General features: G+C 42.6%; 1 protein-coding gene across 1 annotated transcript; it reads left to right on the top strand.

The window, feature by feature from the left end:
- The first annotated feature begins 38,570 nt into the window (after positions 1-38,570).
- LOC120993836 (zona pellucida-like domain-containing protein 1) lies at positions 38,571-108,158 on the top strand. Its single transcript, XM_040422303.1, has 11 exons — positions 38,571-38,600; positions 45,356-45,380; positions 45,431-45,651; positions 62,410-62,594; positions 64,281-64,353; positions 64,833-64,930; positions 94,633-94,713; positions 96,245-96,416; positions 101,945-102,053; positions 102,353-102,376; positions 107,995-108,158. Exons 1-11 carry the CDS (start codon positions 38,571-38,573, stop codon positions 108,156-108,158), a joined length of 1,182 nt encoding a protein of 393 aa, XP_040278237.1.
- Positions 108,159-144,179: the final 36,021 nt, after the last annotated feature.

The raw sequence follows: 144,179 nt of genomic DNA, 5'->3' as shown, positions 1-144,179 counted from the left end.
TGGAGGAGGAGGACATTCATGCACAAGCAATGTATAAAGAAATGGGTGTTTTTTCTCCACAAGTGACAGGAGAGGAGGAGCAGGAAGAGGTAGAACCCGGCATACCCGTACAAGTGTCGGGGCCCACTGTAAGTTAGGGGGCCCACTCGTTTCCGCCGTGCGGCCTCTTTAAAATTTTTACATACTGTTCATGCTGCGCAGCACTGCTGCTTGCTGCCCTCTCTCACAGGATCTCCAGGCAGACTGTCAGCCTCAGCAGGACTCGTCTCGGAGGACACAGGGGCAGAGCCGCGGAGCTGCTGATCAGCAGGCGCAGCTGCAGAAGATTCAGGACAGCATAGCCGAGCCCAGAGTAAACCTGGCTGAGCCGAGCCCAGAGGAAACCTGGCTGAAGCTGGAGTATTATTAGAATTCAGGTGAACTACAGACCAGTAACATGTATGTTACATGGGGGCCTGGAGCTATCTTATGTACACCAAAACACCAAAATAAAGGCTCAAGCCAATATTTGAATACAGGACAATTACCATGTGTTGCTCTTGCTCAGCTCAATAAGCACACATTCCTGTAAAACTCAATATAAACTCCTATCAGAAAATACCAGAACGCATGAAATCAATTATACAGTCTATTCTAAAAAATTCATAAGAGGAAATTTTCCTCTTATGAATTTTTGCATATAAACTGTATTATTGATTATTATTTTCTTATAGGAGTTTATGTTTTAGGCCTCATGCACACGGCCGTTGTGTGCCCATGGCTGTATTGCGGCCCGCATACGGCAGGTCTGAAATGCAATACACGGGCACCGGCCCATGTGCACTTTGCATCACAGATGTGGACCCATTCACTTGAATGGGTCTGCAATCACAGAGATGCGGAACGAACGCATGGATTGGAACCCCATGGAAGCACTATGGAGTGCTTCCGTGGTGTTTCTGACCGTGCCTCCGCACTCCAATAAAATAGAACTTATTCTAATTTTTTTGCGGGGGGGGGGCGACGGTTAACGGACCCATTCAAGTTGAATGGGTCTGGATCCGTCCTGGCCGCTGCACGGACGTTGCCCTTGCATTGGGGACCGCAACGGATGCACAACGGCCGTGTGCATGAGGCCTAAGGGCTATTTCACACGAGCAGATGCCGTGTGGGTAATCCGCTGTGTGAAAGACAGCCAAGCCCCGCTCCGGACAGCAGAGACACGGAGCAGTAACTGTCACTACCAGAGCTTTGGGACGTTCTCACAGCTCTGTTTCTCCACCCCTGTGATGATGTCACTACTAGAGCTGGGAGGAGTTCTCACTGCTCTGTTTACTTTTGGTTTCCTTCCTCCCAGCTGTTCCTCATGCGTTTGATTTCCCTCTCTTTATATCACCCCTCCTCCTATTGTAGGGCGTGGATTATAGTTCTCATTTCAGTTGTAGCTCTTGCTTTAGTATCTTCACTTGTAGCTATCAGTTCACTGGACCTGTGTTCTGCTGCAGCAAGCACTCCGGATATTGCCAGCTGTCCTTGGATCCGTCTTCTCTGCGGCTGCAACACCTTCAGCTAAGTGTACAGACATTGTTGTGTACCTGATTATTTTCTGACTGGATCTGAGGTGGCCACGGTTCCCTCCATATACTGAGTAGGGCACCGGTGGCCGTGCCCCTTCCACTATTGTAGGGGTTACAGTGGTCATCAGTCTTAGGCACGTGGGCATGCCTCGTTCCGCCATTTGGATCCGGGCATGTGCTTTAGCAGAATAGGGAGAGCTTTGAGGGTCTGACAGGGCTCACCCTTTATCCTCCCTAGTTTGGGTCCGGTCAGTAGCTCTTTTACTGTGTATACTATTGTTGCTCACATACAGCCGTGACAGTAACATGATTGATAATGCTCCATCCTCTCTGTGACCTTTTTACTACAAAATCACAGTGAAATACAGTTGTCACCGTGATTTTGTAGTAAAAAGATCACATAGAGGCACAGAGCATTATCAATCATGTTAATGCTCCGTGTCTCTGCTGTCCGGGACGGGGCATGGCACTCTTTCACACAGCGGATTACCCGCACGGCATCCGCTCGTATGAAAGAGCCCTTAGGCCCCTTGAAGACTAGCGTTCCTCCCGCAGAGAGTCCACATCACAGCACCCGGCTTGACCTCCCTGGAATGTATTGGATAACACTGGCATAATGCTGTTAGTGTCATCTAATACATTCCACGACTGTAAGGGTTACATAACATCATAAATCAATATAATGCTATGTGAATCCCGTCAGTGCTGGGAGGTCAGGCCGGGTGCTGCGATGCGGACTCGCTGCAGGAGGAACGCTCATCTGCAAGGGGCCTTAGAGTGGTGTAGCAGTGCAGTGTAATTATATTATTAGGACCCGGTATCTGCCTGCCAAAATACAACAGCAAGATGGACTAGAGAGAAGGCTGGAGTCAGGGAGAGGTGGGATGTAGTAACCAGCAGGAGTCTACAGGCTAAAGTAAGAAACTGTTAAAACACAGGTATGCTCAGCAGAGTTAGGAGGCGTTTGGCTGAACAAGTATTTATGGTGTTTGAGCACCTTCTTTAATCCATTTGTGCTGATTTCAAAGAAGTACATTACATTATTAATTGTAAAATACTGCCAAATTAAAAAGAACACATATTGGAGGGTTAATTAAGCTATGTGTTGCCAAATGGCATTATGAATTGTCTTACACATTAAGCAGGGACTTTACTAGAAGTTATATCTGCTACCAAAACAAATTGACAAAAGCATGAATACATAATTAAGAAGATTGAAGAACCAAGCCGAAGACACAAGTTTGGGAGAAACAGAATGACTGCAATAAATATTGCATGGACACAGCTACAGAAGAGAATGGCCTTCATTTTATTCATTTTTTTTAGGCCAAAATGAATAGGGATCAAGACCAAGAATTGGCAGGTCAACAAGCACTTCCCACCATGAAGCACAAGTCTGGAAGCCAAAAAAGAAAAGAGAAGCAGATACTGGAAGACAAAATAAAGAAGCTAGCTTCCATTGACCGCTTCTTCAGGAAAAGTACACCTAAGGAGAATGAAGAGTCCTCCATTTGCACTACATCAGATATTCAACCAAGTGTCACTACCTCTCAAGAAGCATGTTTGAGCATTAAAGAAGTCAGTGAACTGGTTGTAGACCCTTCAGACAAGCAAACCGTGTCCTGTAATTCTGGACCTCTTGATGATTAATGATGATCCAGCAGAATGGACGGATGTAATCATCGATCTACTGAGATGCCATATGGATTTAGAGACTGGAAGCTTGTTAGTGGTAAGGGATCCTTGCATTCCCACAAAATATCTAGCAGCCCTGTCTAATTATGCAAAATTGAAAGATCTGGAATCTAGCATAAAAAAATAAACTACCATTGACAAAGATTTGCGTCGACAACTCCATTCGGAAGAACAAAGATGGCGCAAAGTATTGTTGCGTTTACTGAAAGTAATTTGCTGGATGGCAAAAAACTATCTGCCATTCAGAGGATCATCATATACTGTGTTCACAGAACATAATGGTATTTTTCTCCAATTACTGGAGCTGATCTTTGAATTTGATCTGGTTCTGAAGGAACACTTGCAATGCACATTATCTGAGCAAGGATATTGAAAACAAATTTCTGCGTTTAATTGCCGATGCAGTAATTGAAATAATCATAAAAAAGGTGAGACAAGCTAAATATTTTAGCATCATTGTAGACTGCACACCAGACATTTCCAAACAAGAGCAGTTATCACTTGTGCTGCGATATGTGGACATTGATGATGTTAGCAAAACAGTGGAAGTCAAGAAAAGCTTTCTGGAATTTCTGGCTGTCACAGATACAACTGGAAAAGGTCTTGCAAGTGTTGTTTTGGAAAGACTGACAGAACAACATGGACTGTGCGTGTCAAACATTCAAGGTCAGTGCTATGACAATGGTGCTAATATGAGGGGACAATCAATACAAAGGAGTTCAGGCAATTGTTTTAGAAAAAAATCCTCATGCCTTCTTTGTACCATGTTCTCCACATAACTGGAATCTCGTAATAGTACACGCTGCAGAGAGCTCAAGCCGAGAAAAACATTTTTATGATCTGTTGAATCGCATTTATGTGTTCTTCTCCGGAGCAACTAAGAGGTGGGAAGTGACTTCAGAGCATTTGTCACATCTGACACTTAAAGCTCTGTCTCAGACACGATGGTGTGCTCACCTTGAATCAGTGAAAGCTATTTTGTTACAGTTTCCCCAACTTGTTGATGCTTTAGAATTTTTTTTTTACATGGTACCCAATATTCCAGTGACACATACAGTGAAGCAAAGATTTTATTGGATTCCATATGCACATACCCCTTTGTTGTCTCTTTATGTGTATGGTATGACATTCTCCTCCAGGTCAACCAAATTAGCCTGGCTGTACAAACAAAAACCATTAATGTTTCAAGCGTTATTCCACTTGTAAAATCTATTACCACAGCTTTTAAAGAATACAAGGTGTCAGGTTTCAAACAAGCTGAATGCAAGGCATCAGGTATTTGCGAAAAGCTGGATATACCTACTGAATACCTGACACTCAGGGTTAGAAAGAAACTCGGCAATGTAGTGAGCAGGCAAGTGGAACATCGTTTTTAGATGCAAGGCAAGAATTTGAAGAAATATTCTTCAAGCCTCTGCTTGAAACTGTCATTGGTGAAATTGAAATAAGGTAAAAAATTTTGCAAACATTTACAGACAAGTTTGGATTTCTCTATGACATTAAGAAAGAAGCCGCTGACTTGTCTAACTTACAGCTCCAGTGTTTTAAATTCTCTGACCCAGCAGTTGATGGAGAAGTTATGCTCGAGGAGATCAAGACACTGGCTAGGATGTTACCTGAACATCTGTGCCCACAGGAGACTTTAAAGTATATATTCTCCCACTCACTTAATCTGGCATTCCCAAACCTTGTTTTGGCATTGCAGTTGTTGTTAACTGTGCCTGTTTCAGTTGCATCTGCTGAAAGGAGCTTCAGTAAATTGAAGCTAATTAAAAACTACCTAAGGTCCCAAATGTCGCAAGACACATTAAATGCACTGGCAGTTCTTTCAATTGAATCTCAAGAAGCAGAATGTGTAGATTTTAATCAGGTAATCCATGTTTTTGCAGCTGAAAAAACACGCAGAAAAGTGTCTTAATTGATTTACACAAGATACCACTTTTGTGTTCTGCCAAAAAAGTTCTGGACCATCAATGCTGGACTCCAGCAAGACATTTCAGTGTTCTGCATTAACTTCCTTTCGTACTTTTCCAAATGTTTTATGTCTACAGTATGTTCAAATAAAATATTTTCATATTCAATGCCTGTCTGTTTCTCTTTAGGGGGTGTACAGGAAAAACGGAATACTGTGAGTAGACCTGAGGGATTAAAACACTGGGTAGATAAAAATTAAGTAGGGACATAAGGATTAATTCACATATATCCACGCTGTTCTGTCTATTGTATTTGGCACCATATATAATACATGCAGTTTTATTGCCACATGTGTTATGCAAAATGCCACAAGGGGGCCCACTGAGGCTTTATCGCCCAAGGGCCCACATGAACCTGGAGCCGACCCTAAATACCAGGCAGATTACCCCGAGACACAGTGGCAGTTTGCAACTGGCCCAATGCATGATTGGTTGCTTGTGTAGTGACAGCCAAATTGTCACAATTTGAATGAAGGATGACTACTGGCTCTCCACCATGTCAGTCCCTCGCTACCGGTCCAAAATGGGGGCCTTTTTTTACACACGCTGAGGGGGCCCTCTGCGCTCCTGTTACACTAGCATGGCTGCTGAAGGGAGGTGGGGGGGGCAGGAGCAGTACCAGCTCCATCAGCAACAACTTAAGTCTAGAGTCTCTGATGAGCAGTTTTATTCACCCACCTAGTGAAGAAACCACCCACCAGCAGCAGCAGAAAGACATGGAGCAGAACCTGAACAAGCAGGTGGTTTAGTTGGACTGAATCCTGCCACCCCACATGGACGATCCCCTGGACTACTACGGCCAAACTGGATTTGTGGCCGCAACTGAGTTTGCCCTGGACAAGCTTTCCTGCTGGCCAGTAGTGTGACATCAGAGCGGGTGTTTAGTGTGGCTGGGGGTATAGTTACCCCAAAAATAAATCGTCTTTCCACCCAAAATGTGGAGATACTGACCTTTGTAGAATATGAACCAGGTGTGGATCAGCCAAGATTTCCACACGTCAGTGCCTGATGCATGAGACTAGATCATTCTGGGTTCTACACCCAAACTTTGTCAAAAGAGACCCGTTTCTTCTGGCCACCTGCTTCAGCCTCTATTTGGATGTTCAATAAAAAAAGAGACTGTGCTGCCAAAAGAATATTACTTTTCTTTTCCTCTCTTTTTCAAACTTCTCTACTCGGATTAAAAGGGGAAAGAAACTGGGTATTTACCAGGTTCACAGGATGTAACAAAATCCTCAGATCTACAAGTGCCTGCAGGGTGCAAATAGAAACTCCATATGGTGAAGTACTGCCACTGTGTTTTACAACCGCAAGGAGATAATATACTCACAAGATTCCATTCACAGTGTGTGTATTCATCACCACTTGTGTCTCCACATCGCCATAGGCTTCAGAAAACACCTTCTTTGGTATTACTTGATCTTCTCATAGATCCCTGTTTCCTCATAAACCAGAGAAACGCAGAGGATAGTGAAGCACTTATAAAAATACATTTATTATACTCACAAAATTAAAAATATAACAAGCATTCAGATCAGCCTGCACAGACGCCCGACCCGAGGTTCGCTACAGTGCTTTTTCAGGAGCTCTATTTGGATGTTGCCACCTGCCTGATGCCACATTCCTGCTGCCATGTGCTCCTACTGCCACCCACCATCTTGTGCTGTTACTGCCACTGCTTTTGCCTCTCACCTCACCACTCTGTGACTGGGCCACTGTGTTGACTCCTCATGCTGTTATCACCTATATCACACAGTCCCTATTTTGCATCAGGATTGGATCAGGATTTGGAAGCCAAAAGCAGCAGTGGGTACAAAACACAAAAGACATGCAAATATTCCATTCATGTGTCATCTCTGTGTTGGATCCACTCCTGTTGTTTTGGGCCTTAGCAATACTTATGGATTACTGAGCAAATGCTGACTGTGTGAAAGGGGATGCTCAAAAGACAGGATCCTTTTTGTGGGGTTGTTCTTTTGATGGATGAGAAGAAGGGCATAGTAAACAGTGACATCAACACAAAGTTACTCCTGACAACCTCTCCGTCAGGGGGACACTACTTGCCTCAGCGTGTAATAGAACAGGTTCTGTAGAAATCTGTGTGGAATCAGCTGACGACGGTGTAAAAGGAATGCGCTCTTTCACTCTATAGTAGAATTTTGGGCCACTGCACTTTTTTTTTTATACCTGCGACTAACATTGACCTGTAAGGCTGAGTTCATACTTGAGTTATTTTGTCAGTTTTGGCACCGTAACTGACCAAATGAGTGAAGTGTGAAGTGATTCTAAGAGTGACTGTCATCTGAGTCATACTGACTCGCAGTACTGTTTCACTAGCTCAGCAGACTCCTTATGCATGTGTCTGCAATGCACAGTGTTCTACACTACTATACAGGCTCTTAGCAGCCAGGAAATAGCCATTTTTTATGTGATTCGTCACAAATAAATTCGGATCAAAACAAATCTTTTTGGGAAATTCGGCGAACCATCCGAATCAAATTTTTAAGAAATTCGGTCATCTCTATTTAGAATCTTTTCATCATGTGAAAGGTCAGTTCCCTGTAGGTGCCTCAAATGTTGATACCTGAGCAAAAAACTTGTTGCCTGCAATTTAGCCAAGAGAATTTAGACATGCTTAGAGAAAATCCAGGAGACTTCTATTATTATGACGGGTGATGAAATATTGGTCCACCACCATGATCCTGAGACCAAACAAGGGTCCATGAAATGGATGCACAAGGGGCCACCAAATCCAAAGAAATTTCATGTGCAGCAGTCAGATGGAAAGATCGTGGCAACAGTATTTTGGGATATAGAAGGCTTTTTTTTTTTTACTAGAATTCATGCAACACAAGACAACAATTACTGGAGACAGCTATGCTTCAGCAATGAAGGCATTACGTGAGGCAAAGAGAAATGATATGGGAAGTTGACAGCAGGCGTGTTGCGGCTTCACGACAATGCGCCAGCTAACAAGTCTCGCAAATTACAAGCTGCTATCAGGGAATGCGGCTTCATGATGCTTAACCATCCACCATACAGCTCAGATCTAGCTCCCAGTGATTACCATATTTTTCGCCCTATAAGACACACTCCCCCCCCCCCAAAAGTGGGAGGAAAATGGCAGTCCGTCTTATGGGGCGAATGCTGCCGTTTACACTGATACACCGCCGATATGCTGCACAGTGCGGCCAGCGTGTGTATCAGCAAGGAGGGAGGAGGGGCTGGGGGCCGGCATCTAGTTTTGTAATGGCAGCGGGGCCCGGTGCAGTCACTGTATTCTATTGCACCGGGCCCCGCTCACTGTACTAATCGTATCTACGGTAACTGCAGGCAATGTTTAACTATAGATATGTTCGATCCAGCAGCCTGTACTTACGAGCATAGCAGGCAGGAGGCAGAAGGCTGGGCGGGCGGGCGGGCGGGCACTGGCAGCGTAACTTCCTACATCACGTGCCTGCTCCGCCCACTTTATGAATGAAGCAGGCGGCGCCGGCACGTGACGTAAGCCCAGCCTCCTGCCTGCTATGCTCGTAAGTACAGGCTGCTGGATCTAACATATCTATAGTTAAACATTGCCTGCAGTTACCGTAGATACGATTAGTACAGTGAGCGGAGCCCGGTGCAATAGAATACAATGACTGCACTGGGCCCCCGCTGCCATTTAAAAACTAGTGTAGATGCCAGCCCACACCCCCTGTATTGGGGGTCATTCACAGTGACTGACACTGTTATAGGGGGGATCTGTGGATGTCAAATAGCATAAGATGCTATTTATCTGTTATCCACAGATCCCCCCATAGCAGTGTCATGCTATCCACAGATGCCCCCATAACAGTGCCATCCACAGACGCCCCCATAACAGTGTCAGCCACAGACCCCCATAACAGTGCCAGCCACAGACCCCCATAACAGTGCCATCCACAGTCCCCCATAACAGTGCCATCCACAGACCCCCATAACAGTGCCATCCACAGACGCTCATAACAGTGTCATCCACAGACCCCCATAACAGTGCCATCCACAGACCCCATAACAGTGCCATCCACAGACCCCATAACAGTGCGTCATCCACAGATCCCCCATAATAGTGTCATTCACAGGCTACAATTAGTTCAAAGCCCACCAAAAGCACACCTTTTGGTTCCAAATATATTTTTTCAAATTTTCCTCCTCAAAAACCTAGGTGTGTCTTATGGGCCGGTGCGTCTTATAGGGCGAAAAATACGGTACTTCCTCTTTTGACACTGGAAGAAATTTCTTCATGATCAATGATTTCCTGATGATATTGCTGTCAAAGAGGCAGTAACAGGGTTACTGCAGTAGCAAGAAGTCTCCTACTCTGAGGTGCATCCGATCACTGGAGGCGAAGTGGTATAAATGTGTTGAAATCAAGGGAGATTACACTGAAAAGTAGTAAGTTCAATTTTCTCAGAAAATGTTTTTTTTTTCATATTCAGGTGGATAACCTATTAAACCCCCCTTGTATAATAGCTGGAAAACAAAAAACTTGATATCTGAAAAAAAAAAAAAAAAATTATCTTCCTAATTCTAGTTAAATGAATGTAATAATGGAGTTACGAAAAAAAAAAAATAAGCCATAATTTAGCTAGTAATGCGTAGACTGTGGGTTTTTCTTTGGTACAGTTTTGACAATGACTCGATCCACATCTCTTTCTCCTATTCAATACCTTTTGGATATTGGAAGCTATTTGTTTTCTCTGATGATATTCTTTGTGAGGTTAGCTTATTAGGTTATTCTATTGAGGCAAAATGGCACAGCTTTATCATAGGAATATGAAGTGTAAGAAAAATAAGCGCCCAAATTCAATTTGTATCGAGGGAACAACTAAACACGTGTTAATGATATATTAAGTTTTACTGCAGAAAATTTACCCTTGGGATAGTTAATCCATTCACTACAATGCTTGTTTCACTCAGTGGTATTATTTTGCAGGGTGAATATGATTAGCTCACTCTCTGAATGCCTCTACACTATATTCACTAAGCTCAAGGTACCTATGTGACAAATGTTAAGAGCAGTTACATCTTTCAAACTCATTTCTGACAGTATAAGGGGAGAGTGGGGAGGCAAAAGAATTGCTATAGAGTCACCTATCTGCAAAACCGTGCAAAGCAGATTAATCATATGTATTATGCTGAATCAGATTGGTTAGAGCCACCAGTACACCTCAAGATTTTAGACTTATTCAGACCCTTGCCAAAACCTTCAGACTCATTCGTTTCAAAGTTAGTTACCAAAAAAAAATTACTCACTAAAATGGGAATATATCATAAATGCTAATTACACTTTTTCATGTATCATCAGTCTAGACATAGCTATAGATATCCTTTTTATGTGGAAAATAATAGCATAAAAGCAATGATTAAAACTACCGTACTTAAAATCACTTAAAGGTCTTTTGTGATCTTGGAAAATAGGTCGGCTGTGGATTATTTAGGTGTGCAACTACTGATGACGGGAACATATGTGGGAGCACATGTTGAAATAGGTCAGGGACATGCGCCAGATACTCTCTGACATAAGTAGATGATGATGTAGCTGATTGTATGTGGGAGCCAGGTGAAGAGGGGGCATAGTAATCATCAGGGGGCGAGGGTGTAAGCATGCCCTTGAGACAGGAAGGTGGAAGCATGCCCAAGTGACAGCATGATGGAAGCGTGCCCAAGAAACAGCAGGGCGGACACATGCCCAAGAGACAGCAGCGTGGAAGCGTGCCTGAGAGACAGCAGGGTGGAAGCATGCCCGTGAGACAGCAGGGTGGAAGCAGTGGGAGATCTGCAGCTAAACGCAGGAGGGGTATACCCTCTGCTACTCAGGAGATTACCTGTGAGGAACACACTAGCAATGTACTGGTTCATAATTGCAGCGGCAAACAGGTATCATGCAGCGGTGGAGGGAAAATGCTATACTGCGCAGTATGGGAATATTTCACTTGGGAACCTTAGCATGGTGCAATGCAGGATGTGTGGGCAGAATGTAAAGCGTAGCCAGAGTGCTAATGTCAACACATGGATCATCACAATAAAGTGGCGTGGGAAAACCATGCCACTCATGTAGTGTTACAGCCTGACGCAGCAACCACTGCATCTCCCACCGGCTCATACCCAGTCTCCACTCTCCAGCAGTCAGGGTTCCTCAATGTCAGCAGAAGGAAGCTGTTCCTTCCTACCATCTTCAATGTCATCTATTGCTCCTAATGCCCCTCCTCCTCCTTCTCCTCATCACTTGTTTTGACTTTAATTGATCACTGAGGTGACTGCAAAAAGACAAGCTGAACATGTACCTGGTCAAGTTGCTCGTACTAAAGTCCCTCTATTTCTATGTAGTTGACTATGGCAGTAACATGTAGTAGAATATGGAAATCATTTTTATGCACTCCTTAGGGGGGCCAGGCCTCAGTGATGACCATCATCATCTTTTGTTGGCTTTACTTCTTCCAAATCATCCTTTGTGGTCTCCATATCTGAGAAAAGTCAGCAAGATATAGAGAAAGGAGGAGCTGGATTTTGCTCATGACACATCACCGGTATTAGATGATTTGGAAAAGTTGGGAAAAACGAAGATGGCATAAGAAGGGTATTTTACCTGTAGAGCAGGAGAGTGGTTGGGGTTGGAGAAATGAGCAGGATTGGATTGGCCATAGACCCTACAAGCAAACTTTCTGATGGGTCGATGTCCAGGGGGCCACTTAAGCTCTCTTTATGGTCACAGGCTAGGTACATACTAATCTGATGCTCAACGGCCACAGGTGCCCTCCTGAACTCAACTGTATTACTGTCCTCATGATGGCGATGCAGTTGAATACTGTGGTTCTGCTGGGGAAGTATTCTGTGATGTACTATAGTATTGCAGGCCCATCTACTTTGGTTGTCCCCACCTACCTGTTTTGGCCAGTCTTCTTTCAATTTGGAACCGCCTACAACATGGGGCCACTTTTAGTTTTTTTTCCAGTGGCACTTTAAGTTCCCAATCCGCCCCTGGAAGTGGGTTCGCAAGTAGGTAGGGGTGGGGAGTTGGTCATTCTTCTTCTGTCACTCTGGGAATGCCAGTTCGTTGGATCCAACTGCTGGTCATCTGCTGTGCCACGAGGTACTCTTCACATGTAGTTTCAGGATGCAACGGTAAGTATAACTTAAATTATTAGGTAAAATGTATATAGTGGTCAACTATTGGCTCCAAGAGGCCTCTTTATGTAATTCTCATATAAAAGGGGCATTTTCAAGAGATTACAGGCCACAACAGCAATAATTTGCTTGTTGTGCCACGCACCTAACCAGCCAAACCCAATAACAAACCAGCTAGCATATTATATGGCAGCTAGTAGTTTTCAGACTCCCGTCCCTTATGGCAATAATCCTGCGGCCATGTTTGATCTATCCACCATGTTCGGCCCATCTGGTTTTAATCCTAATATATTTTTAAAGCAAAATACAATCTGGTTCATAGTACTGTATATATTTGTATAGTTTTCAATTTTACATTTGGAATATGGAAATCATTCTTCAAGGGATTCATGTCGACAGTGTTAAAAATAATTTCTGTTCTTTCAGTAGTTTTCCATTTGACAGAACAGAGCCATTTACAATTTTATGTGTACATTATATTTATTTTCAGTCCGTTTTGTTTTCAGAGCATATATTACAGGGCCCATTTTTTGTTTTTGCATTTTAGTTTTTTCCTCCCAACATTCCAATAGCCATAACTTTTTTTAATTTTCCATTCATATAGCCAAATGAGGGCTTATTTTGGGGAAGATAAGTTGTACTATTTAAGGTAACTATTCAATTTACCATGTCTGTTATTGGAAAATGGGGAAAAATAAATCTTTGTAAGGTTAAATTGAAAAAACAAAAACAAAAAACAAACTGCAAACTAACTGTGCACTAACAATGACATGACATCCTTATTTTGTGGCCCAATACGAATACGGCTATACCAAACTTGTATATTTTTTTTACAACTAAAAAAAAAAACTTTAAAAAAATCTAAATTTTCTTAGCATCACCATTATCTAACAACCATAACTTATATTCTTATATAACCATCTTAGGGGGGCTAGAACCTGGGATCGGTTGATCCCTTATCCTATTTACCATAATATAGATCTATTAGGGTGAATAGCATTTTGACACGCTTCTTAATTCCCATTGTAGAGATTAGTGGCAAATTAATTTGCAACAAATCAAATTTCTTTGCAAACTCAGATTTTTCAAAACATCGCTCATGTCTACCCACAATAATAGCAAGTAAGCATAATAACAAAAATATAATTAAAAAGTGCAAATAAATGTTAAAGGGTTAATGATGGGGTGTGATTATAAAATACTAAACAATGCTAAACAGGAATACATTATTCACCATAAGAAAAAAACACATACAGTACTAGAAACAACTAAACTGTCTAGTTCTGAATACTTTAAATATCTAGGACTTTAACTGGCTAATCCTTCACATTTAGTGATGTTTAAACATTTTATGAAACATAATCTGTAGAAGAAAAGAGAACTTTGTTCTGATTTACGTAGTTTATTTTTGTATAATTATTTTCTAAACTGCCTCAGTGTGAGCTATGGAAATGATATTTGTTGCATCGAGTTTATAGAAAATGCTGTGTATCTCTCTGTTAATCCCTTCTCTCAGGTTACCTGGTCAGGATGTGCATATACACTTCATCAATTCATATGGTTAAATGTTTTGTCACATTTATTGTTACATTAATACAATTGCTCCATTCTCACCTTTCCTATGTGGCCTATGACTGCAGTACGTATTGGTTGTCAAGTATGATGTATGCAAACCCCCAGTGTATACATATATAAAGTCCACACTGTAGAATACACAGAACATATATTATAAGCTGACGCCTGAGGTTAAGACAAGGGAGTGCTTCAGAAGATATGGTAAGTAGTCACCAATTTCATATTTCAGTATATATTTATATACTGTAAACTTTGTAGAAATGGTAATTTATGTATTTTCTGTGCTGGTTCTGTCACATATTCTTTTTTTTTTTTTCATTTCGTGCATATAATAGAAAAGAGTAGGTGTTGATATGACCATCCTCATTTTGTCTGACTAGTGTTGGAGAGAAGTTTTATTCTATTATTTGTTACAAAAAACAGGAATAGCTACAGACTCCAGAAAAGAGAACTCCAGAAAACATTCTCAAATGTTATTAATTTTTGTAAATTTAGTTTAATTCAAATATTTTGTGAAAATGAAGTGTGAATAGATTGCATTAACACTAGAGACAACTGGTAGAAATAGAGAAAATGATAATGCAGACCTAAGCTACACAAATGAGCTCTAGCAGTGCAAGCATGCTTCCAAGCCTCCCTATTATCAGACATTAACATTTTGAGGGACATTTAACAAATGTGCTATGCCAGTTTTGAGGCATAAAAAGGTTGCAAGAGTTCGCACATTTTGCAACTTTTGGTGACCTGCACCTTCCCACGCCACTTTCAAAAGTGGAGTGAGAAGTAGGTTAGGATTTGTCAGTAGATCTCTCTAAGTCGCATTTGCAAGTTTTTAAAATGATACTTGTGCCAAATATATAAAAACCATGAGGTATGTTCATAAATTTGGTGCAAATTTGCATAGCAACTCCAAACTTAAAACCAACTTCAAACACACCAATGATTATAAATTCCTCCACCCCTCCCCATTGCATCTAAGGCTTTGATGCAGAGTAATACATTTACATACTACAGACACACCCTGTGTAGTCTGTTCCCGCAGTCATACTCCAATCTGCCCCATACTTTAGCAAGGTTAATTATAAGCAGTATACATATGTAATGGACAGTATGATTGCAAGGCCACACTACACTCAAATTATTCGCTGACCATGGAGCCACATATATTTTGGAGCTGCGAAAAAATGGTAGACTTTTAATCAAGACTGTAATGTTGCTTCATTTCTATTTTGCATAAGAGCAATAAAAATGGTTGGAGAGGTGGATGTATTCTTTAATATTAGTGTATGGAAGAAAAAGAATTGCAAAAAAAAGAAAGGAATCTTTAAAAATCCAATTCTAAATTGATTCTTTAAAATGCAAATCAATAAAATAATATTAAAGTAAGTTTAACAAAGTAAATGCCTGTTGTACAGATTTAAAATACTGCAATGAAATAAGACAATCCAAGAAAAAAAACTTGCAAAACTGGCTTCAAACATGATAATGACCTATCTGGGGATCATTTCCTCTAAAACGTGATTGCTAGATCAGTGGCATATAATGCCAGATGTCTATGCATAGTATCTATCCATGATGAATCATGCAATAACATTAGTAGCGCAATATGAACTTGGATTGTGCTTCTGAGACTCATATTACAAGACTGCATGTTTTAGACAAAATATCTCCTTTTGCATTTGTATTGTGTAACAGGTATTTTTAATTTAGCATAACAGAAAAATGTACATACAGTACAGAAAAAGAACAGAAAAAAGAAAGACATAATTCATGTCTATAATCCAGTATATACCCCTAACCCATTTCAATCCAGCTCCATTAAGATGCGTCTCACTAACCAGCCGAGAGATAATTCGGCCTTCTGGGGGGAGGGGAGGCTTGAGAGAGGGAGGAAAGGAAGAAAAAAAAGGGGGAAGGGAGAAGCTCTCCAGGCAATATCACTAGATATACCCCAATATGATAATTGTTTCTTTCGTTGTAGAGTATATATTCTTATCACTTCACTTTATTAATTAACCATTTTAAGCCATGAATTAAAATTTGGAGTATCTTTTGAAAGCCAAACACAAGCAAAATTACCTTTATCTTACTGCATCTAATTACAAAAGGATTGTTGAGAATCATACATTGTACACTAAATGGGATCTGTAATTTAAGTCTATCTTTTATAGCAGCAAATATCAAACCCTAAAATTGCCTTACTTCTTGACAAAACCAGAGTAAGTGTAGAAACTCAGCCAGTTGATAATGACCTTATGGGCAAAGGGAAGAATCCTTAATTCCCATCTTGTTCATAAGAGTGAAAGTGACATACAACCTGTGAATTATATTAAATTGAACCATCCTGTGATTAAAATTATGTTACATTTGACCAGGAGAGGGCCTTCAAAGACTCGTTAATCAAAAACCTATATATTTGAGAATGGGAGGCCTTGTGACTTTGGTTTTTAGTAAGATATTCCACAAGTGCGCTCATTTCAATACTGAACAGAGATTTATCCCTTATCCCAATAAATGCAAGTTGTAGTATCTAAAAAAACCTTGATGCCCAAAATTCCCTGTTGATGTTAAATTTAGACTAAGGGGGGTCATTTATCATGCTTAAATACGCCTATATTTTCGGGTGGGTTCACACTAGCGTTATGGAGTCCATTATGGCTTTCCGTTAAAAGAGGGTTATAACGGAACATAACGGAATCCATAAGACGGAAGGACAGATCCGTTTTGCTGCCCATAGACTTGCATTATGACGGAATGCAAAAGTGACGCTTTTGAAAGGCATTCTATTTGCTCTCCGTCCTAATAGAAGTCTATGGGAATCAAAACGGATCCGTCTGTATCCGGTTATGCAAGACGGAAAACAAAGTCTTGTGGACAGGACTTTGTTTTCCGTCTTGCATAACGGGACCCAGACGTATCCGTTCTGTTTTCCCATAGACTTCTATTAGGACGGAGCAAAACGGAATGCCTCTTAAAGGCTTCCGTTTTGCATTCCATCCTATGGATTTCGTTATGTTCCGTTATAACCCTGTTATAACAGAAAGCCATAATGGATTCCATAACGCTAGTGTGAACCCACCCTTAGGCATATTTCAAGTAAATAGGCCACAGCACTCTTTTCATAAAATGGCAAAGGTGGGTGCACGTCCGGGTTATGTTCTATAGCTCCACCTCAAGAAGTGTCATAAATATTTAGACAGCACTCCTTAAGTGGTGATAATTAGTAACATAGTAACATAGTAACATAGTACATAAGGCCGAAAAAAGACATTTGTCCATCCAGTTCGGCCTGTTATCCTGCAAGTTGATCCAGAGGAAGGCAAAAAAACCCTGTGAGGTAAAAGCCAATTTTCCTCACTTTAAGGGAATAAAATATTCCTTCCCGACTCCAATCAAGCAATCAGAATAACTCCCTGGATCAACGACCCCTCTCTAGTAGCTATAGCCTGTAATATTATTACGCTCTAGAAACACATCCAGGCCCCTCTTGAATTCCTTTATTGTACTCACCATCACCACCTCCTCAGGCAGAGAGTTCCATAGTCTCACTGCTCTTACCGTAAAGAATCCTTTTCTATGTTTGTGTACAAACCTTCTTTCCTCCAAACGCAGAGAATGTCCCCTCGTCACAGTCACAGTCCTGGGGATAAATAGATGATGGGATCGATCTCTGTACGGACCCCTAATATATTTATACATAGTAATTAGATCTCCCTTCAGTCGTCTTTTTTCTAACGTGAATAACCCTAATTTTGATAATCTTTCAGGGTACTGTAGTTGCCCCATTCCAGTTATTACTTTAGTTGCCCTCCTCTGGACCCTCTCTAGCTCTGCTATGTCTGCCTTGTTCACTGGAGCCCAGAACTGTACACAGTACTCCATGTGTGGTCTGACTAATGATTTGTAAAGTAGTAGGAATATGTTCTCATCACGGGCATCTATGCCCCTTCTGATGCAACCCATTATCTTATTGGCCTTGGCAGCAGCTGTCTGACACTGTTTTTTGCAGCTTAGTTTGCTGTTTATTAAAATTCCTAGATCCTTTTCCATGTCAGTGTTACCAAGTGTTTTATCATTTAGTATGTACGGGTGACTTGCATTATTTCTTCCCATGTGCATAACCTTACATTTGTCAGTGTTAAACCTCATCTGCCACTTATCTGCCCAAGCCTCCAATCTATCCAGATCCCTCTGTAGTAGTATACAGTCCTCTTTAGTGTTAATTACTTTACACAATTTAGTGTCATCTGCGAAAATTGATATTTTACTATGCAAGCCTTCTACAAGATCATTAATAAATATATTGAAGAGAATAGGGCCCAATACTGACCCCTGAGGTACTCCACTAGTGACAGTGACCCAATCTGAGTATGTACCGTTAATAACCACCCTCTGTTTTCTATCATTGAGCCAGTTACTTACCCACTTACAGACGTTTTCTCCCAGTCCAAGCATTAATGCTTTTATTTCATATATTTCAGCCGGAATAGGTGGTATGTCAGTTGCAACGTTTCAGGCTTGATAATCGCCCTTCATCAGGCACTCTGAAGACCACACTGTGTGTACAGCCGGCGCATATTTCAGGCGCAGATAGCAGTGCAATGGTTAGTTGCGCCACTATCTGCGACTTCACCCTGGTCAACCCACATCTAAAATTGTGGGTGTGGCGTGGTCAGGGAAGGGGACGGGTCAGCAGGCCCTTACCATTTACCATTAGGCGTAGGAAAAGGTCTAAATGTAAGAGAGTTTGGAAGCTGCCTTACATTTAGAACTGGCATTGGATGCGTCGAAGCTATGGAGAGGCTGCTGGCACTTCTTCATAACTTCGGCGGATCCACCACCAGCTTAGGGCTTTATTAAGACCGGCATCTAAAACGCTAGTCTTAATAAATGTACCCCAAAGTCTTTATTTTAGATATTTTGCATCACATATTTAAGCAATGACGTTTAAGAATTCTGCTCAGATTTATAAAAGTATATGGGTAATTATTTATTTTGCCTTTGTTAGACTCAGTATATTATTTTGTAGATAAAAGTTAGAATAGTTGAAAAAGGAGAATAACTGAAATACTGTATATAATTGTTTTAGAAGAGATTTAACATTGTACACATGCAGAGACCATTATATCTAATTGTTTGTGCATTTGAAGGCACATGGCTGGATACATTTCTATTATGCTCATATCTCTGGGAAGCATTAGCTGTAATGGGAAGATATTACCAACTTTAAAATGCACACAATTTGTCTTTCTCAAAAAATAAGTTTCTACATATGTGAACTTGCATGCCACATTCTTTTGCAAGAATATCAAACACTGCTTGATATTAAATATTCAACAATTGCACAAGAATCAACATAACAGCAGAAAAACTATTTATATTATTAAAATACTGTACATTGTTGAAAACTAAAAAAAATAAGTTATTCTGTTTTATGTTAATAAATAGAGATGAGTGAAACGACTTCGGAAAAAACTTTTGTACCGAACTCGGGTTCGGTTCATAGGTACCACCTGGAATCAAACCCGAGTTCAGTAAAAAGGTTTTTTAAAGTAGAAATTAATTAACAAATTTATTACCCAAAGTCCGATGATCCAAAGTTATTGGCTTATCGGAACCAATACATTCTATTACTGTACGGAGTGCTCGCTCCGTACTGTATTCTAACAAAGTTTTATGCGAATCGACTTCGGATGAAGCTAGAGTTGAGCGAATTTTCAAAAATGTGATTCTCTGGTTCGACGAATTTTTCAGGAAAAATTCGATTTGATCCGAATATATTTGCGGCTAATTACGTTAAAAAACAGCTATTCCCTGGATGCTGAGAGCCTTTATAGTGGTGTAGAACACTTTGACTTGCAGTAACAAGCATAGGGAGTCTGCTTTGTAGTGGAATAATACTGTGAGTCCGTATGACATGCAGATGACAGGCGTTGCTCTTAGAATCACTGCACGCTTCACTTATTTGGACAGTCACGGGGACAAAACTGACCAAATAACTCAAGTATGAACTCATCCTTACAGGTCGATGTTAGCGCCAAGAAGAAGCACGCTCCTTTTACACCGTTGGAAGCTGTCAACAGAATTTGTTCTATTAAACGCGTATATAAATAGAGCCCCCCGGACAGAGTGGAGACTGTGTTAGTAGTAATTTTTTGTTGACTGAACTGATTAATTAGCTCTTTCTATGATCCATCAGAACAATAACCCACAAAAACGGATCCTGTCTGTGGAGCATACCCCTCCACTCGGTCAGCATTTGCTCAATAATCCATCAGTATTGCTAATGCAAAAAAAAAAAAAACAGGAGTGGATCTAAAACAGAGATGACTTGTGAATGGAATGTTGCATGTCATGAAGTGGGGAGGGTGGGAACACAATGAGAAGTCCACAGAGTGGCCCTATGACATAGTGGTGAGGTGAAAGCAGCATGAAGAGACCACAGAGCGGCACAATGACAGAGTCTGGAGGTGGCAGCAGTATGAGGAGGTCACCGAGTGGCACAATGACAGAGTCTGGAGGTGGCAGCAGTATGAGGAGGTCACCGAGTGGCATAATGACACAGTCTATAGTTGGCAGCATCAGGAGAAGGCCACCAAGTGGCACAATGACAGAGTCTGGAGTTTGCAGCAGTATGAGGAGGCCACCAAGTGGCACAATGACAGAGTCTGGAGTTGGCAGCAGTATGAGGAGGCCACCGAGTGGCACAATGACAGAGTCTGGAGGTGGCGGCAGTATTAGTAGGCCACCGAGTGGCACAATGACCGAGTCTGAAGGTGGCGCAGCATCAAAAGGTTGTAATTGTTTTCATGTACTTTTTGTATATTTGTTGTTTCATAATATATATTTTCCAAGGTGACATAGTTTGGAGGTGGCGGAATCATCCGGAGACCACAGAGTGGCAAGGTGACATAGTGTGGAGTTGGCAGCAGCATGAGGAGACCACAGAGTGGCAAGGTGACATAGTGTGGATATGGCAGCAGCAGGATACCACAGAGTGGCAAGGTGACATAGTGTGGATATGGCAGCAGCAGGAGACCACAGAGTGGCAAGGTGACATAGTGTGGAGATGGCAGCAGCATGAGGAGACCACAGAGTGGCAAGGTGACATAGTGTGGAGATGGCAGCAGCATTAGTAGACCACATAGCTGCATAATGACAGAGTCTGGGGGTGGCGGCAGCAGCAGCAGCATCTGGAGTAGGCCACAGAGTGACACAATGACAGAGTATGGAGGTGGCAGCAGCATAAGGAGACCACAGAGCGGCACATTGACAGAGTCTGGAGGTGGCGGCAGCATCAGGAGGCCACAGAGGGGCAAGGTGACATACTGTGGAGGTTGGTGGCAATACCTGTACCCGCTGAAGATGGTGGGTGAAAGGGGGAGCACTTGGCATCAGATGTGTGAAATCAGGCGGGTAACAGCATCAGAATAGTAGCTGATGCAGGTAGCCAGAAGAAACCAGTCTCTTTTGTCAAGTTGTTAGTGTGGCACTATAAATGATCTAGTCTGATGCATTAGGCATTGGTGTGTGGAAATCCTGGCTGATCAACACCTGATTCATCTTGATGCAGTGTCCCACTATGTGCTATATGTGGGCACTTTAAACTGTTGCTAAATGTCATTTCAAATGTATTGTGGTATCATGCTGTAATTCCCTTTAACAGACTGGCAGTGTCATTTACCTTTATTCGCCCCCTGGCACCACTTATATATATAGCTGGGGGGGGGGGGGGGGAGAAGTCAAGTCAGTGTGTGTGTTGAGGATGGGAATGAAGAGAGGGGGAAGTGAATGGAGGAGGTGGAAATTTGTTTTTCCACCGAAATAAGTCACCAAAGATTTTACCACATATAACTGCAGCGTGAACGATGCATGAAATATGTTTTCCCACCAAAATAAATCACAAAAGTTTTTAGCACATATAAGTGCAGCGCTTAATGCTGAATACAATATATTTTTTCACCGAAATAAGTCACAAAAGATTTTACGGCTTATAAGTGCAGCGCTTAACGCCGAATTATTTTTTTTTCTACCGAAATAAGTCGCTAAAGATTTTGCCACATATAACTGCAGCATTGAACGCTGAATGAAATTATTTTTTCCACCGAAATAATTCGCAAAAGATTTTAACACATATAAGTGCAGCACTGAATGCTAAATAACATTTATTTTTCCACTAAAATACTTCAATAAAGATTTTACCACATATAACGGTGCACGGAGATGGAAAGGGTCTTCGGATTCAGCCCGCACTATACGGACATTTCAGAAATGAACCGCTACTCCCAACAGCAGCTCCTGGGAAGGTCAAGGAGCGTCCCGGTCATCCGGCATCTATTCACTCTGCTGAAGGATTATTTTGAAAGTGTATAAAAGCCTAACAGGGCCCCCACGCTGCAGATTTATCATGGACACATCATGGAGATTTAACTGCATATAACCGCAAATACTTTTTGACCAAAATACTTCAATAAAGATTTTACCACATACACTGCGTGCAGAATTATTAGGCAAATGAGTATTTTGACCACATCATCCTCTTTATGCATGTTGTCTTACTCCAAGCTGTATAGGCTCGAAAGCCTACTACCAATTAAGCATATTAGGTGATGTGCATCTCTGTAATGAGAAGGGGTGTGGTCTAATGACATCAACACCCTATAGTAGGTGTGCATAATTATTAGGCAACTTCCTTTCCTTTGGCAAAATGGGTCAAAAGAAGGACTTGACAGGCTCAGAAAAGTCAAAAATAGTGAGATATCTTGCAAAGGGATGCAGCACTCTTAAAATTGCAAAGCTTCTGAAGCGTGATCATCGAACAATCAAGCGTTTCATTCAAAATAGTCAACAGGGTCGCAAGAAGCGTGTGGAAAAACCAAGGCGCAAAATAACTGCCCATGAACTGAGAAAAGTCAAGCGTGCAGCTGCCAAGATGCCACTTGCCACCAGTTTGGCCATATTTCAGAGCTACAACATCACTGGAGTGCCCAAAAGCACAAGGTGTGCAATACTCAGAGACATGGCCAAGGTAAGAAAGGCTGAAAGACGACCACCACTGAACAAGACACACAAGCTGAAACGTCAAGACTGGGCCAAGAAATATCTCAAGACTGATTTTTCTAAGGTTTTATGGACTGATGAAATGAGACTGAGTCTTGATGGGCCAGATGGATGGGCCCGTGGCTGGATTGGTAAAGGGCAGAGAGCTCCAGTCCGACTCAGACGCCAGCAAGGTGGAGGTGGAGTACTGGTTTGGGCTGGTATCATCAAAGAAGAGCTTGTGGGGCCTTTTCGGGTTGAGGATGGAGTCAAGCTCAACTCCCAGTCCTACTGCTAGTTTCTGGAAGACACCTTCTTCAAGCAGTGGTACAGGAAGAAGTCTGCATCCTTCAAGAAAAACATGATTTTCATGCAGGACAATGCTCCATCACACGCGTCCAAGTACTCCACAGCGTGGCTGGCAAGAAAGGGTATAAAAGAAGAAAATCTAATGACATGGCCTCCTTGTTCACCTGATCTGAACCCCATTGAGAACCTGTGGTCCATCATCAAATGTGAGATTTACAAGGAGGGAAAACAGTACACCTCTCTGAACAGTGTCTGGGAGGCTGTGGTTGCTGTTGCACGCAATGTTGATGGTGAACAGATCAAAACACTGACAGAATCCATGGATGGCAGGCTTTTGAGTGTCCTTGCAAAGAAAGGTGGCTATATTGGTCACTGATTTGTTTTTGTTTTGTTTTTGAATGTCAGAAATGTATATTTGTGAATGTTGACATGTTATATTGGTTTCACTGGTAAAAATAAATAATTGAAATGGGTATATATTTGTTTTTTGTTAAGTTGCCTAATAATTATGCACAGTAATAGTCACCTGCACACACAGATATACCCCTAAAATAGCTAAAACTAAAAAAAAACTAAAAACTACTTTCAAAAATATTCAGCTTTGATATTAATGAGTTTTTTGGGTTCATTGAGAACATGGTTGTTGTTCAATAATAAAATTAATCCTCAAAAATACAACTTGCCTAATAATTCTGCACTCCCTGTATAACCGCCACACTGACTGACTGCTACCGCCGCTACTTCCGTGAGCCCCTGAAACCCTACCCTGCAAAGCAGGTGCTCTACCCCGGGCATGTTTGGCTCCCGACCTCCCACTGCTGCCACCCTGCTGAATCCCAGCCATGCTTTCAACACATATAACTGCCAACGTGAACTGAGAATGTATTTTTCTGTTTGTACTGAAATAGGCCAATAAACGCTTTCAACACATATAACTGCCGCCGACGTGAACTCTCTAGATATCTAACAAGTGTTTGCTCGTTCATAGGCTGATCAATAGAATGGGGCAATTATTGGGAACGAGCTTTCCTATGAATGCTTTTTCCCAATAATTGGCCCAAAATTGCGCTGTCTAATAGGGCCTTAATCCCAGAGACCAATAAGAACCTGCTAATGTCATCACTTGCTTGTGCATGGCATTACTTTAATTTAGCAAAACTAAAGTGATTTTACTATTATGCAGAAATACAATGTTAGCTTAAAGTCAAGGTAACCACGCCCCTTAACTGTTCCCTCTTGCCTGAGAGTGACAGCCTGCAGTGCTGCCGCAATTCCCCAAGTCTCGCGCATGCACGGTGCGCTCAGCAGTAATGCGCTATCCCATCTCCTGCTGCCGCAGTTAGTCGGGTTTCAGCGGCACAATGCACATGTGCAAGACTTGGGGAATCGCGGCCGCACTGCAGGCTGTCACTCTCAGGCAAGAGGGCCGGTTAGGGGGCGTGGTTACCTTGACTTGAAGCAAGGAGGCCTCTGCCCCCTTGACTTCAAGCTGGCCGGCACTATAGTGCTGATGGAGAATAAAACTGCATTTTTTTAATTTACTCAGCATCGGACAACAGGATGAAATATATGATTATTAACAGGCTGTGGGCTACTACGAGGTACTGCTGGCGGGTGTAGATGCATTTTTGAGGTGACGGATTCCCTTTAATGTTTTTTGTGTATATAATAATGCTAAACTAAAATGATTATTATTATCTCATTCAAGGCCTTCTCACCAGCAAAAGGATCACAGCAAAGCAGTTTTTACATTGTGCTGTTTTTTCTTATTTATGGATATCAATGCATTACCGTTAATGACTGTGGCAACACTCTCAGATTACCAGGTACTGTAAAATGAATTCAAGTTTCAGCTGAAGTATATAAATGAATGTGAAAAAAAATGTTTACATAGATTTTTTATAGCATCTGAACCAAAGAGGTAAAGAGATGAGTTTCCAAATATAATTATACACTAAGTAATACAAGTGTATGGACCAGGGGCGTAGCTAGAAATGCATGGGCCCCATAGCAAAAATAATTTTATGCCCCCCCCCAGTGCCATCCACAGATCCCCCTCCCCTAAACAGAGCCATCCACAGATCCCCCTCCCCTAAACAGTGCAATCCACAGATCCCCCTGCCCTAAACAGTGCCATCCACAGATCCCTCTCCCCTAAACAGTGCCATCCACAGATCCCCCTCCCCTAAACAGTGCCATCCACAGATCCCTCTCCCCTAAACAGTGCCATCCACAGATCCCCCTCCCCTAAATAGTGCCATCCACAGATCTCCCTCCCCTAAATAGTGCCATCCACAGATCCCTCTCCCCTAAACAGTGCCATCCACAGATCCCCCTCCCCTAAACAGTGCCATCCCCAGATCCCCCTCCCCTAAACAGTGCCATCCCCAGATCCCCCTCCCCTAAACAGTGCCATCCACAGATCCCCCTCCCCTAAACAGTGCCATCCACAGATCCCCCTCCCCTAAACAGTGCCATCCACAGATCCCCCTCCCCTAAACAGTGCCATCCACAGATCCACCGGCCCCCTCCCCTAAATAGTGCCATCCACAGATCCCTCTCCCCTAAATAGTGCCATCCACAGATCCCCTCCCCTAAATAGTGCCATCCACAGATCCCCCTCCCCTAAATAGTGCCATCCACAGATCCCTCTCCCCTAAACAGTGCCATCCACAGATCCCCCTCCCCTAAATAGTGCCATCCACAGATCCCCCTCCCCTAAACAGTGCCATCCACAGATCCCTCTCCCCTAAACAGTGCCATCCACAGATCCCCCTCCCCTAAACAGTGTGATCCACAGATCCCCCTCCCCTAAACAGTGCCATCCACAGATCCCCTGGCCCCCTCCCCTAAATAGTGCCATCCACAGATCGCTCTCCCCTAAACAGTGCCATCCACAGATCGCTCTCCCCTAAACAGTGCCATCCACAGATCTCCCTCCCCTAAATAGTGCCATCCACCGATCCCCCTCCCCTAAATAGTGCCATCCACAGATCCCTCTCCCCTAAACAGTGCCATCCACAGATCCCCCTCCCCTAAACAGTGCCATCCACAGATCCCCCTCCCCGACGCTCACAGGAGCACATTTATAAACTAATTAGTAACTTGAACTTTAATCATTGACATTGCTGAATGCTGATCTCTTTACTTGCATTGGATACCTTACTCTGTCTTAGCTCTGGTGACGGTACAGCAGGCAGTGCGGACGGGCGGCGCTCACTGACTGACGTCACACGCCTGCGCCGCCTAGTGGGAGGAGCAGTGACGTCAGTGAGTGAGCGCCGCCCGCATTGCCTGCTGTACCGTTACCAGAGCTAAGATAGAGTAAGGTATCCAATGCAAGTAAAGAGATCAGCATTCAGCAATGTCAATGATTAAAGTTCAAGTTACTAATTAGTTTATAAATGTGCTCCTGTGAGCGGCGTGGCCCTGTATATTCTAAACCCCAGGCAAGCGTCCCTGTCACCATGGGAACGCTTGGGGGTTAGAATATGATCGGATCTTCCTTACTCAGTGGCCTGGCTGGAGCCTTCCCAGCCTCTGTGTCGGCCCGGCCCTGCGTGCGTCCTGCTCCAGTTCAGTCCTGACTCCTCCCCAGCCAAGCCTGAGCCGCGGACCGCCCGCGCCCCGCCCACTACACTAGTGTAGTGGGCGGTCGGTCCGCGGCTCGGGCCTGGCTGCCTGTTTGTAGTGTGTGTGTGTAAAAATAAAATTAAAAAAATCAACAGAAGACGACCCGGACGGGCCCCCAGTGGCGTAGGGCCCCATAGCCACTGCTATGGTTGCTATGGCGATCCATACGCCACTGGTATGGACAAAAGTAAGTGTTCATACATTTTATGATTTCATATTTACTGCATATTTCTAACTATATGCTTGTTTATGGCGACAATAGCCTGTTTGCTGAAAGTTTATTTTTCTGATACTGCCTGCAACCACCACTGAGGGGAGTTTACTTAACCACTTCAGCCCCCAGTGCTTAAACACCCTGAAAGACCAGGCCACTTTTTACACTTCTGACCTACACTACTTTCACCATTTATTGCTCGGTCATGCAACTTACCACCCAAATGAATTTTACCTCCTTTTCTTCTCACTAATAGAGCTTTCATTTGGTGGTATTTCATTGCTGCTGACATTTTTACTTTTTTTGTTATTAATCGAAAATTAACAATTTTTTTGCAAAAAAATGACATTTTTCACTTTCAGTTGTAAAATTTTGCAAAAAAAACTACATCCATATATAAATGTTGCTCTAAATTTATTGTTCTACATGTCTTTGATAAAAAAAAAATGTTTGGGTAAAAAAAAAATGGTTTGGGTAAAAGTTATAGCGTTTACAAACTATGGTACAAAAATGTGAATTTCCGCTTTTTGAAGCAGCTCTGACTTTCTGAGCACCTGTCATGTTTCCTGAGGTTCTACAATGCCCAGACAGTACAAATACCCCACAAATGACCCCATTTCGGAAAGTAAACACCCTAAGGTATTCGCTGATGGGCATAGTGAGTTCATATAACTTTTTATTTTTTGTCACAAGTTTGCGGAAAATGATGATTTTTTTTTTTTTTCTTACAAAGTCTCATATTCCACTAACTTGTGACAAAAAATAAAAAGTTCTATGAACTCACTATGCCCATCAGCGAATACCTTGGGGTCTCTTCTTTCCAAAATGGGGTCACTTGTGGGGTAGTTATACTGCCCTGGCATTCTAGGGGCCCAAATGTGTGGTAAGGAGTTTGAAATCAAATTCTGTAAAAAATGACCTGTGAAATCCGAAAGGTGCTCTTTGGAATATGGGCCCCTTTGCCCACCTAGGCTGCAAAAAAGTGTCACACATCTGGTATCTCTGTATTCAGGAGAAGTTGAGGAATGTGTTTTGGGGTGTCTTTTTACATATACCCATGCTGGGTGAGATAAATATCTTGGTCAAATGCCAACTTTGTATAAAAAAATGGGAAAAGTTGTCTTTTGCCAAGATATTTCTCTCACCCAGCATGGGTATATGTAAAATGACACCCCAAAACACATTTCCCAACTTCTCCTGAGTACGGAGATACCAGATGTGTGACACTTTTTTGCAGCCTAGGTGGGCAAAGGGGCCCATATTCCAAAGAGCACCTTTCGGATTTCACAGGTCATTTTTTACAGAATTTGATTTCAAACTCCTTACCACACATTTGGGCCCCTAGAATGCCAGGGCAGTATAACTACCCCACAAGTGACCCCATTTTGGAAAGAAGACACCCCAAGGTATTCCGTGAGGGGCATGGCAAGTTCCTAGAATTTTTTATTTTTTGTCACAAGTTAGTGGAAAATGATGATTTTTTTTTTTTTCATACAAAGTCTCATATTCCACTAACTTGTGACAAAAAATAAAAACTTCCATGAACTCACTATGCCCATCAGCGAATACCTTGGGGTCTCTTCTTTCCAAAATTGGGTCACTTGTGGGGTAGTTATACTGCCCTGGCATTCTAGGGGCCCAAATGTGTGGTAAGGAGTTTGAAATCAAATTCTGTAAAAAATGACCTGTGAAATCCGAAAGGTGCTCTTTGGAATATGGGCCCCTTTGCCCACCTAGGCTGCAAAAAAGTGTCACACATCTGGTATCTCTGTATTCAGGAGAAGTTGAGGAATGTGTTTTGGGGTGTCTTTTTACATATACCCATGCTGGGTGAGATAAATATCTTGGTCAAATGCCAACTTTGTATAAAAAAATGGGAAAAGTTGTCTTTTGCCAAGATATTTCTCTCACCCAGCATGGGTATATGTAAAATGTGAGATGTGAGATTTTATTTTTTGACACAAGTTAGTGGAATATGAGACTTTGTAAGAAAAAAAAAAAAAATTCCTCTAACTTGGGCCAAAAAAATGTCTGAATGGAGCCTTACAGAGGGTGATCAATGACAGGGGGGGTGATCAATGACAGGGGGGTGATCAATGACAGGGGGGTGATCAATGACAGGGGGGTGATCAGGGAGTCTATATGGGGTGATAACCACAGTCATTGATCACGCCCGTGTAAGGCTTCATTCAGATGTCCGTATGCGTTTTGCGGATCCGATCCATCTATCAGTGCATCCGTAAAAATCATGCGGACATCTGAATGGAGCTTTACAGGGGGGTAATCAATGACAGGGGGGTGATCAGGGAGTCTATATGGGGTGATAACCACAGTCATTGATCATGCCCCTGTAAGGCTTCATTCAGACGTCCGGATGCATTTTGCGGATCCGATCCATCTATCAGTGCATCCGTAAAAATCATGCAGACATCTGAATGGAGCTTTACAGGGGGGTGATCAATGACAGGGGGGTGATCAGGGAGTCTATATGGGGTGATAACCACAGTCATTGATCATGCCCCTGTAAGGCTTCATTCAGACGTCCGTATGCGTTTTGCGGATCCGATCCATCTATCAGTGCATCCGTAAAAATCATGCGGACATCTGAATGGAGCTTTACAGGGGGGTAATCAATGACAGGGGGGGTGATCAATGACAGGGGGGTGATCAGGGAGTCTATATGGGGTGATAACCACAGTCATTGATCATGCCCCTGTAAGGCTTTATTCAGACGTCCGGATGCGTTTTGCGGATCCGATCCATCTATCAGTGGATCCGTAAAAATCATGCGGACATCTGAATGGAGCTTTACAGGGGGGTAATCAATGACAGGGGGGTGATCAGCGAGTCTATATGGGGTTATAACCACAGTCATTGATCATGCCCCTGTAAGGCTTCATTCAGACGTCCGGATGCGTTTTGCGGATCCGATCCATCTATCAGTGCATCCGTAAAAATCATGCGGACATCTGAATGGAGCTTTACAGGGGGGTAATCAATGACAGGGGGGTGATCAGGGAGTCTATATGGGGTGATAACCACAGTCATTGATCATGCCCCTGTAAGGCTTCATTCAGACGTCCGGATGCGTTTTGCGGATCCGATCCATCTATCAGTGCATCCGTAAAAATCATGCGGACATCTGAATGGAGCTTTACAGGGGGGTAATCAATGACAGGGGGGTGATCAGGGAGTCTATATGGGGTGATCACCACAGTCATTGATCACGCCCGTGTAAGGCTTCATTCAGACGTCCGGATGCGTTTTGCGGATCCGATCCATCTATCAGTGGATCCGTAAAAATCATGCGGACGTCTGAATGGAGCTTTACAGGGGGTTGATCAATGACAGGGGGGTAATCAATGACAGGGGGGTAATCAATGACAGGGGGGTGATCAGGGAGTCTATATGGGGTGATCAGGGGCTAATAAGGGGTTAATAAGTGACGGGGGGGGGTGTTAAAAAAAACACATCTCCAGCCTGCCAGCGAACGATCGCCGCTGGCAGGCTGGAGATCAACTCTCTTACCTTCCGTTCCTGTGAGCGCGCGCGCCTGTGTGCGCGCGTTCACAGGAAATCTCGCGTCTCGCGAGATGACGCATATATGCGTGACTCTGCGCAGGGCTGCCACCTCCGGAACGCGATCCTGCGTTAGGCGGTCCGGAGGTGGTTAATAGAGAATAGAGATGAGCAAATTGATTCTATCGACTATGCATATGCCCCTATCCAGAAGTGTAGTGGTGCATGCACAGTTGCTTCTTCCAAAGTCGAATGAGCACTTCTATGCTTGCACCGCTACTCTGTGCCGCTAAGGGAAAAGTGATATAACGATTGCATGTTCAAGTGCCTTAAGAGGACTTGTTCTGGTTCGCGTTATTGAACTGTTGTATAACACTAGTCAGACAGCTTAACAATAATTCAGAAGTCAAGAAACGTGAGACATCAGATCTGTATGTATTCTTTTTTCTGAATAACTTTTTAAAACTACAATATAAACATAAACAAAACATATGTGTCAATACATTAAACATATTACAGCAGCCTCACTCCATCAGTGAGAGTGCTCACAGACAATTCCATCATAAGTCCAGGAATAGATCAAGAGCTCCTCTGCATGCAGCCTGCTAGATCCAGGAGCAGTGATGAAATGGAGGAAATACAGTTCCAGGTTAAAGGTTACTGCCTCTGACTCTGAGAAAAATACACTTTCTGTAAAGTTCTGGCAAAGTAGAAACTAACTTTGACCACTAGATGGCGCAACGTCAAACATAACATTTCAGTATAATCTTTACAGCACATTACATATATTTATTATGCACAAAATGGGCAGAACACTCCCTGTCTGGCATAATTATTATGTCACTACCTAAATAACTACTGCTATGCAGAAAAAACATATAAACAGGAAATGGAATCCTAGCTAATCTGAAACTAAAACTATAATGTCAGTTATAGGTCTAAGATAAATTTTGGAAGTCCCATTCTTTGCAATCTTGACCTCCACCTTCCTAACATTGCCATCCCTGCTTGGTAGAGCATTGACAATAAGTCCTACAGGCCACTCGTTCCTGCTCTCTTGGCTGTCCTTCAACAGAACAACATCACCCACTTTTACATTTGGGCGATCCTCAGTCCATTTCCTACGGCGTTGCAGATTTGACAGATACTCCCTCTTCCATCTTTTCCAAAAGGCATCTGCCAAGCATTGTACTTACTTCCATTGTTTAGCATGAACTTGTGTTGTACTTATGGTTCCAGATGGAGCAGACAAAGAGTTCACCTTTTGCATCAACAACATTGCTGGGGTAAGTACCATAGGTGTATCTGGGTCTGAGGACCAAATAGAGTTCTGAAGGCATGCTGCTTGAGTAGGCCTAGTGGCATAATCTGCAGGGTTTTGCTCTGTAGATACATAGAACCACTGATCTGGGTGTGTAGATTGCCTGATTCTATTCACTCTGTTGGAGACATACAGATAGAACCTCCTAGTGGTGTTGCAAATGTACCCTAGGACAGTCTTGCTATCAGTGAAGAATTTCACAGCATCAAAATCAGTGTCTAGTTGATCTGTGATTAGCTCAGACATTTCGATTGCAAGTATGGCAGCACACAACTCTAAACGAGGAATAGTGTGGGCTGGTTTAGGGCTTAATTCGGACTTTCCCATGACAAATCCAACATGACACACATTTTGTGCATCAATTACTTTCAAGTAAGCTACTGCACCTATAGCTGTGGTGGATGCGTTGGAGAAGATGCATAGTTCTTTCCTGCAAGCTGATGATAGAGATACGGGCACATAGCATCTGTCTATCTTTAGGTGCTCTAACGCTTGCAAGGATTCTGTCCATTGAACCCACTCACTTAGTCTCTCTTGTGGAAGAGATGCACCCCATTCACTTTTCCCAGATGACATTTCACGAACTAAGGCCTTACCTCTTATTGTAACAGGTGATACAAACCCTAGGGGATCGAGGCTATTTACGGTGGATAGAATGCCTCTACATGTAAAAGGCTTTTCCTCTGAGGAAACTCTGAAAACAAAACTATAATTTTCTAGATCCCAACTTAGGCCTAGGCTTTTCTGCAAGGGAAGGGTGTCTGTACCTAGGCAAAGATCTTTAAGGTCCTTAGCTCTGTCTGCTACAGGGAAGGCTTCCATTACTTTTTGGCTGTTGGAAGCGATTTTATGAAGACTCAGATTGGATTCTGCCAGCATTTGCTTTGCTTTACTGAGGATGGAGATTGCATCTTTAGGTGTGCTAGCAGAAGCGAGTCCATCATCTACATAGAAATGTCTCAATACAAAGTGTTTGGCTTCTTGTCCATAGCACTCTGCATTTTTCTGGGCAGCCTTTTGCATGCAGTATATAGCGACAGCAGGAGAGGGGCTATTGCCAAATACGTGCACTTTCATTCTGTACTCGACAACTTCTTTGTCTATGTCATTGTCTTTGTACCAGAGAAAACGTAGAAAGTCTCTGTGGTCTTCTCTGAAAAGAAAGCAATAAAACATTTGTTACACATCTGCTGTGAAAGCAACAGGCTCTTTTCTGAAGCGCATGAGGACACCTAGCAAAGTATTGTTTAGGTCAGGGCCACTCAACAGTTCGTCATTTAAAGACAATCCTTTATACTCTGCGCTGGAATCAAAAACTATTCTGATTTGGTTAGGTTTGTGCGGATGGTAAACACCAAACATTGGTAGATACCAGTGTTCCCTGTCTGTCTCAAGTGGTCCTGCAACTTCAGCGTGATCATTGTCTAGCATCCTTTTAATGAATTCAGTGAAATCTCTTTTCACTTCTGGCTTTCTATGCAGTGTTTTGCTGAGTGAATGCAAACGCTTCATGGCTTGCTCCCTGTTACAAGGCAAAACACGTCTGGGTGTGCGAAAGGGGAGAGGAGCCACCCAACTGTGATTGTCATCTTGGTAAGCCTCTCTATCCATAATCTGCAAGAAGATCTGATCCTCTATAGAGAGGGCCTGTTTATCATAATCTTTAGTTTTCTGAAATACTGTTATCCCTAGATTGTCTGTCTCAATGTTGTAATTGACTTCTTCTTTACCATATAGTGTAGGAGAGTCACAGTGTTGTGTTGACCTGCCAAAGCTTTCCTTGACAATGAAGTTTGTTGTGACAGGGACTGAGAAGGGATGTGCGTCCATTTGTTAACACAGACGTCTTCAAAGTGCTAATGTTGTGAGGCTGGTGCACTGTCCCCAGGCAAACGTCTCCTACAATGACCCACCCCAGGTTCAGTCTCTGTGCATAGGGGGCATTATAAGGTCAATTGATTTGCTGGCGTACCTTGTGTACCTGAAGGATATCTCCTCCAAGAAGTAGAAGGATAGAAACATCTGGCTCGACAGCTGGGATAAGGTGAGCAATTGAGCAGCGGTGAGGGTGGTGATGAGCCACTTCTGGAGAGGGAATCTCAGTTTTGTCGTCAGGTATCATGCCACACTCATGCCACACTCTATTCGGGTAGGAAATGGGAACTGCACTTTCTTATTGAAGAATTCAATGGTAAAGTCAGTAGCTCTTCTCCCTGTGGTTTCAATTGTCCCCGCACATGTCCTTAGAGTGTATGGAACTGCACTTGCCTTAAGGTTAAAGATATCAAAGAAATCTGACTTTGCAAGGGATCTGTTGCTCTGTTCATCTAGCACTGCATACATTTTCACTGCCCTTTCTCTCTTGCCAGTGGGATACACAGTCACTAGACAGATTTTAGAGCATGATCGTGCACTCTTGCCTTGTCCACATACTTCGGTGCAATTAGACATTACAGAGGAGAGTGGGGTCTCTTGTTGCTCCCTGCCCTGATCTTTTCTGGGTTCTACAGTCTCTAGTGGGGCAGGAGCAGGGCCAGGGTGCAAAGCTGCAATATGTCTCTCACTGCCACATTCTGTACATTCTACTGGTATTTTGCAGTCTTTGGCAATGTGATAAGTAGATCCGCAGCACTTGAAACAGATGCCGTTTTGTTTAAGGAAGGACATCCGCTCTGCAATGGGTTTGCTTCTAAAGCCTTTGCATTTCTTTAGTGGATGTGCAATGAGCAGGACACTGGTACAGTGGGTCAGCTATGCAGTGGGTCAGGATATATGTGTAGTAGTTCGTGACGCCAATTGCAGCTTGCGCAGGTACTGTAGCAGGGCCCTTTAAGATGTAATAACTCACGTACCAGGTAAGGAATGCCAGAGGGGGAATAATGTCTCTGTGTAGTAGGTATGGTATCAACGGTGTCTCCTACCTTGGTACGGCTGGACTCCTGGATCCTGGCTCACTTGCAATAAATTGAGTGTTGTTAGTAGGAGTAACTGAGGAACTTTGGTAGCTAGGAATGAGATCCAGACTGGTGATATAATCCAACTTGTCTTTACTTAATGGCAGCTTGAATCCATAGGAGTTACAGCATAGGTCTCGGGTCCCAGCAGGTATTGGTAATATGTGGCAGGAATCTATATGTATTCTGCTTCTATTCATATGCCTAGAGAATCTGGCAGGAATCTGTCTTCTGCTCTGTCTATCTTCTGCTTGGTGTGGGCCTGACTAGCTGAGGAGGTACCGTATTTTTCGCCGTATAAGACGCACTTTTTCCCCCCCAAAAGTGGGGGGAAAATAGCAGTGCGTCTTATACGGCGAATGCTGCCGATTTTGTCGGGTTTTCAATGATACACCCGCCGCGATGCCGTGCGGCGGGTGTATCAGCTGTGAGGGAGGCGGGACTGGGGGCCGGCATCTGCTTTTAAAATGACAGCGGGGCCCGTGCAGTGACTGTATTCTACTACACGGGCCCCGCTCACTGTATGATCCTATGTCTAATAGTTACCGTAATTGTAATTGTATGTAATCAGGAGCGCTGTGTATTGCCGGTACTTACAACTAGAAGCGGTAGGTACTGGTAGCAGAGAGGAGGGAGGAGGGAGAGGGCAGGCCGGGAGGACGTAAGCTGGCAGCGTGAGTCATACGTCCTGCGCCTGTGCCGCCCACTTTATGAATGAATGAAGCAGGCGGCGTGGACGTATGACGTATGACTCACGCTGCCAGCTTCCGTCCTCCCGGCCTGCCTCCTCCCTCCTCTCTGCTACCAGTACCTACCGCTTCTAGTTGTAAGTACCGGCAATACACAGCGCTCCTGATTACATACAATTACAATTACGGTAACTATTAGACATAGGATCATACAGTGAGCGGGGCCCGTGTAGTAGAATACAGTCACTGCACGGGCCCCGCTGTCATTATAAAAGCAGATGCCGGCCCCCAGCGTGTATTGAGGGTCATTCACTACAGGGACACTTATGGAGGGGATCTGTGGATGACACATAGCATAAGATGCTATATATGTGTCATCCACAGATCCCCCCCATAACTGTCATACACAGATCCTCATAACAGTGCCACCCAGAGATCCCCCATAAGTGTCACCCACAGATCCCCCATAAGTGTCACCCACAGATCCCCCATAAGTGTCACCCACAGATCCCCCATAAGTGTCACTCACAGATCCCCCATAAGTGTCACCCAGAGATCCCCCATAAGTGTCACCCACAGATCCCCCATAAGTGTCACCCACAGATCCCCCATAAGTGTCACCCACAGATCCCCCATAAGTGTCACTCACAGATCCCCCATAAGTGTCACCCACAGATCCCCCATAAGTGTCACCCACAGATCCCCCATAACAGTGCGCCATCCACAGATCCCCCATAACAGTGCCATCCACAGACCACAATTAGTTCAAAACCCACCAAAAGCACACCTTTTGGTTCAAAATATTTTTTTTCTTATTTTCCTCCTCAAAAACCTAGGTGCGTCTTATAGGCCGGTGCGTCTTATAGGGCGAAAAATACGGTATTTGGTTTCTCCTGAACTCTGGATAGTTACTCACAGCTTAGCTCACAGGGGAGGATTCTTTCTGGAGGCTGGAGATGGCTGCTTTTCTTGTCAACCAGCTGAGGCTGAAGGGCTCAGGCTGGGAAGAGTGATCTTGGCCTCAGCCAATGCTCGATCCTGTCTTGGGATCCCTATTTCTGGGAGCTCCTACTAACACAGCCTTCCCCTTGCAGGGAGAGCTGGAACACTCTGGATCTAACTGGTTTTTCCCTCCCTTGCCGCAGGGCGTGGGAAACTCCACTTCCCTTAAGCAGGGGGGAACAGAACTGGAATGTTCCATTCTGAATGGCCATAACATTAAAACTATGCCTACCAATGATGCCGCCACCTGCTGGTAGACCTGAAACATTACAAAGGAAAATATAACATTTAAAATGGTTTCAACTGCACAGTAGTGAATGACATGAGGAAATCACATCAGATGACAATATTAATGCTCTTAGCAGATTGTAGTGGGGCAAAAGCGTATAGAAACCCCACTCTGGGATGTTACAGATGTGTTTTTTTGTGTATTGGACAATGTCTATCAGGGTTTTCTATGGTGTGTACCTTGTGGGTGCTTTGGTAGTCTGTGACTTCTGAAGGTACAGCTGTTTTGTGTGTGGATAAATAGGTCCTACCGTGAGGTCTGTGAGGTCTCTCAGGTCTGTGTGATTGATTTCCGCTGGTGGTGAAGGGAAAACTGGGATCACTTCGGATTTTCGCTTGCTGTCGGACAAACCTAGAAAACACAGAGAAAGGGGGAAAAGCGACTCCATAAATCTTCTTTGAATTTACCTCCTACAGACATCCACTTGTCTTGCAGATTTGAGGGTAGTTTCTCTACTATGGGATTAGTGCCTCTAGCTGTATCTAGATACGAAAGTCCTTGCAAGTAGCCATCCTCTATGGCATATTCTATCTCTAGTAGAAGATCACTTAGTTCTTGTAGCCGCACGTTGTCTCTGTAGCCCACCTTGGGAAAGACTTCAAGTTTTTTCAACAGTGCTCCTTCTATTACCTCTGGGGATCCATACGTTTTTTCTAGTCTTCTCCAGGTCATGTTGAGTCCTGCTGCCGGGCTGAACAGGTTTGCTCTTCTCATTCTCTTAGCATGCTCTGCTGACTCGGTACCAAGCCATTTTATCATTAAATTAAGCATTTCTGCTGGTGATAAGTTCAGACCTTCAGTGGCATGCAGAAAGGAAGATTTCCATGCCCAATAGTTTTCAGGACAGTCATTAAATTGGAGAAAGCCTGAGCTAACCATTTCTTTGCGGATGAGATATTTGGTAACATCCAATGCACATTGTTGTTCACACATATAATCTGTAGGTTGAGGTGATGGGAACACTTGTTTTTTGTTCTTAGGGGTTTCTGGTGCTTCCTTCTTGGTTTGCTGGCAGCCTCTGACCTCATGTGGTTGATTGGGCCTGCTCAGGGGGTATGTTGATCTCGGCCTGAATTCCTTTGCTTCAGGTTTAAGAGACTGTTCCTTTGTATGCGCATCAGTAAGGTTCTGGACGTACTCACTTGTACGATCTGCAGAGAATAGAGGTTTTTCTGGAACCTCAGAGTCTTTATATGATTTTTCACTTCCTGACCGACTTGTTCCCATGTAGGCAGCGGCCTCTGCTTCAGCAACTGCAACTGCAGTCTGTCGCTGCAGGATGAGCAATTTTGATTCTAAAACCGCTTCTTCTTGTGCTATGGCAGCTTGCCTAGCTGCTCTCTCTTGTGCTATGGCAGCTTCCCTAGCTGCTTCCTCTTGTGCTAGGGCAGCTTTCTTTGCTGCTAACTCCTGCATCATCATGGCTTCTTTTTCTGCGTACTGTAGCTGGACGCGGGCAGCTTCTGCCTTGGCAAGAACTCTAACTGCTGAGGAACTTGCTGAGGACATCTTGCTAGCCCGTGAAGTTCTGGACACATGCGACTTTGCATCATCTTGCTGGGCACTAGGAATGTTCTCCCTGCCTTGCTGTGTCGGCTGTAGCGTGGCATCAGCCTGGTACTTTGTTCCTGATCTTAGACTCATGCTGCAGTAATGGCGTCTCAGTTTATTCCAGACTGCCACGTGGGTGTCTTTTTACTGTTCTGGTTCGCGCTATTGAACTGTTGTATAACACTAGTCAGACAGCTTAACAATAATTCAAAAGTCAAGAAACGTGTAAAGAATAACTTTGTAAAACTACAATATAAACATATGTGTCAATACATTAAACATAATACAGCAGCCTCACTCCATCAGTGAGAGTACTCACAGACAATTCCATCATAAGTCCAGGAATAGATCAAGAGCTCCTCTGCATGCAGCCTGCTAGATCCAGGAGCAGTCATGAAATGGAGGAAATACAGTTCCAGGTTAAAGGTTACTGCCTCCTGTAAAGTTCTGGCAAAGTAGAAACTAACTTTGACCACTAGATGGCAGCAATGTCAAACATAACATTTCAGTATAATCTTTACAGCACATTACATATATTTATTATGCACAAAATGGCCAGAACAGGACTTATTATAAAAATATTTTATAAATATAAAAATTTAAATAAATCTACTTTCCCCATAATAAAAATAAAAATTATCAATAAAAAAAGAAAGATAATTAGCATTGTCATATGTCAAAATTCCAGAATTATTAAAATATAAATATATTTATCCTGCACGGTTAAAGGGAATATATCACCCCGATTTTGGACTATTATCTACAATAATACATGCATAGTTAGATAAGGCGAGATTAGTTAGATAAGCAGATAAGGAGTCCAGATCGCTATTTTTTATTTTCCTACTGCCCTCCATTCCCCCACTGTCAGCACTCAAAGCTGCACTGAAATACACAGTTTGAACTGCTGTGCTATTCTAACATAATGCAGAGGACTCAATGCAGCTCTGAATGCTGACAGCATAGGAACAGGACACAGTAGGAAAATAAAAAATAGTCATCTGGAGTTCATATCTGCAGTACTACTCATATACTACTGTAAAATACAGACTCTGACAGGAGAACTACTAGTAACTGTGAACAAGGGAAGCAGTACAGGCGTGGAATATCCAGAACACTGATAAGTAGTCCCACACTCCCTACTACACAACCACATAATCACTGCTGATATAGAAGCTCTTGTGGGGGAACCACAACAACCACGGCCGTTGCAAGGATTTTTGCCACCCTAGGCAAGATAAAAATTGCCGCCCCCCTTATCAGATGATCTGCCCATATCATGACATCACATATGTTCCACCCCTTTCTCAGCTTTTAAATTAAAAGAACTGCTATGTTTCCCTTAGGGTTAATCTAGCTTCTTGTAGCTGTCTCTTTTTGCGGAACGGAATTGCGGACCCATACCCGGATCCGCAATTCCGATCCTAAAAAAAATAGAACATGTCCTATTCTTGTCCGCAATAGCGGACAAGAATAGGCATATTCTCTTAGTGCCCACAAAATGCGGAACGCACATTGCCGCTGTCCGTGTTTTGTGGATCCGCAAAACGCACATGGATGTGTGAATGGACCCAAAATGTGAGGTAAATTAGTTTCCAATGTAGTATTAATAACTAAACAATTACATAATAAACAATTGCATTGTCTACTTACCACCAGGACAATAAGATGATCTGGTCTCTGGCTGCAGTCTGGCTCTTGGTCTGGCTCTGGGGACTCCCTTGTCACTCTCTTCCCCCCCTCCCTCCCTTGTCACTCTCTCCCCCCCTCCCTCCCATGACACTCTCTTCCCCCCCTCCCTCCCTTGTCACTCTCTTCCCCCCTCCCTTCTTCACAGAAGTTCGGGTTTGGGTTAGGTGTTATGTAGATTGTTTTATTTTCCCTTATAACATGGTTATAAGGGAAAATGATAGCATTCTTAATACAGAATGCTTAGTAAAATAGGGCTGGAGGGGTTAAAAAAATAAAAATAAATTTTTAACTCACCTTAATCCACTTGTGCGCGCAGCCCGGCTTCTCTTCTTTCTTCAGGACCTGGGTAAAGGACCTTTGATGACATCAATGCGCTCATCACATACTCCATCACATGATCCATCACCATGGTGATGGATCATGTGACGGACCATTTGATGAGCGCAGTGATGTCACCACAGGTCCTTTTCACCTTGCACAGCAAAGAAGAAGAAAGAAGAGAAGCCAGGCTGCGCGCACAAGTGGATTAAGGTGAGTTAAATCTTTTTTTATTTTTTTTTAACCCCTCCAGCCCTATTTTACTAAGCATTCTGTATTAAGAATGCTATTATTTTCCATTATAACCATGGTATAAGTTAAAATAATAATGATCAGGTCCCCATCCCGATCATCTCCCAGCAACCATGCGTGAAAATCGCACCGCATCCGCACTTGCTTGCGGATGCTTGAGATTTTCACTCAGCCCCATTCACTTCTATGGTGCCTGCGTTGCGTGAAAAATGCACAAAATAGAGCATGCTGCGATTTTCACCCAATGCACAAGTGATGCGTGAAAATCACCGCTCATGTGCACAGCCTCATAGAAATGAATGGGTCCGGATTCAGTGGGGGTGCAATGCATTCACCTCACGCATTGCACCCTTGCAGAAATCTCGTGTGAAAGAGGCCTTATTCTCTGCGTGTTTATAAATGGGACACACCAGCTGGATACACTTATGTACTTCTATAGAATTTGCTCTTGGGTTAAGTCATCAAATAGAGACCTGATCTATATAACAGGAGTAACTCACTCGTGATTTTATGTTGGACAGATTATTACATACACATCAGGTTTGAATTGGGGTTCAGTGTACAACACAGAAAAATTATACTATGTTTATTACAATATTTGTGCCAAATACAATATGATTAGTTAAAAAGTGTGACAAATTATGATAAAAACATTACAAGATATTTAATCAGTAATGTGTATACAATATACATCTCTAGACAACCCATAGTGTACAGTTATTAAACATTACAGGGGTCCTGTTATGGTGACAACCTGCTTTCATATTTTCATATGCACTATGAGGACATATGGATGTTATGAAAAGGGTCTCCTCTTGCTATTAACCATCCCATGTGAGCAAGGACAGAGAACATCTGAATGTCTGACATTTAATATCACATTTCCCTCACAAAGGAAATGTATGGCCAATCGTTTCCACTGGTAATACAACCTGACATCCAGGAATTTGGTCAACTTCTATTTTTTTTTGTGAGTCAATCCCTTTATGTTCCTCTTCCAACCTGGTATGGGTGTAACCACTATTATAGATTATGGAATGGTCATTAGTGATGAGTGTCAGGGGCAATATTCTAATTTGCGATATTTCGTGAATATTTGGTAGAATATTCATCATATATTTTTGAGAATTCGAGATTATTTTCTCAATAGCGAAAAATCGGCAATGTAATATTCGTGTAATGCCTCGAAATTCAGGCATGGGTCACTATAGCTACATTTTTAAAACTGATAGAAATTTCCTGAGACTGTAGAAAATGTTTGGCACGGCAGAACATTACAATAGCTTTATATGCAGATAGAGTGCTCCAATATATTAGCGATTGCGAAATCGGCACCAATGATACGAATATTTGCAACTTGCAACTTCACATTTTAACAGGTCTGACTACTTATTAGTGATTGGTGCACTAAGTATTGTCGTGAACTTGTGACATCACAGCACTATGTATGTATGTATGTATGTATGTAGCATACATACATACATACTGTGGCAATGTGAATAGTAATGGGTGCAGTAAAGTCCCTGGGAAGCATGACAAAGGGGTGTTGTTTGCACCAGGAGCGTGTCACCAAGGGGCCCGGCCTTGGTGGAGTAAAGGCCCTAGATATAGATGGCCACTAAGTTAGTTGGTGGACACCAAGATAGTTAGCTTATCTGGCTCCAGCTAGTCTGGGGCGGGCTTTTACTGGGAACAGGCAATGTGCTGGGTGGGTTCCTTTTCCCCATGCTCCAGTCTGAGATTTTAGACTATGCTCATGTCCAGGGATGCTATTTAATCCTGTTGCTGGACTTGGGTGTGACTCCCAGTCTGGGAAAGGAGCAGGCTGTATCGAGGCCTGTGGTGAACCGGGACCCTCTAACCCTGTGTGTGGGGTAAGCACTGGTGATGTGTTTTGGGGAGCTGGGTGGTAGACCCAGATCCCGATAGAGAGGGAAATACTGTCTAGTCAGTGGCCAGACAGCTGAAGATTTATGTTTTGGTTGTTGTTTTGTGCTGATGTGCTTGAAAATAAAGCATCGTTTGGACTTCAATTTGGTGTCCGTAGCGAAGTCTGTGAGAATGACCCCCGGATAAGAGATGATCCCCCACAATACATACAGCACTATTTATGTAGCATGTATGTATGGACAGCAGAACCTATCAGCTACACTATATCACTATCTAACCTACACTGACTATATCCCACTAATATGTATATATACAGTACAGACCAAAAGTTTGGACACACTTTCTCATTCAAAGAGTTTTCTTTATTTTCATGACTATGAAGGCATCAAAACTATGAATTAACACATGTGGAATTATATACATAACAAACAAGTGTGAAACAACTGAAAATATGTCATATTCTAGGTTCTTCAAAGTAGCCACCTTTTGCTTTGATTACTGCTTTGCACACTCTTGGCATTCTCTTGATGAGCTTTAAGAGGTAGTCCCCTGAAATGGTTTTCACTTCACAGGTGTGCCCTGTCAGGTTTAATAAGTGGGATTTCTTGCCTTATAAATGGGGTTGGGACCATCAGTTGCGTTGAGGAGAAGTCAGGTGGATACACAGCTGATAGTCCTACTGAATAGACTGTTAGAATTTGTATTATGACAAGAAAAAATCAGCTAAGTAAAGAGAAACGAGTGGCCATCATTACTTTAAGAAATGAAGGTCAGTCAGTCAGCCGAAAAATTGGGAAAACTTTGAAAGTAAGGGCTATTTGACCATGAAGGAGAGTGATGGGGTGCTGCGCCAGATGACCTGGCCTCCGTCACCGGACCTGAACCCAATCGAGATGGTTTGGGGTGAGCTGGACCGCAGAATGAAGGCAAAAGGGCCAACAAGTGCTAAGCATCTCTGGGAACTCCTTCAAGACCATTTCAGGGGACTACCTCTTGAAGCTCATCAAGAGAATGCCAAGAGTGTGGAAAGCAGTAATCAAAGCAAAAGCTGGCTACTTTGAAGAACCTAGAATATGACATATTTTCAGTTGTTTCATACTTGTTTGTTATGTATATAATTCCACATGTGTTAATTCATAGTTTTGATGCCTTCATAGTCATGAAAATAAAGAAAACTCTTTGAATGAGAAGGTGTGTCCAAACTTTTGGTCTGTACTGTATATATATATATATATATATATATATATATATATAGAAAAATAAACACACCGCAGCACATCCATAAGGTGAAAAATGTGGGATCCTTTATTCACCCAAGCAGCGACGTTTCGGTCCGCTTGCTGGGACCATTTTCAAGCAATGCATCAAATACAATTGTGGGTATTTATATAGTCATGTCACATTAACATACATAAGTGATACTTAAACAAAAAGTGAAAAATAGAATGCAAATCAATTCATATAGGTACATCCGGACATCATATCAGAGGGACAACGTAGCCAAATACATGAATACATATAACTCTAATATATGGAATCGTCTGTACATCAGATATATACTTATTACAATCAAGTGATAATCTACAGTGAATAATTGTCACCTGTGTGTGCAACATCATAGGAGGGCCGGGCATGGAATCGATTCCATGCCTGGCCCTCCTATGATGTTGCACACACAGGTGACAATTATTCACTGTAGATTATCACTTGATTGTAATAAGCATATATCTGATGTACAGACGATTCCATATATTAGAGTTATATGTATTCATGTATTTGGCTACGTTGTCCCTCTGATATGATGTCCGGATGTACCTATATTAATTGATTTGCATTCTATTTTTCACTTTTTGTTTAAGTATCACTTATGTATGTTAATGTGACATGACTATATAAATACCCACAATTGCATTTGATTCATTGCTTGAAAATGGTCCCAGCAAGCGGACCGAAACGTCGCTGCTTGGGTGAATAAAGGATCCCACATTTTTCACCTTATGGATGTGCTGCGGTGTGTTTATTTTTCTGGTTGTTTGACACTGTGGTCGAGTGTCGATACCGCTGGCACCCAACATCTGCTACAAGGAGTGCTGCCCTGAATTTTCAACTATATATATATATATATATATATATATATATATATATATATATAAATAAGCTAACTAACTAACTACTGTAATGACACAGGAAAGCACAGAGCACAGCAATAACACTGCTGACTCTCTCAGATCGGCAAAATACTGCATACAAGGGCTGCTGGGGAGTTTCTTATATAGTAAGGGTTAGGCAACTTTCCTATTGATTGCTAGGGATGTTGGTAAGCTCAGACAAAGATATTGCAGCCTTCTCATTGGCCCACAAGCAAGAAGGGATGTTACTGATGAAAAATTTTTTTAGAAAATTCGAAATTACGAATATATATCACTATATTCTAAATATTTGAAAATTCTCGAAGTGCCGATATTCACGATTAATATTCGCTATTCGAATATTCGAGCCCAACATTAATGGTTATAGCAAGTATACTTTCAAGTGAATGGGCTGAGCAGTTGTAATTACATTGTATGACTGCTACAAGGCAGATTGAGTGCAGTTATACTTTGCAGCGTTCACAAGAGTGCTGACACTCCTTCAAACAGCCGATCTGATCCTGAGGATAGGTCAATAAAATTATGACACTGCAAAACCCCTTTAATTTCTCTACAGTTTTTATATGTTTTCTTCTATTTAACTAGATATTGGTAGAAAAACTAACTAAAGGTAAATCTTCTCTTCAAATATTGTAATTGCATTTTTCATTTTTCTTGCAGATTATAATGATATCTTAGTGACGTGTGGACCACAGCAAATTGAACTCTACATTTACTTGTGCCCAGTTTACTATGCTGGTTATAATGAAACCCAACTTTTTATGAATGAAATTTATTCCAACCCAAGCTGTCAGGGTACAATTGATTTATCTGGCACTGTACCATTCCTGAAATTTGTTTTTTCAATAAATGACAGCACAAGTTGTGGAAGTTTATTCCAGGTAAGCCTCAGTTTTGGCAGTATTTTTCACAGACTTATTTAATGCTACATCTTGCCAAGGTACAATGTGCTCGAACATTATGGTTATTATTTCATATAACTAATTTCCAGTAATCCAGTGTTTATTTTCATCTGTTCGGGCAGTAACATTATATTTAAGGAAAAAACACTACTTACTATGGCAAATCTATAATATGGGAAATCCTACCTACCTGTATCTTTCAATTTACATAGCAGTGACTATAAAAAATCTCAGGATTTGTGGCAGATGCTTTACAACATGCTGCAAATGTTTAAGCACAACACACATTCCTCCTACATCAGTCAGTGCAAATACCTTTTCCTGTATTTTGGGGAAAGTTACCAGTATCACAAAGGCTGTGTGTCTACCTGCCATAAGTCTACATACATTTATTATTATTTATGCAAATTGGTTTTCTTTCCAAAAAAGAAAGGTTTGACTCTAATGCCACCATATATATGGAAGATAGCAATTCGAAAGTCAATGTTTGAACTCTTAACAGGCCTTGTATGAAAATTTTGGATTATAGCTTAGCTAGTACACTTATTACTATTTATACACTCACAAGATCTACAATAGTACTATATCAGACGTGGCCACAGGTTGAATAGTGGCCTTTTTAGTGTGACAAATGTGCTGGGTTCATTGAGATATTCAAGTATTCTTTTTGGAGAGCAGAGCTTTCTCTTTGCAATCCCACCATGCACATCATTGTTGTTCAGCGTCTAGCTGAAGTTGGATTCATGAATAGTGATAGACGAACATCTGCCGGGACGGTTCGCAACCGCAATCAAATGTTCGCGAACCTCAAGTCCGATTCATTTTATTAATGGCAGGCGAACTTGAAAAACCTTCAGCTCATATTTGCAGCCAATAAATAATTACTAGAAGTGCACAAATAGTTCCACAACATGGACAGTGACATACCAGATGTATTATTCGTATTTGCGATGTCCATTCATAATTTTTTAAATGCGAAATATTGGCAATATAATTTTAGCGTACAAGCATGCGCAAATGCACTATACAGTACCCAAATGCACTATAAGGAATGTATATTGGTATATAACACCCCCCTTCAATCATTTTTTTGGGGGGGCGACTGGAATATCACACCAGTAGAAATTATTTGTTCCAATAACGCTTGTCCCTCTATCTAGCTGCAGTATCGCAGCAGAACCACACACAACTGCCGCACAATATAAATGCGCTATAATATACTTTCTAACATAGAAAATATATTATAACATTGTACACGGAAGGCAATCCATTAGAATATACATAAAGATAAAACGTAACCTTTAATAATGTTACTATGAGGGTCCATTCAAACGTCCGTAAGTGTTTTGCGGATCCGCAAAACACGGACACCGGCAATGTGCATTCCGCAATTTGCGGACCGCACATCGCCGGCACTATAATAGAAATGCCTAATCTTGTCTGCAATTGCGGACAAGAATAGGACATGTTCTATTTTTTTGCGGAAACGGAAGCACGGATGCGGAAGTGCGGATCCGCAAATGCGGTTGCGGAAAGCACATTCCGGCCCCATTGAAAATGAATGGGGCTGCACCCGTTCCGCAAATTTGCGGAACGGATGCGGACCCATTTTGCGGACGAGTGAATGGAAAAGATATCCCTCAAAATGAAAATAAATGTAATTATTAAAGTTAAGCAAAAATCATAGATGTGGTAGGCAATAACAAGTGCTTGGCAGCACTAAATCAGGTGCTCGGCGGCACCAAATCAGAAACCATATGTCCTACCACAATCCGGGGGGTTCCAGTGCTTATCCATAAATCCCGGAGGGAAAGCAAAAAACATCTATCCCTGGGCTAGATGATGATGTGGTATTGAAGGACAGGGTGGGCAAAGAACTGTCCCTGATATTGCCCTACAAGGGGGTGCTATTCTGGCCCTGATAGCCTAACCACAGACTACCCTCCCTGATAAGAGCGACCACGTCTGTAACCTTACCCTATATAAAAATGGCCCTAGTAAGCCCCTAGCCCCTAGGCCCCTGACTTCCAGGTGATCACTATATAGATCTATGTGTTTTTGACTCATTATAAAAGTATATTATAAGTATGTCGCACCCCTCTGTGTATCACACCTATCGATAGCACACCTATACCAGTCCTAGTGTTGAGCGCGAATATTCGAATTGCGAATTTTTTTCTCGAATATCGCAATTTCGAGATTTCGCGAATATTTAGAATATCGTTCTATATATTCGCGAAATAGAATATTCGTTTTTTTTTTTATTTTTTTTTTATTATATTTTTTTCTTTCCCACTTCCCTAAAGTTGTTCTTACCTGTCCTTTGGATTCCTGGCTTCCTGGCTGCTCCAGTCAGTGGCGTTTTCAACTTACTGCTATATTCCATATTAGCTAAATTACAATCTAATCTATATGTGTATTTTACGAAATTTCGCAATAGTCGCAATTGCGATGCGAGTAATATAACACGAAATATTCGCATGAAGATTTCAACTTAGCACTGCTATACTCCATATTCTAGCCTAATATGGAATATAGCTGTGCTAAGTTAGCACTGCTATATTCCATATTAGGCTAGAATATGGAGTATAGCTGTGCTAAGTTGAAATCTTCATGCGAATATTTCGTGTTATATTAGTCGCATCGCAATTTCGACTTTTTCAAATGTTCTTAATATTGCTCTAACTTCGTCTTTTAGAAATTTCGTAATATTGCTCTAACTTCGTCTCTTAGAATATTACGAATATTCTAAAAGACGAAGTTAGAGCAATATTACGAAATTTCGTAAAATACATATATAGATTGTAATTTAGCTAATATAGTGCTATAATCCCTTTTTTTTCCTGTAATTTTTTTTGCCTCTTCTGAACTTAAGTTTTGTAAAATATGTACACTATTAAAAATTATTACTATAGCAGTATATTAGCTTAAATACAATCTATGTGTATTTTACGAAATTTCGTAATATTGCTCTAACTTCATCTTTTAGAATATTACGAATATTCTAAAAGACGAAGTTAGAGCAATATTAAGAACATTTGCAAAAGTCGAAATTGCGATGCGAGTAATATAACACGAAATAGTCGCATGAAGATTTCAACTTAGCACAGCTATATTCCATATTCTAGCCTAATATGGAATATAGCAGTGCTAACTTAACACAGCTATATTCCATATTAGGCTAGAATATGGAATATAGCAGTGCTAAGTTTAAATCTTCATGCGACTATTTCGTGTTATATTACTCGCATCGCAATTTCGACTTTTGCAAATGTTCTTAATATTGCTCTAACTTCGTCTTTTAGAATATTCGTAATATTCTAAGAGACGAAGTTAGAGCAATATTACGAAATTTCGTAATATACACATATTAGCCTAGCCATAGTCATTAGCATAGGAACGTTGCCTTATACTATCAAGATAAATTTTCGCAATATGCGAAAAATAATTACGCGATAATTGGAATAATTGCGAATATTCGATTTCGACGAATATAACACGAATATTCATGCGAATATTCGCGAAATATCGCGAAACCGAATATGGCACCTCCCGCTCATCACTAACCAGTCCTTAAAATTACTTTTGTGGCCCTATTAGCTAGCATTTGGTGTCCCTAACAGCCTGTCCCTGCTCCACACAGCAACCTCTCCCTACACTGGCAAAACACTTAATGTAAAATGGAGGCCAGATCAGGTTTATTTATAAGGTAGGGGGTATGTCCATGAAACGTCTCAATTGGCTGTCTGTACCACCTGATGCGTGTTTCATGGGTCAAAGTTCTTCACAAAGTAAAAGAATATGGTGGGTGCGAATTTCTCCATATGTTTGCATGTTCGGCGAATCGCGAACACGCAAAGTTTGCCGCGAAACGACCGCCGGGCGAACCGCAAGGCCATCTCTATTCATGACCATTAATATTAGTTAATGTGAGAAGGGCCTTTGGTTGTTTAGAGGTTACCTAGGGTTTAAATATATTAATTCCGAATATCCCAAATATTTTGCTCGTAACAAAGTAATTGTGAGATCTTTTGATTAGCGCAATATGGATTGTGAAAAATTCTGGCTTGTTAGAAGTAGAATTTTTTGGAAAATTCAATACACATTACAAAATTGATAGAATCATTTTGCTAATCTCTAGTATACATATTGTGAGGGGTTATGACCAGGATCGCTTTTTCTGGGGTCAAAGGACACTTGTCTGTTTCCTCCGATTCAGACCAAAAGCTGAGGAATACGTTTTAAGCTGACTTGTAGTCAGGTTTATTGATAAGGTTGCAAATAAAAATAACAAAACAGAAAAAGAAAAACTCACCAATCCGGCACTTACTATGCATTTAACATCCCTGTCTACCAGCTGGAGGGCTTCTCCCTGTCATCTCACAAAACAAGGCTTTCAGCAACCTTTTACTCATGTTTGGCTCACTCTTGGAGAAATATACCTCCCTTCCAATACCAATCCTGCATCTGTGTCACAATATTTATATATACCTCCTTGTAGAGATGGCCTTGCGGTTCACCCGGCGGTTGTTCGCAATTCACCGAACATAAGGCAAAGTTCGCATGCGCCATATTCTTTTGCATTGTGCCGAACTTTGACCCACGACACATCCATCAGGGGGGACAGGACAGCCAATTGAGACGTTTCAGCACATGGACACATTCCCCTATAGCAGAACTTGATCTGGCAGCCATTTTACATTCCGTGTTTTGCCAGTGTAGGGAGAGGTTGCTTTGTGGATCAGGAACAGACTGTTAGGGATACCAAACGCTAGCTAATAAGGCCACAAATGTCCCTTTAAGGACTGGTATAGGTGTGCTCTTGATATGTGTGATATACTGAGGGGTGTGATATACTTATAATGTACTTTGTAACATAGAAAGTATATTATAGTGCATTTGTATTGGGCAGCAGTTGTGTGCGGTGCTGCTGCGATAACACAGATATATAGAGGGACAAGCGTTATTGGAACAACTACAGTTGCAATAAAAAGTATGTGAACCCTTTGGAATGATATGGATTTCTGCACAAATTGGTCATAAAATGTGATCTGATCTTCATCTAAGTCACAACAATAGACAATCACAGTCTGCTTAAACTAATAACTAGGGATCGACCGATTATCGGTTTGGCCGATATTATCGGCCGATATTGAGGATTTTGAACGTTATCGGTATCGGCATCTATTTTGCCGATATACCGATAACATATTGGGAACACAGAACGCGCTGCTCTCAGCGCTCTCTGTGTTCCCTCCGCAGCACAGGGGAGAAGGAAGCCGTGTCTCCCTCCCCCTGTCTGCTGCTGCTGCCGCTGCCGCCCATGAGAGGAGAGAACATAGAGAAGGGGAGGGGCTGTGGCCACTGCGCCACCAATGAAGATAAGCCTTTCATTTATTCATATACAGGAGGCGGGAGCTGGCTGCAGAATCACATAGCCGGCTCCCGACCTCTATGAGCGATAGCTGCGGTCCGCGGTAGTTAACTCCTCAGGTGCCGCGGATCGCAGCTACCGCTCATAGAGGTCGGGAGCCGGCTATGTGATTCTGCAGCCAGCTCCTGCCTCCTGTATATGAATGATTGAGAGACTTATCTTCATTGGTGGCGCAGTGCGCCCCCCCCCCAAGCCCCCCAGTATTAATCATTGGTGGCGCAGTGCGCCCCCCACCCCATTCCAATCCCGGCCAATAGTAAAAACATTGGTGGCGCAGTGCGCCCCCCCCCCCCAGTATTACTCATTGGTGGCAGTGGCCACAGGATCCCCTCTCCCCTCCTCCTCCGATCGGAGCCCCAGCAGTGTAATCCTGGGGCTCCGATCAGTTACCATGGCAGCCAGGACGCTATTGAAGCCCTGGCTGCCATGTTCAGCTCCATGCTGCTGTGTGCACAAAGCACAGAGCAGCAGGGACAGTGTGAGATCCTATTCACCCTGATAGAGATCTATCAGGGTGAATAGGACAAGGGTTCTAGTCCCTAAGGGGGCTAAAAGTTAGTAAACAAAAATACACATTAACAATAAACAAAAAAAATACACATTAACAATAAACATATTAATTTTCAGCAGATTTGTGTAGGAATTTTTTTTTTCTCAAAAATGAAAATTCCCAGAATATCGGTATAAATTATCGGCTATCGGCCTGAAAGTTCACAAATTATCGGTATCGGCCCTAAAAAAATCAATATCGGTCGATCCCTACTAATAACACACAAAGAATTAAATGTTACCATGTTTTTATTGAACACACCATGTAAACATTCACAGTGCAGGTGGAAAAAGTGTGTGAACCCCCTAGACTAATGACATCTCCAAGAGCTAATTGGAGTGAGGTGTCAGCCAACTGTAGTCTAATCAATGAGATGAGATTGGAGGTGTTGGTTACAGCTGCCCTGCTATATAAAAAACACACACCAGTTCTGGGTTTGCTTTTCACAAGAAGAATTGCCTGATGTGAATGATGCCTTGCACAAAAGAGCTCTCAGAAGACCTACGATTAATTACGAAGAATTGTTGACTTGCATAAAGCTGGAAAGGGTTATAAAAGTATTTCCAAAAGCCTTGCTGTTCATCAGTCCACGGTAAGACAAATTGTCTATAAATGGAGAAAGTTCAGCACTGCTGCTACTCTCCCTAGGAGTGGCCGTCCTGTAAGATGACTGCAATAGCACAGCGCAGACTGCTCAATATGGTGAAGAAGAATCCTAGAGTGTCAGCTAAAGACTTACAAAAGTCTCTGGCATATGCTAACATCCCTGTTAGTGATAGCGAATCTACGATACGTAAAACACTAAACAAGAATGGATTTCATGGGAGGATACCACAGAGGAAGCCACTGCTGTCCAAAATAAACATTGCTGCACGTTTACAGTTTGCACAAGAGCACCTGGATGTTCCACAGCAGCACTGGCAAAATATTCTGTAGACAGATGAAACCAAAGTTGAGTTGTTTGGAAAAAACACACAACACTATGTGTGGAGAAAAAGAGGCACAGCACACCAACATCAAAACCTCATCCCAACTGTGAAATATGGTGGTGGGGGCATTATGGTTTGGGGCTGCTTTGCTGCGTCAGGGCCTGGACGGATTGCTATCACCGAAGGAAAAATGAATTCCCAAGTTTATCAAGACATTTTGCAGGGGAACTTAAGGCCATCTGTCCACCAGCTGAAGCTCAACAGAAGATGCGTGTTGCAACAGGACAACGACCCAAAGCATAGAAGAAAATCAACAACAGAATGGTTTAAACAGAAGAAAATACACCTTCTGGAGAGGCCCAGTGAAAGTCCTGACCTCAACCCGAATGAGATGCTGTGGCATGACCTCAAGAAAGCGATTCACACCAGACATCCTAAGAATATTGCTAAACTGAAACAGTTCTGTAAAGAGGAACGGTCAAGAATTACTCCTGACCGCTGTGCACGTCTGATCGGCAACTACAGGAAACGTTTGGTTGAAGTTATTGCTGCCAAAGAAGGTTCAACCAGTTATTAAATCCAAGGGTTCACATACTTTTTCCATCTGCACTGTGAATGTTTACATGGTGTGTTCAGTAAAAACATGGTAACATTTAATTCTTTGTGTGTTATTAGTTTAAGCAGACTGTGATTGTCTATTGTTGTGACTTAGATGAAGATCAGATCACATTTTATGACCAATTTGTGCAGAAATCCATATCATTCCAGAGGGTTCACATACTTTTTCTTGCAACTGTATTTGCAATGGTAAAAATAGATGGGTGGTTGGCTCTCACCTGGTGGCTATGATGGGTGCTACTAACTCACAACTTGGGTGCCCGACCCCAAAGAAATATAGGTAATGGAAAAAAGAAGAGGAGTGAGCACTCACAACACTTGGACCATAGGATATGAGGATATATTTAATATAGTAGGACCTGCTAAGTCCAATAGATAAAACAATTCCAATCGCATATAATTCATACACTAAAATACAATAAAAAATACAATAAAAAATGATTGGTACTAATACACAAAAATATACTGATGAGGGGTGAGAATCCTAGTATCACAATCCTTTGGCGGTTGGTGTTCAGAATTGTCACTTTAAAACACCTGATTCCTAGCAGTAGAAAACACTTGCAAGGGAAAGACCACTAATAATAGTTGTGGTACTGCAAACCGCAATTCAAATTGAAGTGTCCCAAAAGTGCATGTGATAGGTCACTCCAAATGGTATTATATCTCCTGATGCATAAAGATAAATGATTCTAATGCTGTAGCAAAATAAGTCTCTCCAAAGTTGTTTGGTATGATCGCCCAGAACGGTAAATTTAAAGCCACTCCGTGCTAAGTTAGCAATTCAGGTTTCTACCTGGCTCCTAGTGCCGCTTCCCGCTACCGCGTCTCACAGTCCTTCCACGAGAGGCGAGCGATGACGGCCGCTTCGGCGTCTTGCGTCGCAGGTTGATGACGTCACAGTATCGCGGGATTAGGCAGGCAGGGATAATACCATGTCAGTGGCGTCCGTAGCTGTGTACTGGAGCGGTACTTGTAGCTGGAGATTTTCTTATTATTATCGCATGGCCATGCAATACTTTTAGTAGAGGTCCAATAGATTAGGTGGGCGCTTTTCTTTCTGTCACCATTTGCAATGGGTGTGATGTAACTGTTGCCCCAAAAAATACTGATTGAGAGGTTTGATATAACTGGCTACCTGCTTCCACAAAATACTGATTGAGGGGTGCGATATACCTGCTTCCACCAAACATTGATTCATGGGTTCTATATACCTGATTCCACAAAATACTGATTGAGGGGTGCAATATACCTGCTTCTACAAAATACTGATTAAGAGTTCTATATACCTTCTTCCACAAAATACAGATTGAGGGGTGCGATATACCTGCTTCCACCAATTATTGATTCAGGTGTTCTATATACCTGTTTCAACAAAATACTGATTAAGGGGTTTGCTATCCTGCTTCCACAAAATATAGATTAAGGTGTGCGATATACCAGCTTCCACAAAATACTGATTGAGGGGTGCGATATACCTTCTTCTACAAAATACTGATTGAGGGGTACGATATACCTGCTTCTACAAAATACTGATTAATTTGTTCTATAAACCTGGTTCCACAAAATACTGATTAAGGGGTTTGATATGCCTGCTTCCACAAAATACAGATTGAGGGGTGTAATATACCTGCTTCCACAAAATAGTGATTGAGGGGTGCTATATACCTGCTTCTACAAAATACTAATTAAGGAGTTCTATATACCTGCTTCCACAAAATACTTATTGAGGGGTGCGATATACCTGCTTCCACAAAAAAATGATTGAGGGGTGTGATATACCTGCTTCCACCAAATATTGATTTAGGTGTTCTATATACCTGTTTCAACAAAATAATGATTGAGGGGTGCAACATACCTGCTTCTACAAAATACTGATTAAGGGGTTCTATATACCTGCTTTCACAAAATACTGATTAAGGGGTTTGCTATCCTGCTTCCACAAAATATAGATTGAGGGGTGCGATATACCTGCTTCCACCAAATATTGATTGAGGCCTGCGATCCACTGGCTTCCAAAAAATACTGATTGAGGGGTACGATATACCTGCTTCTACAAAATACAGATTAAGGTGTTCTATATACCTGCTTCCACAAAATACTGATTGAGGGTTGCGATATACCTGCTTCCACAAAATACTGATTAAGGGGTTTGATATGCCTGCTTCCACAAAATACTGATTGAGGGATGCAATATACCTGCTTCCACCAAATATTGATTCAGGTATTCTATATACCTGTTTCCACAAAATTCTGATTGAGGGGTGCGATATACCTGCTTCCACAAAATACTGATTGAGGGGTGCGATATACCTGCTTCCACAAAATACTGATTGAGGGGTGCGATATACCTGCTTCCACCAAATACTGCTCTTCTCTAGGGACTTTTGTACAGGGTCATTTTGAAAATTACAGGCAAAGGAAAAGGCAGGTCATCCCACAGGGGTGGTAGGGTTCGGGCAGGTGCACCAGGCCGGAGCCTAAGTGTGAAGTTGGAGAAGGTGCGTGCGATTTACGTCAAAGGACGCACCAGAGTTGGTTGAATGTCTCACTCAGCCTTCTTCTTCTGCACCCTCCTCATCATCTGTATCTGCACCCTCCTCAATCTCTGCTGTGTGCACCCCCAAAGACACCACCACCACCATAGCCCCTCCACTCAAGTCAGAGGAATTGTTTTCCCATCCGTTCCCAGACCTTACGGATGCACAGTCATTCTTGGCATCGGAAGATGAAGAGGAGGTAGCAACGGCCGCCACCAAGCAATCTGACGACAGTACCCAGATCAGTCCAAGGAGGGTGGTCTCTGCTGTTGCTGCCTACTCTGAGATCTCTAATGTCAGTGGTGGTGAAAGTGACGATGATGATGTGTTTATGGACGTCACGTGGGTGCCCACAAGAGAGGAAGAGGAGGGGAGTTCAGATGGAGAGACGGAGCACCAGATAGGGAGGAGAAGCAGACAGAACTCGCAGTGCACAGGAGGCAAAAAGCAGACTGCAAATGTATCTGGAGCGAGCCATCCACCATGCACGGTCACATCATGCGCTCCAATGATGCCAGCATATGGCTCCGCAGTGTGGGCTTTTCTTAACAGTCTGTGCTGTCAATGCATAAGTCGCGATAAGCCCAACACTCACCTAGGGACGACCACCTTAAGAAGGCACCTGGCCTCCCATCACTGAGCCCAGTGGGAGCAACGCCGTCAGAACCTACAAAGCCACACTCCTTGTGCTCCACTTCCTGCCTCTTCTGTTTCTCTTTCTCCTCTCTCCTCCCATTTTTCCTCCACTCCACCTTCCACCATGCCATCGTCGCGTTCATCTGGCACAAGGATGGCTTCCGTGGCCCAAATGTTCGAGTATAAAAAAATTATGATGCCGGATAATCCTCTTGCCCAACGACTGACCGCTGGTTTGTCGGAACTGCTAGCCCGCCAACTACTGCCATATAAATTGGTGGACTCGGAGACCTTTAGAAAATTTGTGGCCATTGGCACACCGCAATGGAAGGTCCCCGGAAGGAAATGTTTCACCCAGAAGGGCATCCCGGAACTATATGGCGACGTTCATTGGCAAATGAATATATATCTCTGGCACACAGTGTCAGTGCCAAGATACATCTGACCACAGACACATGGTCTAGAAAACACGGGCAGGGAAGGAACATAACTTTTACTGCCCACTGGGCGAACCTTCTGACTGCCATCAAGCTTGTAACCCGTTTCACCGGTGTGGATTTGGTGTTACCGCTACGGATTGCATGCAGGCCTGCCTCTTCTTCTCCTCTTCCTACTCCATCCTCCTTCCCCTCCTCACCTGACTCCTCCTTTTTCACTGCAAAAGCATCTTCCGCTGCACCCCCCAAGCTCCCCAGAACCTATTTGACGTGCCAGGTGAGACATTGCCATTCTATGCTGCGGCTGTAGTGCCTGAAAGCAAAGAGCCACAAAGGTCCTGCACTGCATTCAGCTCTGCAGTCACAGGCCGATCAGTGGCTAACCCTGCTCTATTTGACAGTTTGTAAAGTGGTGTGTGACAACGGTGCCAATCTGCTGAGCGCGCTGAAACAGTGCAAAATGACACACTTGCTGTGCATGGCACACGTCCTGAACTTAGTCGTGCAGCAATTCGTTGACAAATACCCAGGGGTCCAGGATGTCTTGCGGCAGGCCTGGAAACTCTCTGGCCATTTTAGAAGATCTTACACGGCCATGGCTCGCCTTGATGATGTTCAGAGGCGACACCACCTGCCCGTCAGACATCTGATTTGTCACAGCATGATGCCCTGGAACTCCACCTTGTATATTCTTGCTAGGCTGCTCCAGCAGCAATGTACCATTAACAACTACCTGTACGAACTCTGCAGCAGGACAGATTCTGGAGAGCTTGGTTTCTTTTCACCGCGCCAGTGGCTGCTCATGCGCGACGCATGCAGACTTCTGCGGCCATTTGATGAGATCACCAAACTGGTCAGTCGCAGCCAGGGCACCATCAGTAACATCATACCTTACGCCTTTTTTCTGGAGCGTGAATTGCGTAGTGTCATTGATCAAGCCGTCGAGGAGCAGGAGCTGGAAGATGGGGAAGTCGCAATGCTGAATAAATTCCCGGGGGGAGTAGTCTATCTGAGACAAGTCAGCAGGAGTCTGTAGAGGAGTCAGAGGAGGATGTTGGCTGGGGGAGGAGGAGGAGCAAGAAGAGCAGGCTTTGAGTGGGACTTTAAACTTTTTGGGGATCCCTGATGTTGTCCGTGGCTGGGGGGAGGAGACCGAGGACGATATTCTCCTGGCTGATGAGCAGGAGCCAGGCCGCTCCGCCGCTTCCAATTTAGTGAAAATGGGGGCCTTCATGCTCCAGTGTTTGAAGAGGGACCCCCGTATAAAAAGCATAAAGGGCAAGGACCAGTACTGGGTGGCAACGTACATAGACCCACGGTACAAACACAAAATGGCAGATATGTTACCAGCATTACAGAGGGCTGTCAGAATGCAGCATTTACAGGCCTTGCTTCGAGAGATTCTGCATTCTGTTATTGCGGGCGCTGGCAAAGGAATTTCCACCTACAGTGAAAGAGATGCGGGTACCAATCCTACCGCACCTGAAAGAAGTAGTGATGAGCGGCAGGGGCAATATTTGAATTTGCGATATTTTGCAAATATTTGGGCGAATATTCGCCATATATTCGAGAATTCGCGAATTCGTGATCTCCAGGCATTATTTTCTTGATCTCCAGGCATTATTTTCTTCGCATAAACATTTTCGCATAAGAATTCGCATGAACTGGCATTTTTTAAAAAAAATTATATTCGCGATTACGAATACATTTTGGAATATTCTAAATATTCGCGAATTCTCGAAGTGCCGATATTCGCGATTAAAATTCGCAATTCGAATATTCGTGATCAACACTAGCAAGAAGAGGGCGGTTTGAAGATGTGTTGGTCACTTTGAATATGAGATCATTCTTGCAACCAACCCATCGAGAGCCACCCTTCAGATCCAGCCTCAGGGAACGCCTAGACCGACAGGTGTCCGACTACATCGGTTTAACGGCCGATATGGATGCTCTGAAAAACCCCTGGACTACTGAGTGTACAGGCTTGACCTGTGACCAGAGCTGGCACAATTTGCCATGGAACTCTTGGCTTGCCCCTCGTCCAGTGTCCTGTCCGAAAGGACGTTCAGCATAGCAGGGGGGATCGTGACCGATAAGCGCACTCTCCTAGCTCATGACAGTGTGGACTGCCTCACATTTCTAAAAATGAATGAGGCATGGATCTCTGGGGAATTCCACACCTGTGACGACGACGTGTAATTGAATTTCCTCATTCCAGCCCTCACATATCCACCACCACCCAGAACAAAGAATGTTCCTTGTCTTATGTATATACAGCGGCATAAAAGGCCTTTTCTGTCAGATGAATGCCTAATTTTTGGAGCCTCTACTCCAGTGGCCTAGAGTAAAAATTTTATCCAGTGACCGTCTAATATACCTCTAGCCACATAATCACTTGTTCTTGTCTGTCAGGTGAATGCCTAATTTTTGGGGCCCGTACTCCCATGGCCTGAGAGTTTCCCTTTAAGATGCATAAAATTGCCCCTGATTAAAATACATAATTTTGGGGGGAGTTTTTGCCATTGATCTCCCTCTGGTATGTTACTGTCCATGTTGTGGGACTATTTCTGCACTTCTAGTAAGTATTTGGTGGCTGCAAATTGGACCTGAAGGTTTTTCAGGTTCGCCTGCCATTAAATTGAATGGGGCCCGCCGTGAACGCGTGATTCGCGAACATTTGATTGCGGACGAGCGTTTGCATTCGCAAAACATCCAGGCCGATGTTCATCCATCACTACCTCCTTTTGCTTCATGGATCAATTTTTCCCTATTTTTTCTCCACCAAGTTTTTGGTGGTAGCCTCAAACTGTTCAATCATTGCTTTTTCATAATAAGATTTTTTTTATCTATTGCTTTACTTGTTTCCCCATATGAATCTTCTGTTGAAAAGAGACATGCAAGCCGGTATCCTTTCCAAAAGAAAATTAAAACTGAGTGTCTCATACCAGGAGCACTTTATGAGTAACTACCCTTTAACAGAGTGAAGTGGAGCAAATACATTTTGCTTGGCTGCCTGAAAGGCCTTGGTTGGGACACCATTTCTACTTATGGAGAGCACCGCGTACACATGAGGAGTATTGTAAGCCATTCAACACTAAACATTAGCTTATGTCTGTTGTCATCAGATAGGCTTAGCTAATTAGAAAGCTAATTTGAAGCATTGTCTGGCCTTCAATACTCTGCACACATACTACGCATACTAGGCACTCTCCATAATGAGGACGATTACCCCCAAGACAATGCATATATATTTCCCATAAACCCAGTACAGCAAACTAGGCCCCCCTCACTATCCCTCTATTTTTAGGGAAAAAAGTAGAGCTCTATTAGACCAAAAAGTTTTTTATAACAATTGTGAGGATAATTGGAGCATATTTGATTTCGACCCCAAACTATTTTTTTTTAAAGATTGCCCCAATCCGCGCCTTGCTCTTAGCATGATTTTTGTTTGTCAACCACTCTTGGGGAGAATAATAATGGTCTTGAATTCATTTGTACACCTTTTACATCCTGATGAGCATCAAAAACTCTTCTGAGCTCCTCAGAAATCTCCTTTGTCGGTGCCATGATACACTTCGACAAACATGTGTTGTCAAGATGAGATATTGATGGATGCCTGTTCTTTTAACAAAGCAGGTTGCCTACTTGCACATTATTGTCATCCCATTGGTTGAAAACACTTGAGTCTAATGTCACCTTCAATTAATCTGTTAATCCTAAAGGTTCACAATACATTTGTCACTGATAGGTGTGTGATATTGGATCATTTTCCTCAATAAGTACATGACCAAATCTAATATTTTTGCTTATTTGTTTGATTTGGTTATCTTTATCTACTTTTAGAACACTTGACACTTCAGTTTAGGATGACTTTCTGTTTGCACCATTTTGTGACCCAATTTCACAGCTTTTTCTGTGACATAACCAAACAGGGCTCATTAGGGCCACTGCTCTAAGGGCCCATTTACGTATGCTGATACATGCGGCAGTGATCAGGAACAAATCATTCATTCTTGATCACAGCCAGATTTCAACATCTGCATGGCAGGTCAATTTCCCCATGGAATGAAAAAGCAAAGTGTACATGAGATTTGTCTAATCTAATACACTTTGCTGGTACTGTCTTACACTGCAATTTTTCCGCATAGGAATCTGTATGGAAAAAACGCACGTAATCTGCAGCGTGCAGGTATCCTAAATGTTTAATTCCTTTGTGGCACAATAGATCTACAGCTGCCTGAAGAGGGATTGCAACTTTTTGGCCATGATAGATACACTTTATCCCTTTAATGACCATTAAAATTTTCATTTTTTCTTTTCTTCTAGCTGTCTGAGACCTTGTTTTATGAGAGAAAAACTTTATAAATTTTTGGAGCTGTTTGGGGGTACATATAAATTACCATGCCATTTATATTTTTTGCTGTGGAAATACATAAAATACAATTGTTGGCATTATTTTTTTTAGTTTATGCAGTTTGTTTTTCAGACTAAATAACCTGATTAATGAATTCTTCAGAATAATACAGCAATGTAGATACCTAATAGGGTTTTTTATTTATTTTTTATTTAATGCGTGCAAAATAATACTAAACAATTCCTGCTTCGGTACTTTGTTGGTTTTTATTATAATATTTAGAACATTAAAAAATCTATTTTGGGATAACTATGTATTTCAAACTTATAATGTACTGTATTGGCATACTCCTGTATGTATACACTATGCTCTCTGTCACTATGACACAAGCTTCTGTTAGGGCAACACTAGTGTTCCTTAACAGCAGGATAACTAGACAGAGAGCCCTCGGGTCCTCAGGTCTAGATGGCTCCCATAGTCTCTGATCGGGTCAATGGGTGACCTAATCGTAGGCGGAGTTCGGATGTAGGCTGAGGCAGACTTTGATCATGCTGCTGTATGGACTGTGATAAACAAAGGGTTAACAGTCAGGATCGGGGCTTTCTACAATCCCAGCTGAGAATAAGAAGCCTGCATTAGGAAGCTGAGCTGCTACTAATGGGTTAATATTGCTGCATATGTATACATAACTCTGAGTATGCAGTCAAACTGCAGTTGCAATTTTTGAACTCTGCTCACACCTTCAATAGCTGTTGGCTGAACATGCTTTTAGTGGAAAAGTCTTTGTCCTGACACCATCATAACATGCATTCACTGCATTGGGAATTGAAATTCATCTGTAAGAGGAGAGTCGGGAACTTACCCTATGAAAACAGCGGTTTTGGCCGACAATACTTTATTGTGTAAGGAGGCATTAAGGCTGTGTTCATACTTTTCCCATACTTCAGACATACACGTTCATATCCAAAACAAAAAGTATGCACACCTAAACATCAATGTACCTTCTGCCTTTTATGGTACAAAGGTATTTTAAAAGTTTATCCTTTCGGCATTTTTGCATCTGAATATTGTTGGTTGTTTTCTTTACTGTACTGAACTCAGAGCAAACAGCAAATGTAAAATATTGTTATTGATTAATTATCCAGCATAGATATTGCAAACAAAATGAACATACTATAAATATATACATATACTACTATACATATACTAGGAAACTGATTTATTTTTATTTTTTAACAGATAACTACTGCAGCAGGTCAAGACATTTTTAGTAGCTTTTCTGCAATCCAAACTGCTAACATAAGTGGAATAATAAAGTCAAAAGATCCAACTGTGGGAGTCATCACACGGAGCCCAGAACTGAAGTATTTATATTCCTGCAGTTATCCACTGGAATATCTCATTAATAACACACAGCTAGATGTGTAAGTGGAAAAAAAATGTTATTCCGAGTACATGGGTGAACAAAGGATCTTTACTACTTCTCCCGAAATTAAGAGTGCTGCCTCATCTATAAAAAATTATATATATAGATATCTAAAGAGTATTTAAAAAAAAAATGAAAACTTAATAGGAACCATTGAGTTACATATTTCAAGTCATGCATCTTCTATTTCACATCTTCTTTTGAGAAGTTTATTGACAACAGTTGATCACATTACAACTCCCACAGGGTTTTTAATCCAACTTAAGACATTTGTACATCCTTCAACTAAGATCTACATAGCAGACAAAAGAAACCAGGAATTACTTGTTTAACTTCATCTCAATCTCCTGCCTATCAATTCACACACTATAACCAAGGGCACCTCAACTTCCACCAGCCAGGAGACTCTACACAGGGTATGCCCTTTGGAACTTCTTCCATCATCCCAACTGTGCCCCCCTCATCAGCCCTTGGAGTAAGGGAGATTTGGTAAAGAGAGGCCCAGCTACCATGAACATTCTAAAAATTGTATGGCTGCGTGCTTGATTTTATACATGTCTACAATGGGCGTAGCTAAAATTCCTTAAGGCATTTATATACTTTAGACCAGATAATACATGTCCACCGAATGCTGCTCTTTGTTTAGCTCTTGCTGTCCGGCAGTGATTATGTTGTCAAAACCCACATATCATTGCTGCAGCCAATCATTTTCTGCTGATTGCCACATGCAGGTGGTAGCAAAGTCATGACAACAGGACAGCAACAGAGTCTGGTATTTTACCTAGAATATATTTAGAAGATGGAGTCATACATAATATTACCCAAGAGAGGCAGTTAATCTTATTAAATTAGGAACCGATAAACACAGGGAGAACATGAGAAAAGAATAGGGGTGAAAGGAGGGGACTGTGCCATATACAATAATTTCATTACAGGGAAAATGGGATTTGTCTAGTTGAATGATATACAATACAAGTGTAGAACAGTAATCCAGCTACCAAGAGGTTTCCCCAATCTGTCAGTCATTCCGTATAATTGTAGTCTATGAGAGATCCAAGGAGATTAAATCTGTGTGAAAATGTAATGGGAATGTAGCTCCCAATGTGACAGTTCTTCATTGGTCCATCTTATTAAGCCAGGGCAAGATAGAAGATATGTTCTGAAAACTATAGAGGATCAGTATCAATAAGAGGGCCGCAGGTAATGTGACTAATAAGGTATATGCATTTTTTTAAATATGAAGTGGGAAAAGGGAGAGTAGTGTTATTTCATGTTTACAAGAAAGTCAGGTTCCACAAATCCCATTTACATTTCTAAAAAAAAAAAACTCTGCCCAAAAAAATTCTGACCAACACATTCCAACTAGATCTTGAGAGAAATGATCTTAGCTTTCAAACATCTCCAGCAATTGACATTGATAGTATTATACATCTGTCTTATTCTGACTGGAGTCAGGTACCATCTGGAAATGATTTAGATGATTTTATAGGAATTCTCCTGAATTATGATGCAGCTAGAAATAGGTTCTGTAATGGATACCTACCTCTCCCAGGTTTTTAAATGTCTGAGGAACATATGGAGAGGGATGGTCTTAATGAGGACTTTATTTTTTTAACAGGGAAAATACTATTTATTAATTATTTTTATAATTTTCTAATTTGCAATGATGTATTTTTCTTCATAGGGCTCAAAATAATATAGCTATCAATACCAATAATGGAAGCTTCATCAGCACACTGTCACTACAGCTATATCTAGTAAGTAGCTCTGATCTAATCTTGGTGTTTTATTACCCTATACTGCACTAGAATGTGCTAAATAATAAATTCTCAATCGTATCATTTATATTATGTAACCTTACTTCAATTAATATAACTTTGAATGTAAAAAAGGAAGACATTTGAATGTACACCCACAGCTTAACACGTTTTGTTATTGATTTCTTTGGCATTATTATACAGAACTAAATATAAAACACTCTGCCTTTATTTTATGAGTATGATACTCATTTTCTTGCTTATGTGTGCTGAATGAGAATGTTTAATGGTATTATATTTGTTTTGTTGTTAAAAAGAAATGCCAGCTACCAATGAGTCATTTGAAATTATTCTATTCATTAGCTACACATATCTTCTCTAAGCCATTGTAAAAAGGTGAAGCTGAACACACTGATATTGCAATGCATATTATAAGTGCACACTACAATCATTGCTATTTTAATTTTAATTTTTTTCAGGATGGAAACTATGGCAGACCTCTTATTATTCCACAAACAGGAATCCAAATAAACAGCACAGTTTATGTGGAAGTAAGAGCAACTAACTTAACAGAAAAGTAAGAAAGACATTTTATGTAATAAAAGGAATCCTACAATGTTTATATTGATAAATAGAGATGGCCTTGCGGTTCGCGGCAAACTTTGCTCGTCGCGGTTTGCCGAACGGCCGAAAATATGGCGATGTCGGCTGGTGCCATATTCTTTTACATTGTAATGAACTTTGACCCATGACACATCCATCAGGTGGTACAGGACATACAATTGAATCGTTTCAGCACATGGACACACCCCTACCTTATAAATAAAACCTATCTGGCCTATTAGTCTTTTGCCAGTGTAGGGAGAGGTTGCTGTGTGGAGCAGGGGCAGACTGTTAGAGACACCAAACGCTAGCTAATAGGGCCACAAAAGTCCTTTTAAGGACTAGTATAGGTGTGCTATTGATAGGTATGACTTACTGAGGGGTGTGATATACTTATAATATGCTTTCTAACATAGAAAGTATATTATAGTAAATTAGTATTTTGCAGCAGTTGTGTGCATTTCTGCTGCGATACTGCAGCTATACATAGGGGCAACGCCCCCCCCCCCCAAAAAAAAAAATTAGGCATTGGTGTGATATACCAATAATATACTTTCTATATTGTGCATTTGGGTAGTTCAGCATTTGTTTGCGATTCTGCTGCGTTACCGCAGCTACAGAGTGACAAACGCTATTGGAACAACTAATTTCAACTGGTGTGATATACCAGTTGCCCCCCAAAAAAATGATTGAGGCAGGGGTGTGATATATCAATAATATACTTTCTTTATAGTGCATTTGGGTAGTGCAGCATTTGTTTGTGGCTGTGCTGCGTTACCGCAGCTACACAGAGTGAAAAACTCTATTGGAACAAATCATTTCAACTGGTGTGATATACCAGTTGCCTCGCCCAAAAAATTATTTTAAGCAGGGGTGTGATATACCAATAATATACTTTCTTTATAGTGCATTTGGGTAGTGCAGCATTTGTTTGTGGTTCTGCTGCGTTACCGCAGCTACACAGAGTGACAAATGCTATTGGAACAAATAATTTCTACTGGTGTGCTATACCAGTTGCCCCCCCAAAAAAGTGATTGAGGAAGGGGTGTGATATACCAATAATATACTTTCTATATAGTGCATTTGGGTAGTGCAGCATTTGTTTGCGGTTCTGCTGCGTTACCGCAGCTACACAGAGTGACATACGCTATTGGAACAAATAATTTTGAATGTTTTCATATACCAGTTGCCTCCCAAAATAACTGATTGAAGCAGGAGTGTGATATACAAATAACATACTTTCTATATAGTGCATTTAAGTAGTGCAGCATTTGTTTGGGGTTCTGCTGCGTTACCGCATATACACAGAGTGACAAAAGCTATTGGAACAAATAATTTCAACTGGTGTGATATACCAGTCGCCCCCCAAAAAAATGAGGCAGGGGTGTAATATACCTATAATATACTTTCTATATAGTGCATTTGGTTAGTGCAGCATTTGTGAGCGGTTCTGCTGCATTACTGCAGCTACACAGAGACAAACGCTATTGGAACAAATAATTTCAACTGGTGTGATATACCAGTTGCCCCCCAAAATACCAGATTGAAGCAGGGGTGTGATATACAAATAATATTCTTTCTATATAGTGCATTTGGGTAGTGCAGCATTTGTTTGGGGTTCTGCTGCGTTACTGCAGCAACACAGAGTGACATACGCTATTGGAACAAATAATTTTGAATGTTTTCATATATCAGTTGCCCCCCAAAATAACTGATTGAGGCAGGGGTGTGATATACCTTCTTCCACAGATAGTTCTCTTCTATAGGGATTTTGTCACAGTGTCATTTTGAAAATGACAGGCAGAGGAAAAGGCAGGCCATTCCTCAGGGATGGTATGGGTCGGGCAGGTGCACCAAGCCGGAGCTTAAGTGGGAAGTTGCAGAAGGTGCGTGCAATTACGTCAAAGGACGCACCAGAGTTGGTTGAGTGGCTCACTCATCCTTCCGCTTTTTAACCCTCCTCATCCTCTCTATCTGCACCCTCTTTACTCTCTGCTGTGTGCACCCCCAAAGACACCACCACCATATCCCTTCCGATCGAGTCAGAGGAATTATTTTTACATCCATTACAAGACCTTACCGATGCGCTGCCATTCTTGGCATCGGATCAGGAAGAGGAGGTATCAACGGTCGCCACCCAGCAGTCTGACGACCCAGATCAGCCCAAGGAGGGTGTTCCCCGCTGTTGCTGACTACTCCAAGATCTCTAATGTTAGTGGTGGTGAAGGGGACGATGATGATGTGTCTATGGACGTCACGTGGGTGCCCACAAGAGAGGAAGAGGAGGGGAGTTTATAGAGAGAGACGGAGAAGCAGATAGGGAGGAGAACGAGGAGAAGCAGGCAGAACTTACAGTGCACAGGACGCAAATAGCAGACTACTAATGTATCTGCAACGAGCCATCCACCATGCATGGTCACATCTGGCGCTCCCAGGACGCCAGCACATGGCTCCGCAGTGTGGGCTTTTTTCAATGTGTCCACTGCTGACAATAGTGTTGCCATCTGCAGCCTGTGCTGTCAACGCATAAGTTGCAGTAAGCCCAACACTCACCTAGGGACGACCACCTTAAGAAGGCTCCTGGCCTCCCATCACCGAGCCCAGTGGGAGCAACGCCGTCAGAACCCACAAAGCCACACTCGTTGTGCTCCACTTCCTGCCTCTTCTCTCTCTCCTTCTCCTCTCTCCTCCCATTTTTCCTCCACTCCACCTTCCACCATGCCATCGTCGCGTTCATCTGGCACAAGACTGGCTTCCGTGGCCCAAATGTTAGTGTGTGGCGAAAATAACCTCGCCACTGGGTTTTGGAGGGGCCTGTTTGCCTGCCTCTTGCATCAGGATTATGGCCCATACTAACTTTGAAGGAGAAGACAGACTGGCCGCACAGCTTAAATCTGTGTAACTGTTTTGGGCAGGAAAGCCATGCTTGCGGCCGGCCAAATGTGACTTCCATGGAATTCGGGAACCCCTGCTCGGATCTGGGTGATCAGAGCTATCCATGGATGTATACATTATGGGGATATGTGGGGTTTTGAGGTGTTTTCTGTGTTTTGGGAAAAATGTGTGGTTTCTGTCTGTGAGTGATTAAGTTAGCCCATTATGTTTGGTAATGGTATCATAGGCAGAGCCCAATGTGTTTTGGTAATTGTATTTTGTTGATTGTGTCAAAGTGTCACGGCTGAGGATGGGGGAAATCCTCAGCCGTGTGGAGCCAGGTGATGTTATGGCTGCTTGACCAAGAAGACAGGATTAGGGAGCAGGTCACCTCCTAAACGCATCCCTAACCTGACCCTGACTCCTAGCTACATGAGCCAACCTTGATGGTAGGAGGGCTCATGCTCCGGAACCTAGAAGTCCCTGCTAGCCCTCAAGATGGCCCTAAGCTAGGAGCTGAGTAAGACAACCCACTCCTCCTAAGCACGGAGGAGCAGGAGTCTCAACGGCCAAGCTGCTGGAAAAGGGGAAACATAAACAGCCTATATATATGGCAGGTGCTGCACTAGTTCCAGCCACCTGCCACAGCCCTGCTGACTGGATCCATGTGCAGGAAAGCTGAAGTCCACAAATAGCAGACAGACGTCAGCACAAACTCATCCACACACCGGAACCCAGATACATGGCAGCACTAAATAGTACAGGAAAACATAAACATAAACTATGACCACAGTGGTGGCTCTCACAGGCGGATGGAAAACACAGGAGGCTGCTTCAGCTAGCAAGACTGAAGCAACCTACTGAGCCCTGCTAGAGAGAGGGTCTATATAGGCCCAAGTGGCCACACCCAAGGGTTGGACACACCCAGTGACATCACACACACACTGGGAAGGAAGTTAACCCTTCCAGTACCACAGAAGGGAAAGACACATAAATGGGAAGTGCACACAATACATACAACGTGCATAACAAACACACACCTAACATAAAGGTTGCTAGGTGTGACCGCATGCCAGGGCAGCAAGCTGCCTAGCGACGCTCAGGCTGCTCTGCTGCAAAATACAACACTGGTTGCCCGCGGCAACCACAAGTGAGGCCACAGACAAGCGGCCCTCACCCGTGGTTGAACACCCATACAAAACCGCAGGCAACTGCATGCGGTAAAGGAGTCACGGTCATGGGCATGGCCGTGACACAAAGACAATGCCCCTTGTATTTTGTTGATTGCATCAAAGACAATGCCAGTGTGTTTGTTGAATAGGGTTATTTTTGTGTTTAAACTGTACAGGATTGGCTGCTATGTCATGTCCTCAGTATGTCATGTGTATATAAGTCAATTCTGTGTGTTCAATAAAGTGTTCCTGTTTTACATTCAACATAGAGCCTCGTCTCATGTGTGTGGGGATTGCTATACGTGTATACTTCCCTGGCTATTACTCCTAGCTCTTGTAAGAGCTGTTCCTGGTTCTTGGGGTGGTATCGGTGTCGAGTGGAGTGCTTGGAGTCCTCGGGAAGCACTAGGAGCATCCATCAACGGAAGTACGCAGTCGGGGTGCCAGGAGATCCTTTACGTTCAAGCATAAAAAAATGATGACGCCAGATAATCCTCTTGCCCAACAGCTGACCGCTGGCTTGTCGGAACTGCTAGCCCACCTTAAGAAGGCACCTGGCCTTCCATCACCGAGCCCAGTGGGAGCAACACTATCAGAACCCACAAAGCCACACTCCCGGCGCTCCACGTCATGTCTATTCTCCTTCTCCTCTCTCCTCCCATTTGTCCTCCAATCCACCTTCCACCGTGTCGTCGCCGCATTCATCTGGCAAAAGGCAGGCTTCATTACCCAAATGTTCGAGCGTAAAAAGATGATGATGCCAGATAACCCTCTTGCCCAACGGCTGACTGCCGGCTTGTCGTAACTGCTAGCCCGCCAACTACTGCCATATAAACTGGTGTACTCAGAGGCCTTTAGAAAATTTGTGGCCATTGGCACACCACAATGGAAGGTCCCCGGAAGGAAATATTTCTCCCAGAAGGTCATCCCGGAGCTATATGGCCCTGTTCAGCGGCAAGTGAATGCATCTTTGGCACACAGTGTCAGTGCCAAGAGTCATCTGACCACAGACAAGGAGTCTAGCAAACACGGGCAGGTAAGATACATAACTTTTACTGCCCACTGGATGAACCTTCTGACAGCTGTCAAGCATGCAACCCGTGGCACCCGTGTGGATTTGGTGTTACCACCACGGATTGCATGCAGGCCTGCCTCTTCTTCTCCTCCTCCATCCTCCATCTCATCCTCGGCTGACTCCTCATTTTTCACTGCTACCGCCTCTTCCGCTGCGCCACCCAAGCTCCCGAGAACCTATTCAACGTGCCAGGTGAGATGTTGCCATGCTCTGCTGCGGCTGTTGTGCCTGGAAGCCAAGAGCCATACCGGTCCTGCACTCCTTTCAGCTTTGCGGTCACAGGCCGATCAGTGGCTAACCCCTTTCAATTTGACAGTTGGTAAAGTGGTGTGCGACAACGGTGTCAATCTGCTGAGCGTGCTGCATGGCACACGTCCTGAACTTAGTCAAGCAGCGATTCATTGCCAAATACCCCGGGGTCCAAGACGTCTTGCGGCAGGACAGGAAATTCTGGCAGAGGAATTTCCCCTCACAGAGAAAAAGTTGCGGAAACCAATCCAACAGCGCATGCAAGAAGAGGGCGGTTTGAAGATTTGTTGGTCACTTCGGATATGAGATCATTCTTTCAGCCAACCCATCGACAGTCACTCTCCAGATCCAGCCTCAGGGAACGCCTAGACCGATAGGTGTCCGACTACATCGGGTTAACGGCCGATGTGGCACTCTAAAAAGCGAGGAACCCCTGGACTACTGGGTGTGCAGGCTTGACCTGTGGCCAGAGCTGGCACGATTTGCCATGGAACTCTTGGCTTGCCCCTCGTCCAGTGTCCTGACCAAAAGAATGTTCAGCACAGCAGGGGGGATCGTGACTGATAAGCGCACTCGCCTAGCTCATGACAGTGTGGACTACCTCACATTTCTAAAAATGAATGAGTCATGGATCTCGGAGGAATTCAACACCTGTGACGACCACGTTTGATTGAAATTCCTCATGCCAGCCCACACATATCCTACAACACAAAGAACAAAGAATGGTCCCTGTCTTATGTAAATAATGAGGCATAAAAGGACTTTTCTGTCTGTTGAATGCCTAATGTTTTGGGTCTACGAGGAATTCAACACCTGTGACGACCACGTGTTTCAACTATTATCATTAGGGGTTTTTCAAGAGGGGGGATTTCGTTAGCCATGTTTTTAATCCAATTATTTAATTTTAGTTATTTTAAACATAGGTATTTGACCTATATTTGAACTGGCCTTCAGTAAAATTGATATCCATTGACTGTCTAATATACCTCCAGCCATATAATCACTTGATCTTTTCAGTATGGTGAATGCATACTTTTTGGGGCCTGTAATACACTGGTCTGCTGTAAAATTGACATCCAATGACTGCGTAATCTACCTCCAGCCACATACTTACTTGTTCTTTTCTGTCCAGTAAATTTAAATTTTTTGTAGCCTGTAGTCCAGCAGTCAGTTCGCGGTGACCTTTGCTCGTTCGCGCCCGCCATATTATTTTACATTGTGAAGAACTTTGGCCCATGACACATCCATCAGGTGGTACAGGACAGCCAATTGAGATGTTTCAGCACATGGACATATCCCCTACCTTATAAAAAGACCTGATCTGGCTGGCATTTTACATTCTGTTTTTTGTCAGTGTAGGGAGAGGTTGCTGTGTGGAGCAGGGACAGACTGTTAGTGACAAAAAATCGCTAGCTAATATGTCCACAAAAGTCCTTTTAAGGACTTGTATAGGTGTACTATTGATAGGTGTGCAAAACAGAGGGGTGTAATACACTTATAATATACTTTCTAACACAGAAAGCATATTATAGTGGATTTGTATTGTGCAGCAGTGGTGGTGACTGGTGAGCGGTTCTGCAGCTATACTACTACAAAGAGTGACAAACGCAATTAGAAAAAATTATTATAACTGGTGTGATATACCAGTGGCCCCCCAAAACGACATATTGAAGCGGGGTGTTATATACCAATATACTTTCATAATAGTGTATTTGGGTACTGCAGAAGTTTTTGGCTGTTTTGCTGCATTCCCTCTGCTATACACAGTGACAAACGGTACTGGGAAAAAAAGTATTATAACTGGTGTGATATATCAGTCGCCCCCCAAAACGACAGATAGAATCGGGGTGTTAAATACCAATATACTTTCGTAATAGAGTATTTGGGTACTGCAGAAGTTTTTGGCTGTTTTGCTGCGTTCCCTCTGCTACACACAGTGACAAACGGTAGTGGAAAAAAAGTATTATAACTGGTGTGATATACCAGTAGCCCCCCAAAACGACAGATTGAAGGGGGGTGTTATATACCAATATACTTTCATAATAGTGTATTTGGGTACTGCAGAATTTTTGCCCTGTTTTGCTGCGTTCCTTCTGCTATACACAGTGACAAACGGTACTGTAAAAAAAGTATTATAACTGGTGTGATATACCAGTGGCCCCCAAAATGACAGATTGAAGTTGGGTGTTATAAATCAATATACTTTCATAATAGTGTATTTGGGTACTGCAGAATGTTATCCCTGTTTTGCTGCGTTCCCTCTGCTACACACAGTGACAAACTGTACTATAAAAAAAGTATTATAACTGGTGTGATATACCAGTGGCCCCCCAAAATGACAGATTGAAGTTGGGTGTTATATACCAATATACTTTCATAATAGTGTATTTGGGTACTGCAGAATTTTTTGCCTGTTTTGCTGCGTTCCCTCTGCTATACACAGTGACAAACGGTACAGGAAAAAAGTATTATAACTGGTGTGATATACCAGTGGCCCCCCAAAATGACAGATTGAAGATGGGTGTTATATACCAATATACTTTCATAATAGTGTATTTGGGTACTGCAGAATGTTATCCCTGTTTTGCTGCATTCCCTCTACTATACAAAGTGACAAACGGTACTGGAAAAAAAGTATTATAACCAGTGGCCCCCCAAAACGACAGACTGAAGCGGGGTGTTATATACCTTCCTCCACATACACTGCGCTTCTCTAGAGACTTTTGCCACAGGGTCATTTAAAAAATGACAGGCAGAGGAAGAGCCAGGCCCTTCCGCAGGGGGGGGTAGGGGTAGGGCAGGAGCACCAGGCCGGAGCCAAAGTGGTTAAGTTGCATAAGGTGCATTCGATTACGTCAAAGGATGCACCAGACTTGGTTGAGTGGCTTAATCAGCCTTCCGCTTCTGCACCCTCCTCATCCTCTCTATCTGCACCCTCTTCACTCTCTGCTGTGTGCACCCGTAAAGACACCACCACCACCATATACCCTCCGCTTCAGTCACAGGAATTATTTTCTGATCCATTACAAGACATTTCCGATGCGTAGCCATTCTTGGCATCGGACCAGGAAGAGGAGGTAGCAACTGCCGACACTCAGCAGTCTGACGACAGTACCCAGATCAGCCCAAAGAGGTTGGTCACCTGTTGCTCCCTACTCTGAGATCTCTAATGTTAGTGGTGGGGAAGGTGACGTCGATGATGACGTGTCTATGGACGTCACTTGGGTGCCCACAAGAGAGGAAGAGGAGGGGAGTTCAGAGGGAGAGATGGACCAGCAGATAGGGAGAAGAAGCAGGCAGAACTTATATTGCACAGGAGGGAAAAAACAGACTGCTAATGTACCAGGAGCGAGCCATCTACCATGCACGGTGACATCTGGCGCTCCCAGGACGCCGGCACATGGCTCCGCAGTGTGGGCTTTTTTTAACGTGTCAGCTGCTGACTATAGTGTTGCCATCTGCAGCCTTTGCAGTCAACGCATAAGTCGCGGTAAGCCCAACACTCACCTAGGGATGACGGCCTTAAGAAGGCACCTGGCCTCCCATCACCGAGCCCAGGCGCTCACCGTCCAGCCTCTTCTCCTTCTCCTCTCTCTTCCCAATTGTCCTCCAATCCACCTTTCATCATGCCGTCCTCACGTTTATCTGGCCAAAAAAGAAAGGCTTCCGTGGCCCAAATATTAGAGCGTAAATACAGTAGATGATGACACCGGATTACCCTCTTTCCCAACGGTTGACCGCTGGCTTGTCGGAACTGATAGCCCGCCAACTACTGCCATATAAACTGGTGGACTCGGAGGCCTTTAGAAAATTTGTGGCCATTGGAACACCACAATGGAAGGTCCCAGAAAGGAAATATTTCTCCCAGAAGGGCATTCCAGAGCTATATGGCCATGTTCAGCGGCAAATGAATGTATCTCTGGCACTCAGTGTCGGTGCCAAGATACATCTGACCACAGAAACGTGGTCTAGCAAACACGGGCAGGGAAAATATATAACTTTTACTGCCCACTGGGTGAACCTTCTGATGGCCGTCAAGCATGTAACCCGTGGCACCGTGTAGATTTGGTTTTACGGCCATGGATTGCATACAGGCCTGCCTCTTCTTCTCCTCCTCTTACTCCATCCTCCCTCTCCTCCTCGGCTGACTCCTCCTTTTCCGCTGCTACCGCCTCTTCTGCTGCACCCCCCAAGATCCCCAGAACCTATTTGACATGCCAGGTGAGACGTTGCCATGCTGTGCTGCGTCTGTTGTTCCTGGAAGCCAAGAGCCACACCGGTTCTGCACTCCTTTCAGCTTTGCGTTCACAGGCAGATCAGTGGCTAACACCACTCAATTTGACAGTTGGTAAAGTGGTGTGCGACAAAGGTGCCAATCTGCTGAGCATGCTGAAACAGGGCAAAATGACACACATGCCGTGCATGGCACACATCCTGAACTTGGTCGTGCAGCGATTCGTTGTCAAATACCCTGGGGTCCAGGACGTCTTGCGGCAGGCCAGGAAAATCTCTGGCCATTTCAGAAGATCTTACAGGGCCATGGCTCGCCTTGAGGACATTCAGCGGCGACACAACCTGCCCGTCAGCGTCTTATTTGTGACTGCCCGACGCAATGGAACTCAACCTTGTATATGCTTGATAGGCTTCTCTAGCAGAAACGTGCAGTTAACGACTACCTGTACGAACTCTGTGGCAGGACAGGTTCTGGGAGCTTGTTTTTTTTTCACCACGCCAGTGGCTGCTCATGCGCGATGCATGCAGACTTCTGCGGCAATTTGGTGAGATCACCAAACTGGTCAGTCACAGCCAGGGAGCCGTCAGTGACATCGTACCTTACGCCTTCTTTCTGGAGCGTGCATTGCGTCGTGTCATTGATTAAGCCATTGAGGAGCAGGAGCAGGAAGATGAGGAAGTCGCAATGCTGGATGAATTCAAGTCAACAACAGGAGTCTGAAGATGAGTCAGAGGAGGATGGTGCCGGGGCAGATGAGGAGGAGCAAGAATAGCATGCTTTAAACCTTTCTGGGATCCCTGGTGTTGTCCGTGGATGGGGGAAACGAGAACGAGGACGACATTATCCTGGATGAGGAGCAGGAGCCAGGCCACTACACTGCTCCCAGTTTAGGCCTTGTCCTTTATGCTCCAGTGTTTTAAGAGGGACCCCCGTATAAAAAGCATAAAGGGCAAGGACCAGTACTGGGTGGCAACGTACTTAGACCCCCGGTACAAACAAAAAATGGCGGAAATGTTACCACCATCCCAGAGGGCTGTTAGAATGCAGCACTTCCAGGCCTTGCTTCGAGAAATGCTGCATTCTGCTTTTGCATTCACTGACAGAGGAATTTCCAATCACAGAGAAACAGTTGCGGGTACCAATCCAACAGCGCCTGCAAGAAGAGGGCAGTTTAAAGATGTGTTGGTCACTTCTGATATGAGATCATTCTTTCAGCCGACCCAGTTCCAGCATCAGGCAACGCCTAGACTGACAGGTGTCCGACTACATCGGGTTAATGGCCGATGTGGACGTTCTGAGAAGTGATGAACCCCTGGACTACTGGGTGGGCAGGCTTGACCTCTGGCCAGAGCTGGCACAATTTGCCATGGAACTGTTGGCTTGCCCCTCGTCCAGTGTCCTGTCCGAAAGGACGTTCAGCGCAGCAGTGGGGATCGTGACAGATAAGCGCACTCACCTAGCTCACGACAGTGTTGACTACCTCACATTTCTAAAAATGAATGAGTCATGGATCTCGGAGGAATTCAACACATGTGACCAGTAGACCATGTTTGATTCAAATTCCTCATGACAGCCCACAAATATCCGCCACCGCCCATAACAATTCATGGTCCCTGTCTTAGGTAAATACAGTGGCATAAAAGGCCTTATGTCCGTTGAATGCCTAATTTTTGGGGCCTGTAATGGCCGACACTTACTTCTTTATCCTGTGAATGCCTAATGTACCTCCAGCCACAGAATACAAAGTTCTTTGCTGTCAGGTGAATGCCTGTTGGCTAATTTTTGGGGCCTGTACTGGCCGACACTAACTTATTTATCCTGTGAATGCCTAATGTAACTCCAGCCACAGAATACAAAGTTCTTTGCTGTCAGGTGAATGCCTGTTGGCTAATTTTTGGGGCCTGTAATGGCCGACACTTACTTCTTTATCCTGTGAATGCCTAATGTACCTCCAGCCACAGAATACAAAGTTCTTTGCTGTCAGGTGAATGCCTGTTGGCTAATTTTTGGGGCCTGTAATGGCCGACACTTAATTCTTTATCCTGTGAATGCCTAATTTTTCTGACTGGAATTGAAAATCAATGGGTCTGTAACCGTTCCGCTAAATTCTGGAACGGATGCGGACCCATTTTACAGACGTGTGAATGGACCCTATATATATTTGACATGTATTTACCGGCTGCTGTCAGTTCTGGCTGATTTAGGCCGAGCTATTACACTAAAATAGAGCAATATTACAAAAACCAAAATACAGGTTATAACTGTTTAAACGATTTATATAACTTATTAGAAAAAAAAAAACTATTTTTAAGGCAACTTTTCCAATAGCAGGAGCATCTCCTGCACCCCCTTCATGGCCTGGCGTTGTCTCTCCTCCATGGCCTTCATCCGCTCATGAATGGCCCGCATATCCTGGCGGTGCTCCATCTGCATTTTGGCCAATTTGGCCTTCAATGTCTTCATTACTGTTTGAAAAAAAAAATAATATATGAACATTATTTGCAATTCTTATTAAACCTTTAAACCTTTATTTTGTGGTGCATATGACTTTTTAATCGCTTGCTATTACACCTTTTTGTGATAAAAGTAGTCTAAAAAATGCCTTTTTGGAGAGTTTTAATTTTTTGTTTTGAAAGGTGTCCACCTGAGGGGTTACTTGGTATGATATTTTTATGCAGCTGGTTGTTACAGATGCTGCAAGACCTAATATGTTTCCTTATTTTTTAGTTATTTCTGTTTTACACAAAAAAAGCATTGTTGAACCAAAAAGAATTCATGTTTTAGTGTCTCCAAAGTTTGAGAGCCATATTATTTTTTTTATTTGGTGATTGTCTAATGGTAGGGTCTCATTTTTGGCCAAATGAAATGACAGATTGTTATTATTTTTGGGGGCATATGCCTTTTTTGATAGCTTGGTGTTGCACTTTTAGTGATGTTAGGTGACTAAATTTTATTTTATTTTTTTTTCAATTTTTTTGTTTTTACAGTGTTCACCTGAGGGGTTAGATCATAGGATATTTTTATAGAGACGGTCGATATGTATACGGCGGTACAAAATATTTCTGTTTGACTATTTTTTATGTTTTTTTATTTTTATTTAAAGTCTTTATACACATTGACGATTTAAATCTCAATACGTTAGTGATATTTATGATGATTATATAGTTTATTAGTTTGTGATATTTCCGTACAGTATAATTTATTTTTTTTGTTAGTAAGTGATAGTTCTATAGAGTTTAATATAATTTATTTGTTAATTTAATGGTTTTAATGTAGATTAAAGAGTTATTGTCCAGTGTTCTTTTTTTGTATTACTATAGTGTATGTTGTCCCCTCATTGTTGACCCTTTTAATGTTTATGTACATGTTATGGATACATAATCATGTTGCTATGTGCACATATTTACCCTCCTGGCGGGGGAGAAACAACTCAGAAATCTTAACAACATTAGATATAAAGAAATTCCAATATGGAGGGATCTATATATAATTGCAGTGGCTGCCAGCTTTATGCCGCATAACTCAATAAAAAATGAACAGCATGCAAAAAGACATCTCCTCCACAGTGTCTTGATGAAACAATAGGGAGAGAGGAAACCCATGGGATGGGATAATCTACTGAGTGTATCATAGGATGATCTACTTCTCTACACCAGAGTTGGCTACTTCTTAATCCCATCACTAACACAATAGAACAAAGGGACAAATAAACTAACACATTCATTGGGAGTCTCAGAGCAGAGTTAACCCTTATTGCGTTGGATTTACACCATGCAACTTTAATGGGGAATAGGAAAGATGTGGCCTATAAACTCAACCAAAATATCATTGTTTATAGTTCCCTCTAACCCAAATAGGTCAGAGTGAGGGTCTCCATAGTCCTGGGTCCATAGCCCGTAGGAAGGAGGCTAGACCTCAGGCTTCTACTGCAGACCCAGTGATGGTTCAGTCCATCACTTGTCTGGCACAAAGCCAACATATCACATCACCCAAAGAACACCATCCCCACAATGAAACATGGTGGTGGCAGCATCATGCTGTGGGGATGTTTTTCAGCAGCCGGGACTTGGAAACTGGTCAGAGTTTAGGGAAACATGGACAGGGATATTCTTGAGCAAAACCTGTCCCACTCTGTGCGTGATTTGAGGCTAGGAAGGAGGTTCACCTTCCAGCAGGACAAGCCCCCAAACACACGGCTAAAGCAACACTTGAGTGGTTTAAGGGTAAACATATAAATGTGTTGGAACGGCCTAGTGACAGCCCAGATCTCAATCCAATAGAAAATCTGTGGTCAGACTTAAAGATTGCTGTTCAAAAGCGCAAACCATCCAATTGGAAGGAGCTGAATCAGTTTTGCAAGGAGGAATGGGCAAAAATCCCAGTGGTAAGATGTGGCAAGCTTATAGAGACTTATCCAAAGCGACTTGGAACTGTGATTGCCGCAAAAGATGGCTCTACAAAGTATTGACTTTAGGGGGGTGAATAGTTATGCATATCGACCTTTTCTGTTATTTTGTCCTATTAGTTGTATGCTTTACAATTAACCAATTTAAAAAAAGGTCTAAGTTGTGGGCATGTTCTACAAATTAATTGATGCAAATCCTCAAACAATCCATGTTAATTCCAGGATGTGAGACTACAAAAAAAAGAACGAAGTCAAGGGGGGTGAATACTTTTGCTTAGCACTGTATAAAATACAGAGTGTTGGCAAAACATACAAAGTTTATTTACGCATCTACCTGGGCATTTTTCGTCGCAAATTCTTTTTATAAACTGGGGGTGTCTGCGCTTAATGTCTGACCATTTTCTAATGATGGCCAGACGTCGGTGTTTGAGACCCGTTTTGCGCCAGATCTCAAATGCCAGCTCCCACACAATCAGCTGCTTCTCAGCGTGGGACCGGGTGCGGTCGTATCCCCGCCCCCAACACCAGCTGCAAGATAAAAATACAAGCATATAATCCCAATTTTTAACAATAATAGTATTGAAAATAATTTACTCAAGTAAACTGCAAATAGTATTTAAGTCTTTAAAGTGGAAATATTAGATTTAGGCCGCCTGCACATGGGCGTGTGTTTTTTCACAACTACGGACCGAACAAACCCAGCCTGCCCTCCTGCAGAGTGTAGGAGCGCACGGCGTCATTGGTTGCTATGATGCTGTGCGCTTCTGGCCACCACCGCTGTACTGTGATACACTTGTATGATCTATACAAGTGTATTACTGCACAACGGTGGCAACAAGAAGCGCACGGCGTCATAGCGAGTTAGCAACCAATGACGCCGTGCGCTCGTCCTCTCTGCAGGACAGCAGCCTGGGTTTTTACGGTCCGTAGTTGTGAAAAAACACGCCCGTGTGCAGGCGGCCTTACTGTTACAGTTAGAAGATGGGATTGTATTACGATTGTATGTGGGTGGGGTTTGAGCTATCAGATATTGTCCAGCTGAGCAGAGATGTACCTGTCTAGTGAAGTGACGGTAAGGTATGGGGTGTACAGCTGGTTCGCCTCCCCGTGATGCACCTTGGCTAACTCAAAATGAACCAGCAAATACTGGCGGTCTGACAAAGAAAGCTTCTACTGAGTCCTGACCAACAGGACACAAATTATAATCTATAGACTCTGTGCGTGCGTGTGTGCAGTATATAGTGTGTGTCTGTGTGTGTGCGGTAGATAGTGTGTGTGTGCGGTATATAGTGTGTGTGCGTAGTATATAGTGTGCAATGTGCATGTGAAAGATATTTCTCTGCTGTCCATACACATATGCTACTAACATACAGGGAGTGCAGAATTATTAGGCAAATGAGTATTTTGACCACATCATCCTCTTTATGCATGTTGTCTTACTCCAAGCTGTATAGGCTCGAAAGCCTACTACCAATTAAGCATATTAGGTGATGTGCATCTCTGTAATGAGAAGGGGTGTGGTCTAATGACATCAACACCCTATATCAGGTGTGCATAATTATTAGGCAACTTCCTTTCCTTTGGCAAAATGGGTCAAAAGAAGGACTTGACAGGCTCAGAAAAGTCAAAAATAGTGAGATATCTTGCAGAGGGATGCAGCACTCTTAAAATTGCAAAGCTTCTGAAGCGTGATCATCGAACAATCAAGCGTTTCATTCAAAATAGTCAACAGGGTCGCAAGAAGCGTGTGGAAAAACCAAGGCGCAAAATAACTGCCCATGAACTGAGAAAAGTCAAGCGTGCAGCTGCCAAGATGCCACTTGCCACCAGTTTGGCCATATTTCAGAGCTGCAACATCACTGGAGTGCCCAAAAGCACAAGGTGTGCAATACTCAGAGACATGGCCAAGGTAAGAAAGGCTGAAAGACGACCACCACTGAACAAGACACACAAGCTGAAACATCAAGACTGGGCCAAGAAATATCTCAAGACTGATTTTTCTATGGTTTTATGGACTGATGAAATGAGAGTGAGTCTTGATGGGCCAGATGGATGGGCCCGTGGCTGGATTGGTAAAGGGCAGAGAGCTCCAGTCCGACTCAGACGCCAGCAAGGTGGAGGTGGAGTACTGGTTTGGGCTGGTATCATCAAAGATGAGCTTGTGGGGCATTTTCGGGTTGAGGATGGAGTCAAGCTCAACTCCCAGTCCTACTGCCAGTTTCTGGAAGACACCTTCTTCAAGCAGTGGTACAGGAAGAAGTCTGCATCCTTCAAGAAAAACATGATTTTCATGCAGGACAATGCTCCATCATACGCATCCAAGTACTCCACAGCGTGGCTGGCAAGAAAGGGTATAAAAGAAGAAAATCTAATGACATGGCCTCCTTGTTCACCTGATCTGAACCCCATTGAGAACCTGTGGTCCATCAAATGTGAGATTTACAAGGAGGGAAAACAGTACACCTCTCTGAACAGTGTCTGGGAGGCTGTGGTTGCTGCTGCACGCAATGTTGATGGTGAACAGATCAAAACACTGACAGAATCCATGGATGGCAGGCTTTTGAGTGTCCTTGCAAAGAAAGGTGGCTATATTGGTCACTCATTTGTTTTTGTTTTGTTTTTGAATGTCAGAAATATATATTTGTGAATGTTGAGATGTTATATTGGTTTCACTGGTAAAAATAAATAATTGAAATGGGTATATATTTGTTTTTTGTTAAGTTGCCTAATAATTATGCACAGTAATAGTCACCTGCACACACAGATATCCCCCTAAAATAGCTAAAACTAAAAACAAACTAAAAACTACTTCCAAAAATATTCAGCTTTGATATTAATGAGTTTTTTGGGTTCATTGAGAACATGGTTGTTGTTCAATAATAAAATTAATCCTCAAAAATACAACTTGCCTAATAATTCTGCACTCCCTGTAGTTGGTGTGATGTTACAGGAATACTTACTGCAACAATCACTAATATCCAGTGAGACCTTATAAAATGTGAAGTTTTGTGCACTTAAGAAAAATTTGAATCGCAGAAGGTTGTACTGGCAATTTTTTTATCACACTCTTTATGCATATAAAGCGATTGTTCAGACATGCAGGTGAAATGTAATGAAATACACTACTTTAATGTAAGATTACTTACAGTGACCAGGAGTTCTTCCTCTTCGTCGCTGAACTTGGTTCCAACCATCACATCCATGTAATTTCTAGTCGGTGCAAACAGTTGCTGTAGGCCATGCCTTCATAGCGCATGTGCTCTTGCAATTAATACTTTGCCGAAATTTCGCATATAAAAAAAAAAAGCTTGTAAATTGCAGATTCGCTTAATACTTCTGGTATGTCAGTGTCCATGTTGTGGGACTATGTGTGTGAGTGAGTATTTTGTGGCTGCAAATATGACCTGGAGGTTTTTCAGGTTCGCCTGCCATTAAAATGATTGGGTTCTCGAACCGTCCCAGCAGATGTTCGTCCATCACTAGTCCAGTGGCCTGCTATAAAATTGATATCCAATGACCGTGTTATCTACCTCCAGCCACATACTTAATTGTGCTTTTCTGTACGGTGAATGCATAATTTTTGGGGCCTGTAGTCCACTGGCCTGCTGTAAATTGATATCCAATGACTGTGTAATCTACCTCTAGCCACATACTTACTTGTTCTTTTCTGTACAGTGAATGCATAATTTTTGGGGCCTGTAGTCCACTGGCCTGCTGTAAAATTGATATCCAATGACCGCGTAACCTCCAGTGGCTGACCTCCAGTCACATACTTACTTGATCTTTTCTTTCTGCTGAATGCATAATTTTTGGGGCCTGTAGTACACTGGCCTGCTATAAAATTGATATCCAATGACCGCGTAATCTAACTCCAGCCACATACTTACTTGCTCTTTTCTGTACGGTGAATGGATATATTTTGGGGCCAGTAGTCCACTGGCCTGCTATAAAATTGATATCCAATGACTGTGTAATCTACCTCTAGCCACATACTTGTTCTCTTCTGTACGGTGAATGCATAATTTTTGGGGCCTGTAGTCCACTGGCCTGCTGTAAAATTGATATTCAATGACCGCGTAATCTACCTCCAGCCACATACTTACTTGTTCTGTTCTGTCCAGAGAATGAATAATTTTGGGGTCTCTAGTCCACTGGCCTGCTGTAAAATTGATATCCAATGATCGCGTAATCTACCTCTAGCACACATACTTACTTGTTCTTTTCTTTTTGCTGAATACATAATTTTTGGGGCCTGTATTACACTGGCATGCTGTAAAATTGATATCCAATGACTTTGTAATCTACCTCCAGCCACATACTTAATTGCTGTTTTTTGTACGGTGAATGCATAATTTTTGGGGCCTGTAGTCCACTGGCCTGCTGTAAAATTGATATCCAATGACTGTGTAATCTACCTCTAGCCACATACTTACTTGTTCTTTTCTGTACGGTGAATGCATAATTTTTGGGGCCTGCAGTCCACTCTCCTGCTGTAAAATTGATATCCAATGACTGTAATCTACCTCTAGCCACATACTTACTTGTTCTTTTCTGTACGGTGAATGCATAATTTTTGGGGCTGTAGTCCACTGGCCTGCTGTAAAATTAATATTCAATTATAGTGTAATCAACCTCCAGCCACATACTTACTTGTTCTTTTCTGTACGGTGAATGAATAATTGTTGGGGCCTCAGAGCAATTCAACACCGGTGACGACCAGGTGTTATCGAATTTCAACTATTATCATTAGGGTTTTTTTCTAGAGGGGGGATTTCGTTAGCCATGTTTTTAATCCAATTTTATATTTTTAGTTCTTTTAAACATATGTATTTGACCTGTTTTTGTACTGGCCTGCAGTAAAGTTGATATCCATTGACTGTGCAATATACAGTCAGGTCCATATATATTGGGACTTTGACACAATTCTAAAATTTTTGGCTCTATACACCACCACAATGGATGAATACACCACAATTGAAATGAAACAAACAAGATGTGCTTTAACTGCAGACTGTCAGCTTTAATTTGAGGGTATTTACATCCAAATCAGGAGAACGGTGTAGGAATTACAACAGTTTGCATATGTGCCTCCCACTTGTTAAGGGACCAAAAGTAATGGGACAATTGGCTTCTCAGCTGTTCCATGGCCAGGTGTGTGTTATTCCCTCATTATCCCAATTACAATGAGCAGATAAAAGGTCCAGTGTGCTATTTGCATTTGGAATCTGTTGCTGTCAACTCTCAAGATGAGATCCAAAGAGCTGTCACTATCAGTGAAGCAAGCCATCATTAGGCTGAAAAATCAAAACAAACCCATCAGAGAGATAGCAAAAACATTAGGCGTGGCCAAAACAACTGTTTGGAACATTCTTAAAAAGAATGAACGCACCGGTGAGCTCAGCAACACCAAAAGACCCGGAAGACCACGGAAAACAACTGTGGTGGATGACCGAATAATTCTTTCCCTGGTAAAGAAAACACCCTTCACAGCAGTTGGCCAGATCAAGAACACTCTCCAGGAGGTAGGTGTATGTGTGTCAAAGTCAACAATCAAGAGAAGACTTCACCAGAGTGAATACAGAGGGTTCACCACAAGATGTAAACCATTGGTGAGCCTCAAAAACAGGAAGGCCAGATTAGAGTTTGCCAAACAACATCTAAAAAATCCTTCACAGTTCTGGAACAACATCCTATGGACAGATGAGACCAAGATCAACTTGTAGAAATGTAGTTGTGATGGCACACTCTCATCTGGTATAAGTTGAAATAGGTTGTTAGTTTAAAAGCGTATTTATTTATAATTTTTGTATAAAAACAATATGGTTGATTGATTGGTTTTATCATTGATTGCAATATGTTATATGTGAGCTGGATATATATAAAGTTATATATATATTGGCTGAGTTCACAAGGATAGAGAGGAGACTGTCGTGTATATCCGGTTTGAAGTATTGTCTTGGTATAGTGTTCAAGAACTGGAGTGCTGTGTGAAGGCTGAGTACACTAAAGTACAATAATTCCTGGGTGTCAACTAAAATAAAGTGCTGGTGCAAGCTGAGTATACTAAGGTGCTAGTGCAAGCTGGATACACAGAAAGTGCTAGTGCAGGCTGGGTACACTAAAGTGCTGGTTGCAAGTTGGATACACTAAAGTGCTGTATACAGGTTAGATACACTAAAGATACTACTTTAGTTCTGTTAGATTTTGTTTTTTAAATGAAAAAATGTTCTAAAAATTGTCTCTTATTGGGAAAAGATGCCTGACATTTTTTTATACACAGGGTAGTATTAGAAGAAACAATGGCTTTTTCTGAACAAGCAACCCAAAAGTTATGCTTAGTATAAGAAATAGTAGTGGCTTGTTTTGAAAATGCCTTAAAATTCTCTCTTTATTTGGGAACAGCAGCAGTACAGTGCATATGTGGAAAGTCACAGACAAGGCAGGACATGTGTATGTATGTTTGAATAATATTTGTGGCATCAGCAGCAGCACACTATGGAATCTGACAGGCAAGGCAAGTATGAAACATGATGGACAGGCAGATAGCAGCTGTGGCATGATTGGGCTGGTGTTAAATAGACAGTAAAATGAAAACTCCAGCACTGTGTGTCAAAGAATAATTTTGTTTATTTGAGATGCGGCGTCGAAATGTGACGTTTCGGCCCGAATGGCCTTTATCAAACTACTGTCGCCGCCTGGACCTGCACCAATCTGCGCTGTTTAGATAGTAGCGTGTGTCCACACGCTTGAATGGAGCGCAGCCATAACGTCTGAATTAACACATGTGGAATTATATACATAACAAACAAGTGTGAAACAACTGAAAATATGTCATATTCTAGGTTCTTCAAAGTAGCCACCTTTTGCTTTGATTACTGCTTTGCACACTCTTGGCATTCTCTTGATGAGCTTCAAGAGGTAGTCCCCTGAAATGGTCTTCCAACAGTCTTGAAGGAGTTCCCAGAGATGCTTAGCACTTGTTGGCCCTTTTGCCTTCATTCTGCGGTCCAGCTCACCCCAAACCATCTCGATTGGGTTCAGGTCCGGTGACGGAGGCCAGGTCATCTGGCGCAGCACCCCATCACTCTCCTTCATGGTCAAATAGCCCTTACTTTCAAAGTTTTCCCAATTTTTCGGCTGACTGACTGACCTTCATTTCTTAAAGTAATGATGGCCACTCGTTTTTCTTTACTTAGCTGCTTTTTTCTTGCCATAATACAAATTCTAACAGTCTATTCAGTAGGACTATCAGCTGTGTATCGTAGAAAGTAAACCACGGCACTCGTATTTGTAGTTTTGAAAATGTATATTTTCATATCATTTTTCATTTATCATTTCATTCTTATCAGCATCCAGGAATATATGCAAAACTGGAAAACGTTTCGGTCCTAACACAGGACCTTGTTCACGGCCTGGAGTAAAGTAAATATAATACATCAGGGTATTTTTTCATAATAAATAAACTCATAGTCAATTCGTTGATTAAAGTATTCACATCAGAGTTATGTCTAAGATAAGTATCCAGCGTACGAAAAACACAGAGGATAAAAAAGCAGTATAGAGCAAGGTAATTTCCATATAAATAAGCATCATCTCTAGCTGAATCATAGGGTGAAGGTATATACATGTAAAGCAGCAGGTCGACCAACAACAGTAGAAAAACCGCAGCAGCGGGGACATCAGTATGTTTAGTACAAGTGTGGAGATAGCAACGAGGGCAGAGAAGTGCAGGTCATTGAAGCTTCCAAGGGTAGCGTGGCCTGTAGGGGGTAGGGGACATAGATTATAATGTGATGCTTACATAGGGTTGTAATGACTAGATGACAGAGGGTAGTATGGGGTACTACACCAGGGCAAACAACAAGAGTCATAGTCCAGTAGTATATAGAGAGATATAGATATATAAGCAGGAGAGCCAGTTCTATATATACACACATACATGAAAAGAGACATGGTAACATTAGTGGTGGCGAATGGAACGCCGCTGGAGGCGAATTTACCTTAGTTCTAAGTAGCATGTTGCCTCTGGGATGCGCTAGATGTATAGTGCTAATCTCTCCTTTATATGGTGCCGCCACTAAGATGCGGCGTCCTACGTCATGATGGGTCCATCGTGCGCATGATGTCACTGCATCAGAGCGAGTGACGTCATCGCGCTGGCGGCGTTCCCGCGCATGAGCAGTAGGTGAGCCAGTACCAAAACTGGCATAGGAGTACTTGCAAGCTAGTATAGAGATAGAGGGGGATTCTATAACTTTAGAATAGCTTCTAGTCACGGCAAATATCCAGTTTCTATTAAGCATGCTATATTGCATTATATAATATATCGGCTATGTGTACTATATAAACTCTATATATAATATACAACTATGGTATAGCTCATACTACCTGACTGGGACGGACTTTATGAGTCATTTTGTCTGTGGAAAGTAAAGGAGAGACATGGTGTTAGTAAACATATCAAAACCAGATTATAAAAGTTCAGACAACAATATGTAACGGAAAAAAAGGATATCGCCACGATATATTGTCCAGTCGTATATATCTTCTAGAACGGAAATATAGACCTGAAGTATGTCTATGGTATCATCCCGACGTGCAAAAGTCAAAGTCCCTATTCATACCATGTGGTGAAAGGATATTGAGTTCAAAAATCCAGAAGGATTTGCATTCTTTAAGACGCGCAATCCGGTTGCCGCCTCTTCTTCCAGTGGGTATTTGTTCCAATATTTGAAATTTGAGCTGACTAATCTGGTGTTTTGCGTATGTGAAGTGATGTGGGATTGGTAGTTCTGTTCTATTGCAGCGTATGTCGGATTTATGTTTAGAGATCCGGTCGCCTATATTTTGGGTTGTTTCGCCCACATAGGCCAGACCACAAGGACATTTGATAAGATATACGACAAACGAGGAGTTGCAGGTAAAAAAACCTTTGGAGTAGTATATTTTACCCGAGCGAGGATGTGTGATACGGTTCCCTTTAATCACATTCGTGCACTGAGCGCAATGTAGACATGGGTATGTGCCTGTTTTTTTCGGGGCTAGGGTGGTTTGCTGTAATGTGGGTTTAAGTGGGCCTATGTCAGCATGCACGAGTTTGTCTTTAAGATTACATGGCCTCTTATAGCACATACGGACTGGTTGTTTGAATTCAGCTACAAGAGGAGTGCCGTCCAACCCAAGCTATATCAGCTGTGTATCCACCTGACTTCTCCTCAACGCAACTGATGGTCCTAACCCCATTTATAAGGCAAGAAATCCCACTTATTAAACCTGACAGGGCACACCTGTGAAGTGAAAACCATTTCAGGGGACTACCTCTTGAAGCTCATCAAGAGAATGCCTAGAGTGTGCAAAGCAGTAATCAAAGCAAAAGGTGGCTACTTTGAAGAACCTAGAATATGACATATTTTCAGTTGTTTCACACTTGTTTGTTATGTATATAATTCCACATGTGTTAATTCATAGTTTTGATGCCTTCAGTGTGAATCTACAATTTTCATAGTCATGAAAATAAAGAAAACTCTTTGAATGAGAAGGTGTGTCCAAACTTTTGGTCTGTTCTGTATGTATCCGACCAGACCATTGACTAGAAACTAAAATCAGTTTTCTGGAGATTATACAAAAGTATATATCAAATGTACCTCTTTATCTTCCAAGATTGACAAGTATAATTTGTACTGCAGTTAAAATTATCTCAAATCAATCTAGATCCTACAATAACGATATGGTCTATCCAAATATATATACAAAGGCTAGACAAAGGCTCCATAGAGAGAGCTGAAACGTTGCTGCTGGTTGGGTGAATAAACCGTCCACTTTTTCCACTACCTGGAGTGCTGCCTTCCTTTTTTGCTTTGTATCTACAATCTTGGGCCTTGGTCACAGGTCCTATAGGAGGATTCTTTAAACCCGCATACTATTTGAGTGCTGCTTCTTTTATTTTTTTATTATATATATATATATATATATATATATATATATATATATAAAATCAATTTGCCTAATATAAAGATATAAATTTATACGAATAAATTTATATGATACCGGCAAATTAGAATCTAGTAGTCTGAAAGAATTCAGCGGTCACGGTTCAGAAATGAGGGATGGTCAGGTTTTCTTTCTGCCTCATCTTTAATTGATTCTCCCTGCATTGATCCCCCTTGCTATCTCCTGCTATCTTTTATCCCCCCTCCCCCAGTAAGGTGGGCTTGATATGTTCTTCCATGTGACTAATGAGATCATAGTGCATCAATTTGTCACTTATCTCTTACTCATCCCCACCACAAGGGGACACTAGTGTTCTATATAAAATTTTGTGTAATTACATTTAATTCTAATATTTTCCAAAGATCTAACCGAAAGATAACCTTTGACTTAGGCTCTGAGCAAAGCCCTAAATATAGGGAGAAGAGACATTAATGTATACCAACTGTATAAGACATTAATGTATACCAATCTGCTTATAGATTGGCAACTTTAAGATTATCAACCAAAACCACTTAACATACTTTCTCCACGTACTTTGAAAGTGAGGTAATTTATTCACACACTTTTTACACTTAATAAAAATACATTGTATACACCACCTAATTCTATGTATTTTAAAACTATAAAACCCCTCTGGTAAAATACATAGTAATACATTACCATGGGATAAGCATATAAATGTTGCATATAATATCATAATACAATAATAAGCCTCTTTTCTATTCATTTAGAACATTCTGTCGTTTGGTCATTGTCTTTTGTAAAGGCATGAAGTGACTTTTATGGTACCTGTCGGAACCCCCCGCAGTTTACGACCTGGGAATGTTTATGTAAAGATTTCTAACTCTTTCCTCTATAAGTGTTAATCCAAAAAGAATAAACTCGCATAGGCCTTTACAATACAATACAATATTGATTCTTTTCAGCCCAATATTTCTGACTATATATTCAATATAACTGAATCTGGTTGTTCAGGCAATGTGTGTATGTTTGCTGAGGTGTGTCATATTGGCATAACATGACAAATTGTTCCAACATATTCATGAAACTAAATTGGTTGCTGCTGGTGCTACTATGGGTCAGGGGGATGCATATGGGGCCAGGAGGGAAAAAGAAGTCCAAGAGGGCTTTCTTAGTCACATAAAAACAGCTGAAATGTGCAGAAATTCTCCTGGACATGGCCTGCACCTTCTGCAAGCCACAGTAGTTTTTAAAAAGATTTGTAACACTAAATTTATCATGTTGACCAGGCAGGGAGCATGTCTTATTTCCTACAGATGCAGCACAGCCTCAATGTTCATGCCATTGTTTCTAACTACACTGCCCAGTTGATTTGATACTAGATGCAAGTTAGCAACTAATCCACTGTGTGGCTTCTCATGCCCAGGCTAATCAGTTCTAAGACAGCATAGCAACATTTCAGTATACACATATGAAAGTAGGGAATGGGAGTAGAAACAGTTCTCTGCCCTGTTTCTTTTGGAGACAGGAGGCGTTCCATTGAGGAGGATGTGGAGGAGTTGAATAAGCACCTGGTATTTGAAACAGACTGAGATAAACGTAGAGGTGTCAATTGAACCTGGCCTTGTTGCTGTTGTGCTATATCACCATTTCCAAGCAAAATATTGACCCAGTGGGCCATGAACGACATGTGCGTACAGCAGCTCAAAGTGTCGATGTTGGTGTGAACCTTTCAAGGAGCAGACCATTTTCTGTGCCACTTGAGAGTACAAGGCAGGGATGGCTTTTAAAAAAAAAATAATAGTGGCTAAGTAGCTTTCATTAAGGTTGATGCATTAGAAGGAGGAGGAGCCTGAGTGGGAGAAGCAGTAATGATAACAATTACACTGTACTGCTTGTGGATGTGGTCTAGCTGCTAAAAAGAAGACAAATAGAAGGAGGACAGTTTTGTTCTGATTGCTGGCCAGTTAAATTTTTCCATTGTACCTGGCGATGCCGCTTTATGTGCTGCAATGGAGCAGTGGCGCCTATATTTGTCTTTGAATGTCCATGGCTTTTTTCATCTTGCAGATCTTCCCCACATCAGTAGCTTTGTCTGCAGGCTCTGTGGAGAAAAATTGCAGCAAAGGACATACTGTATTCTCACAGAGCTACCATCAGCGAAGCTTGGCCTAGGTCTGGCACATTTTGAGCCTGCACCAATAGTATCGGAGATCTCACCAGTTCCCGATCTGAACACAATAAAAGCATATCTGGCCCTGTCATTTTTTGGGATATTTTGGCCAGACATTGCCTCTGCTCTTTAGTGTTTCCACAGCCACTACCATACTCCTCTGATGTCAGCTCCTCCTTATCACCTAGATCCAGTTCCCAAGTCCTGGCCAACACACAGTGATCATCATAGTCCTCACCCTCCCTGCCACTTTTATCAAACTGTGATGTCATCATGGGTTTCTTGGTCTTTCTCAAGTCTTCCCTGCTTTGTACTACTACCATCCGGTCCCCCACCTCCACCTGACCCTCCTCCTCATCGCAGTCCAAATGTGGACAGTTCTCAAACAACTAAGCAACATGGACAAATAACCTACAAAATAACGCCAGCTCTCACACAAAATGACAAAAATATATAATCTTTATTATATCACATGATTAATAACAGCTAAAAAAGAGAGATTGCAGGAAGATGTGACATCATTGGAAAGGGTTAATTAAACAACCAATAATTAAATGTCAATAGAATAATATGTGTGTTAGACTGACAGAAAACCCATTAAATCACACACATATAGTATAACTCAATCTTTATTAATTAAAAGAGAATAATACATACAGTCCTGTTTCCTGAAGAAGCGAGGCGAAACGCGCGTCGGGTTGGTGCCATCATCCTCTCTCCTCTCCTGGTCAGTATTGGCAGTTATCAAGTCCTCTTCTTTGCCTTTTGTCCCTTGCATTTTGGTTGCACGTATGTCAGTATATTTTGATATATTGGGAATTCGTGCATAGACCCCACACTGACTTCTTTGCAGCAGCATTGCAATGGATGGGAGATAATGATGATATGAGGTCAGACATTACATTTCTTATCACCTGTGTTGGTATATATGTATTTTACGATAATATCGCAGTATTGTAGGTGTGTAATCTTTTTGATAATGCCTAACTTACCATAGGAGTTTACACTGTTAGGAGGGATGGTGGTTTTTGTACTTGTCGCAGTATCCTCCTGCACTACCACTATTATATGAAATCGCATTTTGTTGCATTATGTATGTATTATTCTCTTTTAATTAATAAAGATTGAGTTATACTATCATTGGAAAGGGGGCACATCCACAGGACTGCCAATGACAGGTATATAAATATATATATTAATTTCAAAATACAAAAGAGGTTAAATATAAAGTGTTAAGTACAAAGAAAACAATTATCTAGCCCCAAAATTATTTGCAAATAAGTTATTCAAGTCAGAGAAAACCGTCACAAGAGGGGTGTCTTGTAGTCCAAGATGGGTCTTGCGCCAAAGAGTGTTTAGGTATGGCTTTAGTGCTCTCAGATGCTATGGTCACATTTGGGGTTGAATGTCTGCGATCAACCTTACATTAGACCCAGCAATTATGGCACCTGCTGCCCTTGCAAGCGGGCACCATCTTTAAAGACCGGAAAGGGTTAAAAGCCACACCTTGTATATGACATTTGGCAAATATAATTCACTTTTTAGGTATTATATTATGCTTAGAATACATCATGTGCATGTATTCCTAAAGTCCAGTGCCTAAGGCCTAATTCACACTTTTTTTCTCTGTGTTTTAAACACTTGCAAAAAAAAAAGGCATACATTATCATATGTGTTTTCAATGTCATTTTTACATGTTTTTGGTGGTTTTATTAATTTTCTTTTTTGTCATTTTGTACATGCTGATGCCTTTAATGTACTATAGAGGAGCATATGGAAAAAAATGCAAGAAAAAGCTATACCTAAAATGTGGTGCTTTTGATAAATAAATAAAAATGCTATCACTCGAAAACATCACGTAAACCTAGATGCTGTGGAGGCTTTCATATTTCTATATAGACTTTAACATTTAGCTGTGGTGTTTTTAGCCCCCACCCAAAAAATAGACTTTCCACTGATATGGGTCAAACGTTGTGTGTGAAACCTGCCTATGGCTGATATCACCTGTTCCTACCCATAGTGGGAGCCCTAAGTGAATGAATTCCTCTCCTTTTTAAGAGATAGCACTAGTGCTGAGCGAATCGAAGTCAAACGGATCAAATTTGATTTGCTTCAAAGAAGAATTTGCTCACACTTCGTGGCAGCAAATCAATTTTCCCTGAAATGGTGGTAAAAAACCAAAACATACTTACCTTATCCATTTGCACACAAAGAGGTCATCGTGGACATCTTGATTGCAGAAACTGCACGGAATCTTGTGCGGAGTGATGTATGATGTCACCATGCTGGCTGGGCATGATGACGTCATCACATCAACGTGCAAGATTTTGCTTGGTGTCTCAAATCAAGATAGCTATGACAGCCTCCACACAAGCAAATGGATAAGGTGATTATTATTATTATTATTTTTTTTTACCCTGATTAACCCCTGAAAGGCCTAAATTGTAGCCTCAGATGCCACGATCAGCGATGAATGCGGCATCTAATGGGTTCAATAACGGAGGTGGCGCGATCGCCGTTCTCCGTCATTGTGCCCACTACATACACAGAAGTGCAAATTTCTTGGTCAGAAATCAAATTTCTTTGTGAAATTAGGTGAGGCAGCTGAATCTAATTTTTCATAACTTCCCTCATCTCAAGGTAGCACCCCTGGTGCTTATTTGCACCTCTATCTAGACGGTATTGATGGAATATTTTTTTTCTAGTTCCAGCAGCCAGACTCCCTTACTAGGTTTTCCACATTAACAATGTATGAGATATTACACTTTCTATGGCAAAATTTATCCTGGTTTCTTGTGACAAAACATGTCTTTTGGTACCTACACTGAGAGGTCGTCTATGAGGGTCCTGAGCCCTAATGTAAAATCTGTAACATGATCCCCACCTACTATGTGCCATTAATAATACTAGCTTCTCCTTGGGGTTTCCTCCAGCACCAGAGCACTCCACTCCATATCAGTTATGCTCCTGATACTGAAACTGATATTTTACAAATATGTGTTTAATAAATAAAATGTAGGGATGAGCGAATCAACTTCGGATGAAACATCTGAAGTCGATTCGCATAAAACTTCGTTCTAATACTGTACGGAGCAGGAGCTCTGTACAGTATTAGAATGTATTGGCTCCGATGAGCCGAAGTTATTGCTTCGCGAAGTCTCGCTAAACTTCGAACAATAACTTCAGAAATTAATTTGTACTGTAAAAAAATATTTCCCGAACTCGGGTTCAGTTCCAAGGTATTACTTGGAACTGAACCCGAGTTTGGGAAATGTTTTTTTTACAGTACAAAATAATTTATGAAGTTATTGTGCGAAGTCTCGCTAGACTTTGCGAAGCAATAACTTCGGCTCATTGGAGCCAATACATTCTAATAATGTACGGAGCTCTTGCTCCTTACAGTATTTGAACAAAGTTTTACGCGAATCGACTTCAGATGTTTCATCCGAAGTCGATTCGCTCATCCCTAATAAAATGAGTTAGATATAAAAGTAACAATATGTACATTGCATAAAGCTTCTAAACCGATTTTATTTTTCACAGGTTCAATGTTTTGCTGGATCGGTGCTATGCATCTGTGTCACCATTCCCGACGAATTCAACCTATTATGACCTGTTTGTTGGGTAAGACAAATTCTTTTTTTTTACTCGCAAACATTTTCAACATGCTTGAAAGGTCCAGCAAATATTCTAGTATATTCCCTGAGACTGCCCATTTCATACAACTCCCCAGAGTAAGGACTCATGCACACGACAGTATTTTTTCACGGTCCGCAAAACGGGGTTCCGTTGGTCCGTGATCCGTGACCGTGGGTCTTTCTTGATTTTTGGAGGATCCACGGACATGAAAAAAAAGTCATTTTGGTGTCCGCCTGGCCGTGCGGATCCAAACGGATCCGTCCTGACTTACAATGCAAGTCAATGTGGACGGATCCGTTTGACGTTGACACAATATGGTGCATTGACTTTCAATGTAAAGTAAGGAGTTAATATACCATCGGATCGGAGGCATTCACTTTATGGAGTTAGTTCATGTGATATTTTTATAGAGCAGGTTGTTACGGACATGTTGATATCTAATACGTCTATTTTTGCTTTGTTTTTTGTTTTACACAATAAAAGCATTTATTTAAACAATCATGTTTTTTTGTCTCCATTTTCTGAAAGCTATATTTTTTTTTTGGGTCATTGTCTCATGTAGGGGTTCATTTTTTGCGGGATAAGGTGACAGTTTGATTGATACTGTGAGGTGAGGTGGGCAAAATTGCAATTCCATGATAGTTTTTCTTTTTTTTATGGTGTTCACCATGCGGTAAAATGATCTTTTTATGGATCAGGTCGTTACGGATGTGGTGATACAAAATATGCGTAGTGTTTTCTTTTTTTTTACATTTTTAACCAATTATAAATGTGCGTATATAGGAAGAAGTAAAAAAAAAAAAAAGTCACTTTTTTTAAACATTTTTTTGACTCAGACCCACTTGATTCTTGAAGATCCGGTGGGTATGATGGCTCTACAATACACTGCAGTACACTATATAGTGTACTGCAGTGTATTTTCATTTACACTAAACTTGATCAGGCTCAGATATACCATGGCAAGCCAAATGCCTATGAAGGCGTCCAGTTGCAATGGTAACCATCAGGACACGGCCACAGCAGCACAGCGGCCTGATGGGGGAGGGAGCTACTTTCCTCTGTTAACCATTTAACCATGGGGTCGCTTGTCATGGCAGACCAGCGGCCCGATGGGAGAGGAAAGGTGCTCCCTCCCTCTGTTAATCCCTTCCATACAGTGGTCCCTATAGCCTGAAGGCTGAATCTCATAGGCTTCCATGGGAGGCAAGCTTAGATGCACGTGTATGGCATCGGGCTGCCTTTCCAGTCATCAGGTCCACGTCACTGAAGGGGTTAATGCACCAGCGTCGGTGTCTTCAATGATGCTAACACATACAGTAGGGGGTCGCCGGGCCCTTGCTGCTGATTAAGCGGGCGCAGCTCCTGCACCAGTCCTATTATAGCACCGTACATACACGACACTGGGCGACAAGTCCAGTTTTTTGCCATCAATGTAGAATCTATTTTATTAACTATTTTAGTTTGATAGTTTATTGTTTGTAGTATGTAAAAGTAACATTACATGTTTGTTTTTTAGATGTACAAAGGACTCATTTACTTTCATAACACTTAATGGAGACAGTCAAGCAGCACGGTTTTATTTTACAGCTTTCCGATTTCTAGAACAATTTAACCAGCAAGTGTCAACTTTTTACTTGCATTGTATAACACGACTTTGTGAAATATCCACTTGTAGTAATTTTAAACCAGTGAGTATAACACCATTTTAAACTTTCTGTCAGTGTTCTCTTAAAATGTTTTAAAACAGCAATCATATTTAATCCTTGTATATCATGTACTGTTTTGTAACAGAAACTATTGGTTATATAATCTCTTGCATTTCTATTTTTCTTCTATTGTGCCTCCACATACTGATGCACTTATGCCGTCACTCAGACTTATCATGCCCAGCCACAGTGATTCTCACAGTTTACCCTCTACATCTAAGAACAGCACACATGCACTATGGATAGTCACACTGGAATCAGATCACCCTCTGTGGTCTGATTGCAATATTTGGTTCTTTTATAGGGGCAGATGATCTGGCAAATTATCAGGAACAAATGTTCGTATGACTGCTTACTCCCGATAGTTGGCCTATGTGAATGTGCCAGCGATCTGTCAACAAATGAGTTAATACTACTTGTTTTTCGGGTGATCATGTAATTTATCTAAGCATGAAAATGCTTGTTGGTTGGCAGTGCATCTACTAGTGCAAACAGGGGATTTACTGCTAATATATTGTTAAGTAAAGAACAGTCGACTGTTTTTATTGTAAATTGGCACTTATTATGGCCCAGAATTCTGGACAGTGTAAAAGCACCCTAAATTATCAGTTTGAAGGGTGGTAGTGTAGCAACTCCCTAATAGAACTTTTTCACTAAAATTAAGTCGTATTTATTAAAATTTACCTGTGTTCTCTGATTATCTGTTTTTTGAGCAGGTTAATAGTTCAATAGAGTCATGGGCAGTGGGTGTGGAACCATTGCATCAACCAACCAGTTTGACTTAGGGATAATCCTAATAGCATTATCCTGGCAACCCCCTAATAGTCTTGCTTTACCCCTGTACAGGAATCTGAAAATTGATGCAGGGGTGCGACCGGGATGCTACCTTTTGGAGTAGTCCCTGTGTGGTTGACATCTGACCTCAGGGGTGGTAAGAGACAATGGTGCCTAGTTAGTAACAACAGAGATCGGGGCAGGCAGAGTTCATGTGAATGCAAAAAAAACCCCACAAGTGCAAGGTGTTAAGACAGGCAGCAAAGGGTAAAAATGGTAAGCAGACACAGGTCCGATTAGGCAGTGGAGGGTCATAATTGATAAAGAAGCAGAAATTGGTACAAGGGAAGAAAAACAAAATAGCACACCTTTGAAGGTAACTAGCAAACTATACTACCTATTGCTCAGACACCCTTAAGGGCTGGGAAGTGTGCTTGCATACCCTATGGCCAATAGAAGAGGCTTATAAACAAGTGCAGGCTTTGGCCTGTAGTGGAAAGTGAGCGAGAGGACATTGGTATCGGACCTGCTGCAGAAGGGCTAGCAAAAACAGGAGAAGAAGTCGAGTGAGTGGTGCGGTGCTTGTGCCAATCCCTTAGGCCCCTTTCACATGGGCGAGTATTCCGCGCGGATGCGATGCGTGAGTTGAACGCATTGCACCGGCACTGAATACCGACCCGTTCATTTCTATGGGGCTGTTCACATGAGCAGTGATTTTCACGCATCACTTGTGCGTTGCGTGAAAATCGCAGCATGCTCTATATTCTGCGTTTTTCACACAACGCAGGCCCCATAGAAGTGAATGGGGTTGCGTGAAAATCGCAAGCATCCGCAAGCAAGTGCGGATGCGGTGCGATTTTCACGCACGGTTGCTAGGAGACGATTGGGATGGAGACCTGATCATTATTATTTTCCCTTATAACATGGTTATAAGGGAAAATAATAGCATTCTGAATACAGAATGCATAGTAAAATAGGGCTGGAGGGGTTAAAAAAATAATAATAATAATTTAACTCACCTTAGTCCACTTGCTCGCTCTGCCAGCATCTCCTTCTGTCTCCTTTGCTGAACAGGACCTGTGGTGACGTCACTCCGGTCATCACATGATCCATCACATGATCTTTTACCATGGTGATGGATCATGTGACGGACCATCTGATGACCGCAGTGACGTCACCACAGGTCCTGTTCAGCAAAGGAGATAGAAGGAGATGCCGGGCTGCGAGATCAAGTGGACTAAGGTGAGTTCAATTTTTTTAAAAAAATTTTTTAACCCCTCCAGTGCTATTTTACTATGCTTTCTGTATTCAGAATGCTATTATTTTCCCTTATAACCATGTTATAAGGGAAAATAATACAATCTACACAACCCTGATTGCAAGCACGAACTTCTGTGAAGAAGTTCGGGTTTGGGTACCAAACATGCGCTATTTTCGTCACGCGAGTGCAAAAACGCATTACAATGTTTTGCACTCACGCGGAAAAATCGCCTGTGTTCCCGCAACGCACCTGCACATTTTCCTGTCAATGTCAGGAGTTTATCCAGCCAAATCACTCTGTATTGCTGTGTTGGGAGGGTTGCCATGCAAACCAGCCAAGTTCTGGCCAGTCAACCTGTCAGTGTGACTGGAAGTTGAGCCTATCAAGTTTCTGACTCCAATCCCAGAGCTAGGTGTGGAATTTAAGATTGCAAATCCCTAATTGACTTGACTGTGATTTTGTATATTGAAGTCCTGGTTCTTGAGCCTTATTTATGGATTAACCTACTATCTGCTGTTTTGACTTCTGATTATTCCTGATATTCTGACTCAGGCTAGTTTTTGGATTAACTTCTCAACCAATGATTTTGCTCAGGATCAGTCTTTCCTGGCTTCGACATTGGTTGTTGACTACTCTTTGCACCCCTTACCATTCTGGTAGGTCTGCCTCAGTAAGCCCCAAGGGGTAAGGCTACTTTCACACTTGTGTTTGGTGCGGATCCATCATGGATCTGCACAGACGGATCCGCACCGATAATACAACCGCATGCTTCCGTTCAGAATGGATCCGTTTGTATTATCTGTAACATAGCCAAAATGGATCCATCTTGAACACCATTGAAAGTCAATGGGGTAAAAGATCCGTTTTCTATTGTGCCATATTGTGTCAGTGAAAACGGATCCGTCCCCATTGACTTACATTGTGTGTCAGGACGGATCCGTTTACCTCCGCATCGTCAGGCAGACACCAAAACGCTGCAAGCAGCGTTTTGGTGTCCACCTCCAGAGCGGAATGGAGGCGGAATGGAGGCAAACTGATGCATTCTGAATGGATCATTATCCATTAAGAATGCATTAGGGCAAAACTGATCCGTTTTGGACCGCTTGTGAGAGCCCTGAACGGATCTCACAAACGGAAACCAAAACGCCAGTGTGAAAGTAGCCTAAGGCTATACTTGTAGTTAGTAATGGGCGGAGATCAGGGCAGGCAGAGTTAATTTACAAATATGAATAAGTAATGTAACAAAGTATTGCTGTTAACAGTGGGGAACATTGATATTAAGTGTTCAATTTCCCTTTAGTGCCACCATAGGTGAAATGAAGCATTACACTGTGCTTATTCCAGTCAGCAGATTATCTGTGCCATGCAACAAATGACAGATCCTCCAGGAGACACTGAATTAATAATTGTGTATACAAAGATAGCTGTCAATCACTGAAAGGGCCGCCTCCTTGACTGCAGATCTAAGAATGAGCATGGATATAAATGAGTAAATTACAAGATATACTGAATCTTTTCCTATAAAACTATATATCAATCTGAGCAGCATCTTCTGCTCTATAACATTCTGGCTTCAATTCAAACATAATGTTTAGCATAACAGGCCCCCTTTAAGGGAATAGCGGTCGAATTAAAGGACTTATGGTCAAACATCAGGAGTAAAAAATTGGGGATAAAAGACATAAGAGATACAAGCATCTTGAGTAAAAGTCTTTGCCAGAAGGAACATACAGTATGTGCTGCACACATAGATATATTTGAATTCAAGCCTTCATTCTTCCACATCTGACTTAATATGTGCTAATAATTTTTTTAAGTTAATGCACCTTAAATAACAACAATACATTTATTTCATTTAGAGCTGAGAATTTTTTAATTTTTTTTTTGTTTTGTGTCTGATTCACTGATTTAAAAAAAAAAAATTCAATTTAGGTTCTAATCAATTTTAAGCCAGCTTCTCATCTACACACATCTCTTTCTTGGTGATTACCCTTTATAAGAGCAGAGCAGAGAAAATTGGCTTAGATATCTGAGATGCCTTTCTTGGTCTGGGGGGTATTCTTTCTCATTATGGAGAATATCTACTATGTGTGATGGGTATTGTCAGGGGTGGATTAAGGGTACCATGGGCCCTGGGCTGTATAGGAGGTTTGGCCCCCCACCCAGCCCAGTACACCAACCACAAAACGTTCATATGTAACATCACAGATAGCACATTGATAACTCTTGGAGTACAGATAATGTACTAGATGTTAAATGCAGTCCTATATAACACCACAGATAACACAGTGATAACTCTCTGAGTACACATAATGTAGTAGATATTACTTGCAGCCCTATGTAACATCACCATGGGAGGACTAGGTGTATCATACCATAATTTACAGGCACTGGCTAAAATGGCAGCCTCTCTGCCTTTCCTACAGTACATGTACAAGGATCAAAAAGCTTCCAAACTAGAATTTCCATTGAGGAGACAGGAGAGCAGCTCATATAAATTATATCAGACTCAATAGCCACTGTTACATGATTGGAGTAGACCCAAAAGGAGTTAATTACATGACCTCTCTCCTTAGCTCTTTTCATTCCCCCTCCTCCTTCTATTATTAGTGCAGAGCTGCAACTGATTTCTGCCTGAATTCTCTGTTCATTTTGTAATATGGGCATTTTGGATGGCCATCAGCCCTATAGGGGTATTGGGAACTGACCGTCCACCCAAAGCTCCCCTATGTAGATCCGTCATTGAATATTGCATCTGCTCTGGATTTCTGAGAAAAATATATAAATATTATCATATCTTACTTTTGCTTGCATCAGAGAGGCTTAGCATTCTTTTCCTTTTGGAAGGAAAGCTACATTGCATATCTTTGGGTTTCTGGGAAAGACAATGAAATTAACTTTCCTTCCAAAAGAAAAGAAAGCTAAGCCTCTCTGATGCCACCAGATATAAGATATTATAATTTGCATATATTTTCCCCAGAAACTCACAGGAGCTTTTCCTGGTCTACAATACTCCTTATGCACACTAGGTGCTCTCCATAATAAGAGAGTGACACCCAGACCCTACAAAAGCCTATCACCTAGCTCAGCCAATTTTCTCTGCTCTGATAGAGGGTAAGCACCTGGAAAGATCTGTGTGCAGAGGAGATGCTGGCTTGACTATTTTCCAAGTTGTGTTATAAAGCTTCTCTAAAAGGCTATGCATTGAATTTGAATAGTTACATTATACCTAGTGGTGCTAAACCCTCAATTTCTATTTATATTTGGAAAACATAATTGTGCATCTCTTTTCCAGGGCAATGTTACACATTGGTTAGCCTATTCTCTCTCTCTCTCTCTCTTGAAATTTGGGTGGAATCAGAATTTTTTTAAAAAATCGTAACTATTTCTGAATTAATTTGTTTACCTCTAATTCTGAGTCTTTATGTTGGGTTAATTTATAATGCATTTTTCTCATTTTTATAACATATTACAGTCATGTACACGAAGAAAAAGAAATGTTAGAGCTGTCCCAAGCTCTTCAGGATCAGTTTCTGACCCTGCAACAATCACCTCTCCAAAAATTATCACCACTCTTGATGATGGTAAGAATAAAAATCATAAAGGGGTTCTCCAGGAGTTAATAAAATAAAATTACTGAAAATACTTAAATATTACTTTATTATAAATATATTCCTATCCATTTCTCCATTCCATGGCCCCACAAAAAAAAAATAGAACATGTTCTATTCTTGTCCGTTTTGTGGACAAGAATAGGTATTTCTATAATGGGCCACCCGTTCCGGGCATCCGTGTTTTGTGGAACACAATTTGCTGACCGCAAAACAAGGCTTTGTTGTGTGCATGTAGCCTTACAGACTAAAATAGAAGTATAACAGCACAGCCGACAGCCAAAGACCAGGAAGTGGTGAGTATAGAGCCTTCACCTCTTCCCTGTCCTCCGGTACTGATGGTCGCTCATTAGTATTCACCCCATAAAACACAGTAACATTTTTCCTACACTTAGGTGGAAAAATATAAGGTATATTTTTATATATATATATATATATATATATATACAGTACAGACCAAAAGTTTGGACACACCTTCTCATTCAAAGAGTTTTCTTTATTTTCATGACTATGAAGGCATCAAAACTATGAATTAACACATGTGGAATAATATACATAACAAACAAGTGTGAAACAACTGAAAATATGTCATATTCTAGGTTCTTCAAAGTAGCCACCTTTTGCTTTGATTACTGCTTTGCACACTCTTGGTATTCTCTTGATGAGCTTCAAGAGGTAGTCCCCTGAAATGGTCTTCCAACAGTCTTGAAGGAGTTCCTAGAGATGCTTAACACTTGTTGGCCCTTTTGTCTTCACTCTGCGGTCCAGCTCACCCCAAACCATCTTGATTGGGTTCAGGTCCAGTGACTGTGGAGGCCAGGTCATCTGGCGCAGCACCCCATCACTCTCCTTCATGGTCAAATAGCCCTTACTTTCAAAGTTTTCCCAATTTTTTAGCTGACTGACTGACCTTCATTTCTTAAAGTAATGATGGCCACTCGTTTTTCTTTACTTAGCTGCTTTTTTCTTGCCATAATACAAATTCTAACAGTCTATTCAGTCGGACTATCAGCTGTGTATCCACCTGACTTCTCCTCAACGCAACTGATGGTCCCAACTCCATTTATAAGGCAAGAAATCCCACTTATTAAACCTGACAGGGCACACCTGTGAAGTGAAAACCATTTCAGGGGACTACCTCTTGAAGCTCATCAAGAGAATGCCAAGAGTGTGCAAAGCAGTAATCAAAGCAAAAGGTGGCTACTTTGAAGAACCTAGAATATGACATATTTTCAGTTGTTTCACACTTGTTTGTTATGTATATAATTCCACATGTGTTAATTCATAGTTTTGATGCCTTCAGTGTGAATCTACAATTTTCATAGTCTTTGAATGAGAAGGTGTGTCCAAACTTTTGGTCTGTACTGTATATATATATATATATATACTGTATACACAACATTAGACTAAAAGGATGTTTATTGGGGAAAACTGTATAATTAACGGCTCATGAACATGGTCGTTGCTCTTTTTGCAGTCCGCCAAAAAAATGGTACCGGCCTGTGTGTTCCGCATTTGCAGAACGGAACATCTTGCCCTCTGTATAACTGTCCTATCCTTGTCCACAAAACAGACAAGAATAGAACATGTTCTATATTTATTTTATTTTTTTGCAGGGCTGCAGAATGGATATACACATTGTATGCTGTCCACATCTTTTGCGGTCCCATTGAAGTGAATGGGTCCACATCTGATCCTCAGAAAATGTGGATCAGACGCAGACAACCATGGTCATGTACATGAGCCCTAAACCCTGTTGGGTCACCTTTAACCTGGACACAAGATGATATACGGTTGGGCATAGAGTCATACTGGTTCTGAATGGTATCCTGCAGCACATTTGTCCACAGATGCTGCAGCTGGGTCTGTAGATCCTGCACACTTGTAGTTTTTAGAAGTTGTAGTCCAAGCTGGTCCCATAAATGTTCGAAAGGCAATAAATCTGGTGACTAGGCAGGCCAGAGAAGTGTTGCAATCTGATGAAGATATTCCTGGGAATCTTTTGCTGTGTGTGACCAAGCATCATCCTGCTAAAAAATTTACTATATGTAAATTAAAAGCTCTGTACACATTTGTGAACAAAATTGTGTCGGGCCCACCTACCAGCGGTGACTGGCTGTCAATGGCAGGACATGTAAAGGGTGCTGTAAGACAAAATTTTCTTCTGCTAAAAGGCTGAAAATGGTCCAGGTAGAGAGAGTGACTTGTAATGATGTCTTGTTGCAGTGTCTCACTAAAACCTATTGCAGACACAAGACAGTAATCTAAAAGGAGATAACAGGAAGAGAATAGGAAGATTTGGGGGTTTGATTTGATTGGTAAAATCCTATAGCGAGAATGAGGGACTGGTCACTGTCATAGTTGTTTCATTTAGCTTAATAGCAGCTAGTTCTGCATCACAAAATCCTGCAAGAAAAAACACATTTTTCTGAATGAACAGCCAACCAGCTTTTATTTATTTCTATTTAGCTTTTTTTCTTTTTCTAAAAATCCTTTAAAGTTTCAGGGTATTTCAGTGTGTTATACCTTTGTTACCGAATTTGCTGGATATTACTGCAAGATACAGTAACAGGTAGTAACAGCAAAAGCAAAACTGCACTAACACCATTGTTAAACCTGCGTTATTGAACCCATTTTACTTTTACTGCAATATTTTTTTTTTATATTACTGCAAGATACCAATCAGTTCAAACACATTTTACTGCAAAAACTGCTTTGTTATACCCATGTTAATGAACACATTCTATTACTGCAATACACAGTGTAGTTCAAACACGGCAGCAAAATCTGCCTTCTTTTACCTGTGTCTTTACCGCTTTCACACAGTGTTTGGTAAGTGTTTGCTCAATGATTTCCATCAGTGCTTGTGAGCCAATTCCACTTGTATATATGGTTACAGCATGGTTTTTATGACACAGAAACTGACTGCATTCCAGTAATTGGCAGGCAGCTCTCGTAAGATAAAGGTATTAAATAGTATAATAACATAATCAATATTTTTTACTATTTTGTTCTTTACAGGACAATCGACCAATTCAATCTCCAGTAAGTATTTAACAGTTCATTTTACATTTTAAATTAAATCAAATAATGTATGGTTCTTGTGCATTACATATTTAGAAACAATACAGAATATTGCAATATTTTTGATACATTCTTCTGAAAACATAGTTAAAGTGAGTCTGTGTTTAGCTCAGAGTAACAGTTTTACATTGCTTAAAGGGAATCTGTTACCTATATTTAGCATATATAAATAATGGAAAAGTTCTATTTTGCAGTACAACATTGTTCACCCCATGCCTTTGGTACTTTTATTGCAAAAAAAACTTGGATATGCAAATGAGACACCAAATGCCCAACTAGCCATTTTCAATCTTTCAAAGAGCCCCAGCTCTTCCTTCAGGTGACAGGTATGAAACTTTTGCCTGCAACGTCACTGGCCCCATTCCCCTCTGCCTGCCACGTCAGATCACCTTGCAGCTGCATTATGGACCAAATTAGGGCATGACTGCGTAATTTTTTCCCCTGACCATAGTAATGTGTGAACAAACAGATTAAAATCATCGGGTATGTGTGCTGTCCATGGAAAATGCGGACAGCAGATGTCAGTGAAAAACTGAAATGTGAATGAGGCCTGAGGCTGGGTTATCACATTCAGATTATTTAACGTAGTTTTTGCAGCCAAATCTCTCCTCCATTTCTGATCCACTCCTGATTTTAGTTAAAAAAAACTGAAAATGGAAACTCAGCCTTAGATTTTATCAAAGTAATATGAGGAAGTAATAAATCATTTCAACAATAAACATCAACAATCACATGAGTATATAAAGTCACCACTAAGAGCTAAGGTTTTATTCTGATCTCAGCTTAATTTAGTAAGATGCATGTAAGTTGGAATCTTTTCTTGGCTCTGAAAAATCCAGATTTTTAAACTACTGAACTGCTTATCTTCATTGCATGCTGGGGATATCTAATTGAGTTTATAGATGGCTTTTCAAATGTGAATTTAAGGGGAACCAGTCACATTGTAAATGTAGTTATGTCTGTGGCCAGAATGGTATAAATCAGGAGGAGCTGATCAGATATATATATATAGTTTTGTGGAAAAGATCAATACATTTAATTCACTGTTCTTTCTGCTGAGTGGGCATTTTTACTCAGTGATTGACAGCTAAGTCTGCATCCATATAGGAAAGGCTGTCAGTCAATGAGTAGGACGAGCAAATCAAAGTAAAACTAATTAACTATGATCCGAATTTCAGGGAACATTTGATTCGTCACGTAGCCGAATTTCCTTGCGCTTTGTGGTAATCAATTAATTGTTTCTGAAATGATGGTTAAAAAACAAAAAAATACATTCTCACTTCATCCATTTGCTCGCAGAGAGGCCGTCGTGGCCATCTTTATTGAAGAAAATGTGCAAAGTGTCTTGAACGATGCCGTATGATGTCACCACGTTATCACGCTGGCCGGGGCAGTGATGTCATCAGTAATGATGTCACCTTGTCCGCCTAGTGTGATGATGTGGTGATGTCATCACATCAGTGCGCAAGAGATTATGCATGTTTTATTCAATGAAGATGACCATGAAGTCCTCTCTGCGAGCAAATAGATGAGGTGAGAATGTATTTTTTCTATTTTTAACCCCTGATTTTAACCCCTAAAAGCCCTTAATGTGACTGCCATATGCCGCGATCAGGTTTGAACGCGGCATCTGGGGGGGTTCAATGACAAGTTTGGAGGGGTCAGCGCAATCGGCGTTCCTCGTCATTGAGCCCGCTACATACAATGGAATGCAAATCGAATTTCTTTGTGAACTTCAGTGAAGCAGCCGAATTTAATTTTTGCAAACTTCGCTCATCTTTACTCCTAAGCATAGACAGATCAGGGATTTAAAGGAATAAAATAAGTTATACTTCCATACTACAACATGCTGCCTGCAGATCACAAACTATGTTTAATGTGAAAGATTCTTTTTAAGTTTTTTGCAATTTCTCAAAAATCCATAGAATTTAGGTTGGGCATTTGTAACATCATTTCAGTTGAGATTCTTATTAGTTGATTTGTTCTTTGTATCATACAAAATAGTTTTGGTTGGCAAATGGTGGAATTCAATAGTTTTTATTAGTACACTTTAGAAATGATGCTTTGGCCTCACCCTAGAATAGAATGCACCATATTCATAACAACATGCACTAATTGTCTATGTTAAAGACAGTCTGTCACCAGTGGCCTATCCAATTGTTTGCATAGCCACATAGCTGTGGTTCATCTAATTAAAATGCTGTTTTTCTTTTCTTGATCTGAGGCTCTATTCCAAAGTTATGATACTTTTTCCTAGCATGAAAATTAGTAGTTTAGTGCAATGAGCGTGTCACCAGTGCTCTTGTTATATCCAAGCTCCACTCCATTTTGTGGTCAGTCCATTCCTCACTGCTTTGCCACTGCCTGGCCCTGTCAATTAAAGCAGCGAGGAAGAGGTTGGCTCAGAAATGAGTGGAGATTGGGATCAATGAGAGCTATGTTGATGCCTCTTTTCACCAAACATTAATTATTAGGAAAAGGTGTCATAACTCAGAAACGGATCCTCGGATCATCAAAAGGAAAATAGCATTTTAATCAGGTGAACTATAGCTATATATCTGTGAAAACAGTTGGATACGGCAGTGGCTGCTGACTGATTCCTTTTAAGTAATTAAGTCATATTTAGTGAGAGCCATAAATATGGCTTTCAGCCCACCAGAAAACTAGCTTGAATAGGTTGAGAAATGTACCCCTCAATATTCATTTTAAAAGTCAAAATTGCTTTCTTTCATAAATAAATGCAAATATATTTTTTAATAAAAGTATATCTATTTGTGGACTTTGCGGGATCAATTAATTCATAACATCTAAATTGTTTTTAACCTTCCAGGTGATTCTAACAAGGATTCTCAAAAAATTGTGAGCACTGCTGTTGGCTTGGGAATAACAGTCGGATTTTTGGCTTTGCTGTGCACACTGATGGGAGGTATTGCCTTTCTTATGCACAGAAGACTGCAGAAAAGCAGATATTCAGAGAAAAACAATTTCCACTAGAAAGAGATTTTTATGACAGTTAGTAGACATAGAAAGTATAAAGTCACTTAAATACTGTTGAGACATACTGTAGATGAGTCCATAGATATTATAATTCCTATGAAAATATTTAACTGGATTACAATGTAATATTTAGATTTTTGTATGTTCTAGACAATAAAGACATTGAATTGGCATTCCAAATGTGTGTGTTATTCTTTTTCTAGCTGTAAATGAAATGTTATATTGTTAGTAGCAGACTGTCTACTATATGTAGGGTAGTCGGAAGCCTGTGCTTTGTGCAGGTATATAAAAAAATTTCAGATGGTTTGCATTACCTAAAAAATACGTTTTATTGAATACATAAAAAAAAAAATTGAAAACCCCTATCGATAGTGAAATTATAGATAATTTATTATCAATATTTATAAATTATCTATAATTTGACTATCGATAGGGGTTTTCTACAAAAAAAAGTATGTATTCAATAAAAGTTTTTTTTTAATAAGGGAGGTAAATACTTTAGTTTCTATGGTTTAATACTCCTAGTTAATATCCAGCGTTTGTCTTTGGTTTTCAAGTCCCAATTGAATGTCCAATTCGATACAGGTGTGAATATAATTTGAATCACAACTGCCTGATCTCTGTCTCTCTTCCTCCCCCCACTTCTCCCTGCCGTCTCTCTCTTTCTCTTTCAAACCTCAACATTGTTGAAAATTTGTGTTGAATTCCTGAACAGATTTGCTCATTTCTGCTCTTTACTATTTGGCAATAAAATGGCATGCCTTCTTATTCATCTAGGGTAAAATAAAATTGTCATGTAGCCATTTAAAAGAACACTCAGCACTAGTGTTAAGCGAACCCAAACTGCAAAGTTCAGGTCCGTACTGAACTTTGCGAGTTCAGGTACCCGGACCCGAACCCCAACTTTTCAGCAAAAGTTTGGGTCGAGTTCGGTGCTGTTAATAAAGTTAATAAAGCTTGTTGAAAGGCTGCAGGGCAGCCAATCAACAAGCTTTTAAGCTGTGGGCACTTAGAAGCCATCACAGCCATGCCTAGTAATGGCATGGCTGTGATTGGCCGCTACATCATGTGACCCAGCCTCTATACAAGCTGGAAAACGTGCAGCACCGCCCATCAGCTCTGAGTAGTGCAGGGACAGGAAGCAGGCAGCTTAAGTGAGGGAGAGTGTTAGGAATCTCATCTGGATATTTATTCTGTGGGTGACCCATGGTGATTTTTTTTTGTGGGTGCAATACACCAGCGTTGCACCCCTGATGCAGAAATATAATAATTAATCTGGCTGTTAATTCTGTGGGTGATCTATAGCAATTTTTTTGTGGGCGCAATGCACCATCTTTTTACCCTGACACAAAAATATAATAGTTAATTCGTTGGGTGACATATACCCATTTGTTGTGTGAGATACACCTCCACTGCATACATGACAGGGAAATTAATATAGTTAATCCATCTGTTAGATTGGTGGGTGATTGGTGGGTGACATATACCCATTTTTGGTGTGAGGTACACCTACACTGCATCTGTGACAGGTAAATTAATATAGTTAATCCGTCTGTTAGATCGGTGGGTGACATATACCCATTTTTGGTGTGAGTTACACCTGCACTGCTTCCGTGACAGGGAAATTAATATAGTTAATATGTCTGTTAGTTCAATGGGTGACATATACCCATTTTCTGGGTGAGGTGCACCTGCACTGCATCTGTGACAGGGAAATTTAATATAGGTTATCCGTCTTTTAGATTGGTGGGGGACATATGCATCCGTGACAGGAAAATTAATATAGCTAAGGCCTCTTTCACACTTGCGTTGTCCGGATCCGTCGTGTACTCCATTTGCCGGAAGTGCCCGCCGGATCCCTAACACCGCAAGTGAACTGAAAGCATTTGAAGACGGATCCGTCTTCAAAATGCGTTCAGTGTTACTATGGCACCCAGGACGCTATTAAAGTACTGGTTGCCATAGTAGTAGTGGGGAGCGGGGAAGCAGTATACTTACCGTCCGTGCGGCTCCTGGGGCGCTCCAGAATGACGTCAGAGCGCCCCATGCGCATGGATGACGTGATCCAAACGATCACGTCGTCCATGCGCGTGGGGCGCCCTGACGTCACTCTGAAGCGCCCCGGGAGCCGCACGGACGGTAAGTATACTGCTCCCTACTACACTTTACCATGGCAAACAGGACTTTAGTGTCCTGGCAGCCATGGTAACCATTCAGAAAAAGCTAAACGTCGGATCCGGTAATGCGCCGAAACGACGTTTAGCTTAAGGCCGGATCCGGATTAATGCCTTTCAATGGGCATTAATTCCGGATCCGGCCTTGCGGCAAGTGTTCAGGATTTTTGATCGGAGCAAAAAGCGCAGCATGCTGCGGTATTTTCTCCGGCCAAAAAACATTCCGTTCCGGAACTGAAGACATCCTGATGCATCCTGAACAGATTTCTCTCCATTCAGAATGCATGGGGATAATCCTGATCAGGATTCTTCCGGCATAGAGCCCCGACGACGGAACTCTATGCCGGAACACAACAACGCAAGTGTGAAAGAGCCCTTATCCATCTGTTAGATTGGTGGGTGACATATACCCATTTTTGGTGTGAGGTACACCAGCACTGCATCCATGACAGGGAAATTAATATAGTTAATCCATCTGTTAGTTCGGTGGGTGACATATACCCTTTTTTGGTGTGAGGTACACCTGCACTGCATCTGTGACAGGGAAATTAATATACTTAATCCATCTGTTAGTTCAGTGGGTGACTTCAAAGAATGATGAGAGCATCAAATAAGGGACGTGGCCCTGGTCATTGTGCTGCTGGTGTTGGTGGAGCTCCTGTTGCAGGGAGGTGCATGTAGGTGACAGAACGTTCAGCGTTATTTTGTAGGTCTGAATACCAGTGTACGAATGGTGAGGCCAGAACAAGTAGAGGCAGCAGCAGGGTCGGTGCAAGGATTTTTGCCGCCCTAGGCAAGATAAAAATTGACGCCCCCCCCCCTTATCAGATGATCTGCCCAGATCATGACATCACATATGTTACACCCCTTTCTCAGCATTTAAATTAAAAGAACTGCTATGTTTCCCTTAGGGTTAATCAAGCTTCCTGTAGCTGTCTCCCTGACAGCCACTAGAGGTGCTTCCGCGATTCTCACTGTGAAAATTACAGTGGGAAGACGCGGAACATAGTTTTGAATGCGTGCGCATGCGCATTCGCAGCTGAGAGGAGGATCGGGGAGAAGAGTTCCCAGTGCCTGAAGGTAAGTGGCTGAAGGGGTTTTAACCCCTTCAGCCCAGTGGGAGGGGGACACGAGGGTGCACCACTCCTAACAACTATATAGTGCCAGGAAAATGAGTTTGTTTTCCTGGCACTATAGTGCTCCTTTACCACCAGTACTGCACAGTGCATTTTCTCTGCAGGAACAGGCTATAGACACCAGTACCACTACATTAAACTGTAGTGGTTCTGGGACTATAGTGTCCTTTTAGGCTCCATTCACACGTCCGCAATTTTGTTCTGCATTTTGCGGAACGGAATTGTTGACCCATTCATTCCTATGGGGCAGCACGATGTGCTGCCCGGACACGGAATTGCGGATCCGCACTTCCGGGTCCGCACTTCCGTTCCGCAAAAAAATAGAACATGTCTTATTCTTGTCCGCAATTGCGGACAAGAACAGGCATATTCTATTAGTGCTGGCAATGTGCGATCCGCAAAATGCGGAACGCACATTGCCGCTTGCCGTGTTTTGCGGTTCCGCGGCTCCGTGTATCCGCAAAACACGTTGCGGACGTGTGAATGGAGCCTTAATGTGAGGTAAATTAGTTTCCAATGTAGTATTAATAACTAAACAATTAAATAATAAACATATTGCATTGTCTACTTACCACCAGGACAATAAGATCATCTGGTCTCTGGCTGCAGTCTGGCTCTGGGGACTCCCTTGTCACTCTCTTCTCCCCCCCTCTCCTTTGTCACTCTCTTCTCTCCCCCCCCCCCCTCCCTTGTCACTCTCTCCCCCCCTCCCTTGTCACTCTCTTCTCCCCCCCTCCTCCCTTGTCACTATTCCCCCCCCCCCTTGTCACTCCCTCCCCCCTCCTCCCTTGTCACTCTCTTCTCCCCCCTCCTCCCTTGTCACTCTCTTCTCCCCCCCCCTCCCTTGTCACTCTCTTCTCCCCCCCCTCCCTTGTCACTCTCTTCTCCCCCCTCCTCCCTTGTCACTCTCTTCTCCCCCCTCCCTTGTCACTCTCTTCCCCCCCTCCCTGTCACTCTCTTCTCCCCCCTACATCACTTGTCACTCTCTTCCACCCTCCCTTGTCACTATCTCCCCCCTCCTTGTCACTCTCTTTCCCCCCTCCCTTGTCACTCTCTTCTCCCCCCCTTGTCACTCTCTTCTCCCCCCTTCCTTGTCACTCTCTTCTCCCCCCTCCCTTGTCACTCTCTCTCTCCCCCCTCCCTTGTCACTCTCTTCTCCCCCCCTCCGTCCCTTGTCACTCTCTTCCCCCCTCCTTCCCTTGTCCCCCCTCCCTCTTTTGTCACTCTCTCCCCCCTCCCTTGTCACTCTCCCCCCTCCCTTGTCACTCTCTTCTCCCCCCCCTCCCTTGTCACTCTCTTTCTCACCCCGGTCCATTGTCACTCTCACCCCCCCCTCCCTTGTCGCTCTCATTCCCCCCTCTCTTTTCACTCTCATTCCCCCCCCCGGTCACTCTCATCCCCCCCGTCACACTCATTCCCCCCCTCACTTGTCACTCTCATTCCTCCCCCTCCCTTGTCACTCTCATTTCCCCCCTCCACTCCCTTGTCACTCTCATTTACTCCCCCCCTCCCTTGTAACTCTCATTCCCCCCCCACCTCTAGTGTAGACTAGTGTAGCGTGGCCGAGCTCTGTTCAGTCCGCGGTACAGGAAACAAATGCTCCTGTACCGCGGACCGAACAGAGCTCGGCCACGCTACACTAGAGGCGCTTCCCTCCTGTCGGTTCCTCTCTTCAGGCTGCGCCCGGGCGGTGCACAATCATAGATGCACCAGCCCGGGCAGTGCGGCAGCCGCCCGGTGGGGGGGAGGGCCCGCCGCCGTACTTTAAAAAAAAAACTTGCGGCAACGCTTTTTTTTTTAAACCGCACAGGGACGGCGCCCCCTGCTATATTTCGCCCTAGGCAGCTGCCCAGGTTGCCTTACAGGTGGCGCCGGCCCTGGGCAGCAGTAGATTTGATGGCTTACAGTGCCTCCAGTTCCTTCACATTGTCTCCCACCCGGTCCCCTGCTGAAAGCGCAGAGTTGGCGCCTGCTGCCCATGGGCATCTGTCTTTAACCTCACCCCCTTGCAAATCAACCAAGCAGTCTGAGCCCCAACTCATGCAGCAGTCTCTTATGCGACAACCGCACAGCAAAAGAGGGAGCAGGGTGCTACTTCCCAATGCGCCCAGGGACTGAGCACACCAAAGCCAGCTCCAAGGAGTTCTCTGGCGTGGCAGTTCTTCAGACAATGTGCTGATGACAAGACGCGAGTGGTTTGCACACTGTGCAATCGGAGCCTGAAGCAAGGCATAAATGTACTAAACCTGAGCACAACCTGCATGACCAGGCATCTAAATGCAAAGCACGAGCTGCAGTGGAAAACTCACCTCAAAAACCAAGAAAAATCTCAGGCTCCTCCTGCTCCCTCTTCTACTGCAGTCTCGGCCTCTTCCTCCCCCTCTGGAGTGACAATGGCACCTGCCACCCCACAAACAGAGGATGTGGCAGCAACACCACCACCTCCACAACCGTCACCCAGCATGTCCACACTGTCCCATGGAAGCATTCAGCTGGTTTATTCAAAATTCCTGGCCTTTGAAATGCTGTCATTCTGTCTGATGGAGACGGAGACTTTTAAAAACGTTATGGTGGTGGCTATGCCATAGTACGTGGTTCCCAGCCTACTACTTTTCCAGGCGAGCCATCCCTGCCCTGCACAACCAAGTGGCAAACAAAATCAAGTGTGCACTGTGCAACGCCACCTGTTGCAAGGTCCACATAACTGCTGATACGTGGACCAATAAGCACGGGCAGGGGCGTTATATCTCCCTAACTGCACACTGGGTAAATGCAGTAGCGGCTGGGCCTGAGGCGGATAACAGTTTGGCGCATGTCCTACAGCCACCGAGGATTGCAGGACATTTTCTCGTTGCCTCCTGTTGCCTCCTTCTCCTACTTCGCTTTGGGCGATGATGGAAGAGGAGGAGGGATCATTTCCTTGGTTATAAGGCCAGTCATTCAAAAAAATGAAGAATATTCTAAAAAACAAATATATAGCACTATATTCAATATAGAGCTATATATTCGTATTTTAGAATATTCTTCATTTTTTTCCATCTGAAGTGAACACTGAACACTGTTCACTTCAGATGGAAAAAAAATGATGAATATTCTAAAAACGAATATATAGCACTATTTTCTATAGTGCTATATATTCATTTTTGACCCACGTCTGTATTGATTGCGTAAATTTGCATATTACGCAATCTTACCTTGCCGATTTTCGAGTAAAAAAAAGAATGTAGAATATAACGAATATGCGAATTCGCGAATATTCGACAAATATTCGTACAAAATAATTGCAAAATATCACAAATTTGAATATGACCCCTGACGCTCATCACTAGTCAGCGTAACACCTTCACCACCAACTTCACCATCTGTTTGGGGGAAAAACACCACACCGCGCATGAGCTGTGGACGGGCATGGAACAACAGGCCGATGAGCCTCAAGCCTGGCCTGGTGGTGTGTAATAACTGGCAAAATCTCGTAGCAGCTCTGGGGGTAGCCAGTTTCAAGCACATGCTTTGCCTGGCGCATTGTGGTGCAGAGGTTCCTGAAAAATTACTCCGATAGGTCAGAGCTGCTGTGCAGAAAGTGATGGCCGTCTGTGCGTGCTTTCAGTATCCTCACCATGCTGCTGCTCGCCTGTCTGCGATGCAACGTAACTTCGGGCCTTCCAGCTCACGTCTCATATGCGACGTACCCACAAGGTGGAACTCCACCTTGCACATGCTGGAGAGACTGTGCGAGCAGCAGCAGGCAATAGTGGCGTTTCAGCTGCAGCACACACGGGTGAGTCGCTCTGCAGAACAGCGCCACTTCACCACCAACGAGTGGGCCTCGAGGCGGGACGTGTGTGCCGTGTTGCGCTGTTTTGAGTATTTCACCAACATGGCAGGGCTGATGACGCAGTGCTCAGCGTTACTATCCAACTTCTATATCTCCTTGAAAAAACCACTTTGGCGATGATGGAAGAGGAGGAGGGATCATTTCCTTGGTTATAAGGCCAGTCATTCACAAGTGGCTTGGATGGTGGGTTCCTGCACCAACAAAGCCAGGTACACAACTGTCCAGCCAGGACACAGTTCTGGAGGTAGAGGAGGAGGATGATGAGGAGGAGGAACTGTGTTCACAGCAGGGTAGCACCGAAAGCAGCTCATGGGCATCAATGGAGCGTGGATGGGGGATACAGAGGACACAGATGATACACCTCCCACAGAGAACAGCTTGTCGTTGCCTTTGGGCAGCCTGGCACACATGAGAGACTACATGCTGCAGTGCCTGCGCAATGACCATGACCACTGAGTTGCCCTGAGTTGCCCACATCCTAACCAGGGCTGATTACTGGGTGGCCACCCAGCTGGATCCTCGCTACAAGGACAACGTGCCATCCTTAATTCCGTCACTGGAGCATGATGAGAAGATGTGCGAGTACGCTGGTAGAAAACGCTGCTGATGGCATTCCCACCTGACAGCGGGGGGCTCAAGTGGAAGCACAAGGCGAAGGCAGAGGATGAGTAAGAAGTCGCCAATGCAACTGGGGCACACCAGCACCTCAGAAGGGAGGTTAGCATGGCTGAAATGTGGAAAAGCATAGTCAAGCACGTTCACAACAACCAGCACCACCAGCTGATACGAAACATCTTAGCAGGAGGCAGCATTTTCAGCAACATGATGGAACAGTAAGTGTGCATGGAGGTGATCACAGACAAGCGCAGCCGCCTGTCCACAGCCAAAGTGGACAAGCTCACATTTATTAAAATAAACCAGGCATGCATCCCAAGGACTTGTTCGACCTTGTGCTGGAGTAGACAAGTATAAAACGACACCCCCAGCCAATGTTGTACTCCAGAACACTTTTTCTTTGCGTTCTCTTTTCCATTTCCCAATGTTTTGGGGCCTTCCCAAATTTATAAAAAATAAATAAAATAAAAAACAACAAAAACAGTTGGCTATCTCCTCCTCCTCCACTGCCGCTTCCACTTACACTGCCATGTCTACCGCCTCCTCAATCTCCTACTCTACTTTGACCTCCGCCTCCTAGTTCAAGAATATTATTATTTTTTTTTTCTATTCTATGTTATTTTAAGTCATTTTCCTATCCACATTTGTTTGCAGGGCAATTGCCCTGCTCTTACCCCCATTTTGCTTCCATTTGAAGCCCTCTAGCTCTTGCTATGATTATTTTACAGTCACTTTAGTGCACCAAAGTTTGACTTCAATCTGGTTCAGGTTCAGATTCGAGTTTGGGTCAAGTTTGGGTCCCGAACCTGAACTTCGACCTGAAGTTTGGCCGAACCTGGCGAACCAAAACATCCACGGGTCTGCTTATCCCTACTCAGCACTGCAGCATCCATCTCTCTGCTATGTTGATGAAATTATCAGGCAGCACTACAAAAGACTATAGGGAGTCGGGGCTTGTAATGTATAATGAGGTTCTGCATCACCACAAAGAAATAATGCTATGCTATTGACCACAGCTTTCATATAGCTGCTGAGATGGGCTGCAGTTATCATTTGCTACTCAGACACTGTTCTTTACAAGTTGATAAATAAGAGCATATGCTTTTTTTCTTACAAGCTGTGATCTGTATTATAGGGTTTTAGGACACATTCACACCAGTTTGTTTTTTAGATTTGTGGAACTATTAAAGATGGGGGAATCGATTCTAAACTAATAGAATTTATTGCAAATTTCACCCCAAATTTTTTTTGTAGCAAACGTATCCAAAGTTTTGGCAATTTATGCCAGATAAAATATGTAAAAAAGGAAATGAAGCAGGGAGAGGCCTTTCCTTGATTGGCCCAGAGGCAGGAAGGTCCTAATACTGAGAACCTCATAGAATGCTATTCTGTGTTCAGCTAGCTACCCGATATGAGGCCTCTTGCACACGGCAGTTGTGGGTCCGTTCCGTACATTGGGGACCGCAATTTGTGGTCCACAATGCATGGGCAACGTCCGTGCAGCGTCCAGGACGGATCGAGAGCCATTCAACTTGAATGGGTCTGTGATCCATCCGCACCGCCAAAAAATTTAACAAGTTCTATTTTTTTGCGGTGCGGAGTCACCGACAGAAACACCATGGAAGCACTCCGTAGTGGGGTTCAGATCCGTGCTTCCTTTTCACATCTCCGTGATTGCAGGCCCATTCAAGTGAATGCAGAGTACATACGGGCCAGTGTTGTGTATGAACAGCCAACCAGCATTATTTTTTTCAGTTTCTACAGTTCAGTAACTTATTTCCACTGGAATGTAAAAGCATATATTCTGCTGCAAATGCTGAGCAATAAGGCTTTTTTCCCCCTAAAAATCTGTTTAAATTTCAGGACATTTCACTAACTATCTGTATTATATATATGAGCTAACTAACTATCTAATGTAATTAAATAGGGATATAGATGACTCAGGAAATCACAGAGCACAGCAATGTCACTGCTCTCTCTATCATAACTGTAAAAAACAGCAGAAAATGGCTGCTGGGGAGTTTCCTATATAGTAAGGGGTAGGTAACTCTTCTATTGGTTGCTAGGGATGTTGCTAAGCTCTGACAAAGATATTGCAGCCTTCTAATTGGCTCACAAGCAAGAAGCAGGAGGGTACTGATGGAAAATAAACAACTAGAATATTCGGGATTACGAAGATATAGCGCTATATTCTAGATCTTCGCAAATTATCGAAGTGCCGATATTTGCAATAAAAATTTGTGATTAGAATATTTGCAATCAACACTACTGAGGAGAAGGTAATATCAGAGATGCAGGGTTGTGGCAACAGAAGCGATAAAGAGCAAAAGCATTGCATGGCAAATAACTCCTCAAAAACTGTTAAGGCAAGATCTTTTTTTATTATGGACATCCTGAGAACTGGTGATGCCGCTAATACTGTGGGTGCAGAATGAACACAGGCCAGACATTAGCCAAGTTCTGTAGCTAGCTCAGTGTGCGTATACCCCATCTGGCAGTTTTTCCCCACAATGCTGGAAAACAAAAGCATCTCTGTGTGCAAGATCTGCAGGATTAAATATAGCAAGTAGCATCACTAGTTTATGTGGAAAAATGGAAATGGCAGCCGGCTAGCCTAACAAAAGTGTCCTCCTTCTGCCGGGTGTCATTTGTGGCAGCCAGTCCCCATCCATGTGCAGTGTCCTTGTCATCATCATCATCATCATCATCATCATTTACTGCTTCTCCCACACTCAGATTTTTCCTCCTCCTCCTACTCTGCTCCATTGACAGCCATTGATAATGGAATATGAGGCCTGTAAACAAGCCTACCCACCTGGCTAAGTTGCTGGCATTGCAGTTACTGTTGTAACATTTAGTGGATTGTACTGCCTTTAGGGAACTGATGGCATTCTCTCAGCCTCACTGAAAAACACTTAACTGCCTTTCTCCAAAAAACTTATACATGCCTTGTGCTGTTACTTGGTGGAGAATGTGGGCTGCTCCTTGAAATTCTCGCTGTCTGGCAAGCTGCACACCATAGACACCTGGCCAGGTTCTATTGATGCAGCGTCCCACTCAGGAACACGTGGGAACTGCAAAATAGCTTAAAACAGCATTATCCTATTGCATGTCATTTTTGTGCTACAACACCTGTTGTATCCCTGTTCATAGGCTGGTCTGGTGTAATTTAGACATCCCACCACTAGATGGGGATAGTACTTAGGTCATATAAATACTTAGGTCAGGGCTAGTGGGGTAGATGAGACAGTTCAGTACAGTTCAGTGATTGTTGATTAGTAGTCAGTCTGCTGAGTTTGAGAGAGTGCAGACCTAGCACTTCTGCTCAGATGAAAGTCTAGTCCAGAAAGGGACAAAAGAAAGAAAGGATTGAAATCCAAAGGATAAAAGCCACAATACAGGCATAAAAGACCTTTGGGAATCCAGGTGAAGGATACTTTAGCCACAGGCAACCTCACCAAATAACTCTGATTTACTAGGGACCTGAAGCAAAGTTGCCTACCAGAACTACTTCTACAGAATCTTCAGGCTAAGCTAAACCCAGCCAAATCTATTAACAGTGGATCAACAGGACTCCTTTAATTGCAAAAGACTGTATTCTGTCTGATGTACAGTCGTGGCCAAAAGTTTTGAGAATGACACAAATATTAGTTTTCAGAAAGTTTGCTGCTAAACTGCTTTTAGATCTTTGTTTCAGTTGTTTCTGTGATGTAGTAAAATATAATTACACGCACTTCATATGTTTCAAAGGCTTTTATCGACAATTTATGCAAAGAGTCAGTATTTGCAGTGTTGGCCCTTCTTTTTCAGGACCTCTGCAATTCGACTGGGCATGCTCTCAATCAACTTCTGGGCCAATTCCTGACTGATAGCAACCCATTCTTTCATAATCACTTCTTGAATTTTGTCAGAATTAGTGGGTTTTTGTTTGTCCACCCGCCTCTTGAAGATTGACCACAAGTTCTCAATGGGATTAAGATCTGGGGAGTTTCCAGGCCATGGACCCAAAATGTCAATGTTTTGGTCTCCGAGCCACTTAGTTATCATTTTGCCTTATGGCACGGTGCTCCATCATGCTGGAAAATGCATTGTTCTTCTCCAAACTGTTGTTGGATTGTTGGAAGAAGTTGCTGTTGGAGGGTGTTTTGGTACCATTCTTTATTCATGGCTGTGTTTTTGGGCAAAATTGTGAGTGAGCCCACTCCCTTGGATGAGAAGCAACCCCACACATGAATGGTCTCAGGATGCTTTACTGTTGGCATGACACAGGACTGATGGTAGTGCTCACCTTTTCTTCTCTGGACAAGCCTTTTTCCAGAATCCCCAAACAATCGGAAAGAGGCTTCATCGGAGAATATGACTTTGCCCCAGTCCTCAGCAGTCCATTGAACAAACTTTCTGCAGAAGATCAATCTGACCCTGATGTTTTTTTTGGAGAGAAGTGGCTTCTTTGCTGCTCTTCTTGACACCAGGCCATCTTCCATAAGTCTTCGCCTCACTGTGCGTGCAGATGCACTCACACCTGCCTGCTGCCATTCCTGAGCAAGCTCTGCACTGGTGGCACTCAGATCCCACAGCTGAATCCTCTTTAGGAGACGATCCTGGCGCTTGCTGGACTTTCTTGGACGCCCTGAAGCCTTCTTAACAAGAATTGAACCTCTTTCCTTGAAGTTCTTGATGATCCTATAAATTGTTGATTGAGGTGCAATCTTAGTAGCCACAATATCCTTGCCTGTGAAGCCATTTTTATGCAACGCAATGATGGCTGCACGCGTTTATTTGCAGGTCACCATGGTTAACAATGGAAGAACAATGATTTCAAGCATCACCCTCCTTTTAACATGTCAAGTCTGCCATTTTAACCCAATCAGCCTGACATAATGATCTCCAGCCTTATGCTCATCAACATTCTCACCTGAGTTAACAAGACGATTACTGAAATGATCTCAGCAGGTCCTTTAATGACAGCAATGAAATGCAGTGGAAAGGTTTTTTTGGGATTAAGTTAATTTTCATGGCAAAGAAGGGCTATGCAATTCATCTGATCACTCTTCATAACATTCTGGAGTATATGCAAATTGCTATTATAAAAACTTAAGCAGCAACTTTTCCAATTTGCAATATTTATGTAATTCTCAAAACTTTTGGCCACGACTGTATATGCTGCAACTGGAACCATCAGTAAAAGTTGTGAGTTGTATCCTACCACTGTCTACTTCATTCTTACCATTGGTTGTACCACCATTAACGGTACTGGCGTCACGACAAATACCATCAAGGGACTCAGCCGCAACAAGCACCCTAAGCACCCCTGACAACAAGGGCACCTCAACCTCCATCTTGGCTGAAGCTTCCCTATCACAGAGCGTGCCCCGGAGGATTTCGTGCTGTCTTCCTCAACACTGTGCTGCCAGCCCAGGGAGGCTTTGTGCTAACCATGAGTAAACTGATGAACTGTGTTGTTATTTGGCCCCTCATCGGCCCACCGTGAACCTCACATGTTGCCCCTGCGGTTCTGGCAGGCTGCATATCTTTTATTGGCGTCATGAAAAGGATATTAACCCCTGCGCCATATTTGAGAGACTGTCACGTGAATAAGCCCCTTTACTTGATTGAGAGACTTTTGCTTATTGTGCACTGTATTGGGCTACAGAACTGTTTAAACTGATTGGAAATTGCATGGAAGTGCTATACTAGTCAGCAGCATAAAAATCGCAGTGTTAAAAGTGAGAAAATCAGACATTTGTATGTCACTAAAACGGCTTGCTGTCATTGAATAGACTGTTTCTATGCATTTAAGATGGCCGCCGGAGTTCTTGTTTGAAAAGAAAATACTGCGCCATCACTGTGGACAAGTTAGTGACACCCCCTGAAGAGCGAGAAAATCTTGCCGCTGTATAGTGCTTATGCCGCTGTACAGAACACTGGTGAGACCTCACTTGGAGTATTGTGCGCAGTACTGGAGGCCATATCTCCAGAAGGATATAGATACTCTAGAGAGAGTTCAGAGAAGAGCTACTAAACTAGTACATGGATTGCGGGATAAAACTTACCAGGAAAGGTTAAAGGACCTTAATATGTATAGCTTGGAAGAAAGAAGAGACAGAGGGGATATGATAGAAACTTTTAAATACATAAAGGGAATCAACTCGGTAAAGGAAGAGAGCATATTTAAAAGAAGAAAAACTACCACAAGAGGACACAGTTTTAAATTAGAGGGGCAAAGGTTTAAAAGTAATATAAGGAAGTATTACTTTACTGAGAGAGTAGTGGATGCATGGAATAGCCTTCCTGCAGAAGTGGTAGCTGCAAATACAGTGAAGGGGTTTAAGCATGCATGGGATAGGCATAAGGCCATCCTTCATATAAGATAGGGCCGGGGGCTATCCATAGTATTCAGTATATTGGGCAGACTAGATGGGCCAAATGGTTCTTATCTGCCGACACATTCTATGTTTCTATGTTTCTATGTTGTGCCGCCCACTTATGCAAAATTGTCCGGCTAGCCCGTCCTACCTTTACTGTGTCAATTCCGAGAGGCCAAACCTGTATGCAAACGCAGCGCCGCCCCCTCTGCCTGTAGCCACATCAAAGTGAGACTCCGCACACGGGAGGAGAGTGTGACGTGCGTATATCCTAAACTTCGCGAGATTTACACATGCGAGTTAACGTAGAGGATCTCATTGCTTGCTGTCCCCCAAGTAGAAGTCGCAGTCTGTGAGTACTCCGATTTGCCCCTGCTAACCCTAAGGGAGCATCGATAGTCAGGAGCACTGTCAGAGACTTAAACCAGCGCTGTTCAAACACTGTATTCAGCCGGCACCAAGTTTCTTAAAGGGCCATATGCAATGAGCAGGACACTGGGTCAGTTGGGGCTGCTATGCAGTGGGTCAGATTTGGGTGTAACTAAGTTTGTGACGCCAGTTGCAGCTTGCGCAGGTACTATTGTCTCTGTATTGTGTCAACAGTGTCTCCTACCTTAGTACGGCTGGACTCCTGTATCCTGGCTCACATGCAACAAATTGAGTGTTGTAAATGGGAGTAATGAAGGAATGATGGAATTCCACACAGAAAGAGGGTCCAACTTGTCTTTACTGATGTTATAAGTGGCAGCTTTAGATCCATACAATTTACAGCAATAGTCTTGGGGTCCCAGCAGGTATTGGCAATATGTGGCAGGAATTATATCTATATATTCTGCATCTGAACATACGCCTATAGATCTGGCAGGTATCTGTCTTCTGCTCTGTCTTGGGTTCTGCTTGATATGGGCCTGACTAGCTATGGAGGTACTTATCTTCTCCTTGTATTTGGAATCTGTACTTAGAGGACTGCTCACAGGGAATGATGGTGGCGTCCTGGAGATCTAGAAGTTCTGCAGTTGCTGCTTTCTTTGTCATCCAGCTGAGGTAAGGGACAGGCTGGGAATGTTGCTTTGGGCCTCAGGTTAGGCCTGAATCCTTGGTTGGGATCCCTGTTTCTGGGAGCTCCTATTCAGACACAGCCTACCCCAACAGGGAGGCTGATGCACACTCACTAGAAATTTCTGTCCTCCCTCTGAAGTAAGAGTGGGAACACTCCACTCCTCCCCAGATGGGGGAAGCTAGCCTGGAATGGTCTATTCCAGTCTAGGTATACTAACTTTAACCATGGTTTGCCTACATATTGCTGCCACCTGCTGGTGTACATGGAAATTACAGCAAATATATAAAATACAGACATAGACATGGCAATGCACAATGAGATTACATCAGCTGGAAATACATTAACAATTGACATTATTGTAGCCAGGTGACAGAGTTTTAGTGACATACTCTGGGATGTCACACATACACCCGCAAGATAGCGGTTGACCATAGCAATGCCGCGTAAAAAGTGTCTACAGCCACAGTTAATTCATTTAATCATAATTCACTGCTGTTACCATGTCTGTGCAAGAAGATAACGTGCAGCCTGGCCTCCGCGGACCTCCTGCAGCAGCCGCAGCCTGTCCTAGCGCAATACCAATTGCTGCAGAACCAATCTTAATGCCTTTAACCATGCCTTATTATTTTGGGGCCCCCTGGTTCCCACGGTATTCTGGAGAACTTCACACTTTAAGGGACTTTAGAGAGAAAATTCTTACTGTGTTCAGATTGTACCCTGTATCCCCAGAACAGCAGATGGAGATTGGAAGGAGCTTCTCTCAGAGAAGTGAAATCCTGGCCAAGCTCAGAGAGGAGGACACTGGAGCAGATATTTGAACGTCTCTACACCACCTTTGAACCCAGAACCGTGTCAGAGGTCAAGATGAGGTTCTTCAGCAAGAAACAGCAATCGGGTGAGTCACTCAGAGACTTTGCATTATCTTTGCAGGAAGCCCTTAGAGCTGTTGTCCAAGTAGACCCCCGTGAGGCCGAGAATCAGGACAAAACCCTGAAAGAGCAATTTATTGAAAGCGTCAATACAGACAATTTAAAGAGCCAGCTAAGAATATTAGCCGCTCAGCATCCAAGTGCTGCTTTCTTAGACTTTAAAGAATTAGCTATCAGTATACTGGGAAAGAGTTCACCAACAGAACCTGTTGGATCCGCTGTAGTGCCAGCAACACAGCTGGTCACCCCTGTAAAACCTATACCTGTCGTCAGTCAGGCAACTTAAGCCCCAATTCCTGACGCAGTTGCTGCCCTTACTGAGCAAGTCCAATTCCTGACTAAAAGTCTGGAGAAAGTCTACCAAAAGTTGGAACAATGGGAAAAAACATTATTGCTGGAGGATGAGAGACCTGTGTCCAGAAGGCTCTTCTCTCCTGACTATAAAGAGACTTATTCCAGAAATTCTGGTGGATGCCCACCTGAACGCACTAGTACCCCTAAGCGGCACTTCAAATAAAGTGACACTTCAAATAAATGGAGTTCCTTTTGTTGCCCTAGTTGACACAGGATCCCAAGTCACCACCATCCAACAAACAGCATTTGAAAAATACTGGGACCAAAATCAGCTTACCCAGCCCCCAGAATCCTAGCTGAGTCTCATAGCCAGTAACGGCAAACCTGTACCAATACTTGGTTATTGGGAACCTACCATTCAAGTAGGAGGGACTACACTATCCCAACAAGGCATTATTGTGGTACAAGTCAAAGAAAATAGCAATAACCCTCCAATAGTCCTAGGAATGAATGTCCTCAGGAACTGTTATGTTGAAATGCTGGAAGCCTTGCACCAGTCAGTGCCTACTGCCTCTTCTGCTTCTAAGAAGGTGATCCAACAAACCATCCGTGTACTAAATGCGCAACAGAGATTCCAATGAGAAAGGAGAAATCTGCTGTGTCCGCATCCGAGATAATCAACCTGTGATTCTCAAGCCCAACACCAAAACCCTCTTGTGGTGTCGAGCTGTAGTCGGAATTCAAGGTCAAGACTACCAAGCCTTGGTAGAGCCAGTTGTCTTGGAAGACTATCCTCTAGTTAGAGCCGCAAGAAGCCTAGTAACCGTCTCTGAAGGTAAAGTGCGTATTCGTCTCCTAAACTTGAGTGATCACAGTGTAACATTAACAAAGTACCGTCCCATTGCACAGCTGATCCAAGTTACATTTCAAGATGTCATCAGCGTGGCTAAGGATACCAAAGAGCAACCTACTAAGAAACAGCACCCACAGGACCAAAATTTAAGCACCCCCTGGTGGAAAGAACTTCATATGGGAGATGCTTCAACAAAAGAACACCAATTGGAAGGAGTCATGAAAATCGTGAAGGAACATCACCGTGCCTTCAGTAAGCATTCTACAGATTATGGAGAAGTAGATATCATTAAGCACTCCATACCTACAGGTTCACACCCACCAATCAAGGAAAGACATCAGCCTATACCACCAACTATGTACCAATCCGTAAAGCAAATGATCCAGGAGATGAAAGACTCCAATATCATCAAAGACAGCCATAGCCCATTGGCTGCACCACTGGTCCTTGTCCGAAAAAAAGATGACAACATCAGATTCTGTGTGGACTACAGAAAAATCAACCAAATCACTCACAAAGATGCTTACCCTTGACAGCTTTAGGATCTTCAGCCTACTTCTCTACTATTGATTTAACCAGTGGATACTAGCAAGTGCAAATGGCACCTGAAGATCATGAGAAGACTGCATTTACCACCCCTATGGGCCTATTTGAGTTCAAATGCATGCCTTTTGGACTTTGCAATGTGCCTGGAACTTTTCAGAGATTAACCCCTTTGGGACACAGCCTTATTTTACCTTAAGGACTAGGCCATTTTTTGCAAATCTGACCAGTGTCACTTTAAGTGGTGATAACTTTAAAATGCTTTTACTTAGGCCTCATGCACACAACCGTTTTTTTTTTAAGGTCCGCAAAAACGGGGTCCGTAGGTTCGAGATCCGTGACCGTTTTTTCGTCCGTGGGTCTTCCTTGAATTTTTGACTTACAATGCAAGTCAATGGTGACGGATCTGTTTGACATTGACACAATATGGTGCAATTGCAAACGGATCCGTCCCCCATTGACTTTCAATGTAAAGTCAGGAGTCCCTATTATACCATCGGATCAGAGTTTTCTCCAATCCGATGGTATATTTTAACTTGAAGTGTCCCTATCACCATGGGAACGCCTCTATGTTCGAATATACTGTCGGATATGAGTTAGAAACTCAGATCCGACAGTATATTCTAACACAGAGGCGTTCCCATGGTGATGGGGACGCTTCAAGTTAGAATATACTAAGAACTGTGTACATGACTGCCCCCTGCTGCCTGGCAGCACCCGATCTCTTACAGGGGGTTGTGATCCGCACAATTAACCCCTCAGGTGCCACACCTGTAAGAGATCAGGGGCTGCCAGACAGCAGGGGGCAGACCCCCCTCGGCCCCCCTCCCTCCCTCTATTGTATTAATTTCATTGGTGGCCAGTGTGCGGCCCCCCTCCCTCCATCTATTGTATTATTTTCATTGGTGGCCAGTGTGCGGCCCCCCCGGCCCCCCCTCCCTCCCTCTATTGTATTATTTTCATTGGTGGCACAGTGTGCGGCCCCCCTGGCCCCCCTCCCTCCCTCTATTGTATTATTTTCATTGGTGGCACAGTGTGCGGCCCCCCCAGGACCTCCCTCCCTCTATTGTATTATTTTCATTAGTGGCACAGTGTGCGGCCTCCCCTCTCCCCCCGATCATTGGTGGCAGCAGAAAGTTCCGATCGGAGTCCCAGTTTAATCGCTGGGGCTCCGATCGGTAACCATGGCAACCAGGACGCTACTGCAGTCCTGGTTGCCATGGTTACTTAGCAATATTAGAAGCATCATACTTACCTGCTGCACTGTCTGTGACCAGCCGGGAGCTCCTCCTTCTGGTAAGTGGCAGGTCTGTGCGGCGCATTGCTTAATGATCTGTCACTTACCAGTAGGAGGAGCTCCCGGCCCGCCACAGACAGCGCAGCAGGTAAGTATGATGCTTCTAATATTGCTAAGTAACCATGGCAACCAGGACTTCAGTAGCGTCCTGGTTTCCATGGTTACCGATCGGAGCCCCAGCGATTAAACTGGGACTCCGATCAGAACTCTCCGCTGCCACCAATGATCGGGGGGGGGGGAGGGGAGAGTGGAGGCCGCACACTGTGCCACCAATGAAAATAATACAATAGAGGGAGGGAGGGGGGCTGGGGGGGGGGCCGCACACTGTGCCACCAATGAAAATAATACAATAGAGGGAAGGAGGGGGGCCGCACACTGTGCCACCAATGAAAATAATACAATAGAGGGAGGGAGGGGGGGCCGGACTGGCCACCAATGAAATTAAAACTGGGGAGGGAGGGGGGTCTGCCCCCTGCTGCCTGGTAGCCCCTGATCGCTTATAGGGGGCTATGATATGCACAATTAACCCTTTAGGTGCAGCACCTGAGGGGTTAATTGTGCCGATCACCACAGCCCCCTGTAAGAGATCGGGTGCTGCCAGGCAGCAGGGGGCAGTCATGTACACAGTTCTTAGTATATTTTAACTAGAAGCGTCCCCATCACTATGGGAACGCCTCTGTGTTAGAATATACTGTCGGATATGAGTTTTCACAAAGTGAAAACTCAGCTCTGAAAAAGCTTTTATGCAGACGGATCTTCGGATCCGTCTGTATGAAAGTAGCCTACGGCCACGGATCACAGACGCGGATGCCAATCTTGTGTGCATCCGTGTTCTTTCATGGACCCATTGACTTGAATGGGTCCATGAACCGTTGTCCGTCAAAAAAATAGGACAGGTCATATTTTTTTTGACGGACAGGGAATACGGATCACGGCCACTGATGAACAACAGTACATTATCCGAGTTTTCAACGGACCCATTGAAAGTCAATGGGTCTGCAGAAAATCACGGAAAACGGAACAACGGCCACGGATGCACACAACGGTCGTGTGCATGAGGCCTTATCCAGCCCATTCTGAGATAGTTTTTTTTCCAAGTTTCAATTTCTCTACTTCTATAATACATAGTAATACCTTCAAAAATAGTTATTACTTTACATTCCCCATATGTCTACTTCATGTTTGGATCATTTTGGGAATGATATTTTATTTTTTGGGGATGTTAAAAGGCTTAGAAGTTTAGAAGCTAATCTTAAAATTTTTCAGAAATTTTCAAAAACCCAATTTTTAGGGACCAGTTCAGGTCTGAAGTCACTTTGCGAGGCTTACACAATAGAAACCACCCAAAAATGACCCCATTCTAGAAACTACACCCCTCAAGGTATTCAAAACTGATTTTACAAACTTTGTTAACCCTTTAGGTGTTCCACAAGAATTAATGGAAATAGAGATACAATTTCAAAATTTAACTTTTTTGGCAGATTTTCCATTTTAATAATTTTTTTCCAGTTACAAAGCAAGGGTTAACAGCCAAACCAAACTCAATATTTATGGCCCTGATTCTGAGGTTTACAGAAACACCCCATATGTGGTCGTAAACCGCTGTACGGGCACATGGAAGGGCACAGAAGGAAAGGAATGCCACACGGTTTTTTGAAGGCAGGTTTTGCTGGACTGTTTTTTTTTACACCATGTCCCATTTGAAGCCCCCCTAATGCACACCTAGAGTAGAAACTCCATAAAAGTGACCCCATCTAAGAAACTACACCCCTCAAGGTATTCAAAACTGATTTTACAAACGTCATTAACCCTTTAAGTGTTCCACAAGAGGTATTGGCAAATGGAGATGAAATTTCAGAATTTCAATTTTTTGGCAAATTTTCAATTTTAATCCATTTTTTCCAGTAACAAAGCAAGGGTTAACAGACAAGCAAAACTCAATATTTATGGCCCTGATTCTGTAGTTTAAAGAAACACCCCATATGTGGTCGTAAACTGCTGTACGGGCACACGGCAGGGCACAGAAGGAAAGGAATGCCATACGGTTTTTGGAAGGCAGATTTTGCTGGACTGGTTTTTTTGACACCATGTCCCATTTGAAGCCCCCCTGATGCACCCCTAGAGTAGAAACTCCAAAAAATTTACCCCATTTTAGAAACTACGGGATATGGTGGAAGTTTTGTTGGTACTAGTTTAGGGTACATATGATTTTTGGTTGCTCTATATTACACATTTTGTGAGGCAAGGTAACAAGAAATAGCTGTTTTTATTTTTTGTTATTTACAACATTCATCTGACAGGTTAGATCATGTGGTATTTTTATAGACCAGGTTGTCACGGACACGGCGATACCTAATATGTATACTTTTTTTTATTTATGTAAGTTTTACACAATGATTTCTTTTTGAAACAGTGTTTCCATAGTCTGAGAGCCATAATTTTTTCAGTTTTTGAGCGATTACCTTGGGTAGGGTATGATTTTTGCGGGATGAGATGACGGTTTTATTGGCACTATTTTAGGGTGTGTGTGACTTTTTGATCGCTTGCTATTACACTTTTTGTGATGTAAGGTGACAAAAAATGGCTTTTTTTACACCATTTTTATTTTTAGTTTTTTACGGTATTCACCTGAGGGTTTAGGTCATGTGATATTTTTATAGAGCTGGTCGATACGGACGCAGCGATACCTAATATGTATAGTTTTTATTTATTTATGTAAGTTTTACACAATAATATCATTTTTGAAACAAAAAAAATATCATGTTTTAGTGTCTCCATAGTCTGAGAGCCATAGTTTTTTCAGTTTTTGGGCGATTATCTTAGGTAGGGTCTCATTTTTTGCGGGATGAGATGACGGTTTGATTGGCACTATTTTGGGGTGCATATGACTTTTTGATCGCTTGCTATTACACTTTTTGTGATGTAAGGTGACAAAAAATGGTTTATTTAGCACAGTTGTTATTTTTTGTTTTTTACGGTGTTCATCTGAGGGGTTAGGTCATGTGATATTTTTATAGAGCTGGTCGATAAGGATGCGGCAATACCTAATATGTATACTTTTTATTTATGTAATATTCTGAGCCATAGTTTTTTATTTTTTGGGCGATTGTCTCAGGTAGGGGCTAATTTTTTGCGGGATGAGGTGACGGTTAGACGCCTTTTTGATCGCTTGCTGTTGTACTTTTTGTGATTTAAGGTGACAAAAAAATTGTTTATTTAGCATAGTTTTTTTATTTTTCACGTTGTTCATCTGAGGGCTTAGGTCATGTGATATGTTTATAGAGACGGTCGATACGGACGCGGCGATACCCAATATGTATATATCACTTTATTTTTTGTCCCACTTTGGGACTTGAACTTTTGTGGGTCTAATCCCTTTCCAATGCATTCCAATACTTCTGTATTGGAATGCATTGCCTGTATGAGTAATACACTGTGTATTACTCATACAGCTTCCTGCCTGTGAGATCCAGGGGGCTGGATCTCACAGGCTCGTCACCGGAAGGCAGCACGATGCCTTCCTTAGGCATCGCGCTGACGTCCATGCCATCGGGTCCCCCCTACAGCTGCATGGGGACCCGATGGCCCTGCCCGCCGCCGCAACCGCAAGTAAAAGCCGCAAACCGCAGGTCTGAATTGACCTGCGGTTTGCGGCGATCTCCGACACGGGGGGGTCACGGGACCCCCCCGCGCATTTAGCCAAGGTGCCTGCTCAATTATTTGAGCAAGCACCTTGTTCCGATCACCGCCCGCCGGGCGGCGGTGATCAGAAATACACATGACGTACCGGTACGTCATGTGTCCTTAAGTACCAGGACAACATGCCGTACTGGTACGTCATGTGTCTTGATGAGGTTAATGGAGCGTTGTCTGGGCCACAAAATTTTTTAAACTGTCCTGTTATACTTAGACGATGTCATCATCTATTCCAAATCTTATGAAGATCACTTGAAACATCTGGCCGAAGTTTTCCAAGTTATTATTAAACATGGACTCAAAGTCAAACCATCTAAGTGTTATCTACTGAAGCCAGAAGTCAAATACTTAGGGCATATTGTCAGCTCTGAAGGTGTTAAACCAGATCCAGAGAAGATAGCCGCAGTCCGAAATTGGCCTACTCCTACTACGGTGAAAGAAGTGAGAAGTTTTCTCAGTTTCGCAGGATATTACAGACGCTTCATTCCTCACTTTGCCCAAATTGCGGAGCCGATATTAGAACTTTTGAGAGGACATCCTAAAAGGTATCAGAAATCTCCAATACCAGTTGAATGGAACACTGAAAGAGAAATTGCCTTCCAGCTCCTGAAGAAGAAGTTAACAGAACCCCCAATCTTAGGTTATCTAGATTATCAACAGCCATTTCATCTTTACACAGATGCCAGTAAGAAAGTCTTGGGAGCTGTCTTGTCACAAATACAAGAAGGTAAAGAAAGAGTCATTTCCTACGCTAGTAGATGTCTTAGAGGTACTGAAAGAAATTACCAAAACTATAGTTCCTTCAAATTGGAATTCCTCGCACTCGTGTGGGCTGTTACAGAAAATTTTTAAGATTACCTTGCTGCAACACCCTTCGTGGCCTTCACAGATAACAACCCGCTAGCGCATCTTAACACCGCCAAGTTAGAAGCATTAGAAGAAAGATGGGCCTCACGCCTGGTTAACTACAATTTCACCGTGAAATACAGAACAGGTAAAGCAAATGAAAATGCGGATGCATTATCCCATCTGCCAACCCAAGAAGACCCTACTACACAGGAAGATGTTTGGGAAGAGGTAGAAATGCCATCCTTCTACAAAAATTTTGCCCACCAAGACATCATCACCATCAAAGGGAAAAAGGTCCTTAACCTTCAACAACAAGTGGATCCAAAATCCCAAGTGGACAAAGAAAGATGGATCAAGCTGCAAAATGAAAGCAGAGTGTTAGGTGAACTGCAAGATTACTTCACCAGCAGAAGAACACCAGAAAGAATCCGCAGGAGGAATGTTGATCCAGAATTGTCAAAACTATGGAGACACAGAAAACACCTCTTTCTACAGAAGGGCCTACTATTAAGAAGGACTTTAGATCCAATTACCTGGGATCGTCTGTATCAAATCTTAATTCCACGCCGGGATGCAAGAATAATTCTTGAGATGTACCATGATCAATCGGGACACTTTGGCGTGCAGAAAACAGAAGCCACCATCTGTAAAAGATTCTACTGGATCGGGATGAGGAGAATGTTGTTGAGAATGTTCTACCTGTGCTGTTGGAAGAAATGAAAAACCTGACCAAAAAGCGCCCTTACATTCCATTGTAAGCCGAACACCGTTAGAAATAGTTGCAATTGACCATGTGAAGTTGGAACCAAGTCGCTCAGGTTACACATATGCTATGACCATCATTGATCATTACACTAAATTTGTTGTAGCCGTGCCTGTCAAAGATTTGACCACTAGAACAACTGCAGATGCTTTCTGGAAACATTTTTTGTTGCCATATGGATGCCCAGAAAGAATCCTTACAGATTAGGGTTCTGCCTTTGAGTCGCAACTCTTTAAAGAACTGTGTACCTTTCACAACTGTCAGAAAATCAGGACCACAGCATACCATCCCCAAGGGAATGGGCTTTGTGAAAAAATGAACCAAACTTTAATTGAGATGTTAAGAGCAGTACCACCTGCTACACGAAATGACTGGCCTACTCTACTGCCTCAATTGATGTACACTTACAATAACACTATTCATTGTTCTACTGGGTATACACCATATTATCTTATGTTTGGCCGACAAGGTACATTACCTGCTGATCACACTTTGGGCGTACAAGTGCCTGATGCATTCAACCCTCTACCAAAAACTGATTGGGTGAGTGAGCACCAAAGACGTTTGATTGATGCACAAGGAATTGTTCAGCAACGCATGGGACATGCTCATGAAAAACAGCAGAAAGATTACAATCAATCTGCCAAGGCAGAACCTCTCAAAATTGGTGATCGTGTGTGGTTAAAAAATAACCATCGTACCAGAAAATTAGATAGCAAATGGGAGAGAAAACTTTACACCATTACTGCTATTCTCAATCCAGAGACTGATACTTATGAGATTACCCAAGTAGACAAATCACGTGTAGTTCATCGAAATCGCCTTAAATTGTGTCTCAAAGAAGATACTCCAGATGAAACTACTCAAGAAGCAGCTGTTCAAGAGGAAATTCAATCCATAGAGCCAGAACCTGAAAAATCATCTGAATTAGAGGAACCAATACAGTTTTTGGGAAAAACATTATTAGACTCTGATCCTTTGCAATGGTTCTTAACTCCCTGGCTCAACATCTTAGTGCCTGCTAAGACCAACACGACGCACTTCAAACAGAAGTTGTATCTACTACAGCTCAGGAAACCCCAAGTTCCCTTGAAACAAGGCCTGTAGAGTCTCAGCAGCTTCGTAGATGCGACAGGATTGCAAGAGGACAACCACCTGTCCGTTACAGAGATTTCCTGCCCCAGCAGCCGAGAAGACAACTTCCAGCTCTGCCGATTCAACATTGAATACATCCTTACATTGTCTGGAGTTCAAGAAAGAGACTGACCTACATTTATTATGTTCCATTTTCCTTAAAATACTTTTTAAGGGACTATTTACCTTTCATCCGTTTTGCAACGTTCAAGCCTGCACCCGGAGATAGACTTTCACGCACCTGAGCCTCCGTGATATACTCTTTTGACATTTACTTGTGCCCAGGGAACGGACTCATACCCTGTGAGCCTCCTGAGATGTTATTTTTGTTTTCTTCATCATTATAGACTATTTTGGTTTCCGGTACATCATCAGTCTTCAGAGGAAAAATTGCTACCCCATTTGTCACATTTTGTTGTTGCCTGAGATATGTTTGTCTAACCCATTTTACTTACAGATACAAGAAGTACAAGAATGGAGTTATGGTATTGTTTCCTATGCATGCATGCTTTTCCTTTTCTTATATCCTACAGGAAGATACAACATTGAGTCAAGAATGTGTCGAGGTCGACTCATGTTTTACCATGGGGGTATGCAGCGTCCCACTCAGGAACACGTGGGAACTGCAAAATAGCTTAAAATAGCATTATCCTATTGCATGTCATTTTTGTGCTACAACACCTGTTGTATGCCTGTTCATAGGCTGGTCTGGTGTAATTTAAACATCGCACCACTAGATGGGGATAGTACTTAGGTCATATAAATACTTAGGACAGGCCTAGTGGGGTAGATGAGACAGTTCAGTACAGTTCAGTGATTGTTGATTAGTATGTCAGTCTGATGAGTTTGAGAGAGTGCAGATCTAGCACTTCTGCCTCAGATGAAAGTCTAGTCCAGAAAGGGACAAAAGAAAGAAAGGATTATAATCCAAAGGATTAAAGCCACAATCCAGGCATAAAAGACCTTGGGAATCCAGGTGAAGGATACTTTAGCCACAGCAACCTCACCACCCTCTGATTACTAGGACCTGAAGCAAAGTTTCCATACCAGAACTACTTCTACAGAACTTTCAGGCTAAGCTAAACCCAGCCAAATCTATTAACAGTGGACTCAATAGGATTCCTTTAATTGCAAAAGACTGTATTCTGTCTGATGTATATGCTGCAACTGGAACCAACATCAGTAAAGTTGTGAGTTGTATGCTACCACTGTCTACTTCATTCTTACTATTGGTTGTACCACCATTAACGGTACTGGCGTCACGACAAATACTATCAAGGGACTCAGTCGCAACAAGCACCCTAAGCACCCCTGACAACAAGGGCACTTTCAACCTCCATCTTGGCTGAAGCTTCCCTACCACAGAGCGTGCCCCGGAGGATTTCGTGCTGTCTTCCTCAACATTGTGCTGTCAGCCCAGGGATGGCTTTCTGCTAACTGTGAGTAAACTGATGAAACTGTGTTGTTATTTGGCCCCTCTACGGCCCACCGTGCACCTCACGTGTAGCCCCTGTGGTTCTGGCTGGCTGCATTGACACCTCCATGTTTGTGACATTCTGGTTCCCACACCAGGTGCCTCCTCTAAATCCTAATTTATTGACATCGGGAAAATCGTTACTGCCACTCCCCCTCCTATCATATGGGCCACAGTAGCACCACAGCTAACAGGGCTGTCTCCTCACCAACTCATACTGGGCCAGGTAGTCCAGAACATTGTGGAATGCACTGCATTTGGGGGAAATAACATATGCTCTCTGCATGGTGCATGTGAAAAATTTAGTGGTGCAACACACTTTGAAAAAGTATAACTGCTTACAGAGGGTTCTGGCTATGTCCTAGGGGAATGTCCTCACATTTCAGCTATTTTTATGTGGGCAAGAAATTTACTCCTAAACTTGCAGTAAAAGAACAGTCTGTCATTTCACCGCTTGATCTGCGATGTTCCAACTCACTAGTGTTGTAGTAAAAATATAATAGTTGCAATCAGCTCGCATCAAAGTTTGTGTAAGGAAAAAGGTGAATCCGTCTCTCAGCCCCAGTCAGAGAGAGAGACCAATGTTTACCATCTTGATTGAAAATCTGAGCCAACTCCTCCGCCCTTCTCAGTCTGCTCACCTTTTATTTACTACAAAAGGTGTAAAAGGGCTGGCCCTAAGACAAGGATACAGGAAGTGACAACATGCAGGAAGTGATGTCAAAGGACAGGGCGGGGCAATCAATGTGGACAGGAAGACAATGCACACGCCCCATCCCTGTATAAGGAAAGGATGAGTCATGTCTACTGTCTGATCAGCCAGATGGCCGCCCACCCCCCCATCAATGTCAGCATGGACCCTCATTCAATACTGCTCAAAGGTGATCAGTATCTAATAAAGACTGGTTTCCAATAGGTTTTGAAATCATCCTCGAGACATTGCTACAGCCTATTGTCAGTATACCGGTACTAGTATACCTACAAGGCAGATATGCATGTCTTAAAAGCAGATATGTCTCCAAGCCATGAGAAGGTTTTTCATACTGACGGTTTTGCCACTGGTCCTGATTCAGCCAAAGTACCCTCTGCTAGAGCGCTCCCTGGCTAAATCAGACACAGGGAGAGACAGGTGACAAACTATAAAAACACACACACATCCTAAAGTATAATGTCTGCATAATAAAATTTCCACACACTGAATTCCACCTTGCATATGCTACAGCATCTGTATAAGAAGCATAAAGCAGTAAATGATTTTGTTATGTGCCAGACTACTTCAACATGGAGCATGTGTTGTTTCAAGGTCCGGCAGTGGCAGCCCATTAGAGAATGTATCACGTACTCATGTCCTTTGAAGAGGCCATCAGATTTTGTCAGTAGAGAGAACTGCAGCATGAACAATGTCATCCCCCAGATGCTCACACTGATTCAATCAGGAGCAGCGGAAAAAGAACAGCTTACACATCTTGCTGGCCACCCTGTAGCTGTTGATGAGAATGGAAGTTAAGGATGACCACCTTTACTAGAGGGAGAGGAGAAGGAGGAGGAGTTATCTCAGTGGTGAGCAAGAACCATAAAGAACTCTGTCCTCTATGATGCTGAAAAGAATGGCAAGCTACAAGTAATGACAGATGTATCATTACCATAAAGCAATCTAATGATTACTGTATAACCATTCTTTTACTTCCTATGATAGCAAAATGGGAAAATGTTTTCTGGTTGCCAAAATGGAGAACAAATTGTTTTATTACCAGGATACACTGTGTATGCAGCTTGCTGCAGCTCTGGGTGAATAGGCCAGGAGGCCCCTCTTTGCCCTCTGCTGAGTCACCTACCTCTCACCATCTCCACTACCACAAAAGGCAGAAGCCACAGCAGCCAACTCAGTGTCATCAACATGATGGAACAGTTTTTCCATATTCCACACCAGGCTGACGCAAATCACCAAATGGAGAACGAAGCACAGCCCAAACAAGGTCAGGTTTAGTCTACAGGACTTTGGCCTTTCTTTGGTGCATACTTGTTCCTGACCCCATGGACTTCTGGGTAGCTGATTGGAACAAAGGGAGAACTGGCCCAGTTTGTTCTCTGTATACTATTTTGTCAGCCTCCAGTGTCATCTTACAGAACGTTTTCAGCGTGCCAGATAAAAGGAAGAATTTTTCCAGTCTTACTCAACATTAAAACAAGCCACTATCTCATAATTAACACTCGTGTGTGTATAAATACAGGCAGGCATTCTGCCCCAGTTAAGGCTTGTGCAGTACAAGCCACTATTCTCCTAATTAACACTCGTGTGGTTTAAATACGGGCGGGCCATTCTGCCCAGTTAAGGCTTGTGCAGAACAAGCCACTGTTTCTTATGACATTAACATGAGCGTGTGTGTATATCAGGTGATTTGCCCCTGTTAAGGCATAATTTTTTGGTTGCTCGGTCCTAACAAGCCATTGTTTTTTCCCATAACACTCTGTGTATTTAAACATCATCTGTCCCCAATAAGCTACCATTTTATAAGGTTTCTAATATTAAAACGCATAAACAGGTTAAACCGGCTGATCGTATTTCATCTGCAGAACTGACCGTCAAATGGGAGGAGGCATTGACTAGGAGTTCGCTCGGATTGATGAATATCCTCTTAGAGGAAGAGAAATTACTATTTGAGCGTACTCTATTAAACTGCAGGAGCAAATCGATTTAGCTCTTAAATTGAGAGAGGATCCTGACTTCGGCAGACGTGAGTCTTCTCTACAAACCCTGGTGGAGAGATTCCAAAATCTACTGAAGGACAGGAACATAGGACAGTTTGTCGTGACCTCACTGAATTTAGGGAAAATAGGGCCTATAAACAACCTACCTCCAATAATCCCCCCTATATTTTCGGAAATCTCCTCATCAGACATTGAGTCATCAGACACGGAACCCCAATACCGTGCCTACGGTAGAGGTAAATCGTGCGGCACAAGGAGACGCGGGTAGAAAGATGGCCACATGGAGGGGGGGGGGACGCCGGTGCACCGCGGGGGCCTCAATACCCCGCTGTGCCTCCGTCTCTATCTCAATCCTCCTCCTCCGTCTTGCCATCTCTTTTTCAGTCTGTACCCTCTTTTTTAGAGAAGGCCCAAGCTCCCTATCAGCTACGGAGCGGGGACGAGTAGACCAAAATGTAACGGACGGTCTTCAAATTATTAACCTTACCTCCCGTATTTTGAATAGGGTTGAAATTGAGGTATTGAAAAAGGGTTTGTCATTTGTACCGACCACTAATTTCTGCCTCTTTGGTTGGACCAAGGACCTGCATTTGTTTGGGAGACGTCTAAAGTGGCAGAAATTCTTTAAACAATCCAATAAACAAACTTGTGACAGTCTGGGACTTGATGTTTCTGATTATGCCGATTTCCAGACATTGATGATCTTGAGGAGAGGGTAAGAGGAATCCAGGGCAGGGTCCTTTCACGGACCTTAAACTAAAGAGCAAAAGAACACCGCCCCCCTTTAACTATGAGTGCATAGACATTTTCCTTCAGATGGTAATATCAGATCTGGAGAAATTTGAGGCATATTCGGCCCGCTAAATATAATCTATCACGGGTGAGGTATCGGCATTGCAGTCACTGGAACGGGACAAATCAATAATTATAAAGCCCTCGGATAAGGGAGGGAATTTGGTGATCCTGGACCAGTCACTGTATTTACAGATGTGTATGGATTTGCTCGAAGATAGAGGGGGATATGGCACCCTATCCACTAACCCCACCATCAATTTCAAAGCCGACTTGAAGAACATACTAGATGAGGCTATCCGTAAAAAGGTAATATCACCTGCGGAGTATGATTTCCTCTTACCGACGTTTCCATGCACAGCCACATTTTATGGACTCCCTAAAGTTCATAAAGGGACTAGCCCATTGAAGGGTCGACCAATCATTTCAGGGGTGGACTCTCTCAGTCAAAATAGCGGCATCTATATTGATCGTGTCTTGAGTCAGTTCGTCGTGTCCCTACCTGCATATACTAGGGACACGATGGACTTTCTCAATAAGATCGACACCATCAATTTGGACCCCGGCTGTCTCCTCGCCAGCATTGACGTGGAGTCCCTTTACAGTTCTATACCTCATGATAAGGGGCTCCATGCGGTGGAATACTTCCTCAGGACTCGAGGGACGCATTGCAGGGAACATAACATGTTTGTCCTTAGCCTTTTGCAATTCGTACTGACCCATAACTATTTTTTATTTAATGGGCGGTTCTTCCACCAGCTCAGGGGGATGGCAATGGGCAGTCCTTGTGCCCCCTCATATGCCAACCTCTTCCTGGGCTGGTGGGAGGGATACCCATATCTTTCCAGATCAGAACACGTGGTGGACAGGACAAAATCCTGGTCTGGACACTTATATAGACGACGTGTTTCTGGTCTGGAAAGGTGGGTCGGACGAATTCAACAGATTCATTGTCGAGCTCAATGATAATAATATAGGTCTTCGATTTACATCAGAGATCGATCCAGGTACGATTGCCTTCCTGGATGTGCGTGTTACGATTTGCGGTGATAGATTATCGGCCAATATGTTTAGAAAGACGACCGCTACCAATGCCTCTTGCACTGGGATAGTCACCATCCGGTCCCCCTCAAACGAGGAATACCGAGGGGGACAATATCTCCGTGCACGAAGGAATTGTTCGGACAATCAAGCTTTCTTTAAGGAAGCAAAGAAATTACAAACAAGATTTAGAGGAAGGGGCTACCCGCCAGGAATATCTAAATCGAGCCTTTAAAACACGCAGTTATCCAGGATCGCACTAGTTTACTTTTTCCGAAACAAAGAGACCTAGTTAAGACACCATCACCCCATATTATCTCTACCTATGACTCAGCTAACCAAGATGTTATGAGGGTGCTTATAGATATTGGCCCATACTACGAATGGACCAGGATCTGTCTGGCATTCTCACGAGGGAAACCATGCGTCAGTTATAGGCGTGGACAGCGTGTAGCACTTCTCTATGTGACCTGGCTATATGCCAGTACTTTATGGTTGCATCTACTTTGTATAGGACTAATGTTATATTATACCTCCTGATGATCCCATGGCACTGTTTATGGGGGAAACGCGTCGAGGTTGTTTAGGTGTATGACTATATAGTCAACCCTGACTAATTGTATTTTTGTATATGTCTGTACCACGTTATTATTGTTTTCTCTTTTCTTTCTTTTTGCATCCAGTCGATATATATATATATATGTATATCCATTAGTGTTTTATATCCTCACCTTATTTCTTGGTAAACTAGGAATATCCCTGCTGTACCCCCATAGGGACCTGTGAGGGGTAGAAGTCTAGGTACGTGGACAGGGGGCCTCCACCATCAGGAGCTCTCCCTGGGCTGAGGTTATAGGACAGGGGTAGCTATAGGGACAAATATCCCCATACCCCAGGTTATTAAGTATACTGGATGCAATTATAGGATACACCATTCTGTTTTCATATTATTTGCGTTATAACTAGTGGACCCAAGTGGGATCCTTTTTAAGGTATACCAATAAAATTATTGTTTTAGGGGTTACTCTATATGCTGGAATTGTGTGCATAACATATGTAACAGCACAGAACAGTACATACAGTTTTTTTTTAACACATTCAACCATGCATTTACCTATAGCTATATATGACAGCTATTGATATCATTCCATTAAAGAGGTTAACGGGGTAGAGGAGAGAAATCACAAAAGTTCCATGGTGATGACAGAAGAGTAGGAGGCTTTAAAAGATCCACGCTACGCCCATCAAACGCTTGTTTGAGGGACCTATTTTAATACAGAAGTGGCGCCTGTATGTTCGTGAATGTGATGAAGTTATCTGGTAGAAAGGAAGCGATCAGCAAACAAGAGCCTGGGCCAGCGCGTGGCTATCAGTCTCTTTCCACATTATAACAGTACTAAGCACTAAAGTACTGAGACACAATCTTATAAATAACAAGGCGACACAACTGAGAATTTTAAAAGGGAATTGTTTAATGGTCAAGAAGGGGTAATTTAGTTAATAAAAGTTAAGTTTTATATGAGAGAAAATAAGCACTTGTTAAAATAAGGCAAATGGTAGTCTAAGGCCTCTTGCACACGACCGTATGTATTTTGCGGTCCACAAAAAACTGATCCGCAAAAAATTCAGATGACGTCCGTGTGCATTTCGTATTTTGAAGAACGGAACAGCTGGCCCCTAATAGAACAGTACTATTCTTGTCCATAATGCGGACAATAATAGGAAATGTTCTATTTTGTTGCGGAACAGAAATACGGACATACGGAAACGGAATGCACACGGAGTACCTTCCGTTTTTTTTTGGGTGGACTTATTGAAATGAATGGTTCTGTATACGGTCCGCCAAAAAAAAATGGAACGGACACGGAAAGGAAATACATTCGTGTGCCTAAGGCCTCTTGCACACAAACGTTTAGTTTTTCTGTTTACGTTCTGTTTTTTGCGTTCCGTATATGGAACCATTAATTTCAATGGATCCTCAAAAAATATGGAAGGTACTCCGTATGCCTTTCGTTTCTGTATTTCCGTTTTTCCGTTCAAAGATAGAACATGTCCTATTATTGTCCGCATAATGGACAAGGATAGTACTGTTTTATCAGGTGCCAGCTGCACCGTTCTGCAAAAAAACGAATGCACACGGACGTAATCTATATTTTTTGCAGATCCGGTTTTTGAGGACCGCAAATACTAAAAAAAGCCATATGGTCATGTGCAAGAGGCCTAAGACTAATGGCAAAAAAGGTGTTAAGTGCCTTTAATGTGCTAGGTTCCAGTGTATGTAGAAAAGGAGCAAGATTGAAAATCATACCCTATGTAGAATGCTGACCCTTTAAATACCAAGACTATTGATAACCAATACCAAAAGTGAATTCAACATGACATCAACAATACGGTGTATTGACTCTCAAGATAAATTGGTCCATTTTGAGGGCATTGGTATTCCAGTGTGTTATACATTTCATAATCTCTCAGTTTTCCCTATAGAGTCTGCACAAGAAAGCCTTTTCAAGATGATTTATGATACCAGTGTGGTCCATGTCATTTTCTTATTGGATATGTGAAATGCAGTTGCAGAAGCTGCCAGAAACATGCACCCATAGTCAGCTTTATGTCTAGCAGAAATCCCACAGAAATTTAGAGCAGAAATGACATGCTGCTAGTTACTAAATTATTTTCAGAATTAGCAGAAAATGTATGTAGGAAATGCTTACACAGCAATTAATACCACTAGATCCTTCTCAGCTATAATTACCAGTAGATAGTACATTATTGATACAATAGAATCCAAGGCTTCATGGTCGAAATTCCATTCCCGGCAACAATATTTCATTATAGTTCATTTAAGGTCACTTTGCTCATTACACATGCATCAATGATAACTTTTGGGAGATTGGCACCTATCTTCTTATTTAAAGGAATATTTGAGATAATATATATGCAACACTTTTATGCCAAAGAACATAAGAAAGATTAATAACTGCTTTTATGGTTTACTAAATTTAGTCCAGAATTATTTATCTCCTAATAAAATATGACACTAATTTGACAAGTAATCCATATACTGTACAAATTACACTGCAATGAATATCACATCAAAATATTTTATCAGAGCAAACTACCTGTTGATATCAAAATGTTGATCCAGAAATACATGTGTGAAGAAGGTAATGTAGCCACAGTAGGCAGGAATAAAAAAGACAGTGAGCCTTAACTGGAACCCAGACAGCTTTCCCTGCATTCTTGCAGTGCAAGCTCTAGGTGGCAAGCCCCCAACTAGTGCAGCATGGCAGCACATCTCACTCAGTGCGACCGCCAGACGACTAGAGACTGCAGTGCTGGAGCCTGGACAGGTAAGTTTGTGACAGGTAAAAGGTATCTTTTATCACAAAACAATGTTATAGTTTAAACATGTCTTATAGGTTTTTATATTTTCTAAAATATTTGAACTTTTTGTTTTGCACATTTTCCAGGCCACTATCAAAATATTGAAATACTGGTTTTTAAATACTGCCCACTGAGAATGAACAATTGGCTGATACATTCCATCACTTCTTACCTTGTGCTGTGCACACTAGGGAATGGGTTGGCATTAATCTCATTATTATAAAATAACAAAATTAAAAGACTATTATAAGCTGAATACAGATTAAACAGGATCACACCATTGACATAAGGCAAAGGACACAGCTCACCCTGTCCTCTTTCCTGCACAGTGACCTATGTAAAGGGCACAGAGCATTCCAAAAAATACTAGAGCATATAGCAGCTAGAAGGGAGAAAAGCGTTCAAAGGGTTAGTATGTTTTGGTAATAGATGTTCAAAAGCACAAAGATTAAGGAGGCTCATCTTTGAAGGGGTTGTACAGTTTCATAGGGCAGGGTGGGATACTATGCGTCTTCTTTTTGAGGTGGGGAACGGAGTGAAGCTTAAGGATTCTATTAGCTGGATGTTCTAAGACTAATTAATGAATACAAGAATACTAACATGGAATGTTCGGGGTCTTGAGGAGAAGAAAAAAAGGCAGGTGGTTCTAGATTTGATACAGAGACATTTACCAGCTATTGTTAGCTTGGTAGAAACTCATTTTACAAAGGATACAATTTTTTAACTTGGGGGGAGGTGGGCTACACAGGTTTTCAACTCTACATATACTAGCTACTCTAGAGGTGTCACGACCATGTTCATGGCCGTGACTCCTTGGGAGCCGCATGCAGTTACCCGCGGTTTGGTGTTGTGTCAACCGCAGCTGGGGGCACTTTGCTGTTTGCCTCAGGTGCGGTTGCCGCGGACAACAGGTATGTGTGCGGTTGCCTTTGGTTTGTGTGGGTGTTTGTATGCACTCTGAATGTCTGGTGTGCACTGTGTTTTATGTTGTGTGCACTCTGACATTTTCCCCTTCCCCTGTGGCTGCCCGTGGCAACGTTTGGTCTTTGTATATGTGGTGGCAGTGTCTCGGCCT

This window comes from Bufo bufo, chromosome 3 (genome assembly GCF_905171765.1).
Source record: "Bufo bufo chromosome 3, aBufBuf1.1, whole genome shotgun sequence".
Lineage (NCBI taxonomy): Eukaryota > Metazoa > Chordata > Amphibia > Anura > Bufonidae > Bufo > Bufo bufo.
This window is presented reverse-complemented; position numbering and strand designations above follow the sequence as displayed.

Bases quoted from the DNA above. Each gene is read 5' to 3' on its own strand.
- LOC120993836 (XM_040422303.1), top strand. From the start codon at position 38,571: ATGGCGTCTCAGTTTATTCCAGACTGCCAC. The intron at 96,417-101,944 runs GTGAGTATAACA...AACATATTACAG, and splicing joins CTTGTAGTAATTTTAAACCA to TCATGTACACGAAGAAAAAG. The intron at 102,054-102,352 runs GTAAGAATAAAA...ATAACAGCACAG, and splicing joins TATCACCACTCTTGATGATG to CCGACAGCCAAAGACCAGGA.